The following is a 121,896-nucleotide window of genomic DNA, read 5'->3' on the forward strand; positions in this document are numbered from 1 at the left end:
ACAGAATTTTGAGTAAAAATTGAGATAGGTTTCATGTCTTTTTAAATATGGTATTTTGAATCAGGTTACATAAAAAATAGAATGCTAAACTAATTCGAAGAATCAAATATTAATTTGACATCACCAATCAATTTTAGGTAACTTGTATGCAGGCCAATATAGGAAACGTGGTAATAAACTTCATGTTCAAATGAAATGCTCACCAATATTCATGTTGGTCAATAATAACTTGTAAATTGCATTTGGCAGTTTTAATTGTTCTTTTATATAGATACAAAAGGGGTATAGCTAATAGCTATACTTTCTTATAGCTAATTTCTTATCTACTTTATAGAAGCATATGACTCTAAATGGGATAATGCTTTAAATATTGTTATGTTGAACTAGTAAACTAATAATTGTATTGGTTGTATATGGTGTATTGTATAAGTATTGAGCTAAAAAGCCTCTTCTTGAAAAATTAAAAATAAAAATTATTAAAAAATAATATTATGAAAAAATTGTGCATAAAAATATTTTTTATAATTTCCTTGCCTTATTAGTTATATTTAATGATATATTTTCGACATTCTGAAATTTGAAAGAAAAAAATACAATTTTTTAGTTTCAACGAATTACGAAGCTTCGTTTTTCATTATTTTAGGCCAATAAATGCTATTTGGAAACTTTGTTTATTGATAAGTGGACATTGAGTTTAAAGTCGAAAAAATTATACAATTAAAGTGAACATTATGTGTATGTATTTCAAGAATACATGTACATAATGGCAAGAATTTAACAGAATATAAATTCTTGCCATTGCATTTATATGGTATATCTTAAAAACTTAAATAATTATTAGTTTCTTCACAGTTTTTCTTTGTTTCAACTTATATAGAATAAACTCCAAATAATACTCTTTACAAATTACAACGATACATTTCATCCAAAAACTGACTCGAATGGCTATATTTTTTGCCGTTTTGTAATTTTCAGTTACTTTCAATGTTATTATTAGAAACTTTTTTTTTCTATTTTGCATAGTGAAGCAATACATTTAAAAATCAAAATTGGGTTCAATAATAAACAATAAAGACCAGCTAGTTGTTCACTCACTATATTAATAATATTAATTTAGTCACATCAACAAAATTTTGATAAACTACGTTTTATCACAAAAAAAAGAATACTTAATAAATATAGAGCATTCTCATTGGTTAACTCTAAAGAGTGGTAAAATTATTTCTATATTAATTACAGAGAAAACTAATTTTTATTTTGTCAAACTTTTATTTTGCGACGTCTTGAATTTGGAAGGTTAGTGACCACTGAGGATGTATTAGGAAACATAAGCTTTTATATGAATTGCAAATTGGGGAAATCAGTATAATGGTTGTGTCTATTGTCAAAGTTTTTCCTATCATAGTATGTAAAGAAGTTGAGTATTTAAAATATCTATCGAAAAATATCTAGAAGTTGTAGAAGACAAGCAATCATTGATAACATATCTTAGAGTTATAAGCTTTCATATAAAATGAGAATTGGAGAAAAGCGAGGCCAATTATGAATTTAAGTTTTTTTTTTTAAATTTTTATTTTAAGAAATTCTCACTTTTAGGTTGAAGCAAAATAATATGTTACCAAGAGAAGGTTTCATTTAAACTAATATAAATTTTAAAATACCAAAAAGGAAAAATTAAAAAAAAAAAAAAAAAAAAAAAAACTCCATTCTACTATCGCTTTTAAGGAGCAACAAACCAATCAATTACAACTTTCGAAGTCGAGCCCGCAGTTGCGCTGATCTGCTGTCAATTATCTCTGGTCCTATATCCTGCCATTCCATTAAGCATACATTCGTTTAATTTAAATCCCGAGCACTTCGTCCAACCAAAGATGAAAAAAGTGCGAACGATGCGCGCGCTCCCTAGTGCATGGAAGAAAGTTCCCCTGCGTCGCTAACCCACCAGTTGAGCTTCCAATGCCCAGAAATCCAGGTTCTCCCGAAAAAAGCTCTCCCGATTTCTTTCCCGGAATGGGAACCCGCTGAAAGGAAGTGCTAACGAGCGAGAGAGGTGAGTTGAAGAGTCATGTGTCTGCCTGCTGTCCTGCATGTATTGGTAGACGAAGCGCGCTGATGCTTTTGTTTAATTGCTTTCGATAATTATAGTGACACTAGGACACATGGTTTGCGCTGATGATGTAACTATTTGATATGCACTAGAAAGACTTTGAAGCTACAATTAGCAGCACAAAAAAGCAGAAGCGAAAGGAAAAAAATACACATTTTTTTTTAAAATTTTGTTGTATCTTTTACAACTTTTTTGAAATGTAAGCAAGCCAGAGCATAATCATCAATTATTTTGAACTTAAAAATATAATCTATTTGTCTAAAACAAACCCAACTTTCAAATAATTTTCTATTGATGCTCTTGAATTAATTTTATATAGAATTATTTCTTCAGTACAATTTCTTTTATAAAGACAATTATTTGCTAATTCGTTATAAAAAAATAACAAAAGTACCTTTTGTCGTAATTACAATCTTCTGTACTTTATAAACAATATAAAAATTGCATTATGATTCTTGTAAAACTAATAAGAAATAGCCAACATGAACGAATACTTATGCTAACTGTTACTTACGCGTAACTGTTTAAGATACTTTAAAATAAAATTAAGAAAAGTTGATCATTTTCACTTCAGATATATTTGCATGTATTACATAAATTGCTGAAAATTCTCTTTTTCGCAAAGTGTTCATTAGGACTTTTTTAAATAATGGCAATTCTGGTGTAAAAACTTTTTTATTATGTTTGTATCTATGGCTCAGTTGCTATTATTTATTACAGATTGCTCTAAAACAACATTTTTTGCAATACAGTTTAAAATTAAAATATAATATCAATTCCGAAAGAAAAAATGTTGATTTCAATGAATGATATAGATATATATGCACTTAAATTATACTTTAATCAAGATAATTTTATATTTAGCATTAATAGATTAACTTCTTTCCTCTTGTTGAAGACTTCCGAGAATGAATTTGAAATGTAAATTACACAGCTAAATGATTGTAATTTTCAATTTGGTAATTGTTGAGAGATTGATTGAATTTGCATCTTTTAAAATGTTTAACGTAATTTTTTAGTTTTCCTAAGTGATTTCTGTTTTCTTTACTGACAATTTTTAATGAATAATTATTTTTATAGATATAAATACTTTAGAAATACCTTAAAATATATTTTTCAAACCAACATGATGCTACTGCTAAAAGAAATATTTTTATTGCTTTATAGGAATACGAATTTATTTTTAGAAGTCAATAAATTCTTTAATTCAATATGATAACGCTGTTTCAAAAAATAATAACATTGCAAAGATTACGAATTTATTTTTGGAAGTTTCTTTTTTAGGAAAATTTAAAAGAGATTCGAATCTTCATAACGAAATATTGTACGTGATAATTTTTATGCATGATTGATTCATTTATATTTATTTTATTTTTAAATTACCATTTTTTATACAGCAACAACAATATGCACAAAAATGAGCTTAATAGTATTGCAACTCATATACTCAAAAACAAAAGCATTGAAAAATATTGATCTGAAATATGCGACCCTTTTTTTTGAAATTTATGAAATCGAAGGAAAACGTTGCATCACTAGAAATTGCTTTTGGATTGTTTTTTAAGTTTTAATTTTAAATTATAAAAATGTTGTTTGAATAATAATAAGCTTCGAAGTTATTAATCAAAAACATTTTTTTTGTGTGTGTTTTCAATAAAACTCTGATTATAATTTCAAAAAATCATTTTCATTGAGTATCTATTGTCTAAAAAGTAGCTGTGCCAAATTTGATAATTGTAGATAGCTATTGTGTGTCTTGAATGTTTATTTTTTGCCATGTGTAATAGATTTCGCATGTAAGATGACGTAATTTACAAATAATATGACAACCTACAAATATAGGCAATATTTTTCTTATTAGATTAGTTTTCTCACATACATCATATTGATTTTGTTATCTTATTTTATAGTTGCATTTGTGCTCGCATTTATATTTTATGCGTTATTAAGGTTTTATGGATAAAATTGTAAAAACACTTTTCATGCGATGACATAAGAAAAAAAATTGTTGATGAATAGGAAACTATTATTACTTACTGCATTCGTTGTAGTCGTTGTAGTATTTTCGAAAATCTGCCTGTAACTTAATTAAGTATTATTTAAATTTGCAAATTAATATGTTTTGAGATTCTATGAATTTTTTTTAATTCAAACTCTCATTTATATAGAAAAAAAGGTAAAAAAAATATTACACGCCTGCATAAAAGCTATTGATTACATTTTTATACTAGCTATCAAAATTATCAATCTCAAGAATACACTAAAATGTTTTATTAACTGTCAGAATGTAAATAGTAAACAATGCAAAATGTCAGTTTCTCAGATTTCTCAGATGTTTTCCCAACAAGAATATTTCTTTAAAAAAGTCTTTTTTTCTTTTGTAAAAAAGTTTTGTCAAATATATAATATTGCAATTCATGCATGTTTAAGAACTATTGAATTTGCGAGTAAAAAGTTTCGAAAATTCTCAAGTATTTATTGCGTTATGTCAATACAAGAAAAGCAACTTTGTTAAGCATCGAAACAAATCCCTCACAATTTTTTCTACAAAATTTTCTCACTGCAAAAAAAAAAAAAAAAAAAAGACAAGTGTTGTAATTATTTCAAAAATTTCTCATGCTGAGAACTTTTTTCTCAGTCTGAGCAAAAATTGATTAACATGAAATAAATTATTTTGTTCGAATTTAGAAATATTTTCTCGAAAACACATTCTTCTGCAAAAATTACTTGTTGTGTTTCCTTATTTCTTTTAACACCTTTTATTGTTCGATCTCAATGGAACATTTCTTGAATATTCTAAGTTCTAAACCTTGCACATCCTAGAATTTTCACTTGTTCAGGAGCAATGAAATTACTACATACGTTTTACGTGATTTCGCCTTAATATGTGATCAACACTAAATATTTAGCATAAAGCAAAACCAAAAGTAATTTTATAAGCTTTTTATGCTTTGTTATTTTTTGGAAAGAACACTGCCTTAAAAGATTTTCGACTTTAAATATGGTGTATGTAACCTTTAATTTGGTAATTTTCGATTTTAAATTTGGTAAAAAACGAATATTAAGTAATGAATTGTTAATAATATGCAATAACACAATCTTCTTACAGATTTAACTTACTTATTCTAAACTGTAAATGCAAAAAACAAAAATTGGATATAACTTAATTCTTTTTCTTATTTTTCATGAAAATAATATGAAAAATAAATTAATTATAGCTCATTAAAGAAGATTCATTACGATAAAAAAATGTGAATCAAATTTTTTATTTAAACATTATTAACATTCGAAGTAGGATTATTAAAATGAAACCACTGAATTTGTTCGAGTTAGAATGAAAAACGAATCTTTAGAATCTTACAAGGACGAAAAGTCTTTTTTATAATTATAGAATGTAAGGCAATGCTGATATGATGAATAATAATCGAGTAAAGTTATGAGCTGCATGATAAATAATATAAATTAATGTTATTTTGCTAAAAATTTGACATAAATAAAAAAATATCACTATGAATTCGCACATGTGTTAAAGACAATAAATATTTGCATTTTCACAAAAAAATTATTTTAGAAATTACATTGTAATTTTCCCATTTTCACTAGCCAGACGTGTCATTTTCTATTTGGATTACTGCGATGAAATTTAATTTATTTAAATTTAGTATAACAATTTCATTTATTTAAATTTAAATTAGCAAAATAAAACATTAAGTTCAATGATGCATAACTTTTTATAAGAAGGTGCATGAATAGAAATTTCTGAAGCTTAATTTGTCAAAATTTAGCTGTTCAAAGAACAAAGAAAAAAAAAAGAAACAAAATGGTTATTTCTAATATAACGGGAAAAAAAGGAAAAAAATAAATAAAAACATGGAAATGATATATAAATATTTTGTGTTTTGAGTAAATTTTTAAAACGAATTATTTAAGGTCTTGCCGATCTATGATGCTGATTCAAATGTTCGATTTTTAGAATTAAGCGTCTAATAAATCATTAACTTATATTATACAATGAAAAATAAAATAGATAATTAACTCTCCTCGTGGTTTTCATCAGCATCAATAAATTTACAATCAAAATTTTAAATAATATGATTAAAATACCTTTGATAAAAATACAAATTAAGTGAAAAAATAAGGATATAAAGCTCAATAAACGATATCTTTATCCAAGCTATTATAAAATTAACTGATATTTAATAGAATTTTTAAAGTATAATCCAGTTATTATTCAAAGTTCTTTGAATTTGGAAGTTTATGAATATTAAATGTTTCATCTAAATTTGATCTGTACATGTTTCATCTAAATTTGATCTGTACATGTTTCATCTAAATTTGATCTGTACGCAATTCATTTGATTTTGCGTTATGCGACACCGAGCGTTATGAAGTTAATAAGCCATTTGGAAATTTTTTTTTTAAGTTTCTTTATGATTTAAAAAGAGTATATGAATAAAATAAGTAGAAAGTCTGTGCCAACAATTTAATAGGTAGCAGGCAGGAAATTAAAAAAAAATCACGAACGTAACTGTTAAGGAATCCTGATAATTTATTAAAGGGATGGATGACTTTTAATTGATTTGAAGAAGATTGATTAGTCTTCAATAAATGCACATATCTTATACGAACACAGAATTTCTTCTTAAAAATTGCTTCTCTGTTTCCGCCATTTTCTTTCTTGAAAGGTTTTCCTGAGGAACATTGGCCATACGATGATTAGGTGATTTAGAACCTTCGCTAGTTAATATATGTGGAGAAGTAATTAAATTTAGTTTTTTTTTACTATAAATATATTTCTTTCAGAATATACATTTAAATGCCATTTGCTGAAATATAAGATTAGCAATAAATATTTTTCTGTAATTTGTATCTGCGCTAGAAAAAAGGTATCAGAAAGTTGTCAAGAAAAAAAGGATAAATTTATGGCCCAATATTTATTACAGCGTTTTCATGGTAATATGCTGCGATTGTTATGCACCCCTAACCAATCTTTTTCCGATTCTCAAACCATGCTTTAAAGTCCTGTTAACATAAGGATTCGCAGTAAAATTTTTTTTTAATTTCATTTATAGACAATGACCATTCAGAGGCGGTTTTTACCTTGCATATAAAAAAAGTTACATGGTGCCATATTCAGCGAAACGGAATTTATGCAGCCTTATTTTTAAACTTTTTTTTGTCATAAATTCATAAATTATTATGGTTGTATGAAAAGGCATATTAAATGCTGCAAAAATCAAGAATGATTTCGTCTCTTAGTTGAGGAACTGACAATTTTTCGTCAATGGAGTGACAATTCTTCTGTCATTTTTGATATAGGAACTTGTTAAAAGATGTCTCCAATAAATTTTAAACTACAATATCAGTTAGCGCCAGTTCTCTGATCGGATATCGATGTTTTGATGATAAAGCAAAATGGAGTGTCCACTGGAATGGAATTGCTCTATGGTGTATTGTCTGTCCGCTTTCAACATTTTACTACTGTCAAATATTACTTTTAATTAAAGGATGTTTTACATTTTATGTAAAGTACAATTTATATCCTTAAAATATTTTGCAGTAAAAATTGCATTGCTGAAACAATTATTAACATGTATTTTTTGCTCAACGGCATTCTTTGTAACGGAAATCGATAAAGCTACATTGATTTCATTATAGACAAATATATTTTCAGACTATTATATAAATTAATGCCAGATATTTACATAAGTGATGAAAATATTTCATAAAATTTTGTAAATTATTTCCAGTATGTATGAATTTTAAATGAAGCATTCCCGATTTTTTTCATCAGGATATTACTTATAAATATTAACACTTTTAAAAATATAATTGTATAAAATGATTGTTTGATATTATCATTTTTATTTACACTTAATAATTATGATTTTTATAAATTATGTTTTGCACAGATGCTACTCCTCAACGTTTAGCATAAGCTGCATTTTAAAAGAGAAAAACGCATAAAAAATATCATTGTCAATGTCATAAAGTCTACCAATATCCTGAGTGACTTCTATTTAAATTTTTATTTATATTAATCTTTGGCTATTATAAATCACTCTTCTAATTATTACTAGAATTCTTAGCTTTTTGAAAATGGATAAATCATTTATATTCAACAACGTCTTCAATTTTAATTTTTAGCTGTACATTTAGCTCCTAAAAAAGCGAATATCACAAAGTCGATTTACTATTTAGTTATTTATAAAGAAGGAAATTCTATTTTATTATTTAGAGATATTAGGAATATACTGAAAAAATTCATTGAGAAATGGACTCACTTTTAAAATTGGATTTCTTATTTTCTGATAATCTATAAACAGATGAAGATTTTTTTATTATATACTTTGAAGATAAATGCATATCGCATATCAAATTTCAATTTTGAACAAAATTAATCATTTTGACTAGATGAACAAGTTTTTCAGAAAATGAATAAAAACTGAATTCTTCGTAAAACTTAAAATTTTTCAATCATAATGAAAGAACTGGTAAAGATTCATCGCACATTTTCTCTTTTTTAAAACTACTTCTTTAAACTGTCTTTGCTCGTTTTTACGTCCTTACTAGAGTACTGAAGATGAATAATGATGTAATCAACTGTGTTTGACGGTGGAAAAAAAAGATTCGTATCGTTCATTGAGACGGTTGCTTGGCATCTATTTTAAACTTTTTTATTCCAGGCTGAACAATTTTGGCAAGAGGCATTGAATTGTTCAGTGGAGCGTGTATTTTTGACAATCGGAAACCAGAAGCATTTTTATTTGCCACGAGTTTCTTACATAAAACTGATTCAAAAATTTTTTAAAGAAAATATTGCATTTTTAAACATGTTATTCATATAAGAGAAGTGATAGACAAATCACTTTATATTGAATTAAAGTAGTGAAAGTATAATTATCAAATTCAATCAAAATAATAATGAAAAATAAGTGAAATTCTAAAATGCACTTTTTTTCATTATTAACATGCATATTTTATATAATTTTATTTTATCTAAATTATTACAATACCATGTTACCTGACTCAATGTAAGATTTAAATTACATAACAGAAAATATGGAAAAGAAGGTGACTTCTAAACAATGATCCATGCAGTTAGAATATAAAAAAATAAAATTTTTATTCAATTTATATGGTTGATAATGAAAGAATATAATTGGTAATAAAAGAATTTTAAAAGAAAATCTTGGTTAATTAAGTTGACAGCAACACTATTAATTATTTTTTTCTCTGTAGGAATGTTTGCGGTTTCGTGCTTTTTTAATCCTAACTTTTTTAGGCGCATTAATTAATCATAGTTTAACTGCATTTAAAACAAACCTAAACGCACATCATCGAATTAAATTATAAATGAATTTTAAAGTTTACTTTTACCTTTCATTCTTTTATCGATTAATATTTTTCGGTTACGTTTTAAGATTTGTGGAATGAATAGTGACATATAATCTCTCATACTTATTTCTCTCTACAATCCATTTTTTTTTTTGTCAAAATCAGATAAATAGAAAATGAAGAATATTATTTTCTACTGTTTAGTATACTTTGGTATTAAGAAGTAACTTACAACCTGTGACTTCAACTTATTTTATTGATGCATTACGCAGCCAAATGTTCTCTATTGAAATGGATAAAGTTTCTCTAAAAGCCATGCGATATCTCTTTCACTGACTGCTGTTTTCAATCCGAGTTGTTTTTCGATTGTCCAATTTTGATATTTCCCTGCTATAATTTTTCAGAGAAATAAACAGTGTACTTTCTTAAAATTTGAATAATTATATATTCGCAGACGCCATTTTGACTGCAGGGCTAACTTTATTTAATTTCCTCAGTATATTGTTAAACAGTTAACTTGATCATAAATAAATATTAATTCAATGTATTTCATATTTTCCTAATGGAAAGTCACTTGCAAGTAATTGTTATAACATTGATTGCAATAAATTTTTTGAATCTGTGAGACTACTTTCTGACAAATAAATACAACAATTAAAAATATCAGTTGCGCCTCAATATGACCTACAGATAGGTATCTATAATTGAAAAAAATTGGAATGATAAAGGTTAAAAGAATTAAGGAATTCCAAGAATTAAATTTCACTGTTTATTTTTTAAAAATTCTTATAATTATTTTCCTTCATATATGCCATGTTTATGAAAGTGAATATTTTTTTAGGGTCCTTTAGAAAATCTTTCAATGCATGCATGCTACTGTAAAGAAAGATTTTGCAGAAGAGTAAAATATTTAAAAAAAATGTTTTAATTCCAAAAAGGATTTCTAAAATATATAACTAAGCATACAGAATTTATCCAGATAAAATTAATACATATATTTCAAATTTCATGACGAAAGAATTTTGTGTTAAATTTCTAAAACAATTGCATTTCTATTTTTGGAAAAAATATTGAAAAAATTCTTTCTTGGAATTTAAAAACAATACTAACTTTAACCATGGACTTCGAAATGTTATTTAAGAAATGCGAATCAGAAATTGGATTTCTGTAGGGATTATTATTAAGATAAGCGGAATTAAAGCAAATGAAATTACTGAGAATAGCTTCAAAGAATGGATGATGTTATTTTTAAAGCTACTTTAATCTCCTTTTGTTCTGTTTAGTATATTTCTAAAAAAAGAGATTAACTCGCAAACTTATCTTATTTCTTATTTCGTAGCGAAATAAACATAGTTGATATTTAATTGTTAATATTACAATAAAACAAATTTATACTCAATTATATTATTCACCTTTTTTCTTTTTACCTCGGTATCCGCGTAACAATTGTCCAGCAAAATACAATTCTTTTGTACCGAAGGATTTACTTAATAAAGAATCTCTCTATAAGATTCTGGAAAATGAATGTTTTATACGGAATATTTTCGCTAACTGAATGAAAATAAATTTAATAAACAGTATCGGGAAAGCAATAAACTTCTAATAATTTTCATACAATAATATTAATGTAATGTTTGTTAATGCTTTGGGTAAAAAGCATCACGCTTCTAATAATTTTTATTTGTTAAACTTCTGATGTAGTTACATTAAATTCAGAAAAACAGAACTTTCAGGTAAAGGGGAACTAGAAATTAAAATATAAATTGCATATAAACTAAAAAAAATGTCTAGGTTGTTTATGTCCATTCAAAATATGATAGAAATCAACAAATTGTTAAGTCCACATACCGAAATTCATTCATTTAGCTCAAAGTATTTTTGTGCTGTTATCTTCACAGCTAGCTAAACATAACTCCAAAAATATGTTTTTCAGACTAGAGAAAGTCTGAAACATGGAGATTAGTCTAAATTTCATGCTCGAAGTTTTTGAAGATTATAATACTTTATCTTTGCATACTTCGTATACGGTGAAGTAAAAATTAAAAGAAGTTCCTCCAGTCTAAAACCTCATAGCATGGAATTGTTTTCGCTTTAATTCATCTTTATTTTATTTTTATTATTTATCCTTAATTATATAGCAGCAATAATATGTGAAGCAGAATTTGATATTGTGTCACATAAAAGCTTATATAATATTGTGACAACGCGTATGAATATATTTTCAGTAATCAAAAAAAATATTTTTCAAAATTTAAGAAAATTAAATAAAGAAATTGTCCGGAAATAAAATTGCCACTACCCAAAAAATTCTTTTTTTAAACTTCAGAGTGTGGAAATGACGCTTGTACAATAATTTGATTTGAAGTTAGTGGGGAAAAAATTTCAAATTTCGATTACTTTGTGATGAAACATCTAATCAAAATTTTGAAATATTCCTTTTTAAGTAAGCACCTACTTATAGTCAGTAACTAGTATCAAATGCAGCAGCTATAGGTTTAACAGATTATCCTAAAGATAACACTAGATTTTTTTTTGTCATGAATGTCGTAATTTAGTCTGCTAGCCTATAAATGTTATTATGCAATGAGCACTCCTTACATCAAAACATAAGGTTGTGTGATAATTCTTGTTGTATTTGATACGAAACCAAGGATTAATTTTCACTTTGTATAAAAGGAAGTAGTGAAATATCTGTTTTTATTGATCAGAACAGAGAAGCAATAATTTTTTTTCAGCTTTGTTATTTCAGTAGTTGAAGTTAAGAAAAAGTTTTGACTGTAAAATTACTTAATTTTTTTGTACGATAAAACATTAGAATAGCTTGGTTTTGATGAATTGGCGAGTGTGATAAAAGAACTGAGTGGTATCAAACAAATCTATTTTGATAAGTTAGGAGACGGATATGATTCAAAAGTTGCAAGATTTGGCTATGTTTCATATTTTCATAACATTCAATCGAAAATATATCAATAATGAGAAATACGGGAAAGAATGTGGCGAATCCAATACAATTGTGTTTATTACATCCCTATAATTTTCCTTGAATTTTTTTTATACTTATCTCTTTTACACCAAACATATTCGGCTGTCTAAGATCGAAGGTCAGCCTCCAGTTCATCAGAATCCCGCAATACATTAGTTTTGTGAGTGATAAAACATTTATAAATAAAACAGAAAGAAAGATGTATAGTGCATGGAAATTTTGGTTAATTTGTCTAAATTTTGTGATATCAATAATATTATTGAAGTGAACAAGTTTGCTTTTAATTTATTACGATCTCAAATTAAAAACAGAAATAACCTGGATACTTTTGATAAGTGATTAAAAAGGTTTAAGGAAAGTTAAATTTTAGAGAATCAAATCCAATGTTATTTTTCTAAACACAACATGAAGTAAGATTGCATAAATCTAAAAAGAAACATAAATGTCTTTATGAGAAAATGTATAAGAAAATGTTATTAAATGAATGTAAGAGTTTTAAGATAAAAAGATTTGCATCATCTACTCAAGATATTTAATTTGAATCAGTAAATGATTAAGCATTTTTTCTAGAAAGTGATTTAATAAAATTTGTCATATTGCCCTTTCTATTTATAATACATTGAAATTATGTATATTATTAAAATTTGCAAATGTTTACTCAAAGACATGGAAATGGGAGCACGTGAGGAATAAAGCAGCTTTACATCTTCAAGAAACATAATTTTAAACTGGTTTAGAAAAATAACTTCATAAGATTATCAATTTCGAAATGTGAACATAAATTTTGTATTTTTTTCTTCTCTATTTAAAGCTAAATGTATTATGATAACGATAAGTCTTTTTAACTGAAAAAAAATCACAAAATCCTTTAGAACTTGTCTAAAGATAATTTTTATATTTAACTTCCGCAACAATGTTAAAAAGCACGAAACGATTAAACGAAATGATTAAAACGAACAAACGAAATGATTAAACGCACGAAATGATTAAAAATCAACAAACCATAGTGAATATCACAGTAAATTTTCTTAGAATGTATTAAATATCCATGATTTCATTTTAGTTAATTTTTATTTTATTTAGCGTTGCTTTTTTATTATTTGCACTAGCAGGCTTCTGTCTTATATTTAATTTTGATAGCAAGATACCTTGTTTCATTTTATTTTCACAAAAATCCTTAATTTTATATCATCTAGTCATTTTTATTAATGAATAATATTTATGTCACTACATACAATCTCAACTTCGACAACTAAACTTAAAAAAAAAAAAAAACCCTGAAAAGAGTGAAAAATTTCCAAAACAATTCATTATTGCCTCTTATAATTAAAAGTTTACTCACACCAATTTTGTAGACATCGCTGATATTTTAAAACTGTTATTACTGTTTACACATTAGAAAAAACTTTTCGTTATGCAACCATCTTTTTTTAGTCGTTGAGACCGAAATAGTAATGGGAATCTCCCAAATGAAACAAAATTCTGTCACATAAGGTATCTGTAGCCAAACTAAACAAATTTGATTAACTGAAAAGAATGTTTTCATAATTTCTCATAGTGTGAGACGTTGATTTCCGTTTTAAATACTTCCAGAAATGGCGCAAAGAATCAATGTTTGAGCTCTAAAACTTTTGAAAATCCAAGTTTAACAATTAATAAATTTAAATAATTTCACTTTGAACTTACTAAGTATTTATATCACTAAACATATCACTGTTTCTCCATAAATTCTCAAGTAGTTGATTTTTTTAAAAGGTTTTTTTTTTTTGCTTTGTTTTAGAAATATTTCAAATCACAGTTTTTAAGATTTCAGTTTTAGAGACTTAGAATGATTCATGTTAGTTATTTGTTGTTTCCAAATACATTAATGATTATTTAAAAAAAATCATATTTATAAAGTCGTTCAGATCATATTTATAAAACTAGATCATATTTATAAAATGGATTCTTTTTTTGGTTTAAAGGTGAAGACTAATATATGTTTTGCTCCCACCCAGTTTTTCTTAAAGGAATAACTCCAATTTACAAGCGATCTATTATTTAAAGTTTCCATAGAACTTTTTATTTATTTCAAAATATGTTCTTCCCTAAGTTACAAAAAGTGCATAAAATAAGAAATAAAGCTGTTTGAATAATTGTCATTTCTCAGTACTTTTAAATTTTCTATCTTAATAATTTTTATGCTGGAGGGCCTACAGCGCTAGCAACTTATTCATAAAAATAACAAAATTCAGAGTATCAGACTTATGATTATTGGAACATATAAGACTTAATAATGTTTTAAAATGAGTGCGAAACAATTTGACAGTCGACAATTCTATTGTAATTTTTTTCCTCTTTTCAGTCGTACACGTTCATATAAATTCTTATTCACCGAAACTAATAATTTGAGAGTTTGTTGTTTATGTTAAAGATGTTTTATGCGCTGTCGTTTAAATCTTTTCAAATAAAAATATCTTCAAAAGGTGTTATTTAAAAAGGAAAGCATTTAATTCGCACTTTTGAATTAATTGCCCACAATCTTTACAAACGTCTGAAAACGAATTTCTAAAATTTTGTTTTCTAAAAAGCACCTATACTTTAAAGTCATTTCTTATTTCTGTGATGACTGTAAACCATGAATAAACTAATGTTATAAAAACATACTTGTAATTTTCCATAAGAACATACTATATTCATCTGTAAATGCTTTCAGAATTAGAGTGTTGTATTAACTCAGGTTACATAGCACTTACTCTCTGATTGTACGGATCTTCTTCGATTGCATTACCTTTTTCTGAATCAAAATTTCTGAATCATAGTAGTTTCTTTTCTTCAAATAAGTGTTAAAATAATGCACCTATCTACTGCTATTACGGTTATATTTTTCGAAAAAAGAACTTATATTTTCTTCTTTGTGTTTCATATTTTATCACTCATGAATGAATTTATTTAACTCATGAATGAATTTGTGAGCTTTCTTTTAGAACCTAAGTTTAGTTTTCTGAATAATAGAATTTTATAAGATCTCGACAAAATAAATCTTTCCTGGATATATTTCATTTATAAACAAAGTGTCATTTACATGCTAGAAAAAGCCTTTCTCCCTTTTAAATAATTCCTTAGTTCGGTTTCCTTTTGCCACCCATTTGAATTTTTTGATGCAAGCTTAATTAAGAAATATTTAATAATTTCCAATATTGCCAAAAATTGATGTTATATTTCCTCAGCTTATGGTAAAATAATATCGGTAAACGCTTCATTTTCGAGACGAAATCATTCGATAACTATCTTCTTATAAATAATTTATTTTATGGATTGATTAGGTTGATTCTAATTATTCAGAAGTAACCAGTTAAATCTTAATTGCAGTTTATTTCAAAATAGGTTTGATTTTGTTTTGAAGATTTATATTTATTGCTTTATTTGTACTTTACTTTTTATGTAATTTTACTGTTCATTTACTTTAAATTGACGCTTCACTAAAAACAGAAGTCTTGAGCATTTCTAAATTTTTTATTCATCGTATAAGAAAGAAATTTATGTAAGCTAATAATCACTGTTAACAGAATAATTAAGCTGTTATCTCATTTTAGTTACAAACTACCAGTAAAGAGTTAAAAAATGTATTTTTTAAAGTTCCGACAAACGACTTGAATACCAAACATATCTAACATTAAATAGACGAATTCATTTTGTGGAAAAACCATGCTCTTAATTTTATTAAATCTCTACGTTATATTTTTACTCATACTACTTACGTAAAAAACATCTTCCTTTCAAAATACGTGATCTGTCATTTAATCAAGAAGATTTCCTGCCCATTCGATAAAATAACTAGGAAACCTTTCTAACGCAATTTATTTCGAGCAAACAATGCGAAGTGAATGTTCCTTCACCGTTCGGGGTAATTAAAGCAAAATATTCTTTCGAATAGCGCCCTTTATCGGGGAAGCGTTAAAAATTACGACGCAAAAAGCTCTAAAACTGTCGAAAAGGCGAGACCATGAAATCGATTCCCCATAAAATCTCGGGCCATAACCCTTTTACACAGCACAAAGAATGAATAAAACGAACACCTATACAATGCACATGTTCCACCATATGTGGGTAAAGAGAAGATATTTCCTCCTGCTCTTTTAACCTTATCTCTGCTGTGTTTCTTTACAGGAGATAAAGCTATAAATTTTCAGGTTAAATTTATCCTTCGATAACAAATTGGAGTAATATTTCTCTCTAACCTTCGTGCCTGGGATTTTATAACAAAATGTTTTCTTTTTCTCCTGAAAGTTCGGAAGTTAAAATTTTTACGGTTCTAGTAAAATAATTTATCATTATGAAAACCTATGTTATTCGAAGTTTTGAGAAGTTGTGACAAGAATAAAGGAAAAATCCATTGGGCAATTCAGCACACGAGTGCTGTAGAAAAAAAAGAAGAAACGCGATTTGATTCAAAAATAATTGTTCGAACTAGCACATTTTTTTTTTTTTTTTTTTTACAGAGAACAAATTAGATTTGGGAATAATACAACGGTGTTAATTTTTTTCATTATGTTCTTTTCTATTAGTAACATTTCATTAAAAAATTAGGATGACAGTAGCAGAGTTCTTGTGTATAAAGCAAAAAAGAGCATCTCAAATTACATTATCCAAGGAATTTGAAAATCATCATAAAAGATAAATTTTTGTCTTTGAAGGTTTAGATTCCAAAATTTATTCTAAGATTTCCACAATTATAAAGCATGCAATGTTCCTTTTCTTTTGTAATTGTCAAATAAAGACAAATAGATAGTATCAATTTAGAATTTTAAAAATTTTAATTAAATCAATTTAAATATCTTTCCAGAGTTTTATGTGCAATTCCGAAGCGCATGAATTTAAAAAAAAAAATTAAAGTGGCAATTTTAAATTGAAGAATGATAATAAAGGAAGAATCAAAGTTTCTTTTTTACATTATATTAAGCCTATTTTAAATTCCAATAAGGAATTCTTAGAATATAATAATGTTGAATACATATTCAATCATAATGACTAATGACTATGACTATTAAACGTTCTTTAATTCCTAAACATTCAGTTATTCAAAATTGCACGCATTGAATTTATGGTTTATTTTGGAAAAAAAATGGATTTCATCATTTTACATAAAAATGTGTATTCCCATATGAAATTTTATATCAGTTTTTATAAAAACCTCAATTAATTTATTTAGACTTTAAAAAATAAAAGCTTTAATGGAAATAAATTTTTCTCTTTTATAATTTCCCATCTACTAATTCGACTTTCTTTGAGAAAATTCGCACAAAATCAACATTAAAAAGCTTAGCTGGTCATTAAATTCCACTCTTAGTTTAATATACTATTAAAGAATTTTCCTTGCTTAAAAATTGAGCTTGAAGTTTAATTTAAGATGAAATATTTCAAATAATAGTATTATACAAAAGTAATTGGATACAGATTTTAAAGTATTGTATAGCATGAATTTAAAAAAAAAAATTAAGAAATAAGTATTTAGTCATGGTTTCAGTTGAATATAATTTCTGGGAGATACTGGACTACTAATAATGAAAAATATTCGTAAAAATAATAAAAAATTGAAATTAATTTCAAGATATTTTTAAAATAATATTCAATAATAATATTCTGAAAAATTAAATTAGACATATTTATATTTATAAAAAAGGAATTTTTTAATGTATATTATATCCATAATGCTTGAATGAAATTATTAACTATTTTATTATATATTTATACTATTATTTTATTATATTAACAATTTTATTACTATAATCACTATTTTATTTAAAGTTCCATTTATTTTTTCATTTGAAAAATTTGTATTTTACTTCATATAGGCTTCGGCTTCCATTTCAGTTGAACAAGCAAAATGTTATACTGCCTGCTTAAATAAATTTGCTTATTGATCTTTAATTAATGCCCCATATACTTAAAAAATTATCTTTTTTATCGAAAATTTAGTCGACTCTCATTAAAATTGAATTTACAATAATTTTATACTGCACATCACATAGGAAAAAAATGTGACGCATTTGGAATTTTCATTATTATCCTTTTTTCCCTTTTTACGCATTTAGTCGCATTCTGACTTTACATTTAATATGAAAAATCATGTGACCTGAAAGCCACTTGACCATGGCACATTTTTGATTGCTTACGTAACAGTTTCTCGTATTGGATCATCTCGTCGATTCATTGTTCTCGAAATCTAACAGCAATTTATTAATTTTATTTTTATCAAATTTTATTATGTGGATGAACGAGATATTTTCTCTGCCAGTGTCAAACCAAAATAAATGGTCTTGATGGCCATTAGCTTGTGTTTGCAAGTATTTGGAAGGTTGTTCTTTCAATTTTCAAGGTTTTAAACTTTGAATCTCATTTCACTCACCATTTCACGTAAATACTTGTATCAATTCTTCCGATTAGTTCATTTTATAATTTTTCATATTATAGCTAATTAATTCTAACTTTTTTTAGCAAAACTTTTGTTGTATTACGATATTAAGGTAATTTAATATCGTGAATGCTATTTTTCGAGTAAAGGATTATTATTTGAAAATGATTCATTTTGCCTAGATAATCATTATTTATTTGAAAAATCTTTTTTATTTTTAAATTTTATTTTATAAAATTTTCAAGTTTTTAGAACATTAAAAGTTTTATTTTTACAGGGAGGCCAAATGATGTGAAGACACAGTTCCCTGATAAATAGCTTTATGTATGTCATAAAATATATTTTCACACTACTATATTTTGTTCAACGACATGATATTACTAATTTGAAATATAGAATAAATTCGAAGTTTAAATGGTATGGCATACTTGAAAAAGATTTAATTTAATTTCATAGTTTATACACAGCAGTTTTGGAGTTTCAAATAACTGGCGCAGTAATAGTTCGATAATACTTCTAAAGTGGCTTGGAAGCATAGTTGGAACATACTTTTAATTTTAGACAAAAAAAAGCACTTTTTGAAGATTTAAAAAAAAGTATTTATGTTTGGATATTAATTAATTTTACACTTTGAAAAAATTTAAAGCTATGCATAAAAAGTACTTTCTTCACAGTCTGAAAGATTATTTTGAGTTTACATTATTACATGTTATAAAATGTTTCGAATGAAAATAGAGATACAACTTCAAATACAGATGATTAATGAAAGAAGAATAAAGAAAATGATATCGCTATTCATTCTCTATAAAAACATCTGGAAGGGTTTAATCTTGAACATAATCTTTCGTATACGTCTTTAGTATATAATTAATACTTTCTTTTGTTTTAATTTTCAATGCTTTTTATTTTTTCAGTTTAGCAATTTTCAATGGATATAATTTTTAAGTGCTTGTAACATTTTCGAAAAGTGAAATAATACCGAAAATAACATCTCGTTTGCATTGCTGGAAGTTTTGTCCAAATCTCAAAATAGAATTTTTGGTAATTACAGTATTTTCTCCTTGTATACCACCTATATGAGATATTAAAAATGTAAGATTTATCTCTACTTCGAAAATGAAATTTGACTTTTGTGATTAAACTCGAATTTTGCTTTTCCGTTCTTCAAACATAACTCCGCGGTTTGAAAGAAAAGGTCGTTTTCATCTTTTTACTCAAGGCTAAAAAATGATAGGAAAAATTAGAATTCCAAAGTTGTTAATAAACAAGCTCTTCTTAAATAACTATGTTATTAATATCTTTGAAATATTCAAATATCGATACAATATGTAGTAATTAAGTTAAAAAAGAATATCTTTGTAAGCAAGGTCAATATCAATTTTTCTTATAGAACAAACTTTCATATAATGAAAAGAAACTTTATGTTTCTCTTTAGAATACTTAATGCATTTCATCATAGTGAAAAAACTCGCCTAAAATAATTGAACTCATTAGCGAAAATTTTAATTTAAGTGTTTTTTTTAGTATGTACTTTTATCGTTGTGCTGAAAACATTTTTTTTTCATTATCGTTAAATATATATTTCAAACATGCTACATTACTTGTAAAGAGCGTAACCCATAAAAGAATCTCATGAATAATTTCTGGAATCAATCAGAATTTTTGCTTAAAATTCTATAAAATATTTGGTTAATTTTGTTATAATTATTATTTTTATTTTTTTATTCATATTATTTTTAATCAGTAATGAATATATCCTATTCATGCATATTTTGTTTGAAAGTTGAAGAAACTTGGAATTTCTTTTAAAAATTGAATAATACGAACGAACGTATAAGCAATTTTCAAAACATTTCTGAAAAAAAAATTTTTGGGGGGCATTTTATTTTTTATTGAAAAAAACAGACCATTCATCATTCACAAGATGAATGAGATTAAGGTATAAAATACAATGACGTAATTAATTGTTTCATAAGTGAATCTGTATTTTTTTGGAAGTATTTTCATGCAAATATTCCAAAATTACTTTACTTTTTTGACTAAGAAAACATTAAAAAAAAAAACAAGAAAAAACTACAAATATTAATATTTTAGCAGTTATAATAATATTATAACTGCTAAACTGTTCATTTTATTAATAATTTCTTTAAATATTCTTATTATATTATCGTATGCATTTTATAAACTTTAATTGATTGCTTCGAAACATTTTTGTGCTTTAAATATTTTTCAGAAAAATTAAAATTAATCAATGATTCTAAACTTTAATATTATTCAAGAAGAATTAAAAGTAACATTAAAAATCTAAAGATCAGATAACAGTATGTCTTTGATTAATACGAGTAATTCAATTCCATTTCATAATTTATCGAAAAATGTTATTAATAATCTACAATTTGTAACTGATATTTCTTGTTACTTATCCTTCAGTATTTTATACTACTTTTGACATTGCAATTAAACATTTTCATACAGTGCTTTATTTATAGAATCAGTTATAAATAAAGCTTATTGTGTCAAACAAATAAAGCCAAAATATTTGGTAAAGAAAATAGAAAAAATAGTTTTTCTTCTTCTTTTTCTCTACTCTTTTTAAACCGCTTTTTTTGTCATCATCTTTATACGATTACGTAATAATTATTTTTGGCATTTTATATTCTTATTAATTGCTCTCATTAAAATTATTTAATACAATTTGTTCTTCGAATTTTTTATACAAATCATTTTGCTTATTAACTCTTTTCATTTGCACATGCAAAAAGAAACCACAAAAATCATCAAAAAAAATCATTTAATATATCATATTCATTTCAATATTCAATAAATCATATATCACTTAATATTTAAAATCATGTAACTGTATCTCTTTGTATAAATATCGAACATCGAAGCTGCAAAAATATATTTAATAAAAATTAGTATATGGTTCATATACTAAAAATCTTTCAATTTAGTGGCTGAATCTGATAACGAGAAGAGGTATTTTTCCTAAATGCCTATTTGATTTTTTTTCTTCTTTGTTATGTGAAAACATTAAAAAAGTAACATTTTAATGTTTGTAAAGATTATTTTTTTGATTATTATTATACTATTGCTTTAACTTTGGATGGAAATTTTACATACCTTTTACAATTTTTAAAATAAAGTAAAAAAAAAAAAATAGTTCTTATTGTGTCTCTGATATGTGAGCTCCTTTTAAATGGTGAATAGAAGACAAGACAACAAGAAATTTGCAAATGATATTCTGGATCCATTTCTTTTGAGAAACTTTCCCAACTTAGAAAATTAATTAATTCTCAAGATATTTATATAAACAAATAAAATTTAAGCCGAGTTTTAGGTCTTTTTAAAAATTATTATTTCCATGATTTATGCAATATTTTGTTATTTTATACTAAATTCTAATTGTTATAAAGAAATTCAAACCATCAGTTTCAATGTTTTAGCCAATCTTTCAATCAGCGCTATTTTTTATCAATGCTGTGACAAAAATCTTGCTTTATTTGTATATTAACCGACAGTCAAAATTGTCCGCAATTCTACGACATTACATTGCCCATTTCTTAGCAAGTAAATCTTTTAATCTGCACTCACATCATTCAAAATGACTTACTAACTCTCTGTACGATGTTTGTTTTGGTCTTGTGAATGTTTTAAATGTTTCCAATATGAATACATTTATTTAATCAGATAGTTTTACTTCTACTGAAGAGAGATGACTTAAAGAGGAAAACAAAATGAAAGCCTCTTTGGCATTTTAAAATTAGGCACACACGCTTAGTTTTTAAAATAGGGCATTTAAAATTTGGTACTACTACTTCATTTAATAACTGGGAACAATTCTTTCTTGCTGTGCATCTCACTTGATGACTCGTATCTGTTTTGATATTATAGCTGCTTTGAATGTCACAACAAAGTAATTTTTTATTACTTTCTTTTATATTATTATTAGGCTTCATTAGATCAAAAGAAACATGGATCACTTGGGTCATATTGAGGATAAGTCATTGTTGCAGAAAAGTAAGGGATGAATTTTATCGCCTCCTATAACTAAGTTTCCTGATAAGAATTAGTTACAATAAAAGGTGGAGAAATGGCAAACTTTTTTTTTCTTCATACAAAATCCACGTATCTTCAATTATATACTTATTCTTCTTTTTAATTACATTATCATTCTTTCTATAATATTCGTCCTTATCTTCTTCAAAATTATAAAATATGAGGTAATATGATCAGAAATCGATATTCTATCATAATAAAAATTATTATTAATTATTAAAATGATAATTATTAAATTCTAATGAGAGTTAGCCAGGAATACATTACATGCATACTCACATACCACATGTGTAGTAATACGTACATGTAGCCGCAGTAGTATTCAGCTTACAGAACTGATTATTTTTTGCATTAAAATATGATTTTTTAAAAGAATTTTTTTCAATGATTTTCTTTTATTTTTAAAGTGAACATATCTATTTTCAGTGCTTACATCTGACTCAAACCATATTTTTATTATTCTTTGAGATGAAATGTCCAGTTGACAAAAAAAATATCAGCATGATGATGAAAAAAATATACCATTATTGTTTCTTCTATACGAGAAATGTAGTTTCTACGTCACTTATTCGAAAGCCAAAAAGTAATGTGATTAATTCATCAAATAGCATTTGTTTCAATTTTAAAATGAAATATTAATGCCAATTTTTAGATGCAGAATAAATATCAAGAATTAATTGTATCTAATTCTTATTTTCTCAAACATGAAATGGTTCAATTTTAACAAACTCAGAAAAAAGTTTAAGGAAATCAAAACGATAAAAAGGATGATTCAAAAAAGATTCTGTTAAGCTGCGTGCCCTCATTACAACTGAATTTCGGTATTTAGCGCTGTGAATGCTAACGTAAATAAAATAAGATAATGTCACATGATAATTAACTCCATGGCATCACAAAGTTATAAAATTTGTTGTTTTTTTTCTGAATTTTATCTTACTTGTTTGGCTTGTTATATTTCCTTTTGTTGATTGTATTGTCTGAATTTTGATGTCACAAAATCAACCGGTTCCTTAATTTGCGACTGTTTGTGCATAAACTGACTGCCAAATAAAATAACATTAAATTTCAGATGTATTTTTTTCATACAAGAAAGAGTAAACAATATTCTTTTAAAATCTTTAGATAAATTAAATGACATCCAAAATGCAATTTTTGTAGAAAGAATCCAAAGGATAATTGAAATAATAAGAAAATTAATCCGTTTTATATTTTAAATAGCGTTTTTAATTTCATAATAAAAGGAAAATTGCTTAAAACTGGAAAAAAAAAATTGTAAGAGTACTTTATATAAATTACACTAAAAAAATCTCTAATTATAACTTCTTAATGAAACCACTTCTAAAGACTTGGCAAGGCCTATAAAATGTTTATATTTCTTCTACTTCAAACAAATCAACCATTGAAAGCTTTTTTTTTCATTTCACTTTATATTTACAAAAGAACACTGTGATTAAAATTATATACTGTGTATAAAAGATTATTGAGAGTCAAATATACTTCACTCCTGAAGAAGAGACCAGTTTAGTGGCATATTCGTTAGAGTTACATTCTCTATACCTGTTTCAAATTTGAATAATCTTAATAATCCATGTTTTGATGAGCTATATTAACTCCCTCTTAAGAGTCTGTAAAATCACAAAACATCGCAATGAAAGCGCCTTCCTTTTTTTCAGGATATATAAATCTGTAATCAGAAAACTTTGCCTTGGTTTAAAATATATTTAAGATTCATGAAAAAAAAATCAACAAAGAGTATAGTAAAAGAATTTCATAGAAATTATAGATGGTTTGAAATATTTACAGAACGTAATTCAATCAAACGAAATAAAGTTTTCTCCAAGTTGAAACAACTAATTCACATGCTTCTTGAAAAAGCAGGAGATAAAGGATTTTTTTAGAGTGCTAGAGGTTTTATTCCATAAAAATGAGAATTACAAATAATAGTGATTCACAGTATTGTATTTCTTTTTTTTAAATACTTAAAAAAAAGAAAGAAGAAAGGACTGCATTAAGCTTTATTCGAAGAAAAAGAAACATCCTATGACAAAATCATCTTTCATTGAAGCTGGATTTAGAATAAATGGAAATCTGCCTATTAATTAACCACACAGGCTATCTCAATAATATAGATTTGATAATAGAGCGTTTCTTTGGAATTATGCGGTTAAGTTTCGAGAAACTGAAATTGTCAAGTTTCGAGAAACTGAAATTGTCAAGTTTCGAGAATCGAGAAATTGAAAACTTTTATAACGTTACATCCTCTAAAGATACGAAAATAATGTGAATTCAACAAATCAAGTTGTCAATAAAAAGAAATGGGGAATAACGTGAAATAACTTTGTATCAAAATTTAATTTATCAAGTTTCTGATGCGTGTATAAAAAAGATAAGCGCTTAGTAATCGAAAGCGATTTATGAAGCCGTTTAGTAATTTTATATTAAATGTAATTCTGTTCTTCTTTCTTCTTCTTTTTTTGATTACTGTACACTTTATAAGCAAAATAAAAATTTATTCTTAAGCACAAAATTAATATTTTCTAATCAGAGTCAGTAGCGCCAAAACTTTGATCGAAATTTTCCTTTCCACTGATTTGAAAAAAAAAAAATTAATAAAATAGAAAAGCGCAAAAGCAAAAATTAATGAAAAAATCTCTCTATGCGACTTAAAGCATGCCGATGTCTCTGGTATATTTAATTTATTTCAGTGATGAAAGAACCTAGGAAGAAGGGGAATCTGAATTCTCTTCCTTACCTGTTTTATTCTGAAGATGACATCTCATAATTTGAATATGAAATTTAATGAAAGTGGGGTTCCTTTCACAAGCGGAGCTATTGACAAAATAAAAACCCAAGCGTTATGGCTTGCAAAATTCAGGAACCTCTCATTTCTCCTTGAATGCATGGTAAAATTTTAATAGATGCTCGGGAAATTTACGAAAAAAGAGGGAGTAAAATGAATTTTTATCTGCGAGATACAAGAAGCCCGAAAAAAAAGCTCAGGTTTCATTATCTTTTCGTCTCTTTATTTGCTACCCAGCAAGTTTTTTTTAATATTAAAAAACTTGAGATTTCTAGCAAATTTTAATGAAATATTTTATATTAAATTCGTAATTACTCATTCGTAAACGAGCATCCATATTTTACGCAATGAATAAAAATATCTAAAAAGAATGAATATTTTATCAGCTGATAAAGTGATTTCATTGCATTAGTATTTAAATGTATATTGATCTCTCGGATATTTGGAATCTTTAAACTGCGCTGACAACAAACACACTATATTTGCGCATATTACTCCAGTTAGATTTGTAACTCATTTTAAATCTAAAAGAGATTGAGTTGAGATTGATCATGATTTTAATAATTGGTTAGAAGATGAGAATGGCACTTGAGCTGACACACTCTTTCCAAACTTCTGCATCACTCATCAGTGGAAGGTGTTTGATCTCCTTCTGATTTGACAAGCAGTAGTCTCGAGCAGTACTGATGGAATTAGGTTAAACTAGCAATTTTTTAAATCTCAGCTAGAGCTTACCCCAAACACTTTCATCTCCACAAAATCAGATATTTATTGAACAAATATTTCATTTTTGGAGAAATGAAGGGGCTATGTAAATTTGAAAATGTGTTGTATTGTTATTTATATACTGCAATCACCTCTCATTTCTAGTTATCAGTGTAAACATTGGAAAGGTAGCATATTTATTTCACTGAAACTTATTATATCATATATTGGAGCCTTTAAATTAAGGAGGAAATACTAAATGCTTATTTTCTTTCACAAATGTAAATTGTAAGTGACGTAAAGGAAATGACATTTAAAGAATAAGTGTTCCTGATTATTTGATGAATATGAAAATAATTTGAACCATTCGATAAGTATATAAATAACACAGAGGGTAAAGGGAGAATAGGATAACATGAAACCACCAGGAATTATCTCTCCGAAATCTTCTCACATATTGTCTAATAAAGGAAGTATTCCACTCCTCCCACATAAAATTGGGCACTTTGGGTAAGATCCCGAACCCCTTGCATGGTATTGAAGAAAAGTAGTTATGAAATATAGATCTTTGGCATGAATCAACATTTTTATTAAGTCTAGCCTGCGATCTTTCGAGATTAATCTCTAGTACGTGGTTATTACTTAACTATCCAACAATCGAATATGTATTTTGGATACCTTTTTTTCCGATGGATTAAAATCAAAATTTTACATAAAATTAAAATTGTAATCACACGCTCCCATATCAAATTTCATTTATTTAAATCACCGCGCTTACATGCTTATGAAAGTATAGACTGACAACGGATCACTCTTTGACAGATTTAGTTCAAAAGTTAATAAAAATCTATCTCAAGAGGATAATATTGTGATCAAAGTTTCATTTACTTTTGTTTTTGTGAATATTCGTGTTTAAATGCATGCAAAAGTACAGGCTGAGAGGCAGTTAACCCCTTGCCGGATTTTGTTCAAAATTTGACACTTATCTATAGTTTAGATGCTAAACCTTTATACCAAATTTTATTTATGTAATTTATTTTGTAATCATGTTCACTTGTAGTTTGACAGCCGGACTTCCTCTGAATGGATCAAAAATTTGATAGAAACATCTTTATTGAGTTAGTGTTTTCATAGACATTTTTAATTTCAAAAAATGGGATTTTCGCGCTTAGGATCTATGAAGTGAAGAGATCGTCATAATCTAAAGATTGAATATTTGACGATTGCAATGCTTTCTCTGTATATATTTTGTATACCATTGTTACAATATATATACATATAGATTATATAATATCATAACAGATGGTGACTAGAAAATTAAAACGGTTAATTGGTTTTCTCATAAACCAGTTTGTGGTATTTCATTAAATATTTCTAAAGAAAAGATGTAAGTGGCATTCATGAATGCGACAAGTAGAATGATCGGCAGTGGGGAAATATACTATATACGAATAAAAGCAAATTTTGTTTATCCACCTATTCGTTGTGCAAAGACGTATGACGCGAATCTGGAAATTACTAATTTTCCACTAGTAAGCTATTTGCTTACCCAATCATACATTAAAGTCTCACTAATAATTTTAACAAACAGACAAAAAAAAATGTTTTTTTAACAGAGTGGAAAAAAATTTTCTGTTTTTTTTCCCCTTTTGGTGCATAAAAATTTGTTTCACTTTAAAATGAACCATTAAAATAATCTGCAAACATATTTTCTTGCACTAGCCTTTCCTGATATACAGTGTAATAATTTACAAAAATATCAACGCAGATTGATAAAAAAAGAAGATTCTGAAGTTCTTTTTTTGGAATTTTTTCTAGGTTGCCATGACAACCAAAACAGCGGCGGATGCTGTCGCTGTTGCTATGTCCAGGGAGACGAGCACTTCCAGGTAAGAAAACGAAGCTTGGAAATAAATTTCTTCAGAAAATCCAATTTAGGCAAGGCGCTAAATCTCACACTTGAAGGCGTTGAAGGGAAGGGTTGGTGGCGAGGGGAGGGGCGTGAAAATGAGCAAGTACGGTCACAGAACGACTAATGCTGAGTGGCTCGGCGAGTAGTGTTAATGGAAAATGGAAAATGTGCTCAGAATAATGTGTGCACATTTATATCCCTCGTTTTAGGCCTAACTCTTAAGGTAGCTGGAAGCAATCTTTAATAAAACGGTTAGGAAAGCACTCAAGCATTAGAAAATTCGCAAGGGGTTGTTCTCTAGATTCGATATTAATACAGGAATCAGAACTACACCAAGATTTACTTGTATATCTTTTGCTAAAATTGCTACAAATTATTTCTAAAAAATGAATTAGATAAAATAGGTGCGGACAAACGTTTATCAGAAAACATGTGAGCTAAAAAAAATGACAATTTTTAAATGATTTTAAAAATTTAAAATTCGTTTTAATTTAACAGTTGTACCAAAAATGTTTAATAGTTTTGGATAGAAAAAAAATTAGAAGTTAGAAATTCTAAGATTTTAGTAATGTTTTGCATATTGGCTTCTAATTGATTGTAATAGCTAGTTAGGATTTGTACTTAAAATGACATCAATGCGGTTTTCAGTTGATTATGTTCAAGCTTAAAAATATAAACAACATAAAAAATAATTTGGCAAATGAGAAGTATCAATACCATTTATTTTCTTGAGAAGAAACTGGTTGATATATTACAGTGAAGTAGAGTTCTGTATTCTAGAAAGTAATCAATTCATTGAAAATATTTTATTTCATTAGAAATTATAAAAAGAAATATTTTAAATAGAGGTCTGGACAAATTTTCGTAATTATGGTTTTTCGGATATCTACTTAGCAAATATTTCATTTCCTATAAAATTTTACATGAATAATATAATTTGTTGCTTAACTGGTTCAGAGATAAGACAAATCTGAATAATTTAAGCAGCATTATTTAATAAATTAAGCTGAATGATTTAAGCAGAACTCTTATCTTGAAGAATTAAATCTGGTCATAAAACATTAATTACCTGATTAAAATTATTAATTACCTGAAATTATAATTGTATCGTTTGTAGATAACATAGGTTCATTAGCTTACCCAGCAAAATATCTCTAAATTTCAAATATTAAAAGTAATGTAACTCGTATAAATTTAGAAGACTTATCTAGTTATTCTCATATACTTCTCTGATTTCCTTATTTTACCTTAAATTTGATGTTTAATTTTGAAAAGAAACGATTATACTTAAATTAATCCAATTACATGTTTGGTAAATCAAAACAAGTTTTTAAAAATATAATAACAGAGAAAAAATAAGAATGATTCAGCATTGAAGTTTTTTAGATAAACAAAAAGAAAAAAATTTGAAAGAAAGTAAAACACTAGTCTAAAAGCATGATAATATAAAATCATTGAAAAATGCGTGAAAAAAATTCCCCATTAGCTTGCTTTTGAAGTTAAACATTATCTATAATTATTGCAGTATACAAAAATTTTATTAAAAGCATGTTTTAAAGAGAAATCTATTCAGAATAAAAAAATAAATCAAATCTTCATAGCTTGATCGTTAATAATGGAAAAAATCCAGAATGAAATAAGAAATAGTAATGACAACGCTTCTAATTTCATTTGCAACAATGAAAATTATGTCGTGAAATATGCTTAAAAAAATCTTTAAAAATTAATTAAGTCCACACTAAAAATATTTACGACATTTAAATTCAAATCATAAAATTTAATTTTTAGTTTAAGATAATTTTTTAATTTTAAAATGGTTTAAAATTTTACACGAATTTTAAATAAATATTAAAAAAGCTATTCCTTTCAAATTTTGAAACGGAATAACATTTATTTTTGTGCAATAATAATTTCGGAAGTTATGGTGAAAAAAATGGCAAAAATTCATTTAATTTTGTAATTAATTAAAATTATAATTAATAATTTTTAAAAACATGGGGCACAGTAATAAAGATAAAAGCAGCATTCTTAATATTTAGGCATTTTCTTCGTCTAAGGAATAAAAGTGTTTTGAACATCATAATTATGACTTTTGCTGAATTAATTGAAACTTTGAACTGATTGACTCAATTTGACTATAATAACAGAAGAAATCAAATTGCAGATCACAGTTTATATTCTGAAAATAATATTAGAACTATTTTTCATATGCCTTGTAATTATATGTCGTCTGGAATATTTTTTTGATTGAGGAGATACTAGAAATCATATTCTATAAAGTAAACATTCTTTGTCGTAAAGTACAGGATGGCGAAGAAATGTTTTTCTGTGACAGAAAAAGTCTCTCTGTCATAGATATTTTGTTTCAGAAACACGTAGAAATTTCATTCCATGTGTCTGAAGTTGATTGGGTTGCATTAGATTTCCTCAAGTTAAAAATTGATTGAAAATTCGAGGTCATAGATGAGTATAGCTCCCCAACCCAATTGCTAAGGGGACGAAGGAATCTCTTAGCCATTTTTGTGAATTATTCACTGAGTTATGGAACATTTTACGCATGTGTATTAAAATATAAATACGTCAAATTTCTTTTTAAAAACTTTTTAAAAATAAATATTATTTTTAGACAATTAAAAGATATACAATTTTTTAAAATTTCTAAATATTGTAGGCTATTCAATTTTTAATTTTTCCATTAATTTTGCCTTATAAATTTATTTGGAATAAAACCTTGTATGATCTTGTAATTCCATTTAAATACTAGTTTTTAGAAATATTTTTACACACACTTTCTGAATTTTCATAAGAATTCTATGTCTTTCGGAACTAAAATTGACTGTTAACTATCTTAAAAAAATTCGAAATGCATATTCTATTTTCTCTTAAAATTTAAGAGAAATATTTATTATCTATTTTATCTAATTTCGTCAAAAATTAAGATGCCTGGAATTTTTCAAAGATATTTAAATCTAATTGCAATATCATTTTGAGAAAAGTAATTGAAATGCGGTTTTATTCCTTAGGTCTTTGAAATATTCATTTTATCGAACAGTATATCTTATAACATTGTTTTAGTTATATATAAAAATAAATTTTGGTGCGGAAACAATAAAAATAAAATTTTATGTTTTTGTCCATTTTTGCTTATTTTAAAGTTCACTGTGCCCTTAAGTAAAAGCTATTCATATTTAGAAATATTTTCATCTCTGTAAAATAAAGTAATTGAATCGTTAATAAATTCAATTACTTTAGCATATATCAATGCGACACTCTCCTGTTAAAAAAGTACTAAGACTGTATGCTAATTCTTGTTAAGGGTTATCAAACCTTTGTTCTGTAACATTAACTACTGCATCTACCTTTCTAAATTTCTATATCAGGAACTTGTGAGACACACATTTATAATAACATTTGACCCCCCTCTCCGAAAGAAAGATGATGAAGAAGGAGGAAAAAAAAAAGACATATTTGGTGTCTGATGCCACAAAATGCTTAGTGCACTTACTTTGCAGATTTCATTTCATTTATTTAAAAGCATAATTTTTTGATTACATTGACTAGTTGTACCATTTTTCTGCTATTAATAACTCTAAAATTATTGAAGAACTGTATTCAACGCCAATTCAGTCCTAATATTTTATAATTAAGGAAGGATTACACGTTCACTCACTCTCACCAAAGATAATATCTTCAATAACAGTCCTCCGAATTTACGAAATCTTTTGAGCGGCCAGATTGGAATAACAAAAGTCTCATCTTAAATACTGTGGGATTAGGAATTCAATGTCGAATTTCACTAAAAACCTTTCGCATTAGAGTATCTAGTTTGATAGAGGTTTAAACAATCTCACGTTATTGACATTCGAGAGTAGAAGCATCATTTGATCACTGTTCAGCTCTCAAAACTCAGAAACTTTCTAGTATTTTCAATTTTCAATTGATTTGAAATAAAAGAGATGAAAATATTAACTTAAATTATCAGCCTTTTACAACACATTCTAGAAAGTGTTTCGAAAAGCAAATACATTCCTCCATAATTAAATTTAATATTTCTTAGAATTTTAGAAAAGATTTTTTTTATATAATTTTGTATTAAATTATAATTTTTTTACACAGTACGTTTATTTTTCAAAAATTTTTAGTTTAATTACTTGCCGACAGTAAAACCCCTTATCGTAAAAAGTAAATTTTCTAGATAGACAGAAAATGAAATTTATGCTCTACTGTAAATTTTTTAAAAATGCAAAATAAATCAGCGGAAGAATTCTTCCTTCGACTTTATCGTGTACAATAAAACTTCTTTTTGCTTTTCTTACGAAAGCCTACACTTCTTAAAGTAGGAGTAAGTAAAGTAAAGCAGGCATGGGGGGCAACAGATGGTTAAAATCAGTTTGCAAGAGGGAATCCCCTCTCTCTCTATTCCACTTTCGCATATTGTGACTCATATAGTGTTTTGCATTTTGCGTCATAGTTTCGTAATAAAAGAATTTAGACCGCGGATGCTTAAACCTATTCTCAGAACTCTTCGGTTTCTAAAAAATCCACCAGTAATTTAAAGGCTGAAATAAAATATGAGCGAATAAATAAAATCATTCACAGCGATTTCAAGCTTCTGATAATTGTTTCAGCAACATTACATTAAATTCATTTGATTAATATCTTTCATAGCATAAAATAAGAAAAAATTATGTGATTTAAAAGCATTTTTAAAATTATTATTTAACTATACTATTTTCTGTTTTTTTAAAAAATAATATCAAACATTCTAAATAAAAATGCAATTGATAAAACATTTTTGCATCTTGCAATAAGTGACTATTCCCCTTTTCATTCTTCCTAATAGAGCAAAATCTGCAAATAATGAAGGTTTCTGTTTACAGGGATGTATTTGACAAATTTCCCAGTTGTCGATAAGGCCCTTCTCTGCTGATTCTTTTAATAGATTGCGAGCATAATTTATTTAGCAAGGTTTATTTCTCTTTTGCGTAAAATATTTAGATTGTAAAAACAAGCAAAAACAATTAATTCTATGAATTTCATCTTTTCAGAAAAATAAAGTAATTAGAAAACGTCTTTGAATCTTAATGAAGGCTTATTTAAGAAATTTTTGAGTTGCTACACAGAACATTATAATTGATACTTATATTGTAGTACAGAATAATACAGATGGTATGATCATAACACACCGTACAGTTAGCTGTACGGTGTGTTATGATGAAAATTTGGGAAATTATAAAAATTCCTTTAATAGGTAAAAGCTATTTAACTAATAAGAGCTAATTTAACAATTTAAGGTTTGAAATTTCGTTTGATAGATATTATAATATGCAATTACCCTATTCAGCATAAACTGAAGTTTGTATCAATGTAAGTACAATTTTCTGTTGGGGTCTCTTTTATGCCGTCAACTACTCGGAGTTACCTTTCTTTAAGAAAAATTTTCATTGGTACAAAATTGGAAGAACAGGCAATGGGGCCACACCATCTAATCTATAGTTGTAAGAAGATACCGTGAAGAGGGTTTCTTAATTTTAGAGAATGAGAAAAGTGCACCTTAGGGCATGTGCTGGCCATTGAAGTTTAATCTAGTTCTCAACTGAAACAATGCTTCACGTAGTAATTTTAGTAATAGTTTCATCAAAGTGAATTCGTCCTGCACAGCTTCCAAGTAGATTGTTCTTCCAACGATAATCATGGCTGGCATGATTATTCATAGATAAATAAATAGAGATTCTTGTAAATATTGATAAACTTGAGTTATATTTGACTTAAAAGTCTGAAATTGGTTGGAGGAGAGGAAACAACGGAACCTCTAGCAACAGACTTGTCTCTGATGCGATAAATGGTCAGCTGCAAAAACGAGTAAAAATTAAGCACTGACTCTAATGTCTTGAGTACTTTCTGATTTTCTTAAAATGACAATTTTATTTGACCGTTATAAGATTCCTTTGCTTTTCATTTTACCACTTGCCTTTATAAAAAATATATCTGATTGAAAAAAAATATCCAAATAAGGTGTATTCTCGAATTATCCAGCATTATTTTTAAGTCAATCTGTGTGCACATCTGTTACAAGTTTAAGAGGAAACTACAGAAAAATTATCCAGTCGTAGTGACTATGGTCGCAGCATTTTTATATAAAATTATATATTCGGTATTTTAACATAGCGTTTTTAATAAATACATATGCAGTTTAAATCTATATTCTGAGCATCTTATTGGAATAGTAGAAGCTTTTATCATGTTTAGAAATATGTCTATCAATGTACATTTAGCTGTGTTTCAGTAGTAGCTGCATTTGCGCTCTTTAAATACAATGGTGCTTTTTCTGTTCTTTTTTTAGTTTTAGTTTGAATCAGAAATAATTTTTAGTTGCGACTCCGAAATAATTTAGTTTCCAAAATATGTTTATTTTTAGATTGTTTCAATTTTGTGCGAAATGCGTTCAAAGGAAATCTGACTGCCTGACCCTCCAGCTATTAAAATATAAGTGAATTATTCGACAATTTTAAAATAGAGCTAGATAATAAAATTTGGTACCCAGGTTTAGCATCTAAAATATAAATTCTTATAAAATTTTAAACTAAACATGTCAAAGGGTTGATCGTCTGTTGGTTTACTTTTGTGTTATGTCTAAGCGCCATAACTCACGAAAACGATGACTTAAATCAATGAAATTCATGTGATCTTATGAATGCAGCTGTGGTTCTGTGTCAAATCTTGCTTACAATCGGTTGGAAGGAAAGATGCCCAAAATACTTATTCTAAGTAAAAATATTAGATTTAAGACAAAAAAAAATCTATATTTCCTATCTAGTGTTCATCAATGCTATATAAAGCATTCGCAGCGTTACCCAAATTCCACAATTTTATGCAGAGACAGAGAGATAAGACCTTTATTGCAGGGTATGCGAGAAAATTTTGGAGAGATCAATCCCTCTGGTTTTTTTATTATTACTATTGATTCGAAAGAGGAGAGAAATCACTTACTTGTGATTCATTCCCTTTATTCATTTTAAAAAATTCATTACTCAGTCTTTAACTTATAATTCGTTATTGTGTATTTAACTGAATCTTCTTATCAATATTTTTTTATTTGAAATTCGTTACCAGGTAGCTTCACTTGCCGAGAATCAAAATGTAATTAAAACTAATTAAATGATAAATGAGTTCTTAAAACTTTAGAATAGTGTATTGTTGTCAAGAGCAAACAACTGTACTAAATTTAAAATTTTTAGAAAATCAGGAATTGAACGAAAAACTGATTACAAAATCCATCCTTACAAGCATGAAGCAAGTGAAGTTAAATATAAGTGATAAGGAAATTAATATTAACAGGACATTTCATCTGCAAATCATTCATAACGACAGACTTTCATATATTTCCAGTGAAAGAATTTTCCACTATCATAAATATTTATTTTTTGAATAAAATTAATATATTTTATAATATAAATGAGGGTAAAAGTAAAATATAAATAAAATTTACTTTTCCCAAAACTTTTATGAAATATTGATAGTAAACACCATAATCACCTATTAAATAAGGTTGCTTGATATTAATTCTAGCAGAATGATAATGGAAGTTCGAAATTAATGGCCGAGTATAAGCTATAAGTTCGAGATAAGATGCTTCACAATGGCTGTCAGAGCTGGAATGTTATTTATCATGAATGCTGTAGTTATTCATTATTAATGATGCGGTAAAATTGCTTTGGGCAGAAAGAGAATAGAATGTCGCGGCGATCCCGAATAAGTGATATAAAATGTAAGTAGCATTCGTTTGCAAATATTACGCTCTGGATTATTTATGTAGATGATTTACATATTATTTAATTGTTATGATTTTCTGCTATTAGCTGGGCATCTATTTTTTCGAAAATATTTTATCATATTTTTTACTTTTGCTATAATTATATGAGAAATGTCAGCATTTTCATATACCACAACAAAAGTAGTTTGCCGTCAATAAAACTATCACAATAATGGCAATTGGATGCTCCAATGTTAGCAAATATAATTATTATCTTTAAAAAAACTTACTTTCTAATTCAAATTTAATTTTAGGAGCTCTCTGAATTATTTTTATTATCAACTATTGGCCTTTGGAGGCCAGCTGGTTCTCCGGAAATATTGGCTATATTTAATTTCTGTTTAATCGTTTAGGTAATTTAATTTCAGTTAAATCAAAATTTCGCAAAATTGTTAAATATTAAAGTTAAGTTATTTTAATTTTTTACAAATACTCTGGTTGTTGTGTACTTGAACTTTTCTAGTAAAGACTAGTCTCATGATATCATAACTCAAATAACAGGCGCAACTATCTTCTAATTTTCGCGGTATTGCAACTTCACTTTTTTATTTGTTTTGTCAACTACACAAATATTAAATAAATTCCTTTTTCCTTCAACAATGGAAAAAATCACGCGATAAAATTTTATCGAAGCAACGATTTAAATTTCAGGGTAACAACATAATCCTTTGTTGAAAATTAGACAAAAAATAGTTTAAAAAATTTCCAAAATCTACATGAAAACTAAATAATAGCATTAAAAAATCAATTTTTCAAATTTTGAAAACTGTGTAAAATTCAATTTTGTGCAATAATATTTACGGATATTATGGTAGAAAAATGACAAAATTTTGTTTAATTTTTAAATAATTAAAATTTTAAAGAAAATTATTGCAGATTTTCAATATTTAAGATGTTTTTCTCCCCTAAATTTAGGTCTAAATCGCCTTAACACAACACACATACATATTTATTCCTATCATTAGTAGAGACAGATATAACTTCCAAAATATCCCTACAGAAACATTAGTGCAGCATTTTAAAATAATTAAAATTTTGTTTATAGTAATATAATTTTATTTTTATAATATTTTTTTCTTAAATTTCGCTGCTTTGAGAGACAATTAACTATTTATAATATATCTTTCTATAGTTGTAATAAATTTCAAATTATTACCATTGTATGATACCGTTTTACGGATCGTTAATATGATTTATATGATATATTTATATGATGTATAATATATGTATAATATGTTATATATATATGTATATATGTATATATCATATAATGTATATTTATATGATTAATATGATTTATATGATCTTTTAAATGATGTATAAAAAAATTTATAATCATTGAAAAATATTTTTTATATGGAAAATAAACAAACGTTTTTCTAAATTTGTTTATCAGTTTGTGAATGCGATAACTCAAAGACAAAGCAAGTTAGAAGAATGGAATTTGCTATGCAAATTTGAAATAACAATTATAGAGACAAATAAAAGTTTTGAACAAATAATACATTTGTAATAGTTAGAGTGGTTTTTGTAGCTGTAGAAAATATAAAGCTGAATCTAAATAAAATATTCATTTATTTACTAGAGTATAAAATTGCTGTCGACGTAGACATTGGAATTTGTTACCTTTACATGGAGAGTTTTTTTTTTATTTCCGGCATAAGAAAAAGAAAAACCCAAATGTTTTTTTTTTTTTTTTCTGCAAATGGATAAAATTTTAATAGAATGGGGTACAATTTTCTGCAATGGGTACAATTGATTTTAGAAATTACATATTCTGAAAAAAAAAAAACTTTCTTTTAGATGTATTGTTGCAACTAGGGATTGCAATACCGGACCAAAATTTCAATACCGGTATTCGGTATTTTTTAGATCTTAATACCGGGATACCGGTTTTAATGCCGGTATTAGAAAAAGAAAGAAAACGCAGGTGTTTCTTTGTTTTATTTGACAGTTTTATTAGAAAGGGTAAATATCACAAAAAATAATTTGTAACTTATAAATTATAACAGTATATAAAGAATTACAAAAAAGTAAAGGAACAACTTATTTATTTAAATTACAAAAAAAGTGTAAATATCACTATTCAGCCTGTGGTACTATTGCAAATTTTTGAAATGTGATCTTAAAAAACATAATGCATCCATTGTTGTCTCATTAAGCCTGAAAAGTAATTTTGTGTAAAAATTACCAGCTGTCGAAAACGCTCTTTCGGCATCTACGCTAGTTGGTGGTACTGTTAGCAATGTGCGATATACTTTTTCCAAATATTTACCTCTAAATCCCTCATCTTCAAATAAATCGATTTCTCGTCGGATGGTTTTGGATATAGCTGATTTCTGTATTGTATTTTGGTTCGTTGAAATTTTCTTATTTATCGCTAATTCTAATTTTTGTTCAAGAGACAATTCCTTTTCACTATCGATATTAGGGTTATCATAATCTTCGATAACTGAACAGAATTCTTTAGAATGTGGATAGGTTTGTGGGTAAAAAATTTTCAGAAAATTTACTATAAACTTAATCAGATTTGAATTGGTTATTTTCTTTTATTCTTTTTCATTTTCATTTTTAAAATCACTATAATTATGTAAATACCATAAGACATTTTCTATTTCGATATGCCTTTCTTCTGTGCGATTTTTCAATATAATATATAATCTTCAGATAGTGATGTGTGCTTTCTAGTGTGATGTGTGCTGTTAGGAGTAAACGGTTCCAACGTGTTTTAAAATCTAATATTAACATATATTCTGTTTTATTTTCAGTTAGTATGTATTTTAGTAATATGTCATCTTTTATAGGGAAACATTTAAATATCTTAACAATTTTTCGATCTTTATAAATTATAGGAAGCAATTCTTGATGGGTTAATATTTCATCCTCATTAGCAATATTTTCTTCAACAATTACATTGTCAATATCACTCTCACTCTTACTCTCTTCAAAATTGTAATCCGAAGTTCCTATATCCACAGTATTTGGATTCTTCTGTTCTTTATTTTTTTGTTATAATACATCTATTACTCCTACTTGAATTCCATGTGCATAGCACAACTGCTGATTTGCACCAATCAACTTTCCAACTTTTTTCATAACTGTTGCTCCATCAGTCATTATGGATACAATTTCTTCTTTCAGGGATAATCCATGTTTCGCTAATTTAGTTTTAAGGAATTAATTAAGCCATTCATTAGTTAATTAATTTCGCCCGTTAGGGAGACATAAAAACAAAAACGTATACTCCTTTGCTATGTTGGCGATCCCTGAACATATAGTGGAGGCAATTTTAAAAATTTCTAGTAAATGCCGAAAAACCGGTATTTAAACTTGTGAATACCGGTATTACGAAATTGTACAAATGGCTCAAAATACCGGTATTCGGTATCCCGGTATTGCAATCCCTAGTTGCAACCAAGTAATGAAGTTTATTACAATATGTTGTGGGAAAACAATCTACTGTATTTGGTTATCTAATGTTTTTTTTTTTTCTTTAAGCAGAAGGATGAAATTTGGTCATCCGTATTTCCAAACATTTGCGTTATATAATATCCAACTGCCATCAAAGACTTTATATGCATTTTTAATTCCAGAAAGTTATCAGTAATCGTTTATTTTGCATATTCAGATGTTCCGAAAGCTGGTGAAATATAACTCAGGAATTTCAATTATCTATGAAATACACTTTTATTTGTTTTTTTTTCTATGCATTTTACGGCTCTTTTCTGATATAAATGAAGTTTAATCTTTCCGTTCGTCTTATATCAGAAAAGGGCTGATATGAAGTTTAATCTTACGTTTTCCGCAAAACTTATTTTTTCGGTAATTATTTAATTACTGAAACAATAGTTGCCCAGTCCTGTTTGATGTTTCGTATCTGTCGAAAGTTTTTGAAAATGAAAGTAATCTACTGCACTGTTTGCAGAAGAGGCATAACTAGAATTTTTTGAAGCAAATGAAGAATATAATTTAAAAATACTGACACATCTGTCAAAAAAATTAATACAATGTATGTTTTTTTTATCCTTCTGAAAGTCATTTTAATATCTATCTTTAAAGAAATATTCTTTTAGGCTAGTGAAGCGATCATAAAGCCTGCTAAGAAAGTTGGCATTTGAGTTATATAGTTTTGTCAAAAGTATAACATCTTGAAAATAAATACAAGGTTTAAACATCTGTATATTTTGCAAATATGTACTTCTTTTAGCATTATATCTATAAAAAATGAGAGATATCCATTATGATAAGCATACTAATCTTGACAACAAAAATACTCAGGAAGATTAGAATTATATAATATTTAAGGATGTTAATTGATACTAATTAAGTTATTTGCAAAATTAGTCTTTGCTCTGTAACTTCAGAGCATGTCACCTGTTAAGAATTAAACTCGTTAGAGCTTTCTTATTGTACATTCAAAAATATGGTATATGGAATATATAAAGCATACGGACGCAGTAAAACTCTAGAAAAAAGGTCTTGATTCAGAGAATGGTGGTTGCCTTCAAAATAAATGACAGTGTTCTTAAAAAAATTTCCGAACTTTTTGGTCATTTAGAAATTTACTATCGCACATCAAAACTACAGACACTGCCCATCTTAGAAGGATGATGCCTAGAAGAATATGTAATTTTAGTTTATGTAAAGAGTAGTTTTATAATGAAGTTAATACAAACTCAATTTTTCTTCAAAAACAATAGCCATTTTTTAAAACAAATTAAAATTTCCGAAATAAAACTAGATGAAATAAATATACATAAAAATCATAATTTTAAAGAAATGGTTACTGAATTTTGAGAAGAAATACAAGATTTGTAATGTTAAGTTTCCATTTTTTCGTTACCTTTAGAGATGTAATTAATAGAATATAATAGTTTTTACTTTTAAACTGTAGAATAACCGAATAAGAACTTTTTATGAACTTTCAATTAACATGATTTGATTCATATTTGTAAAAATGGAGTTTTGCTTACGATTTTAAGCTCGCTTCTTGATGTGCTAGAATTTTTAAATTCTACACACTTGCGCATTCTTGATAGCTAACACTTTTTAAATATTTTCAGAATTTAACTATCGATTAATCGGTTAGTTTAATAAAAATTTGATGCTGCATTTGAGGATAATCGATTTCAAATTTTCATCATATTTATAATAATGAATTATAAGATTAAATCTAAAAAACATAAATAATAAAATTGATCGATTTTTTTTAATTGATTGATTTTTTTAGCTCAGATTACTTTTTAAATAAATGTAAATATTCTAATTATTTTTTATTAAGTTTATTCAAGTTTAAAGTAGTATGTCATAATTTTAAACATTTATTCAATTCAAATCTTGAAACTTAATTAATTTTAAGAAACAGAATTTGTTGAGGATACCAAATTGAGAACTTGTTGAGAAATTGAAGAACCAGTGAGTATAATTTCGGATATTTCTCTTCAATTCTAAGATATATAGTGTAATTTAGAAACGATAAGAATACTACCATTTCCAAAAGTTTTTCTTGAAGAGGAGGAAACTGTCGGAATTTAAAGATTGAATTACTTGGCAAGAATATGGACAACAAGGCACCTTCCCACACAAAGAATAAGGATGGACACAAAAGCTTTACATGGCAATGTATTTGACGATGTTTTTCATCAATATCAGAATCCACATTTTATTTTTTTTTGAATAACAATGACTTTATTTTTTAAATCTCCTTTATTAATATTTAAACATTAAAACTGCTTTGAAATTTATTTTTTGCAAATTAAATTGTTATAGTCGGCAGCTCTAGTTTATTTCTTAATGATGACTTTTTGTTTAACGAATTTATTCCTATAATCTCGTAATTCTTTCTGTCACCAGTTCCATAGAATACTTTGAAACATTTTTTCTGCAGTACATCAGCCTTCTTCCGGAAGGAAGCAATTTTCCAGTGAGGAAGTAATTTTCTCATCACCTGAAACTTTTGTTACATCACCTCCTAAAATACTTTTATATCCGCAACACTTTTTTGCAAACTTTTTTTTCACACGCCAGTTTCTATGGCTCTTCCTTGCTACCTAGATGTAATTTCATTCAACAATTGCATTGTTTCGCCTTCAACATTTCCGTATTCCGAGATTTCCGTTAATTAGATAAATGTTAGAAAAAAATGAACGATCACTGGATTACGTGTACGAAAAGATAAACTAAGTTGTGTAGTAAATAAATACTTATCTTGTCTTGCTATTTAATATGTAGAAATTTATATTGTTTTTCAGAATAAATAATTAGCATTAGCTCATTCCTTCAACAAATATCTATAATGTATAATTTCAAAAGAGGTTTACATCCTGAAGCAATTTTTAAAAAGCGTATAATTGTCAGATGATGAAAAAATTTCAAAATTTAAAATAATATCTCTCCTGAAGCATTATACAATTCATGGCTAATTTTATTTAGAAAACCTTGCTGCGTAGAGTATTTTAAAGGGAATTATTTTTACTTTTTAAATCTCATTATGTCAGAGCATTTTTTTTTTCTTCTAATTCTCTCTTTATCTTTCAGATCCTTCAATTGCAGGCCTCGTACTGTACCAGAGAGAATACTCTTATTCTTGCTATTAGCCGTCTGCACTTTGTGTGCCATTCTAGTGATACTCCTCTATAACCAAAAGAGCCCACCGCTACTGCGAGGTAGGCGGAACGGTACGGTATCCATGGACACATACTTTACCATTTATTTGCCTCTGCTGATTGCACCTCCTCACCAAGAACAAGTTTAACGATGAAAAGAAGGCATTCGTCAAATTTAAAAAAAGGAGTTATGCACTAATTAGATTCCATTCCGATTTCGATTTTCACATTGCATAATAAATTCATAATTAATATGCAGAGCATTTCCAACAAAAAAAAAAGCCAATGCGTTGTTTAATACTTATTTTTCAATATCTATAAATGAAAATTATATTAGGGAATAGTTAAAAACAGACAGGTCCTCGTTATTATTCGATTGAAACAATTTTTTAAACGTAATTTTTTTAAACAAGATCAACGAACAAATATCACATAGATTTTGGAATTTTTAAAAGGCTTTAGCTCCTTACAATTCAACAAAGTCATTAATTATTTAAAATTCGTTTTAATACATATAAATGACATAAAATAAAAGTTGTTATTACATAAAACCTGTCTTTTCGGGTTGTTTTTTCTATTCTAGATATTTGATTTTCGGAAAAAAATTTGCCTGGAGGCATTACCTTAAGATTTTCCAAATGAGTGATTAACCAGTTTAAGCGAAACCAGGTGAATATTATAAATCAACTGAGTTCTATTTAAGGTTTTAAAGATTCTTTTTCAACTAATGTTAAGTCTAGGAAACCGAGAAGAAAAGGAATTGTAAAACAATAAAATCTCCTGAAAAAAATGCCCAAATCCTTATGTTGTACTTATATATTTACGCCTTTGGGGGCGAATCGGCTAAACTTCAGTGAAAGTCCTTTATATAAAAGTAATTAGTTTTTAATTTTTTTCTAAGAATAATTATGTCACTAATTTTTAGAGAACACTCGCCAATTTACTTTTGAAGAGGAAAACGATTTGGTTTCCGGTAAATTAATTTTAAATATTCAGATTTTATTGATATCAATTCGTCGATAAGTATGTGAATTAACGTACTGCATAGCAGTTAATGCCTAACAATTTAGATTGTTGGACACAAAGAACATCTTCGAAAATATTTATTTGAAACGTTCTAAGGAAGTTTTTATTTATGCGTACAAGCATTTCAATATTTTTAATAGAGTTGAAAGCAAAAAGCGTAGTTGACTTTTCTAAACTAAATTTTTGATCCTCACATTTGATTTATTATTATTACTGCGGATTTAATTTTTAGTATCAATGTCTATTAAAAATTTAAACACTGATAATTTATTTCAGTAAAACACAGAGTAACAATCTAGTACTTGCAACATTTATTTACAAATATCTTATGTTTCCTATCAGTTTTATATGTTTAACTGTAATAAAGTGTGAGATATAGATTTAGAAATGAAGATAAATAAATGCTGAAGCAATAATTAAATTTCAATCGGGACAAATTTACATGCAATATGTCGTATATTTTAGGGTAACTAATTTCAATTTATATAAAATTTGAAGAAAAAAAATGCTTGTGGATTTGCAGTATACTTAATTAAGGATTTGATATAAATAAAATGCTGAATATCACGTATTAATAATGCTAAAACTATTCACCAAAACTGCAATCGCTGATGAATATTGCACTCATTAAAAATGCACGCAATACTATTTTTTGCATACTTTTTCGACCTATTAGCTTTCAATATGTATTGCACACTTATATTGCTAATATCTGTCTCAAAAAATATTTTTCAGCAAACTTCTGGGCTGACATTACTGATTTTGCAAAAATCATAACTAGAAGGAAAATTTGCTGTAGCTATACAATGTCTTCCGGATCTTATCTGTCGTACTCGATGAATGGCATTATGCAGCACTATCACATGTCAAATAGTAATGTTAGTGTGTTGAAAAAGAGTATTGAAACTGGATGAGAAAACGCTGCAATGCTATAATAATAATGTAATTCAACTTTGAGAGCAATTAGCAGAACAATAAGTCCAAAAAGCTGAGTAAAGTATAACGAAGTTTTGTTCTATACAAAATCACAGCATCACAGCATAAAATCACATACAAAATTACAGCCTAAACAACAGCACACACGCAGCTAACAACTATTAAACAATCGCAACAGCACAAAGTCCTTAAAGAACTCGAAGGAGTCAACACTCCCTAGCAAGACCGCTCAATTTCTCGTTTGAGCTCAATTCAACTCTCTCAAGTCTCCCGATTTGTCTACTGGCTGACTGGTTCTTGTCTGTGCACCTTCGTCTTTTATAGTTCCCATTACAGATTTTGAATGCTCTAGAACGTGTCCTAATGGAGTTATCACCAAATTTCTCAAATTTCTAGGTACTTTATTTTTATCGCCAAAGTCACCTAATGGTTGTCGTTTGTCGTCAAGGTCGCAGATATTCCTCAGTAGGAGACTTATTGTACAGAAAGCAATATTACTAATTCATAGCATCATATATAATATGTTAAAATATTTATATCTTATCATTAAAGCTTGTCCATTATTTTATGAAATACTCAACTATTTCATCAAATAATAAATTATCTCAATTAAAGTCTAAATTTCTAATTATTCTATTGTTTAACTTGCTATTTTATAGCATAATCATCTACACCTTTTTAAAGTGTAAAATAACCGATATGAATCATCCCACTTTTTATTATTAATTACTATATTGCGATATTAAAGATTATTTTAATTTAAGGTCCGAATTCAAACGGTTATAAAATATTCATGTATTGTGTCAATAAAAATTTATTTGATTCAAAGATAATTAAATATAGTTTCAAATTCTATTTTTGTAATCCTTGCAATAATAAATGACTTTACTATGTCTTTGTATAAATGACATTTATTATTCAGTATAATTCACTTAATTCATTTTATTCTTTAACTGTCTATCATTAACTGATTAAAGGAATAACTAATTGGATGCGAAATTATTAATTTATTATAGGATTTAACTTAATGGGATAAAATTTTCTCATAAAAACTTCTCATAAAACATGGTACTCTATAAAGTAACTGAATTTTACATTTTAACCGTAACACGTATATTTGTTGATGGACTTTGCATTAATCTGAACCAAAGCTGAAAGGATATACATTACACACCCATAACAATGTATTTTCAAAAATATCTGTATTCTTAAAATGAACAATAGTTTAGGGAAGAATTATTTCCTCATCGTGTTTTATCTGATTTCAAAATTAAGTTCAGTAATTTCATTTAAGTATGTGCATTTTAAAATACTCCTTTCCTTTTCTAGTTTTCGATTGCATAAAAGACACCGAAAGCTGTCAAAATACCTCATGTTCTCATGTGTGTCTCACGGAAACTTGCGTGCAAGCAGGTAAGATTCCCGTTGCTTTTCTCTCGAACGTAATTTAGAAAAAGTAATTCGAGATTTTTAATCATACTCCTCAAACGCATGCATGGCATTAGATAAAAGATAAATAACTTTTTTTTTCTCTTTTAAAAATGTTTCGAAAAAAAAGCAAAAAATAAAATAAAAATCCGGGATAAATATTCAGATAACGTAGATCTGGATCAATAGGCTTTATTTTTTGGTAACCCGTGGTTTGAACAGCGTTTACTATCGAATAACTGATTAATTAAATAGTCAATACTGTTCCGAAACATCTAGAAAATTGCTGTGTGTTCCTTTTTTCCGATATCTATCTATTATCGACGATGAGCAGGTGGTTCTTGAGAGTTTTCAAGGCATTTTCTCATACGTTTAAAGTTTCAAGCACTCTTTTTAAAAATCTGCATAGAAAATTATCTAGGTTTTGATATGCATTATTTTAAGCAAGAGAAGAAATTTTTTGGTTTTTCTTATTTTAAAGATAATTTTGCTTCATGGAACTCAATTAATATTTTTTTTCTGTTTCGTTCTGTTCAAATAATAGACTTGCAAAAATCCTATGCATCAAAAATTTCGTAATTTTTAAATGCAGAAATTTCTAAATTTTCCTTAAAAATTATTTAAAAAAATTAATTTTATACGTTTAGACTTTGTTAATTTTCGTTGAGAATTTTGGAAATCATTAAATAGGATTATAATAATTTTTTTACAAATTTATATACATTTTTGTATACCAACAATATATATATATATATGTATATATTTATAATTAGCATAGACGATACTTAAAATTATTATTTAATACATTTGCATATATCTAAGTAATATGATCGCTTTTCTTAATGGCAATCACATGAATATAAAGAACGCATTTCGACTTCATAGCTTATTTATAAATCTATAATATAAATGAAATTTTGAATTTGATCGAAACATTACATATAGCAGAAAGTTTTATATCTATATTTATTTTTTTCTTTGTGGTGTTTTTTTTATGTAACTATGATGCTCTGTAACCTAACCTACTTCTTAAAAAAATTCAGTCAATTTTTAAAAACAAATTTTTATTAGTATATGAAAAATTAGGAATACTTTTTAAAATTATTTCCTACTTTTAATCTTTAATTTCTAGCTCATTATTACAACTATAAAGAGAATTAGCAGCCATTTTTTTCTTATACTCGTTACCCAGCGGTACCATATAGATTGAATCAAAATTTAATTAAATTAATCGAATAAATAATAATTAAATTCTGAAAGTATTCAAGTACTACATTTTCATTCAGAACATACGAGTGTAAGAAATATGATAACCCCAACAGATCGAGTAGTAAAAGGAAAATCGATCCAATATTCGATCTTTTCCAAGATAAAATATAAACATTCTGAAATGATTATTCTCCAAGCAGTTCTGAGCTAATTATCGTTTCTATCCGACCTTTAATTTATATCTGCATAAAAAATATGCAACCTCTCTAACCAACGGGACAAAGAATATAATCCATCATATTCTAGCACATCTTTTCTCACACAGAATATTAATTCCATCTTCTGATCCCAACTAAAGCTTGTACTAGCCAAATCCATTCACGTGCTGCCTTAGAGATTTACGGCTGATCTTACTTCCATCTCACGTGCCTTGTAATCCTTAACAGCCGCCACTCTACTCAAGAACATGGATCCTCTAGTGTCCCCCTGCGAAGATTTCTACCAGTTTGCTTGTGGGAAGTGGCCCCAGCACCACGAATTGCCCAGCGACAGGTCATACTACGACACATTCTCTCTCATGAAAGACGAACTGAAAGCGAAGCTCAGAGGTAAGGATATTAATGAGAATGGCAATCCGTGACTTTGGTGGAGAAGATGGAAATCAGTCTGATGTGATATATTAATGCAAGGAATGTTGCTTGGGGTAGTTTGATACTATGGTAAATCAGTGACTAAAAAAAAGATTATAATTTCTGTTGTTGTTTTTCCAATAAATTATGCTTACTATTAACTATGGTGGAACTTGGTTAAATCATATCTGGCAAGCTGACAGTAAAAATTATTCGTATCCAAAAATTCTGATTCAAAATAATTGAATCTAAAGATGATTAAGGAATAAAAAGAAAAGACAATTTTTGGAGAAAGTGCATCTTTAAAGAATATAATTTCCAACATTAAAAAATATTTAATAAATAATAAAAATTAATAAATAACAGTAAATGACAAAATGGTCATTTTATAATTTTTTGAAATATTTTTATAATTTTAACACATATGTAAAGATAATATTAAAACGGCACTTCAAATACAAAAATGGAACAATTCCTATTTCACTTCCCTCTTTACTTTTAAAACATTTCCAAAATCAATATATATATATTGAATACTTTGTTCTGCAGTAAAATTTTTGAATTCTTAAATGAACTATTTTTTTTTATTCTTCTGTATAAGAAAAAATAATTCGATTTAAAATATCAACTAAACGTATTTAAGGGAAGAAAACAATTTTTATTACTTTTAGAGCTGCAAATAAATTTTAGTTATAGATGATATTTTCATGTGATGTAAATAGGAAATTAGTAGGATCAGAATAAAATCCGAATTAATATTAAAAATTCTGGCTGGATATTAAAAAGACCTATAGAATCAGTTGTTAGACATTATAATAACTTCAGTAGGTTAGGTGTAAACTTTTAAATTATTTTTGAAATAGAGAAAAAAATGGATATAGTTGCCTAGAAAAAATATAACTGGCAAAATTTCAGATCAATATCGGCATTATTCTTTAAACTATTCAGCCTTTTAAAAAAGAAGATTCATCACGAGAAGCCTATAAGAATATTATAGATATTATTAAGTATTTTTCTTGCTTTTCTGTTCGAATTCACAAACCAAAAAAACTTTATATATTATAATACAATTCTACAATTTAAATAATATCATAACGGGGGAAAATGGTTAAAAAAAGCTGTGGAAATTTGTTCTCAAATATTAAATTCATGAACTTTTAATTCGAGTATAAATTGTCACAAAGCAACACTTTTTTCCCCGTTACAAATTTGATTTTCATCTCTTTTTTTTCCAAAAATCAATCAAAATGACACTGTTTGAAATCGTAGAATGAAGCTTTTCGAATACGGCATTTTTTTAACTACCCCCGAATTCGATAAATAAAAAAGTATTTAAAAGCATCTTGCAACTAATGTATGTTTTTTTTTGACAAAAATGTATTTTTCATAAAGTAATGTAGATACTGATCTGAATTTTTTATCATTTTCTTCTGTATAAAATGCAGCTACGTGAAATTCAAAAACATTTTGCTGATTTTTTTTTTAAATGAAAAATATTTTACCAAATTACCCAGTAACATATCTAGGTGCAAATTTAGAAACCTGTTTTAGGTAGCCAGCTTAACAACCTAAACCGATAAAATTACTGTTAAGTATTTTTTCCATGTCAAAGTACGATATCACTGGCTTTCAATCCTCCTAGGTGCCTTTGTGTTGAATTTAACATTTCGAGGTCCAACGGCGCTCTAGATCCAAATATTCTGTGCTACATAATACATGTGCATACTTTTTTATTAGTAGTAGAGATACAGAAAGATATTTATAATTCATAGCATTTTCTGCAGGCCGATGCTCCTTAGCAATGCAAGCGTATTTTTTAAGTGATTTCTTTAAATGATATTTACTAAAATGTTGTAAGTTGAAATGTTTTAAAAGTTTTAAATTAATTTCTTCAACAAAGAATTAAAATTTTTAAAAACGCGAAAATGTGCAACTACATTCATTCTGAAGATAATCATTCCTTTGTAAAATTAAACAGTTTTAAAATTATTTATAAGCTAGAGGAGAATTGGATTAAAATAAATTCATCAATTAGAAGATATATGTATAAACCTTTTACTTTTATAAAATAAAGGGTTGAGAATTCTAATATATTTATATTTATATATTTCTCAATCAGTTTTTAATATATCAATCCATTTCTTCTAAAATCTTATCAAATAAATTCTAGCATTAATATTCAATCACTAAGCCTAAGCATTCATTCCTTAAAAATAATCTTTTGACCACAGATAAAATTAGTTGTTTATTAAAATAAAACTATATTTCAAAAGATTCATAAGTATATTGTGAAAGCATTTATATTGAAAGAATAATATATTTTTTAGAATTATTAGAAGAACCCATAATAGAAGAAGACAGCAATGCAACTATTAGTGCAAAGAATCTTTATGCGTCTTGTATGAATGAAAGTAAGTAGATTATCAATATTATTTCTTTGTAAAAAAAAAAAAAATGATGATGGGTTATTAGGGAGTTAGTCACGTTTGAATCCGAAATACTATGACGAAAATTGTATTAATACAGAATATTAGGGGAAAAAACGATCTTTTTTTAATAACATGGCAAATTTAACATTTTTTTTCGTATAGTGATATAATATCCGTAGGGTAGGGGGTTGAATTGTACTTATCCGTAAAATGCAATGTGTGGAATATCGATAAATTTACATGATTCCAAGAAAACTCCATGACGTCATACAGTAAAAAATTCCCTTGTATTTATATAAAATTTCTAAAATACTTTTCGAATTTTTGAGAGCATCTTAATATTTTTTAAATACACATTTTCATTGGCCGGAATTCACCACAAAGTATTGCTTTTAATAAGAAACATTTTCAAATTTAATGATAAACGCAGCAAAGATTTGAATGAAGTAGAATTTTTATAAATTCTTACAAGTTATTTTTCTATTATGTCTTTTTCACGTTAATTAAAAGAAGACAAAATAAAATATAAGAAAACTTGGTTTAAATAGTCAAGTATCCTGACATCCGCATAAGCAACTGCTACCTTTCTAAATTAAAAAAAGACAAATTAAGACGCCATGTTGGATAACCTTGAATAAGCACAAAAAAGTTTGAAGTATTAATGTTATATTTTTTTATATAAAAAAATATTATGATTGTCAAAAAATTTCGATTTCGAGCTTTTAACGAATTTCTATGTTTCATACATACCTGAGTCCGAACAACCCAACTTTTAGAATTATATCTTTGTCTGTAAATATAGTAATTCAAATATACAATGAACTAGATAAATGAAGTTTAACATACTTAATTATTATCAGAATTGCAAGTCTTTATTAAATTTTAGGCTAATTTTTTTCAAAAGGCAGATTATTTAGACGTCTGTAAATTATTATATGCAATATCTCGAAAATATAGCAGCTTAAATAAATAAAATTTAGAATTATTTCTGATAGTTAAAATTGTAGATATATGTCAATGTTAAGAAGCAGAAAACATGCTATAGTGCATCACGACATACAAAAGGCGGGGAATGAGAGCTTATGAATCGCGGAAATATTAAGGATTTGTTGCCTCTTTCCTTACACTACCCCAATGTTGCAATATGCTTAAATGATTCAGAAGAGGATATAAGAGATAGTCAGGTATAAATAAAGTAAAGAGTAATAAAAAAGAAGCCATAAAATAATAGGAACAATCTTCGTTAGATTTATATGACAAAAAAAAAATGCCAAAGAAATGTTTAACGTTATAAATAAAAAGTTTCCTTCCTAGTCATATTTACTGAAACAGCTGCATATCATTATTTCCTTAATCAAAAAAATGATTGATGTCTATGTTTTGTAGGAGCCATCGAAGAGCTTAAGGAACAGCCCCTTCTCATTCTCCTGGAGGAGCTCGGCGGCTGGCCCGTCACCAGCTCCAACTGGTCAGAGGATTCATTTGACTGGGTACACCAGATAGCGAAGCTGAGGCAGTTCAACAATGACATACTTCTTGGGCAGTGGGTGGCACCCGATGGAAAGAATTCCTCCATCAACATCATACAGGTGTCTTGTTTCTCAATTTCGCTTTTTTTTTATTAATTTCCATAAATGAAGCTTTTTTTGTCTAGCTTCTTTAAGACATGGCTATGTCAGATTTCCTTCGATCTCTTTGACATAGAAAGTATGGATTTGATTATCAAGATATAAAAAAAAAATATGCGGAATAAAAACAAATAAACAAAAACTGATACCAATTGGAAAGTGTTGCAATATATGAGGATTTGAAAGAAATTATTTCGTGTAAAGGATGGGGGAATGGGGGATACAGCATAACATGATTACATTATGTCTTATCTTCTAACAATTCTTACTTTATAATTCCGCAAACATAGAAATATTACCAACAAATCCTTATTGTTATCAACACGAAAAAAGCAGTCAATCATATTTTATAAATAACTACCCCTTAAACAAATCTCATGTTATGTCGAATATAAAACAGTTTTCAATTATTTCATAATAATGAGAAATAAATATGTGGTCAAAAAGTAAATCTTAATGTAAAAGAATACATTTTTATTCAATTAAATATTGTTAGCATAAATTATTTGCAGTGGTTAAAATAAGATTATTTTCTTACTTATTGCCGCTTATAATATTAAAGAATCTGGAATAAGATATTTTTATGAAAATTTTAACAATATCAGTAATTTTTGACACAAGTCGCGATCCGCTGTTGTTCGAAAGTTAGATTAATTCAAATATCAACGATAATTCAATATCATGCTTTAAGGTTTCATATTAAAAAAATATATTTAAGTAAGATGGAACTATGGCTCAAAATAAAGATAATGCGTTCCTTTACCTTCGAAACGATTTTAGTGGGTAATTTTATTATATTGTATGCTTTTTGTTCAGAAGCACGTCAAAATGCGATAATTATTATCACAATCCCGATATGGGTTCAATAAATTCAATCACTATGGCTTACTTAAATACCATTTTAACTAAATATTATACATATCAAGTTGATAGTTTTAGTCTCTATATCATGAAAATGATATCATTACTAATACAAATTTTAATAAATTGAAATTATAGAGAAAGTTTGAACTGAATTTTTTGAAAATTCGCTTCATTAAATAAACACGCCTTCTATAATCTTTAAACAGTACATTTATAGTACAGTACATACAGCTGAATTGTGAATGAAACTATGAAAATACGTCATCTCAAATCGATTTTCAAGATAATTTTTGTGAATTAGCGATTAAAATGTATTAATTATAAATGCGCAATATTTAGATAAAAATGATATTCAGTTAGATTTAATTTTTCAATTAAATACAATTAAAATATACTAAATCATATAATGGATTTATAAATTGATTTTTCAGAATTCTAACTCTCTCACCGGAATTACGCCTCTTTGTATTATTTTAGGGTTGAAAAAAGTGTTCTAGAACAAAGAAATTGAATTATTTTTTCCGCAATTTTTAACCATTTTTATTACTCTTTAATAATAATTCACAGAACTCGCAGTATTTTGCAATCCTTTCAAATATATATGTAGAACGACTGATGTATTTTTAATATCCATTACAACTTTGTTACAAATTGATATCGGAATTCTGTTTTACTCACTTTAGATCGATCAGGCTGATCTCGGGTTGCCCAGTCGAGAGTACTACATTCAAGGCACTCAGCAATTGGAGGCCTACGGCCGCTTCATGGTGGACATAGCTCAGTTACTCGGAGCATCACCGGAACAGGCAGAGAAGGACATGAGAGAAGTTCTGGAGTTCGAGACACTCCTGGCGAATGTAAGAAAATATGAATTAAGTATTCAGTACCAATAACGAGTGATTATTTCATCATATTAAATAAATGTTTTTAATATAATTCAATTCATTTTAAATAATTTATGCATCTTGCATTTCATGTCTTTTTCTATTTCCTTACAAAAAGAAGACAAAGAATTTTGTAACATTTTGTTTCAAATCAATTTATTTCATTAAATCTAGTGGATATATTTAGGGTCATTCGGATTGCTGTGGTATAAATAGCGATTATTTGTAATAATTTTATAACAATATTTTTTAAATTGCGATGAAAATTATGCAATTTTATAAAAATACATTTTAAGAATTTAAAGAAGAATTTGATTATTCCATTATTTTATAATAATCCTCTTTTATGTATATCTAGTCGTATACAAATGCTTTAGATAAAAACCTTTTCTTTGTATTTTGGCGAAGTGCACACTCTTAATAGATAATTTTGTTACATCCCCCTCATTCAAATCTTAAAACGGATGCTAATGCTATTACTATTTACTAACATTAAAGTTCCTTAAGTATAGAATTTAACGCCGACCTTTAAGGTCTTACACCCTTTCGGGTAGGCGAGTCGTCGTGGGGTAGACCAACATTAAAGTTCACAAATTCTTCTGCGTTTATTTTTTATTGTTATAGTGTTTCCGTCGATTTTGCTTTTTAAAATATAATCTATACCCAAAAAATTGCCTTTGCAATGCCCCTAGAGGCTGAAAAATGGAGAATCTACATATCTTGGCCTACCATATGCTATACCACAATGACAAAATTTAGACATATCTAGTTCATTTCTTCACTTAATATATTAAGAGACGGGAAATCTAACATTCATTCCCAATGAAAAATCAAACACTTGTATCAAATTATAGATTGTTTGATTCTCATTAAAACTTTAACAGCAACCAGTTTGAAAGGTAAGCATAGCATGAACACTTAACAAAAATTTAATCGAAGGAAAATTAGAATTTCAAAACAATACATGTCATGCATAATTAGGAAATAAAGAAAAACTTTAAGAAATTAAAGATATTTAGTAATGAGGTAAACATGTTCATACTGATTAATAAACGCCCAAGTTGACGGGACGAAGCAACCATTGCAGTAAGGGGAGGATATATCCCATACTAAGGAATATCTGCTTGTTGTTCTTCCTCTCGAACAGAAAATCATGCGTAACGATACTATGAATTCAATAAAACCTTTTTTTGTTTGATTCCATACTATATGCATTGTATTCATTTTGGGGCAACTATACTTCCTTCATCGTTGAATTACAAAATACTGTCTCTCATTTCTGAATTTCATATATCTCAGATGATTCCTCATGGAGTTATGATAAAAAAACGCACCTGTTGCTTAAGTTTTGCACACCAGTGTATATTTATATATATTTTATATAAAATATTTAATTGACGAAAATTTGGAACTATTCCAGTTTGAGAAACATGTATCTTATTTCCTATCATATCATACAAACTGCACAAAATTTTCCTATGCATTGTCATCAATGAAACTGTTTTGAAAAAGAAAGTCAAATTTAAAAAAAATATGCACTTTATTATTTCATACAGAAATTCTTTCAAGTGAAAAGATGGAAAAAGTAATAAAAAAATTGTCATAGAATACATGATTTAGAAAAATATTTCATATCGTCATTGAATGTGCAGTTTTTTACTGCGTTGTATTAATTATTTATAAGCATTTTTTTGTTATTTATATGCATTCTTAGTATTTGGACAGAGTTTAAAGTGGTGTTTCTTTGTTTTTAAGTTTACAATTCCAAGCGAAGAACGCAGAAATTACACAGCGATATATTTGAAGATGACATTAGCAGAACTACAGCAGAAAATTCCTTTGGTAAGGAACTTCCGTTTCAATTTTTTTTATATGATATTTGAAAAATGTATGAAAAGATGTTCCGAAACTGTAGTTTTCTGTTTTAGGAAGCCACGGGAATCTCTTTAGCATTAAGATAAATTAAATATTCAGAAAGAGCGAATTTTCGATTTATTTGAATTATCAAATCATTTCTTTATATAAGATATTTCCGTTTTACTAATTATAGTGTCATTTGATATTTCAAAGAAAATCCCACTTATTCTATTTTCGCATTACTTAAACCGAAACAATTTGCAAAAATTTAGTAAACAATAATAAACTTCATTCCGATTTTTCCCACAATATATTTTTGTCAATCATTTTACAGTTTATTCCTCTTTGTCAAAAAATATACTTAACTGAAAATTATTTCAAAAATCATTAATGTGAGAAACTGTATATTTATTCTTTGAAATATTTTAAACTCCATGCTACTTCTATTTTCTGAATTGGTTCATTTGCATTTAGGTAAACTGGACTCTGTATTTCAGCGTAGCCATGCCACTGGAACTGACTGAAGACGAAGAAGTCGTTGTATATGCTGTCCCTTATCTACTTTCGATGAGTGATCTCGTGGCAAATACGTCCAAAAGGTATATAAGTTCATAAGCCAGATAAAGTTATCTATTACCTTTGCCAAAGGATTCTGTTCTGTTTACTTACTATACGTAGACTTATTTCATGTATGTCGTAATTATATCAATGTCCTTTCAGAATTGTCATAGTAAATCATTATTGATTTTGCACTTTATGTAAAATTTACAACAAAGATCTTTATGTCATCTAAAAACAAGATATATGCTGTAAATTACTTTTGATTATTTTATATGTTTTTATTTATTTTATAAGTGTTGCAAATCCATAAAATATAGACAATAAACTTAACTTAAAGATTATCATTAATAAGCAAACATTAAAATATAAGAATGTAAAATAGAATCGTTCAGCATTAAAATTTTATATGCACCACAGAATATTCTTCATAATTAGTGTAATAACTCAGCGAGACTCTCTCTTGAACATTTCACTAATTAATATATAATAGAAAATTAAGAAAGCAATTTTCTAGTGATTGGAAGGATAATATATATATTTTAATAAATTCTTTTATATTATACTAAAAAGAACGGTGCTTAAAAGTGGATACACTTTAAAAGAAGACATCGTTGCTTATTTGTGAAATTAAATCATAAATGCAAGTACAACAAATTTCAAAATGCGTATTAAAAGCATACTTTAAATAAAAATCTACTCATTATGGAAAAAATGAGTGTTTTCACTATCATGCCTTCACTATCAACATTATGGGAAAAGGAAATATATATTTAGGATAACACAATGAGTTATACAAAAGGCAAAATGAAATATTAGTAGCAACAATGAAAATGATTTCAGGTTCTGAATTTCACTTCAAGAACGAAATAAATTGTATTATAATATGTCTAAAGAATCTTTTAAAAATTAATTAAAAATCGGAAGAATATTATTCCTGCACTGAATTGGTATCAGTTATTTGAATTTTAAGATAATGCAAAATTAAAATTTGAGCTATGACATTTTCGAAAGTTATCGTGAGAAAACGCCATAATTCTTCTAAATTTTGAATTAATATATTTGTAATTTAATTTTTTAAATACCCCGAGGTGCAATGTTTTATTCTCCAAGGTTGCATGAGTCAAATTTAGTAATTCTAAGGTTAAACGGTCTGGCATGTAAAGCGCTAATACAAACACATGGATAAAAAGAAATATTCATTTTTATTATCAGTAGAAATTCTAATAAAAGGAAACTGGGAACCCATAGGTTTTAAATGCAAAAAATGATAAGAAGGACAAAAAGATAATTCTTTGCAATAAAGCACATTTGAAAGAACATAAAATTTCTTGCTCCACAAGTGAAAAGAGCAGATGAGACGCCCTGTCTTTTCCAAATGTCCTTGTTGAATCTAGATGCTTTGCGAAATGGTTACAAAGTTCATGAAATCCTTTGGTACATTTAAACATCTGGTTATTTTCATAATAATGTTAACTTTACATTTTTTCTTTTTTCCAGAACTGTCGCTAATTACATCCTTTGGCGGTTCGTGTACAATAGAGTGAGCAACCTGGACAAGCGTTTCCTCGCCAAACAACAAGAGTATTACAGTGCTCTTTATGGAACCCAAGCGATATCACCTAGATGGAAGACATGCACCGTTTACGTTAACAAAAATATGGGGATGGCTGTTGGATCACTGTTCGTTAAGAGACATTTCAATGAAAAGAGCAAAGAAACGGTAAAAGAAAAAAATTAATCGCATATCTTATGATGTACATTTAAAAATATATTGTTATCGTGCCGGTTTCTTTTCATAACTCTGAGAATGATTTCATAAAATGCAGTTGAATTTGTAGAGTAATCAAAGCAATTATTACATTTCCGTCATAGTAATCTTCGTTGATAGCAATACACGTTGGCCAGATTTCAGTTTAAACGAGAATGTTATTTTAATCCAACTGTTTCAAAACGTGTACTTTATTTGCTTCTAATTCATCAATAATTTTTTTAATTGCTGTCTAGAAATGGCAATTTTATTTGCTCACACAAAATAATATAATGTCTTATTTAGTTAATAAGGAGGGTAACTATGCTTTTTTCTTGTTGAATAGACTCTTTCAAACGATAAGTAAATTGTAAAGTAGTGCATTGCTATGATTAAACATTTAAGAATTAGACTGCCTTATACACACTATTCAATGTGTTTTGTATGGTCATTTGTTGCTATAAAAACATATTGCGTCTATTTGTTACTCAGAAAAATCTCAGAAAATTCAAATAATGTACTACTTTTTTAATACTTCCGGCAATTGATAGAAATTCAATACTACTTTTTTGACATTTTTAAACATTCAATCCTTTCTCCGAGTACATTTAGTTTCGTCGGCTGAAATGCTGAAAAAAATTGCTTTAAAAAATTTTGTACAGCATTTGAATTATGTTTGACCTTGAGAATTTAATTGCAAAAACACTATAATAAAGCTTTTATTCCACAACATAAGTCTTTATAAAAAATTCTTTATAAAGAAAGTGTTCCATTTTTTTCAATTTTGAAAAGGGGAGATTGAAAATAGAAACGAATTCCTCTCAGATGGCTAGAAAAGTCTGGAACATATTTACAAATGAATTTATGTGTTCGAGTATTTTAAATGAACTATTTCAGTCAAAATAGAGTCATTTTCTTTGAAATCAAATGAATTCCCTCTCTCTCTTTCTTTTATTTAATACTAACAAGTTCGCAAGGAGTATTGGTTACATTTAATTTTATTTGAATCGTATAGATATAATTTAATATTCATGATTACGACAAATTATCAGACATTAAAGTAGTGTTATTTTAATTGTTATATGCTACTTTCGCTATGTACATGGACCTTTCTAATGGAAATCAATCCCGTGACATCAAAGAACCATTAAAAACGTAAATATCCGGTTCATCTATCTTCTAAATTTATACGCTATTGTACCTTCAGTTTTTGCTATCCACCTCGTAAGCTACACAGATATTAAACAAAAATCTCTCTTCTTTAGCCTTCAACAATAAAACAAAATCATGCGATCAAATACTTGATGAAACAATGAAAGCAGTGTGAATTTCAGAGTAACAAAGCAATCTATTGTTAAAAATTAAGCCAAATTTTTTTTAATTGCCAAAAATTTGAAAAAAATTCGCACTATTATTAAATTGGTATCATTAAAAAGACAAATATTTAAATTTTGAAATAATGTAAGATTCATTTTCATGCGATAATATTTTCTGAAGTTATGGTGGAAATACACCAAAATTCAGCTTAAATTTTAATTAAAAATTAAAACTAATTCTTTTCCAGGGGGCACATTTTCACCCTCCAGGGAATATATGGTAGCTTTAATCCGAACAATTTGGTCTGAAGAGCGACACGCACACAAACATACAATCATCTTTATTATTAGTTTAGAGTACACAAACATTCAAATTACTGCAAAGAAACAATCAAACTGTTGTTTTTTAATGTTTCTTGTTTTGCAGATTCCAGTTTTATATATAATTTTGTACATAAATTGATATCTACTTTTATAAGGATACGTTAACTTTCTTCCAGGCTGAAGAAATGATAAAGGATATCAAAACTGCTTTTCTTGAGTTACTTGATGAAGTGGACTGGATGGATGCAGAAACAAGGGAAGCTGCAAGACAGAAGGTATAATAAAATTCAGATTAATATGTACTGTTCATTTTTTATGTGCTGCAAGTTTCTTTCACACAGCTGACGATAATTTCTTAATAAATAAGAAAATCTTTTTTAGGCTGTACTTATGAGTGAAAAAATTGGATTTCCAGAATATTTAATGGATTCTCAAGCTTTGGACGAAGAATTTGATGGAGTGAGTAAATTTATTGGAGCTTCTTTTTTTAGTTTTTTTTTAATTAATAATTTAAAAAAGAAAGCAGAATGCATGAAACTTTAGAATAATCATAAAAAACACGAAATTTTTTTACTTGTTTTGTGAATTTTAAAGATTCATAAACATTTTTTAACAAAATTCATTTTATTTATCGTATTTATAGAAATGTAGCTTTTACATTAATATAAATATTTAAATAATCATGGAAATGTTTTCTAGACAGAGATTTTAAACTGTATTAGAGAGATATATAAGGATTATAATATTCTTTATTCCATGAATTTTTCCTATATACAAAATTTTACATGCATATATTTATTATGTGTATTATAGATTTATTATATATATTTATTTATATTTATTATCCCCAGATTTAATCAGTAAAGATCTATAAGTTAAGTAAATCCGTAGCAATCCATTTTAAAGCATTTACAATAACTTTGTGTTTAAATCTCACATAAAAATGCATAAAAAAGCATTTAATAAAATTTCATTTTCAAGTGCAATTAAATATTAATTTGACATAATTTATCTCTTAAATTATGACTTTCAAATGGTCTACAGAGGCTTTGAGCTCTCCATACGTATAGCTCTAGGTCGAAACAAAAATTCATAATATTTAGGGAAGATAATCGAATTCCTTTGGATAATTCATCATATAAATATGTGAAAACCATTTTATTTTTTTAAGCGGAAAATATACTAAATGAATTTTCAACCATCTCATCGGCATTTTGATTTTGTAGCCTATCAAACAAAGAGTTGCAAATGTATTCATTGAATTTGGCCAATAATAGTCCATTCATTGTCTAGAAAGACAATACGAAATATCGTTGCAATATGAGCACTTTCCTTTAGCAAGTAAATATTAGATTTTAATTTTTTTATAGAAACTATTTATTCTAAGTAACAAGTGTAATGTGTATGTCAAAGTAACAATTGAAGTGTATTTCAAAAACAACAATTGGCAAAAAACATATGGAGTATCTTAACGATTAAAAGACTTTTGAATAGTGTATAAAAATTTAAAACTGAGGGAAATTTTTAAAAATTCATTTTCTCACATCTCTTTTCAAATATATAAGTTTTAAGAAGAAAACATTAAGTTTCACTCAACGGAATTCCACTTTTAGATGATTTTTTTTTTATTCTAACAACTTTATAACGTGTAATGAACCAAAACACAGAATAAAGCATCTTTTCTTGTAGATAGAATTTAAACCTGATACATACTTTGAGAATGTCCTCCTGAACTTGAAGCATTATTCAAGAAAAGAACAATTGAAACTCAGAGCTCCAGTAGACAGAATGCAGTAAGTATGAGATGAATTTTATTCACAAATATTTCGTAAAATTGTCGTCTATACCAAAACAAAGAGAGAGAAAAGTACTATTTCTTAATTCAAAATAATTTATAATTTTCTGATTCTATTGAAATAATTTGAAACCTTCTTTTTTTAAAATAAATCGAAGCCGGCATTGATAAGCAGTTAAATTATCACATTATAAACTTACGGAAGTTCTTTTCAAATTTTTAATATTCTGATAGATATGATTTATTAAATATATTTGTTAATCTTATTGAATTTAGAAAACCACCATTAAATAAAATCTTTAATTCTGAATAAATGGAATTTTTTTACATGAAAAAAAGAATTGGTTGATATTTTATAGACTAATTCGATAAGAAAATCGTTTTACAATATACCCTTTCTTTAACATACCTTTTTTTACATAATTTCTACAAACGGAATATTTTTTTCAGATGGGTTACTTCTCCAGCTGTGGTGAATGCCTTCTACACAAGATCAAAGAATTTTATAAGTAAGAATTGTAAAATCTTTAACTTAAATTTTCTTTTATTGGAAATATTTATGATTTTTTTAAATTTTTTTCAGCGTTTCCGGCTGGGATTCTACAACCTCCCCTTTATCACCAAAACTACATAAGGTAAGATCATATCATTAAACTATGATTGATCACACAATTTAATGGAGTAATAACGACTTAATAATTTTAAAAAGGAAGTTATGAAATAATATGTGACTTGGAAAAAACAAAAGCACTTTCCTTTATGAAAACAAAAAAAAGGGAACTGGAATCATTGCTTAAAAACTATAAATATGGCTTAAATTTCTGCTTGTATTTTAATCATGGTCAGTAACTGATTTTATGCTTGTAGAGATGCGGTAAGATATCCGAGCCATTATTGTACTTCTAAATAAGCTACTCTTATTCGTTATTAAATTAGGATGAATTTTATATAATGAAGATTTCAATGTAAATTCTTCATTTATGAAATCCTTAAGTAGCATAAATTTTACAAAATGGACTAGAGTTTAAATAAAAATAAATTACTTAAATAAAATTTTAAATGAACTAGTGTTTCTAGGATTTTTTTCTTTCAAATGAAATCAGTGCTTTGAATAAAAGAAAAAATAATAAACATTTGCTCTTCGTTCCTCCTAAATATGCAAAATCCAAAATTTATATGCGAACGTAGTGATCTGGTAATCAGATCTTAGCTTCGGTAATAGTGGTATCTCCAATTTTAGTATTTTAAAGCCAATTCCAACAGACAATCGTCATGTTTATGAGCTTCGTACGTGTTCATTCTGATATTAAAGATCAAAAATTGGTATGGCTTCAAAGTTTGGAAAGGAATATCGTCTTTGTCATTTGACCACGACTATAAGGGATAGTTTAAGTCCCAAAATTAATCTTCTATAATTAGTTTTATTCTTAAATAATTTTGAAAACGTCTTAAACCGAAAGTAGACCATTTTTTTTTCTTTTTTCTTTTTTAGATCTCTCAACTATGGAGGAATAGGTGTGGTCATTGGTCATGAAATTACCCATGGGTTTGATGATAAAGGTAAGTCAAGTATTCAGATTTAGATCAAAACAGACTTGCCAATTGCCAATTGAATACGAACTGCATTTCTTGGCAATTTATTGCAGGGAACGAAAAAATAAATAATTACTGTTGATTTCTACATATTCTCTTGCTCAATCTCCTATGGGTAACTTAGATATGGGTATGATAAACTCTCAGCATGGTGATTGGTTCTCGTCGCCCTCGTGGGTAAAAAACAGATATGGGATTGGCTACTTCTTATAAATAATTTGATGTACTTTCTACTGAAGGGATTGTATCGTATCGCCATCACAATCTGACGCCGGTGTTGAATTTTAAATTCCATCCATAGTTCCCGCCAATGTTGCCACGATATTCCAGTCACTCGATATTTTTTTCGTGTGCCTAAGGGTGGGTCGGAATAGTTGATTTGATATTCCTTTGCTACTCCATAAAAGGCAATACGAGTACATAGATGGGAAGTCGACAGTTCAGTGGCATGGTTCTTTATTTCGGTGAGCCTAATAATGCTGTAAGATCTAGTTACTTCCATTCCAATGGTGACATTCCTATGACTGGTGACAGCTCATATCATTCAATTTCAGTTTCCACCCTCCCGTGGTCGTGACAATTCAATAGTGGTTTAATTGAAATGCTTAGATTCATTTGCCACTATAAAATTAAAATTTACTTTAGAAACAAATGAAATCACCATTAAATTCAGATTATTTTCAAATGACTTAATTTCAATTTCAGGGTTTTTTTGTTTTTTTTTTTATCTTCTCTCATTCAAAGCGTAGAAAGATTTAGCAGCTTTCTGTGCACTATCATGGATTTTGGCTGTATAATTTGTTTGGAACTTAGTAAGAGCTGTTAAGGATATTTATGGATTAACAATTTTAACGAAGAAGATTTTTTTTCTATAAGAAATAATCAAACTTATTATTAAAAAATAAAATCGAAATACATGAAATAACAAACGTGATAAATTATTATCTTCATCGGCTGTATCATTCTGACTTTTTGTAATTAAGAACAGACTTTGTGTTCAACCTGTATAATTTGTTTCAAGTGAAAGATTATTTAAATTTTTATTTACTTCTCATTTACAAAAGTTTAAAGAAAATTTCATAGTTCTGATGTAAAGTGTTTTTAAATAAGCATTAATTTGTCATTAATATTTGGAGAATACAATTTCTATTAAATGGGAAATTGTAATTATCTTTTTACTTTTTCGAACTAGATATGGATTTAAGTAAAGAAATTAATAAATTTATTTTACAGAAAATATTTTTTTATATTAACTGAAATTTTTTAATTCTTTTTTCGTACTTCATGTCCAATAACCATCTAATTATCCAAATAATTTCATACTATTTTTTTAATAAAAAAGAACGATGAAAAACTTTTATTGTGCACTTTAAGAAATTTGTGAGTTCCAAAATAAAAACAAACATTTTCTTTTCTACAGAAAACCAAACAAACAACAATAACAACAGCAAAAAAAACAAAAAAAAAAAAAACAATAAATTCTCAAGATGTTTGAGAAGAAACACCGTAAGAACTATATTGCTTTTTGTTGCTTCTTAATTGAATTCAAATTGGTAACTTTCTTAATACTTCCAATTGCTTTAAATTTACAACGAACTCTTCCTTTTTTAACAAAAAATAGCCAAGACGTTTATCAAATAAATAACTTCTTTGCATTTGATTTTGTACCCAAAAATTCTATTATTTTATTAACATAAATAAATGATTAAAGTTATCCTAAAATATTTTTATTTAACTGTTATTGATATTTCGGATATTATTTCGAATAATAATTCTTGAATTAATTTGCCGTTGATAAATAATTTTCCTTCAGAAAATTAATAGATTTTTTTATCTGAATGAAATTTTTAGAATGATTCCTTTCAATACAGAAAAATGAATAATTCGTATAAATTTTTTATAATTTTTAAAACAATATGGGTAACTCTAAAAAAATATTTAAAAACTCTCCCAAATTCAAATGTTTTTTTTTTAATTTTTTGCATACATAAATGTTTTATGTTTTTACATTAAAACAAAATTCAAAAACCATGAGACAGTGTTTCTCCTAAGTCATCGCAAATAACGACTAGCATTTTGCTATAAAAACTTTAATAAAATATACTTATTACTTCAAATATCTTCAATTCTTTATTTTTTGTTTGGAAACTTCTTCCTATGCATCTACAAAGCGTTTAACTCTTATTACAAAGCAAGTAATAATAACAAAGATTTCAGAATGAACTTTCGTATTTCGTTTTCTAATAATGGGTTTTATAAAACAGAAACCCTCCCTTATAGTAAATATCTTCGAAAAGGTCAACTATTACTTTCGTATTTCGTTTTTGATTTCTATTCAAAACTGCATCTGAGAACGGATGTTCCTATCATTAAGTGAAACTCATCTAGGGATCTTTAATTGTGTAATTAATGCTAAAATTTTAATAATTTATTCATTATAGAAATTATAGAAATAATAATATAATATAGAAATAATATATAATATAGAATATATAATTATAGAAATGCATGATAGTTTACATTGAAATATGATTGATAAACTATTAAAAAAGCTATAGTAAAACCGTAAATGTTTTAACATTTATGTGTGAGTATTTTCACAGCTAACAAAAAGTAACAACAATCTGTATGCAATTACTATGTCTATAAACGAACAAGCTCATTCTAATTATAACAACTAATTTTAAAAACTTCCTTTATGTAGGAAATATTTATTAAAACCTTTGTGGAAATCTAATTGCAGAAATTGGAACATCACTGACACTGAAATAAAGCTTAATAATAAAATTTTCTACAATGATCCGCACAAAATAAATAAATGTGGAATACCGATTTGAAGCCAGATCTGTATAGAAATGGAAGTGAACAAAAACAAATATTTATCATACCTTATCTATCTCACGTTCATCTTTTTTTAGTATGCATACTTATCTATTATTTAATATAAGGGAGAAATAAAACTGTTTTTATTTCCACTTCGGGAATATAACATTGAACAGAAGCTTCTGAATGGCAACAGATAGATTTTATGTGACATTTTTATCAGAAGAATTGATATGCCATTATTGGAAAAATAATTAGCCCTCAAAAAATCGACTTTTTTCCCACCGTCTTTTTATTTGTCATTCATAAATCAAAACCATTCATAATCAATGTGAGGTAAGAAATGTGAAATATCCTGTTCCTTCCAGAGTTTGAATAACGGCTGACTAAAATGGGATTGGCCTTTTTTAAAATACTTGTTCTAAAACTTATTTCAAAAATTGATTAAAACCCATAAATAGTAATTATATATTTTAATACGTTGAATAAAAGTTTTTATTGTTACACTTCATCATTAAAAAAAAGTACGAATACTCTATTTTTTAAGAAATGCACTTGAATTTCGTTATTTTATGAATAAAGGCTTAAGTAATGCTGCTTTACAATTTAAATTTTATTTAAATTCGTTAAATGAACTAAGTGAGTGAAAATTATTCACCATTATTTTGTATTTCAGTGCAATTTTATTAAATTAATTTTTTTGAAAATTAAGCTTATATTTAATTAATTTTACCTCTTGAATCCTTTGCCATTGTCTTAAAAAAGCATTGAAAAAATCTTATACAATAACCTGGCTTGAGAAATTTTGAAAATAATGACACTTTATCAATCCATTTTAATTTAAACTATTTATTTAAATACCATAAATAATAAACCACATAAAAAAACTTTTCATTACCTTTTTAAATAGGAAAGAAAATAAATAATTCATTATTAAAGTAAACAGTACTAAATTTTAAATTAAGACTTATAATATAACTAAATACGAGATACACAGCGAAGATTCTGAAAGCAAATATTTATCTTTCATTTAGTTTTCTTCACTAATTATACAAGGTGGGAAGTTAAATGAAATTCACGCAGTTTATTGTAACCTTAAAATTATAATAATTTTGAATCAAAGACTTTTTGTAAAGTAATCCTTACAAATGTGTTATTAATCATTTTATATAATACATAAAATCATAAAATACATATTTCACAATCAAATTCAAAATTCTAGCTGATTGCAAAAAGTAATATTATTTTAGAACGTTTTACCCGTGCTTAAATATCTTCACTAGCTTTCCAGTTAGCCCAATTATTTGAAGTCTTATTCTGTCTGTCCATTCATTTTTAAGATATTTACGATCATCTGCTCAAATATACACGTTTTATTTAGGAGTACTGCAAGATCTAAATGTTAACTTCTTTAATTTCATTTTTTTTTTACATAAAACTACATCATAAGCAAATGCAAATGATTAAATTCTTTTTTTTTACCTTTATCGACGCACATTTCGTTTTTGCTATATCTATTATGCGTCATGAAATTGTTTCTGAAGTTAAATAACTTTCTGTCTATTTCTAGGCCGACAATTCGATCATTTTGGAAATCTAAAGCAGTGGTGGCATTCAGATGCCTTGCAAAGATTTCAATCCAAGGCAGATTGTATGATTAATCAGTATGGCGACTACATTATGACTGACATCGACATGAAGGTAAACTATGGATAAAAACTAATAAGGAAATAACCTTGAGTTTTAAAACTGTTAAAATGAGTTTAAACAGTTTTAAAACTTTACCTAAGCATTATATGGATAGTTTTATTTGGTAATAAAACATTTCTTTCTGTTTGTTTGCTTCTTATGGCACTTGCCACTAACAAGCCCGCTGTTACGAAGACAGCGATTTAAGCCTGAGGGGGAACGTCTCTTTATTTTTTATAACAGCGCCAACTAGGGCCAAGAGTACGACTTTGCCACTCACGCATCATTCATTCGCTTGCACAACCCCTTTTTACAGGAGGGCACATTCACACATCTCACAGATAGAACAACAGAAGAACAACCATGCCCAAACCGGGACTCGAACCCGGGACGCCCAGATCACGGGGAAGACGCGCTACCCCTATGCCAGGACGCCGGCATGAAACATTTAAAAGCTCCCAAAAGTTTTTAAATATATTTTCTTCTGAATCAAATTTCGGACACATTTAACTAGAGTTAAATGGTTACAGTTAGAACTGTCAGAAATATAGATTCTGTGCTTAAAATTCATTAAAACTATTTCCAGAATTAATAATAATACATGCTACTGTTGAAAGTTTGAGAAGTAGATATGAGTACGGCGTATAAACGTCCTTTTCAAAAAAAAAAATGCTGTTTGCTTTTTGACGAATCTTATCAAAAAGCAAAATTCAGATATAAATCATAGTTACTAAGAATAGAAAACAACTGAATTATTGTTGTGAAATGATGAACAATAAGATTATTTTAATGAATTTTTTTACTTATAAGGAGAATGCAAAGATGAAGTTTAAATCTGAAGGTATATACTAAAGCCTTTTTTGTGGATAGTTCCACATATTTAATGAAACATCTACAACATCACAATGTGTTATCGATTTGAATACTTTGCAATCGAAACTGATTCGTGTCCAATAATTAATTTCTAAGCCATTTGGTATAAACAAACATTTCCATTCAGAAAAACTGCTGTAAATGACATAAGGGATTGCATTTCATAATTTTGAATCAATTATTATTTGTTGATTAATTACAAAGTTGAAATTTTTATGCATTCCCCAGTCCTATTTTTTATTTAATAAAATGTTATATATTATTTTAAATTTAAAAGCTGCACCCTTCGGTAGCCATAAATGGCCGATCTATAATAAGTAATATAAATAAAATAAATTAATAAGAGTAAATTAATTAATGCATTGGATAGTATGTATTCTTATTCTTAAATTCTTAATGCCTTAAAAAGTTGAAAATTGACCACGATAATATTTTATTGTGCTAAGTTTAAAAAAATTTATGCCAGAATGTCATAATTTTCTAATAACCTGATTTTACCCTGAGTTGTCAAGGATGAATATGAGTCCTAGCTGACTCCAAAGCCAATTTAGACTTCTATAGGGCATCGATAATTCAGAACGGCAGAGTCAGTTCTCTTCAGCAATGAAATTCGGCGAGTGAACATTTCAACTATCGATTCAATTGCTCTGTCGAAGCTCTTGGTCACGTTTGTGCTACAGACTTAAGTTAATTCATGAAACTTAAAATACTTCTACTTGGATTTTATCGGAGGTAATCTTTAGGTTGTTTTAAATCGGAGAGGCATAGAAACGACTGTTTTCTAAATTCAGTGGTTCTAATTTCTTTGTTAAAAAAAAAAAAAAACCTTATTATGGCAAATGGATTTATTTTGAAAGCATCCTCCTTCAGCTGTTCATATATTCAATAAAATCATTATATCACATTTCTTTATTCATACCAAATATAACTTCGCGCATGTATTAATATCAGAAATTTAATACATTTGTGTTACTTGCACTAACTTATATTCGGTGATTCAATAGCGACAAGGGTGGTAAGGGGTAAATTGAACTGTTGCTATTTCGTTGTTTTTCATGTAAGTTGAATTGATACCATCTATTCTATTCCTTCTCTGAATCATAATGCACTTTTACCTTCGAAAAAATATTATTGGATTCAAAATTATATACTTTAGAGCATTTAGGAATTAAATTACAAGATTTAGCATACACAGATGGAATATTTCATGTGGACGATAATGAGATGGTTACAGATGAGACTGTACTTGCACTTTCAAGTATATTTAACTCATTGACTCTCCACGCTGAATTTCTTACATTGTAATTTATATGGGCCTGCCAGTCAGCGGTGAACCAAACGGCGGTCAAGGTGTTAACATCCAGAATTATCACGAGGTCATATACATATTAACAAATACTTACAATATTAATAACCGAAATGACATTATTTTATGCTTTATATATATTAAAACCGCAAATTCTATCAATGAGAAATTTCTCTATTCTCAGACGTTGAAGCGTGCTCCATGTTTAAACTGCTGTAAATACGTACTCGATCTCTATTTCAATAATGTTTTCTTCTACCACAATGTACTCTTTTCGCAAGTACACTCTAATGAAAGACCTAGTTATACTCTTTAGTGTGAATAGAAAGTGGATAGATAGCTTAAAATGTAGCTCAAACCATTTTAGGTGTTCAACCTATGAAATAATTTTCACTTCTACGAGTACTATTTTCATTTGCTGAAAATTTCATAGAGCTTTAATGTTTATCAGAATGTTTGTGTCACATGAAATTCCTATTTTTGAATAATTATTGTTGAAAATATTGAATTCTAAATATTTTTCTATTTATATTATAAAATTTCAAATTCCAAAACAGGATGTTCTTAATTTGGAATTCATTTCCGGATCATTTTCCGGAATTTTTTGAGTATTAAAGGGACTTTACACAGAGAGAAAAAAAAATTCATCAAGTGAATTGGTTCATAACTATTTCATGTAAATTTTATCCTTAGCCTTAAATTTCATAAAACATAACACTCAAAATAATACCATTGCTACACATATGCTTTTTCTTAAAAATATCATATTCTGTACGCAGAAATAATAGAATTCAGAGGTTAACATCACTGAGGTATTTATTAGGAAAATTTATTTAAATGGATTGAAATTTTGGATAATCTTAAATCTGGACGTATCTTAAAAGCTCTGATACAGATATTTGAAATTAAGTCACCTATAGGCTATTTTTTTAATTCATTATGTTAATAACTTGAAATGCATTAAAAGGCATTTTGTGCAAATTATGTTACCTATTTTTATATCAGTTTGAAAATTTTTAAATGATGCACTATTTTTATTTTTACACACTTTAGTTTAACTTGACTTTTTTATTTTTGTAAAGAATGAATTTTGTAATCCATTCATCATTCCTAATGTGCTGAAATTTTCAAATTTTATGCATTTGAATATTCTTAATCACAAATCATTTTTTGATATTTTCAGAAATTTATTATCAGCTAATTCACTGAATATATTAAATATTACGAATTTGAAAAAAATTATAAATATTATAGAATGCAAGAATTTATAACATTCATAATAATGAATTACAATTAATAATAGAAATGTAGAAAATAATTAAGATAGAAATACATTTTGTACTCTACTAAAAATATATTTTTAACTTTTTACTAAAAAATTAAATTTAAATTAAAAAATTAGACTAAGATTTTTTTTGTGGTTTTCAATTTATTACATGGTTGCTTTTTAGTCGCTGATCGAGATTAACTGCACATCGTAATTATTTATTTATTTTAAAACTCATGTATATTAGCTAATTAAAAATGCTTCAACATTTATTACATACTTTTTCATTTCTATGTATTTATTCTTTCAGGTAAATGGTATTAACACCCAAGGAGAAAATATCGCTGATAATGGAGGTGTTAAACAAGCTTTTAAGGTATCCATTTTTATTCATTAATCATATTAAACATCATAAAACAGTCGTTTTTAATACTTTTAAAATTCGCTGGAAAATTCAGGAATTTTTATTTAATTTTTTGAATTTTAAAAATTAATAATATAAAGTATTTTGTGTTACTACAGTTTGTATCTATTTTAAGCGGCAGTATTTTATTTTTTGTTTATAGAATATATCCTGTCTAATTTCATTTTCAATAATCAGTATTTCCTAACTTTTGGTCTTTTTATTTGTCGATGCTTTTTTCTTGTATTATTTTATGGAAGTACCTCAGAATTTTAGAGTTAATTCATTAAATAACTAATATTATTATTATTAATAATAATATTCATTTAATTCTGCAAGAAATGAAAATTGTAATTTTCCTTATCGGTGTATCATTCCTTTATACGATATGCCCTTTTCCATTCTAGCTTTCAGATTTTAATTAAAATCTATCAAATATTGGAAAGGTAGAAATAGGATAGTTTAGAGGAATCATTTAAGAACAAAGCCTTAAATTTCAGTACAAACTATGATTATATTCAAAAAATAAAGATTCCAGGTGAAAAGCATTTTTCAGGAAACTATATTTAAATGTTCAAAAAAATAAATAGTAAAGATATTAGGAAAATATAAAGAAATAATTGTGAATTTTTAGTTTGATTGGACGTAATGGTTATGATAGAAATTTAGTTTGTTTTAAGTGATGTCCCCACTCTGAAGCTACAGGAAATCTATTTTGCAACAGACTTTATAATTCTGAACCGAAGTCAATTATGAGTTCAATACTCTCTCTTTTGAATTCTATGATAGATTCTCGTTTTAGACTTCTAAAGGGATATTTGATTCATAGTAGATTAAATGTGCAGCAGGTTCATCTACAAGGTGATTTTTTTGGGTCTAGAATCCGTCCCTTTCTGTTTACAAAATCATGACATCATAATATAATGCAATACCACCTCTTCCCAATAACGAAAGAAAGAAAAAGAAGTCTGCGTTAAAATTTCTCTGTTCAAAGTTTTGAGCAAAGGTTTTAAATAGACAATAGCGTTTATTCCGCAAAATGTCCTGTTGTATGCTTAACTGCTTGAAATTGTGTTTCCCAACTAAGACTAAACTGCTCCTTTTATCGTTGCTCTCAAAAATTTACTTACAATATCCGTATTCTTTAAAAATTCACAACATGTGTTGACACTCACAAATTCAGTACAAATAATGCATACTGTTATTCAAAGAGTGAAGCAAATGATGATATGCTCGGTTTCTTCAAGATTGTGATTATAAAGTTAAAATGAATAAATAATCACAAATTCTATAGATCATTTCATCAGAATACTATTTTTGCTGGATTCTTTAAATGCAATTGAAAAAATATTGTCTAATTAAGGACTGTCAAATTCCTTATATGTGCCAACAGTCGTTGATTATTGCTAATATTTGATTACTCTTGACCATGCAGCGTATAAGAGCCTTTTTAACTGAGAAGTCGCTGTAAAAATTGTCTTTAGAAATTCAACTGACTTTCATTTAATCAAACTGTGTAAAGAACAATGGACTTTGAACTCCGGATTGCCAATGCATTTATCCCAAATATAGGAATAAACGGCTTCTGGTATGGTGTTGGTTCCCGTCATTCTTGTAAGCATAATAACTGGGCAGAGCTGAGTTAATCCCGCCGATGACGGGACGGGACGGGCCTCTAACGAGTGAACAGGAATGGCCTTTAGGCCATAGTTCTCCCCCCCCCCCCATTGATGTTACGTTATCCAATACATTCACCAAATTCCGGATATCTGCGAGTGGGGATGTTTAACACTTTTGTGGTTATTAATATCCTGGAACCGAACTATTATTTATCAGCTCGTTCCAGTATTCCCTTTTTACTGGAAAACAATTATTTACTTATGCCTGATTACGATAAGTCTGGTCCAAAATAGCACTTTATAACATCTTAAATATCGAGGGTCAGATTTCGACTCAGGTGTCATCCTCATTCATATACAATACGTATTAATAAAACCTGCTAAGATCTTAAAATGATACTTTTAAAACTTTTTTTACAATTTAAAGAGATTAAATTATCATATGTATCTAGTGCTTTTACAGTTATAATTTTAAAAAAAAAATCCTTAACTTATTTAAAAAGAATCATATAATTGATTTTCTACAATACAGTGACTATAATATAAATATAATAATTATGCATATTTTCCAGTATTTTACCAAAAATTATTTCGAATAAGTGTTGCTTTCTCTTTCAACTTCAATTTTTCTTTTTAATAAACTTTCTACTAAGTCATTATTTTCCCAAAAATAGTTGAATAAATTATTTGTGTTAGATTCTATTAAAAAGTCACCTATAATGAGGGGTTAACTATATTGTGTGATCATAGCTCCTAACTTTTTTAAATCAGGCATACAAAGGCTGGGTGTCTCGAAATGGCGAAGAGCCTCTGCTTCCTGGACTCAATTTGACTCATGAACAACTGTTTTTCCTCAACTACGCGCAAATCTGGTGCGGTGTGATGAGGCCTGAAGCGGCTGTCAATATAATACGCACAGGAGCGCACAGTCCGGGTAGATTCAGGTAACTATTAAACCATGGCACATTTCCCTGAAGAATCATAGAGATCTCATAACTAATTTGAATCTCAAATTATTTTCAGAAACAATCTTTTAAAATCAGTGATCTAAAAATTATAAGCAAATAACAATGCTGTAAAGACTGATATATTTCGGGCCTAATTATTATTTATGGAAAACCGATAGAAAATTTTCAACTCAATTAAGAGTGGAGCACAGATAAATATTTTATTTAACTCTCTCAATATTTTATTTAACTCTTTCAGTATTCAACTATAGAAATGAAATTTGTAAATATGGTACAGAAACATCCGATATAATTATATAAGCTCATTTTCTTTTAATAAAATATTTCTAAAAAGAAACGCATATTGGAAACTCATACTCATATGTAATATATAAATTAATTTTTAAGTAATTAATAAAATTAATACTATTTTTTTCTTCGACCTTTCCAATATCAAATGTTAAGCATTATTCATTCTTCCAAGTGTCTAAGTCTTGTTTATATTTCAGAGTGATCGGCGCACTGTCCAACTCGAAGGATTTCATCGAAGCGTACAACTGTCCCCTGGGCAGTCCGATGAATCCGGAGCACAAGTGCGAAGTGTGGTAAAGTCATCCTCACACACTGAGTTTGTTCAGGGAATCAATAGGACGGATATGTACTGGGAGAAATTTCTCCCTCGTTTATTCGTGCAATATATGTCGTCGTTCGATGTGTAAATAATTCTTCTCTCTGATCTAACCTGCTTCTCGCGTGGTTCTGTTTTCACGAGATTTCATTTCATTGTGTATTTATTTAATGTGTAGTCAGGTAGAGATTTTATTCGAAAGTGGTTGAGACAAGCCTTTTCAGGTAAAGAAACGAGGATAACAATTAAATTGGGAATTATTAAAAAAACATTTTTCACTTTTTATCGTTATAAGCTAATTTAAACTGAAGTTATGAAAGAAAAATCACAATTTCGTTAAGAAAGATTTAATCAATGCAGATACGAAATAATAAATTTTCGATTAACATTAAAAAATGGTAACTGAACTTCAGACAATGTATTTTTAATATATTTGAGCTAGAATGGAAATTTTCATTTCATTTAAACATTGGAGAAAAAATACATTCTAAACACTAATTTAATGCATGATACGAATTACCAAAAAAGGTTTTTTGAAAAAAAGTAATAACTATGCATGGATACATCGTTACAGTTGAAATGAATAATGAAAAAATATTTAGACGCTTTCTGGTCATAAAAAAATGTAAAGTAACAGAAGAATTTTTCTTTAATTTGTATAGATTTATTTAGTACATACCGTAAATTCTGTCAAAGCAAGCTGCTTGCATTTAATGCTTTATGGAAAACATTTCTTGTTCTTCAAACAAGACTTTCTAAATTTTCACTTTTAATTTAAATTTTTTATTTGTTAAATTTCACAATTATTAAATTTTTAAAGCTTCAACTGTTTTTGTTCTTTGAATAAATGTTCATGGGAAATGTAAATAATTTGATTATAAATTTTTCTTTGTTCTAAAATTATTCTATCTAGTTCTTAAATTAAATCAATTATTAAACAATCGTTTCAATTCAACAAAAACACCTGAATAATTAAAATAGTTTCCTGTAATTTTTTTTTTACTGTGTTCAGGCTATATTTCCTCCTACGATTAATGTTTTTAAAAAATTTTTATTCCTTCTTACAATTAGCATGTATACTTTTTTCAAAACATAGCCGAAATAAAAGAAAAAAATAATACAAAAATAAAAAGTATGAACTGCTGAGATATTACTTGAAAGGCTTGTTGCATATAACTGGTTTGAGCACATTAAAGATTATTTGATCATTTGCTTTTGAATCTGTTATCTAGTCATCATAGGTTTTAGAACTGGACAAATCTGTTTTATATTCACTGTCACTGACTTCATTGCAAAAATCTGTACAAAAAGACTAATTCGGACTAGATATATTTTGCTTCACATATACGAGCCATTATGCGGGTATTAAGTGTTTTTACGACAGATAATTAAGTTAATATTAATCGAATATTAAAATTTAAATTTCCATTTATATTAAAGAAATTATGTACTCTATTTATCTTGCAATTATCATGCGTTATGTTACTTTTAATGTACATATATTTTCTCATCATTCTTTTCTGCTTCTTTATTTGTTCTATGATGTTGTAATATTTTGTATACATTTTTGTATACATTTGCATCAGTGTATCGCTTTGAAATAAAAAATTATCTTCAACTTAATTTGTGATATTTTTGTCAATTATTACTTTCATCCCTTACTAATCAAAATTTTAAAAAAAATCGAAAAAATTAGACTTGTATCGTTTATGTAAAATGCTTACATAAATTAAGAAATAGTTTGCAAGCATTTTATTTATTTATTTATTTTAGAATTTCAAAATGTAAACCGACATAAAACCTATTTTCAAAACGTTTTCTTTATTTGAAAGAGACTTTAATACTCTACTAGATCGTGTATTTTCATTATTTAATTTGATTATTTTTGATTATTTTCAAGTTATTAAAAAGGCATGTAAAATAACAATGTTTCCGACATCATTTGCTTTTTCTATTTAAACGGGAAGTGAGGTGGACGTTAAAAGTACAATATATCAAATTTCATGATTTTAATTCTAAGCGTTTTTGAGTTATCGTGTTCACAGACAAAGCAACAGATAGACACAATTTCAAAAATGTGTTTTTTCTACTCAGTGAAGTCTAAAATCTGAAGATATGTCAAAATCTCGTGTGCAAATTTTTAATGATTACATTAATTCCTATTTGTGTATTTCATATACGAGAAAGTAAAAAAGGAGCGGTTAGTTTTTTGAAGTCCAAGTCCTTTTTCAATTCCTATAATTAGCTCTCTCTCTCTCTCTCTATGTATATATCTTGTTCAAATTTTCAATCGTTAATAAAATACTTTTTATTCATCCACTCAAGTTCAAATGCATTTTTTTAAACTTGTAGTGGATGACACTTGATGTTAATACAGTTTTTTTTCAAATATTAATTAATTAATTAATTGTGTCCAGTAGTTTCTATTTGGTCGCCAAATCCATCGCCATGTCGCCAAATGGTGGCCAAGCTCTGAGATTACTGACGCGACACCCGATCATAAAAATTATATGATATACGTATATAAATAATATAAGAAAATAAGCAGGAATTCAATTAAAAAAAATTTTGCCCCTTAATATTGTAATTCTGTCATATGAATATACACACTTATATTAATTGTAATTATTAAATAAAAAGTAACTAAAATAAATTTTTGTTGTTGACCTAAGTAGGAATTGACTTTATATATATCTATAACATGTTGTTTGTTAGTTTCGTATATGAGAAAGTAAAAAAAAAGAGAAATTGATTGACTTATTGTTTGAATTGTTGCCTTAAAAGCCAAATTTGACTATACTGCATCAAACAAATTGTTGACTTATAAGCATATGGTGCCATATAAAACTGTTAGGATTTTTTTAAAATTTCAAATTGGTATTATAAATATACGGTCTTATGATCAAATCATAGATTATTTAAAATGAGTAACTACATTAAAAAAATAAAATGGAATGCAATTCAAAAATCTAGCAGCATTTGTAAGACCTATCTAGATACAAAATGCGAGAAACTGAAAACAAGAAATTAAAAATGTAAACAAAATCAAATCTAGTATCAAGTGATAAAAAAAATATCAATGCTTTTTTTAAAAATTTTATGCCACTTTAAACATTTATCACGGATCGGTATACTTAGAGTTGTCGGATAAAGTGTTTTAAAATCAATCTACTGAAGCGGTCTACTTTTTAAATTTTTGTCTCATGGTAACGTCATAGGAAGCATTGCTTGGGGAAAATTGTTGTTCATAAATGACAAGATGACTTTTTTTAAGCTTTTAGATAGTAATCTATTGTATCTTCAGTTGTAGATGTTCAATTTCATTGTTAATTTGTTATTGGAGGGGTGTCCTTTTTAACATAGATAGCGTCGGAATGTATATATGGCGATTTAATTTCATTATTATCTGTGGAATCTTTTGTTATATTTGTAGAAAGAAAAGTATTTTCAACCTCTATAATAGTAGTAATCAAATGCTGTGAAAGTGATTTCCTCAAAAATTTAGAAGATTTGTCTGAGGTTAATTGATTTTGATTTGCAGTTATGGGCTTGGATAAATTTTAGGCTTCCTTATATTTATCATTATTTATACCTTGCTAAATCTTCTGAAACACTGGTTGGAACAATACATTGCTTTTGAGTAGTCAATTTTAAAACTAGGTAGGACAGAATTTAAAATTGTATTTGTGAATGTTTTTTAAGCTAATTTTCGCTTAGTATGCTTTTAGGAGTTGTAAGTCTAGCTTTGGCCTGGAATATGGAAACTTAGTTAGGGCTTAGGATAAACGTTTTTGATGCAACTACTAGTTCCTGATCTCCAGAAAAGTTGCTTTGGACATGAAATCTGTTATTTTAATTTTTGTTACTAAATTTCCTTTTCCGATTTCTAAGCCAACAGTGTTTGAAAAGGAGAAAAATGGTCACTTTTAGTTATGTTTCGAGATCAATCTTTTTGCACTACCTTTACACTTGACACATCTCTTTTTTGAATTACATGCAATGCTTTCGTGGCCTTCCACACTGCCGATGCATGTCTGTATGCTGCAACAGAAAATTAGAAAAAAATAAGAGCTTTGAAACATCGCAAGAGTTGTGGATACAAGGTGAACAGAGAAGTACCAGAATTACATGACATCCTTTTATATGTTCTGGTAAATAATGAAAACTTAAGGAAAGTATTCTTAATGTTTAGGGCTTAAAGTTATAAGCCAGACATGGTTTATAACTTTACCTTAACATGGCTTTTAACCTTCCTGATTCGGAAGCTTTTCAGCGACTTCTTTTAGTGGTATATAAAATAATTCTCCAAATTGAAACTGAAACCGTAAGCATTGATTTATTTTTGAAAAGTTGTTGTGATTATTTAAGAGATAACTCACCATGGAACTCAATAAGGGTTGGCAGCCATTACTGTAGGTATTCGCAGCCTCAGCATTTACTATTTAGCTTGCCTGAATCTATACGCTCAGGATCATCCCGGGGACAAAGAACACTCTTAGCTCCAAACCCAAGAAAATGACCCCTCCTTTGAGTCCTACCAGGTGGCCAATTACCGACTGTAATAACAAATTGAATACGGCAGTGCATCATCCGTCTAATGGATCTTTATATTTTGCCAATATTTGGAGTTTTAGGCTGTCCACGCCTGGTAGGATGCAAACAGAATTACAAAAGCTTCTCATGCAGAACTCCTTCAATTACTATGAAAGGATGAAATTGAGAAGCAGACAACAGAAGCCGAAGAGGAGGGTAAACTTGAAGAGAATAAAGATCTCTAAGAACATCAGGATTGGAACAACAAATATCCGCCGAAAGTGGACCTCTGAAGGTGTAAAAAGAGAAAGAAAGAAATATAGGACGATTGAATCAATTTGTTTTGTCCAACGATCAGAGAATTAAAAAAAAGAACATTTAAAGGGAATTTGACTAATATAATGCAAAATGCATCACAAAGGCTTTTGCACAATATCTCGGGGGGGGGGGTATTTAAATGAAATATTTGTTTTTAGATTAATTCCTTGCAGTCCAATCATATCTTGCTACTGACAGGCGTATTATCACTTACATTTATTTAAAAAATATTTTAATTTACATTCAAAAAATATGTAAAAGGAACTTTAAATTGATTCTGTTTCTAAACTTAATATTAACTTAAAATTGAAGCTTAGAAAATAAAAAATTATGATACGATTAATTGATATTTTTTCCGACTAGTTGTTGTTACTTTTATCGACCATTTTTGTTTTTATTTTTCTTCTAAGATAGAAAGACAGAAAAAAACTTTTTCAGTTCTTCTTGCATATACACATGGCGATGATTTAATATGCCTATAGTTTTGAAATAATTTTAAAACTAAATTTCATGGTATTTTAAACTATTTACGGTACTGTATCAGGCGTCCTCAGTAATAAAATAAAGTGCCCTTAAATTTAGAAAATTTTATTCAGAAATGTCTTAGCATGGTAATTAGCCTGATTTAATTGCTTGCACTTTTTTTATTTCGTACATAACATTGCGAGATTCACAGAAAGACAGAAAGAATGGGAGCTTACAATCCTTTTTATATCGGTAAAGACAAAAGTGAAAATATTGCTTCGGAATTATATTTTTTTATCATAACATAAACACTAGTAAACCTCATGCGTGAATGATTTGATTAAAAATAAATTTGATTTAAATTTCTTTACAACTATAAATGCCATTATTGCAAAAATTAATTTTGAATACTAATTCAAAACTAATTATAAAAATTATATGTAAAATGCTTTTATGTTAAGATAAAAAAAACTTTCCGAGATAGGATTTGTGTAACAAAGATGTTTTTTTTTTTTTTTTTTTTTTTTTTTTTTTGAAATTTAAAATAGTTTTAACGTTGCTTTAGGGATAGTAATATTCACCAAACTATTCAAGAAATTACTTTTAACATTTTACTTACCTAAAAATCAAACTGAAAGTTCTGAAAAAAACCTGTTTTTGAGACATCTACTTTCTAAAAATTACATGCCAAATTTGACAGTATTAGATTCAAAACAACGAAGTATTTTGTGTTTGTATCTGTTGTTTATAGACAGTCTAATTGCATTACCCTTTTTTAAAAAATAGAAACTGGTAGGGTTAACATGACCGTTTATAAAATTTACCCAAAAATCAACTTACTCCGTCATTTTGGAGCTTTATATCTGTAATCTTCACAACTAAGCATTTTGTTTACTTGTGAACTTTCCATTTTTAAACCTTTAAATACTTTTTAATCATAAAATAGGTCTCAATAATTCTCATGCCCAAATTTTTTAGAAAGACATTTTTTTAACTAAAAATTTCGTCTTTAATTTATATTTTACTTTTGTTTTCTTAAATTGCTATATCTTTATAATCATATTTTTCTTTAACATAAAAGAAAATAATTAGTTAGTTTCTTTATTGAACATTTATAGGTTTCACCAGTTAAGGAAATCGGAAAACTTATTAAAATAATGATTTAAAATTTCAGTATTTATTCAGTTACTTGAATTTTATAGCTAGTAAAACATTGTAGATTTTTTATTGATAGAAACTATTTAATTAAAGTAAAATGAGCAGAACCTAATCTTGATCATAATTAATTCAGACATTCACTTTGCATTGGTTTTAAAATAGTACGAGCTTATATTTAATGAAAAATATTAATATTCGATTTTAATCTAGCATTTTACATTAAAGGAGACTGAGCATATTTTGTATATTGTAAAAATTTAGAAAAAAAAATTCTCTCAAATTCAGTTTTTTCCATTAAATTTTCAATGTAAACCTTTTACTTACAAATAAAAAAATGCGTCAATACTGACCATTTTTATTTAACCTTTATTTTATATAAAATGACGAATTTTGAATAATTAATAAAATAGCCTGGATTATTTGTATTAATCACAATTTTTGAGATTAGCCCAATTAATCTGAATTATTTTATTGATTTATTTGGAATTCACATTTGAGATATATACATATTCGTATGCAAAGATTATTTTAAAAAGGATTAATTGATTTATTATTTTTTTCTCCTATCTATTTATAAATGTTCCACAAATGCTTCAAAATATTTTTTTTCTTAAATAACAAAAAATATTTATTATGCTTAATATTACCCAGAAAAAAGCTTCATTTCTTCTCTCTTGACAAATAATGATAACCATTTTTAACGAGAAGCGAAATGGTATAGGAGAATTCTTCATTTCTCATTCGGCACCAAACAATTATCAACAACTTTTGATCATTTTATTTAAACACATCGTCAAACTCAGTAAAACAAATTTGTTATTGTGACAGCAACTAAAAATCTCGCATTTTATTTCCTAAATAGCACTTTTTAAACCATTATAAAATATAGCATTATTTTAAGCTAACAATGACCTCTATGGGAACAAGTGAAAGACCTAAACAGGGTGGGGGTCCATTTTAACCGGTTAAAAAAAAGTTTCCCTCTTATCTGCAGGAAAAAAGAACCTGTTTGTTTCTTTTGTTACTTGTTACTGAATATATTATACCACGTGTTTCCAGTCACTGACCCACACGCCTTTAAAATCCTTATTCGAGCCTCTACTTGAAAACAAAACTATAATTTCATGCAGTGAGGTTCCCAGGGCTTGGTTTGTTGTTTTAATAACAGGACGGTACAAGCTACTCAAGCAATATCATAAAGAAACTGATAACTTGAAGTTGATAAACTAGATGTTTCATTTTCGCTGGGCTTGTGTCAGGCATTTTGATTAGAAAGATAACTTTATTATTATTTTAGCACGTGCTATGCTTTGTAAATGCTGTGTTCAGGACAATGAAATAGTGATGCTATGTTAAAGCTTTCGTTTCGTGGTTGTTGCTATGCTGGCAGTTTTGATCTCAAATAGCTCAGTCAAATCTCTCCCTTTATTTACTTTCTCATATAAAAAGGAGAAAGTATTAAAATAGTCAAAAGAATTCGAACTCTAAATTTTGATGAATCAGATCTTCCTGATCTTAAAAATCACATTTGTAGAATTATGTTTGGCTGTCGGTCTATCTGTGAACAGGAATTACAAAATATACTTTATACAGAAATCTCTTTGTTCAACTGTCCGAATAGAAGTTAACACGATAACACCAAAATGAAAATAAAAGCTAGATAGATAGAATTTAGTGCACAAAATACAGCATCTAAATTGTAAATCTTTATCGAATTTTGAACCAAATCTGTGGTAGGTTTCACCATCTGTCTGTCTCGCGTGCAAGTGTAATCTACACACTTGAGTCAAATTCATAAGTAGAGTGTTCAAGTAGAGAGACAAGTTCAATTCTTGAGTAATTCAAAAACACAATGAGTTAAATAAATAAAATTTGGACGTGATCTTATGATCACAATTGCAATTTTGCCTCACATTTTGGTTACAAATGGTTGAAAATAAAATCAAAATGCGTATTCAGTACTTGTTCTATATTTGGGAATTAATCACATCCCTTCTATTAATCACAAGTATTTTCAAGCTCATAGGTTCTTGTGTAGCTGCTGTTCGCCAATGGATTGTAGTTAATAATGCACTAATAATTCTTTTCTTTACTATACTACAAGGCACAGAACTCTCATGCGCGGAACTCTAAAAATAAATAGCTGCACAATTTTATGCCGAGGCTCCAGCGGCTAAATCAAAAATCAGGCTCGTACCATGACAAAACGTATGAACATCCATAAATATGAAGTCAAGATCTGCAGCACTCAAAACAAAAGAACATAAGGTATCTTTGCAGATTTTAGCAGTTTTACTATTTCAAAGATAATTAATTGCTGGTCAGTTTTCTATTTTTCATGTAATAAGCTTTTTTTTTTTTTTTTTTTTACTTTACAATAAAATGCCTGCCTGATGCTTTTCATGGATAATTTCAATTTGCATACAGCATCTTAGGAAAATCTCTGGAGTCCATAGAATTCATTTAAGAAAATCGTTAAAATATACATATTCAAAGTTTCATTATTCCATCAATTTTAATTATAAAAAAGAAAAGAAAAAATTTTTAATTCAAAATGTTAGGATGTCAAGAATATTTTGCTAAATACAATTAAAAGACCAAGGAAATACATACAAACTTAGACATCGTAATCTTTTCAGAACTATATTTACTGACCAAAACCACATAAAATGGCATATGAATAATTTTTTGAATTCATTTAAACTCTTTTTACAGGCGTAAGTTTAGGCCTATCTCTAACGGTTCAGAAATCAACTCTGTTGGAAGTTTAGAGAGGATATCTTGCCTAATTAAGCCTATTGTGATAACTTTCAGGAAATTCAAAACAATTCCATAAAACTTTCTCATGACGATGATAATTGTAAGTATTCATATAGTTTTGAATCAAACTAAAATGTTTTTATAATTTAGAATGGATATTTTCACTGAATATGAAGTTAAATAAATAACTGAAATTATTGTTCATCAAAAATCTATCTAACTTCTAGAATAAAATTGCAAGAGCTTCATTTGATATTTTTCTCAAATTTCCGCCCTTAATTGTTAACTTATTTAGTTAAATTTAATATGTGTTTACATAGAATGTGTTAAATATTATTTTTAATGTACAATGCCTCAAGAAGTATTTTAGTAATTAAACGAAAATATTAAAGAAATTTTGGACTATCGGCTTTTAATAATAAAAATTTCAAAGACGTGTTGACGTTACTGTCCATAATCAAAGTTGAAGCATATCATCAATTTGTGCAGCCTGTATTTTTCCTACTTCACAGTATCACTATCCACTCTTATTTGGGATCTGGTATATAGTTTACAAATCATTCCAGATCCTGTCTTAATTATATTTTATTACAATATTGTCAATTTTATGAGAACTTGCTATTTATCGCCAATAAGATTGTCGCAAATAGAGCAATACAAAACAGATAATCAATATTTCACTAATAGAAAGAGAGCATTTTAAAATTTGATATAGTCAAAGATTTCATAAAAATAAGATAAGAATTCAAAATTGTAAAATAAACATTCAAAAAATTTTATAGTAGCTTATTATTATACACTATTAAAATAATTTATAAATAATATTTTCCTGACATACAACTTTAATAAAATTTTAAACATTTAATGTAAGCTTAATTGGACGGTTTTTCTAAAATGCTATTAGTTTGCTCGTAATAAGCTTTCTGAAAATTCCAGAAATTGCCGAGTTTTGAATTTGAACTCCTCTAAATCTTAGATCTATAGTTTTCAATCGAAATGCGTGGCAAAAAATACTAAAAATAAAACATTTTGCTTTCAAGTAAAACATTTTAGAAACCAATTTGATTAGCAGAAATTATTGAATTTTTTCAAACATGATAGTGTTAATTTTTGCCTATAGAGGTAATATATAGATCTTCCTAAGAAGTTTATTTTTATCCTGCAGTAAATTTAAAATAATTGTATCATAGTTTAACTCCGAGTTATTTAACACAATATTGAATTCTGGAACATGACATTTCCAGAATTGTTAATATTAAAAATGCAAATCCAAAACCAAAGATCATAATTTATAAATCTACTTCGGCAATAATTGTTAATAATTTCTTTTCTTTGTAAGGACGGGGGGGGGCAATAAATAAGGCAATAAGATGAGGTATGAGGTATAAGTAAACAGGGGAGGGGAGGCGACGGCGGTGAGAATGGAACCTTTGCATGAAGGGTTATAGCATATTCTACCCGTGTTGAGAGCTATCATGGATCATTCTCAGAATCCGAATTTACAATTTATGACTGTTAGGTAACTCAGTTCACCCCGAGTGTATTACTGTAAAACAAGGATATAATCATTGTAGCTGTTTGTAACTCTTCAAAGATTTCATCAACTCTTGCCATTTTACGAAATAAATAAATTAATTTAAAAAAAACTAATAGTTTCGTTTTTCCCTTCAACAAGAAGAAACAATAATCTCTCATCGTAAAAAAGAGCATCGGAAGCTCAAACTTTTGTTCCGTGAGAGACAGTTATGCCTATATCCTCTGAAGCTTTAGTATTTACAAATTTACATGATGTAAAAATCAAGAAGTTGTGATTTCTGCTTCCTCAAATTCACTGTACAATTCTGAAACATTTAAGGGCAAATTCCTTGCTAATAGAACGCGCACAGAGCGTCTTGTGATGTGAAAAAAATGCCAGCGAAATCGAAACTAAAATAACAGAGCAAAGCAAAAGGTGATAATAGTATTAAGACTCTGTGATATTGCTTCCCCGCATACTTAATTTCATGATAAAGCAGAACATTTTATAGATATTGCAATGGATGCCAGTTCAACGATTCCATGACCTTGTTTACAAACTTAGGGCCCATTTGGCAATAAAGCAATGAATTTAATGACGTTGCTGATAAAACCGGTGGTTTCGGAAGCTAATATAATTTTGGTAATACATCAATTAGGGTGAATACAATATTTTCTAGAAGCTTCTTTGACCTGTCCCTGGGGCATTTAATTTTCAAGGGATAGGGTTGTTGATTTCCGACGTGTTCTTTCTAATCGTTTTTGCTGTTACGGTTGTGTGCTATTGCTTACTGCGAATACTTTCAGGTTCGTTTTGACACTTTGTTTTCGTGTGGAATAAAGCATCTTTAACCGTCATTGTGCTTGTAGAATTTTTCGTTGTACATTCACTGGACTGAGGCTTGCGTAACAATATTGATTTTGAACGTTTATTTTGCTTTTTTTATTAACATGTGGTAAACTACAGATGATATAAATTGACGAAAAAAAAGTAAACTGAAAATAAAATACTTCTTTAAAAAAAGAGAGTGAAAGAAATTAAAAAAAAAAATTGCTGCAAGGAATGCTTTTAGAATTTAAATTATATAAAAATAATTTTCATTATTCTTGATTTAAACTACTTTTTCTTAAATTTAAAATGGCAATAGCTATCAAATTCAATTAGCATAAGATATTATTTTCAAACAGGTAAATAAAATGTATTTAAATCCCTTTTCAAAAAAAAAAAAATTCTAGATTAATTAAAATCAAAAAAATTTTATGAATGTCAAAACTAAGATATAACCGATGTCTCACGTTACGTGGTATAAAAACACAATAAAAGCTATTTCTTCATTTAATCATCATTAATCATAAATCAGGGTTATTAATCATTAATCAGGTTAGTAATCATTAATCAATTAATTCATTAATCATCAATCAGATCTTTGCATATTAATTGTACTCAATTTTACATTTACATGAAATTTTCAACTTAATATGCATTCCAATAGAAGCATGAAAATAACAACCACAACAAAAAAGCACTTTCTATCAGACAACTTTCCCGGTTTTCTTTCTGCCAAAAAAACTTTCTTTTTCCCAACTCTCGGAAAACCGTCACGTATGCGACCACAAAAGAGGAATATAAAAAAGCCACCCTTTTATAACCGAATAAGAAGTTGGATTTTCGAATTATCATTCGAAACGTGTAAAATATTCATCGAACCATAAAAAAGAAACAAACTCGCTGAAAAAAAGGCAATAAAAAGTCAAAACAATGAAAAAGAAAAAAAAATATGCATCCATCTCTGCCTCAGTTTGAAAGTAAAAAAGAAAAGAAAAGAAAAAAATAATAAAAGAAAAATGAGAAACGCCCGGGAATGTTTACCTCAAATAATTCAACAAATCTTTCTCAACTGATCGTTATTTAAAAGCGAAGGTGGAAGGAAGAGTTTAAAAAGAAGAATTGCTTATGAAACAAACAAAAGCCGAAAGGCTATGCCAACTCCGGATATCAGAGAGAAAAATCGATCTGCCAGCATAAGAAGGCCCCTCCCCTCTACCATCCAGTCCCCTTCCCAAGAAGAAGAAACAAAACGTCTTTTTGGTCAATATTCTGGTCCAGACACCTCTTCCCCTGTTTAGCTCGGGGATTGGTTAGTTTTGAAAACCAGGTCAACAGCCAACCCTCCCGGATAGTATAAATGAATAGAGGACGCTTGTGTTTTCCACAAAAATGGAAAGTCTCGATACTGTTTCTTCGGAAATTCAGAGGTTCCCTTAGTATCGCTACTAGAAGCAAATATCATTTGAGAGTCCTAAATTACATCAGAATATGTGTCTGTGAGATTCCCCTACTATTGACTCTTGATTTAAAAATAAATTAAAGAAATAATGAAATTTTAGAATCCAATTCAAAGGTTATTGTTTATATTTTAATCAAAAGATATGATTTTGTGAAATTTAAACTTAGAAAAAGTTATCACAATACATTATTATTCAATAGGAAAACTTTAAATTATTTGAAAATAAGGTTAGTAACTCAAAACAAATTACTGAATTCCTAAATCCCTGCAAAATAATCTGTGTACAGAAATGTAATCGCAGTTGCTTGCCAGGAAAATCACTAATTAGATAAATTAAGTGCACAAATTTTCAAGTAGAAAAGTAATTCATTAGTTGAAGAGAAAATAAGCTTATAACTATGAAATATCTTTTGCACTCTGTAACGACTGAGATAAACAATTTTTTTTTTCTCTCTTAAAGGCAAATGAAATTTTTGTGGCTCATTCAAAAACATTCGTTGATGGGAAAAAAACATTTTAAAATATTATATATCAAATGTTTATTTGGAATGTAAATTTAAAAATAAACCTTATTCCATTACATAAACTTCCTCTTATCACACAGATTTGAAAAATTCCAACATGTAAAAGCACAAAAAAACCCCTAATTTTTAGGAAAATTCTAAAAATATTTAAACAACACTCTGAATCATAGAGCATTTGCATTTGTTCCTGATTTTTTTTAATGCATAAAGTAGAGCGGAAAATAGGCATCAAACATTTTCTAAAATAATTAACTTTACGATGAAATAAATGCAATATCATCCCTTTTCTCCCATTGTTTGTCGATTAAGTACAGTGTTTCACAAAATTATAGTACACTTGACTTCCACCTCTTTTAAATACTTTGGCTATTATTCACAATAATTAATTTTAAATCCTTCAAATCTGTGATAATCAATTAATTTGAAAAGTAATGGAATAAGATTGAAATTAAGATTTTTTATCAATGCTTTAATTATATCACTTTCAAATCTAAATAAAGGATTGTAAATTCATAAATAATTGTTGATTATGGATTTTTTTAAAAGTATTATTTTTAAGTATATTGTAATATATAAACTTTCATTTATAAAATACTTCCAAAATAGAACAATGTTTTTTTTAACTGTGTGATTTTAAAAACGAGTTTTATTCATTTTTTGGAAAAATAACTTATCTATTCTGTTTCAGTACATGAATATTCCCAAATTAAATTTAGTAAATAGAAATACAAAGTCTCTAGAATTTTGCATTTGTCGTTTAAAACGAGATATTACTTTTATTCCATAACCTGACAAAAAAAAAAAAAAATCAGCGCAAATAATCTCTCCGAGACTTACTCGCATACTATCCACTTGAGGTGTTATCTCCTATCCTTTTCATAAAATTATTGACTTTTAGTTAAGACTGCAAATGCTTTTCGTGACATTAACGAACATTAATTTACGAAACGTAGAACTTTGGCTTGAATCTGCTGTATTCACTGAATTTACCTCCGAATATGCATTTTGCATAAGCGAATAAAATCAAAATTTGACATGGAAGTACAGGTGTAGATAACATACCGAAGACTTGATAGATAACATACCGATTACATGCTATACCTAGATAACATACCGATTACGTGCTATACCTAGATAACATACCGAACATACCAATAGTAACTAGATTACATAACTAGATAACATACCGAATTTCATTGATTTACGTTATCCCGTTTATGAGCTACTGTGTTCACATGTATAGAGCGACAGATTGTCAACCATTTTACGGAATTGATTCAAAATTTGATAAATCTATATTTTAGATGTGTAAAACTGTGTACCAAATTTTATCTGCCTCCCTCTTTGCGTTTTGAATTATCGAGTCTATTGTAATTGAACAGCAAACCAATCAGACTTCTCGCGAATGGATTTCATTCAAAATTTGATAGAAATCATGAAGCTTGGTCGTGAGTCCACACATCAAATTTCATCCGTTTAGGCCAAAGCGTTTTTGAGTTGTCATGTTCACAGACAGATACATTAATTCAGAGACAGAGAGACATAATGCCAAAAATGCGTTTTTCGAATTCAGAGAAGTCTGAAACAAGGAGATTAGTCAAAATCTCAAGTTTTATGATCCACATGGGCTCTTCTATTACTCTCTTTCATTTGGAAAATTATACCATACTCACCCTATACACGTTCTAATGCAGAACTTCATTTCATTTCTTTCCTTTCATTTTTAAAGAACAATGTGAGGGCTGCAGTCATTATTTTAGAAATAATGGAACTATTTTTCTTTATGATGAATATACTGTTTCTCGGTGAAAGATAATCAAAAATTTTTTACCAGAGTTACCATAATTTCTATTACACAATTAATAACGAATCCTTATCATAATGCTTAACATTCTTCCACTTGAATACTCTAACAGCGAATCAAATAATTTTCTTTAGATTAGTTTAGTTATATTAAGATTCCGTTTGGAAGGTATGCTAGAATTGCTATGGGATGGGCCTCTTAATTTTGAACTCCTGTCAAATGAGAGAACGACAGCTGGATATCCACACTCTAAACTTCAGTACCACACCAGTGTGCTGAAAATTATATAAAATGAACCAAACTAAAGTGATTTCAAACTATTTGAAAAAAATCCTGAAAATTGCTTCACGTAGAAGCAAAAATGCATCATAATTTTATATACAATAGATCTCAAACTGTTTGACCCCCCCCCAAGTATCCGTCCAATTATCCGAATCACTTTGATGGGGGGGGGGATGAATGTGCAAGCAAGATCTCCAGGAATGAAAACGAGTAAAACATAGCAGCAATTGATTTTGACTGATATGTTAGAGACAGTGTTTATTGTAATACATTATTTATTGTATTTTGTCAAAATGCTATCTTTATTTAATAAATTATTCCATAATATGTAAATTTTGTTTTTTCGTTTCTACTCAATAAAAGCCTTTATTCGTTCTTTTATTTATTATTATTCAATTATTTGGATTTTGTTTTTCCACATCGGATTTAGTGCCAATTAATTCGAATAATCGAATTTCTGCTGCACATTATTATGTGTTTTCTTATAATATTCAAGAGACCTGTGGAAAATGATGTAAACCAAGGAGAAACATGGATCATATTAAACCATTTATATAGACAAAAAAAATCACAAGAAGTTTGAGAAGACTATCAACATAATTATAAATAACGAAAAAACTAGAAAGACAGGCAAGTATCAAGGATAGTATTGCAATTCAGAATAATGATGCACAAGTTAATATGATATATACGCAAGTAATTTAATGAGCGAAACAAAAAGTGTTCATGTTCTAGTACATGGCTTCGTGAATTTATTTCTCTTTTAGTTCCTCAGTTCAGCCTTTTCTCGAAATAAAGTTAGAAAAGTTCAACAGCTAGCTTGAACTAAAACGATTTGATAATTTTGATTATTTTATATTTATGCCGTCTTTGTATGCTTAGTCAATCTTTAGGACGAGATCCAATAGGGCCGATTACCCCTAGTTGGACTTCGTTCTTAAAAGGCCCCTTGCGAGAGTGCAGTCTACTCTTGGATCAGATTAGTGGAGTAACCTGTGAGGGGTAGGTAGGACACGTGACCTGGGCATCAATACAGATGGACTTAGGTATTTTGCTATCGTATACAGTGCATATTAAGAGGCCCCTCTTTTAAAAAGACGGTATTTAGCTACATATTTTAGAATATTTTTTAAATGTTAATGATTTATTTCAGGTTAATATTTATTTTTATCTTATTCGATTTATGAATATGTACTGAAGAATTGAATATTAAATATACATTGCATATAAAATTCCATAGAAGACAGAACTGAATATTTCATTTGTTTTTATTTATCTATTATAACTCCAGAGTTCTTGACATCCAAGTTTGCACAATATTAATGAAGCAGATGTTCGGTTTTATATGTTTTCTAGTAATTAAACCGACATAATGGAACATATAAGAACTTGACCAATAACATTTGATAAAGTTTTGATATTATTCTAATATTTATTTTTTTCATTCACAGAATTAACATTTTTTACAAATTTATTTGCTTGGAAACTAGGAAAATATTTTTTTTAATCAACTTGCTTGCGATTTCTCTTAGAGACCTTACGTTGCCGTTTAGTCTGTTTAAAAGGATAGGTGACCGATTTCCAGATATTCATCGAATTAATTAGAAATCCACCCTTGAACATCATTACAAGAGGCACTAAACAAATAAGAATTAAATAAAGCTATTTTTCTCAGCTTAAAGTTTTCAGATTCTTTAAAAACATCGCAACCAACCAAGTCGTGGAAAAAATTAACATATATACTTTACAGTTTGATCCTGATTCCAGGTTAGATTAAGCTGCGAAGTCAATTTTTTCTATTCATATTCATTTTTGCATCTTCATTGTAAAAAGCAATAATTATATACAAACAAATTACATTAAAAATTAAAACAATAGAAAATCTGGTTTCATGTTAAAAAAAATTTAAGTCTGTTTTTTATTTCTTTCCAAATAAGAAGTTGTTCGAAAAAAAAAAAAAAAAAAAAGGTATGGAGAAACTCTACGATACGAGTTTACTGTAAAACAGGAAGACTAAGTAATATTCTTTCCAAATAGGTTCGGCACATCCAAAACCGATCCTGTTTGCATGATATATTTGTTCTAAAACAAAATTTAAGAAAAGTCATTTCATAAATTTGGATATTCCAATTTTGAGAAAGTAAAAAAATAAATAAATAAATACACGAAATTCGTGATATATACGATTTGTAATTGCTCTTGGATTAATTTTTGATCTTTCATCCATAAAATATTTATTATTTGTAGGTCATCAGGTTACAAAGGATTATCTATTTATTATCTCTATATATCAGTAGCAAATAAATTACTTTAAACAAAGTATATCTAACACCTGTCAGGAAACTTTTAGCTTGATATACTAATCGAGCTGATAAGTGAACTTGACATATGGGTGAAAAATTTAAAGATACTGTTGAAGTGGTACAAGTAAAATACACAGTGAGAAATTCACATCTCAAATGCAAAATATCATTTGACAGATCAGCATTATGCTTGATAAACCCGTTTGGGAACTTAGGATGATAACAAGACTTTCAATTTTTAACATTTCAACACGTATGTTTGGATTAGTTTTATCAATAGAGCTTGGATTTTAAACTATTTCCAAAAACGGGTTTTAAATTATTTTTGTCATTAGTACAAATTTAACAGCATTCTGATGTACAATAAACATCTTACATATAGTGCATATCTTCAGTGTTTATATCGCTTTTATTTTTATTATATTTCCTACAAAAATAACTTAGTTATAGAAACGTAAATATCGGTAGTAAATTATCTAATTGCATTTTTTTTAACTGCATAACATAGTAGATCTCAGCAATTCGTCATAACACCGATCCGAACTCTAATAAAAAAAGAAAACAAGTCGCTGCTGGATTCCAAATCTGTAGATTATTGCCAAATTTCGAGCTAAAACGAAGAGAACTAGATAGATAAAATTCAGCACACAGATTTAATGCCTACAGTACCAAACCTACCAAAATTTCAGCCAAATCCAACAGGGTGTTAAACGTCTGTCGGTGTTTATTTTCAGAAGCATGTAAAACCGATAAATCAAAAACACAATGACTTATATATATCAAATTCGGTATAAAATTTTGTGACTATAATTGCAGCCTCGTGTCAAATTTTGTTTTAATCGGTTGGGAAAAACAAATCTATAGCATAAATTTTATTTTCAGATACTTTTAACCGCATGCAGGGAGTAATCGCTAAAAATACGGGATAGATTTAATAAAAAGGCTGAATTCACACCAAAGATTTAATATTTCGTAACTACTATACAATGCCATATAAGTCGTTTTCTGGTATTAGAGAGTATGCGGGAAAGTTTTGGGGAGATGGTTTTGTAATATTGTATGCAATAAGCATTAATCTGGCAGCTCTCAACTTTCATTAATCTGGCAGCTCTCAGATTTGATATCTGTCAGATTACTGAAAGTCTATTGTTTTAGTACATTCGGGGAAAACAATTCACTTTCTAAATGATGTAGCATTTAATGCAAAAACTGTCTATTAATATTTCAGAAAATTTTATAATTTCCTTCTCAATAAATAAAATTAAGTATATATAGATTTATTCAGAAACTACTCGGAAGAACACAGCGAGATCTTATAACTCAAATTATCACGAATTCACAAATTTAGAATATCCGAAGTTTTACTCTTTCAGGAGTTTTAGGGTCTAGATGATTGGTTTCTATTCGAAAAAATTATAATTGTTGAACTTTATACTTTATTCCATGACAACATACATTTAGTCCTTTTGCAAATTTTCCCAATCAGTTTTTCTCCCATCTAGAACAAAATATAAAACTTAAATTGCATAAGCAAATTTTTTAAATACTTTTACTCCAAACACATTCTAATAAATTTAGAACAATTTTTTTGCAGTAAATAATTAACTGTAGTTTTCACAAAAAGATATATGCTACAGTATTCACCCCCCCCCCCCCCGAAGTTCCTCTGATCAAAGTTCATATGAAAAGCTGCAAATGGATACAAAGGACGAACAAGAAACATCTACCCTTCGAAATGACCTCATCAATCAAAAACCTTACCAAGCAAACAAAATGTAAAAACAATGTCTGAAAAGTCCACTTATCTACTAAAACAGTTTTATTGCTTTTCACTATATGCAAACCAATTCTGGAATTATGTTTTCTAGCATTACTATAAATTGCTGCGTATAATATTCACATTCCAACACACTATATTCCATCACACTAGTGCTTACAAAAAAGAAAGCACAAATATTTTTTTCTTTTTTTTATGTCGCTTCAAACCACAATAAAAATAAAAAACATCGAGTGTGCTCTAAAAACATAGATTAACAAGTTTGGTACAAAATTATATAGAGATCTACAGTTCCAATATGTGGATGACATATTACATTTTTTGTTGCATTTTCCAGCTATTATCTTTACATACATATGAAAAGACTCAATGATAAAATTAAACATCTATAAATTCAAAAAGGTTTAGATTCATCAGAAATTCCTGATCAAATATATATAATTAAACTTCTTTTTATATATTCATTTCATTTCACCAATGAAAAACAAGGAAGATTTCGATATCTTTCTCTTTTTTTCATCAGTGAAATCATTCCTTTTCTTCCTGTAATTCAATTCCTCATCTAACTCCATAAGTAAGATTTTTACCAAAGAACAAGGCAACATATTCAGTTATATTGGGTCAATAAATGAAGAAATTTTGAGCAACATTTAAAGGTTCAGAGATCTTACCGTATACATTGAGTTTGGAATAGTAAAAATCTGTTTTCCTTTTCTGATAAAATTTCATTTTATAATGCTGGAATGGAAAATAACGTTTTACTTTATATATATTTGAAACAAAAGACGGTCTGTTCGTAGGATACGAGAATTGTTATTTTTGTGTCTAACTGTTATATTAATTGTCTCAACTTGATTTTCTTTTAATTCTATCACTAATTCAATTGAGTCTTAGAGTCTTTATGATTTTTTTTCTCTATTAAATCAGAGTTCGTTTCTACTGTGTTTTTTACTAGATTCATAAATTACATTCATATTCTGTCCTTAACAATGACTTTTCACTGACTCAACGTGTCCAAAAGATGATATTATTTAATTTTTAATGGAAAAGGGAGCTTTATTTTGATTGTGCTGTCATATAAATTATAGGGCTATTTTCTATCTCATACGATCGTATCAAATCACATTAAATGGCAGAATCTGGATAATCCGTTTTCAATTCCCCTAACCGATTCTACTTCTTTTTTTCTTTAAAAAACAAAGCATGAGTGTATTGGATAAAATCCAAATATTTGGTCTACCTATCTTTTGTGTCAGTGAATACAAATATCTGGGAGTGTTGTGAGATTCTAAATTAACCTTGGAATCCCGCGTCAAAATGGTCTTCAATAGAGCCCAAGTGGCCAGTAGTCATCTGAGACAGCTCATCGCTCGAATGAATAATCTAGCAATCAAGTGCAAGCAATTGCTTTACAAATCTACCTATCATTCGATTAGTCTTACTCTACGGTTCCTCCATTTGGGGGATCAGTAACCACCATGAGAGTAAAGAAATTGAAAATGTTTCAAAACCACTATTTAATGCGAAGCATATAAACCTCATAGTATGTCAAACTTCTTTTATGAGGATTTTAAAGGCTATCTTGAACCATATCAAAGAAATTTCGGCTACATTTTTCTAAAACTTACCTCAGCTTTCGTAACAAACTTCTTCAGGCTCATTCTGTGTATGGCCCTATTATCTGAAGAGCCTAAAAGGGTCTGGAACTTTATTGGAATTTTTTATCAATCATATTCCATCGGCTAGGAGTAGACATATCATTTCTTAAGTTAGTTGCAAACCTGAGTGACTTTAAATTTTTTTTTCTAAATTTATTCCGACATACCCAAAACACTCTGAAATGACAGCATGTCACGATCATATACAAAAGCTCCTAATTATTTTCAATTATTGCTTTCAATAAAAAATAATAAAAAAATGTTTTCTATTTGACATTCTTTGTGTGGGATTTTTTTTTTTTTTTTTTTCGTTTTGATGATTTAAAATCTTTTTTCTATAAAAAATAAAATTTTTATTCGAAGCATTCTCTTTTTCTATCAAATGTGTTTTAACTAGAAACTTAAACAAAATTAAACTTACTTAATTACTGTTAATGATTACTTGATTACTAATTAAAACTTATTTACTTAAAATTGTTCTTAAACAAAAAATAAACATTTTCTTTCTTATTTTAAGTAAAATTATAAGTTTTATTTAAATTCTTCTAAATTTTATGAGGTGATCTAAGATTTTCAGTTAATTCAGTATTACAATATAATTTTGACTTCATTGCTCGTTGCTTTCAAATTTGAAATCTCTCAATGCAGAATTTTTTTAACCCATCTTTTTTCGATAGGCAACAATGAAGAAAAAAAAGAGTATGTATGATATATAATTAGCAAATTGGCGGAAATAGTTCAATAGTTTCAAAAAATTCTTTTGAAAAGAACCAGTGGTAAAAAAAATTTTTATGACAAAAACAGTTTTAATTCACAAAACGTTATCGTTTTAGTTAAAGTTAGAACACTGGTTTATTAATTAAAAAAAAGAATAAGTAGTTACACTGTATAAGTAATTTTACCTATTTAAGTAATGTAATAGTAATGCTTACCTATAAGTAATTTTCGACGAAGTAATTGTGCAGAATCTATTTAATTGTCATTAAAACAGTGCTAGAAATCAAATTGAAATACAATTTACTTACATTGAATGATTAGATGCAATGCATTTTTGAGAAAGAAAATAGAATTCGTGATATTATGATCGTTTAATTTTTTTAAAACAAAAAATGTCTCTTTCAAAAAATTATAATTTTTTTTATGAATTTTTAAAAAGGAAATTCGTAGATAAATACACACTCAATATCGATTAAAAGTATATTAGAAATATAAAAATAGATTTTACAAATTAATTTCTTATATTAAATGCTCAAACGATTTTAAATTATTTATTTCAAAAATACTATTCGTATATCGCTTGCTTAAAATTAATTAAATTGAAATTTCTTGCAAATACTTATGGTGATGGCAACAGTTAAAAAGCTTACAAGTACAAATATTTTGCGAATAATTGCTTTTTTACTGTGGAAAAGTTTTTTTATTAAGTTTTGCAATGTTTTAAAACTTTAAAAAAAATTCTCTAAAGCCACAATATTTAGCATTAGTTTTATATTTAGCGTTTAGCATTAGCAATATTTAGCGATATTAGAAATTAAAAAATAATTTCTCAGATAAAAGTGGCAAACTATTTTGATGTATGTAATATGGTAAATATTATTTAAGTGTCTTTTACTTATTTCGCATAATATTTAATTAAGTTCCGGTAAATTTATATGTTAATGACAATATTTGCACATATTATAAATACAAACATTTATAATGATTTCTTTTTAACTGAATAAGAAATATACTTTGATCTTTCAAAAAATATTGTCTTATTTCTTTTCTAAAGTCAGAATATACTTGACATTAGCCCATATCAAATATTTTGTATCGATATAAACCTCAAATTTTATATAACAAATTGTCAAAACGTGAAAGATGAAATTATTTAAAAATGTGAAGACAACTCATCTTTACGAAACGTGCACAAATAAACAAATAAATGATTTTCTTTTAATTTCAACTAGTATTCTTTCGTACCTCAAATCAAAATTCCTATAATGTCAGTCTTTCTGTAAATCAGATTAATCTTTTTATGAAAATTCACTGGCCCCCATGAAATATGGAGACACATCACAGAAGAATCTCATCTCATATGCAGGATGCAGAGATACAAGGTCTTTTCCCTCCCGAACCTGAGTCCAATGATCCTGATTGGTTCAGCTTTGAGTATATAAACTCGCTTTACAGAAAACTTGTTCCACAGAGTGTTCCCTTTCCGTTGCTGATAGCACTCGCCGATATCATGATTGTCTTTGCGATAATAACTTTGCTGGCTGTCACGCTGTGGAAGTCCTCTACCGGCTACATTACCTACATTGAAGTGCGCTTGCCTCTGCCGGTATGCATACTTTCTTGCTTTTTTGTTTTATGCTACAATAGTTTCTTTTTAGCAAAACTGGCATATTAGACACTTACTTGAAACAGGGAATAGAGAAAATTAATTTGTCTTTCAGGTAAATTCTATCAAACCTGGAAATCTAAAATTAAGTAGTAGTCAAACAGGTATTAAAGTACAAATAGGCCAGAATTATTTTAAATTTCCCATCGACACTAAATGCATTACTTCATTTTACCAGATAGTTTATTAATTTCTTCTTATTGTTATTATTTACTAAAATTTTCACATTATATTAAATAAATCTTAATTGTTTGGGTTAAAACTGAAGAAAAACAAAATTACTATTTAATTCATTAGCTAAAAAGAAATTAAAAATATCCAATAAGACCAATTCCTGTTAAAAATAACAAATGCATAGTTCCATCAAACATCATGAATATAATTTTTAAATATTTTATGAAAATTTTCTGAAAATATATATACTTACTTGTTTATGATCTTTCTTGGAAACGGTATTCAAAAACAGCATTATTTAAATATATATGATAATTCTAAAACAAACCAAGTTTATAATCCTCATCCAAGTTCGTTCAGTCTTTCTATACGATTTATTCTTCCAAAGCTTGCTTTTCATTTTTCTTGGAAGTATTAAAATATTTTATTTTTTTTGTATAATTCGTGGCAATATTATGCAGAACATCTAACAAATCATTCATATCTTAATAAACTTGCATAAACCAAATAAATATATAAATCGTCTGATTAAAACATATTGCTATTACTTGGCATATTATCAAATAAATAAATTATAAAATCGTTTTCATAAAAGGAATAAATTGCTTTCTTTTATAATAATTCCATATTTAGTTTCTGTGTCAATGAAATAAGAATTTACTTGTCTACATTATTGTTTTTAAAAACTAATAATAAATATTCCTAAAAGATAAACTATCTACTTTTATCATTGTTTTTTTTTAAAATTAAAAGCAACAATTAATTTTAGCATTGCATGGCATTAGCAAAAATGTGTGAATAAAGCCTTTCATTTAACTTAATATGCGATCATTTGCGTTTCTTTTTTTTTGGGGGGGGGATTTCTGGCATGCGGTTAATACAAAAGTATCCGAATATCGAATATGTATTTTGGATGCCTTTCTTTCCCACTAAAATTTGACTTAGAACTATAATTATAATTAAATGATAATGTTCCAATTTTCATTTATTTAAGTTACTGCATTTTTCAGTTATTGTGTTTACAATCATGGGAAAGTACAGAATGGCAGATGGTTAATCCTTTGACAGATTTTATTCAAAATTTGAAATTCTTATTTAGATGTCAAACCGTGTACCAAATTTTATCTATGTAGCTCTTGAAATTTTGTAATCGAATTTACTTGTACTCTGGCTGTCAGACAGACAAACTTCCTTTGAATGATTTCATTCAAGTTATGATAGGAATTTAAAATTTGGTATATAACGCATATGCCGGATTTCATCCAACTAGTTCAAAGCGCTTTTAAACTATCATGTTCAGACTAACAAACATGCTTGCAAAATTGTGGTTTTTTTTTAGTGACATCTGAAAAGATGAGATTCAGGTTCAGGTTCGAATTTTTTTGACAGTTATAATATTTTCTTTTTGTATATTTCGTATATAAAAATGCAAATGAATAAAAATATATTATTGGCGAATTGAGATTGAATTTTTAATAATATTTTAATGATTCTCTAGAGTTACGAGTTTTTTTAATGACCAATAAGCTTTCTTTAATGCATTCTCTGCATCTAGCTTAATAAAGTTAAATAATCGAAAGCAGGTTCGAATAAGAACTTGCAAAATAAAATTTTCAATCTTTTCTAAGTTCTTGAAAAATGATACTCCTTTCTTCAGAAACAGTTCCAGTATTCTCCTGTTAGTGCATTGGGTTTCGCTACAAAGGCTAGGAAAAGGGACATTTTCTCCGTGTTTTCACTTAATCATATCGTACACACAACTCTTAATATATATTTTTCCGATAAATGGCAGGTAACAGCTGTAGGGAGGGATTGATCGGCAGGCATTTAAAGATTTCTGGCTCTCTACTGATGTGCAGATAGTTCCACCACTTCATCCGTGGCGTTTCGTATCGATATTCGCTAATACAGAATAGAAATTAAAACTAGAAGAAGTTTTCTTTGATACCCACAGTTCGAAAGTCGTAGATCCTAAGGATTTGTTTTACGGTTATCTGTTTTGTTGTAATGGCAATTAGTTGTTTAGAAATTATCTAGAATATTCATATTACAAGACAATATTCTTGCGAATAAGCAGAATTTGGAATTTCAAAAACAAATGAAAAAATATTTTTTTTTATTGTTTTTAACGCATTGATGAGGAAATAACACTATCTGATATATGAAAAATTAACACAATTAATTAACTTTTTATTAAACTCGAAATTAGCGTTTAATTAATTACAATTTATATTTATACATTTGAAATTTTAATTTATAATGGTAGGAACAACTTGTAATCTATTTTCTCCCCAGTGTCTGAAAAATGCATTTGCGAAAAAAGTGTTTTGCTTACATCTACTAAATGCGATTTGCGATTTTCACTGACTTACAAGAGTTACGAAATGTTATGGTATGAATTTAGAACTTTTACCGAATCTATTGTGCCATTCTTGGCGAGATTTTTTTTTTTCAATTAATTCTTGGCATGCAGTTAATAGTATCCAAAAATCGCATTTGTACTTTATACACGTTTTTTTTTTTCAATTGATTGAAACAAAGATTTGACCCAAAACTACACTTTCAGTCATAAAATCCCATACCAAATTTGATATATTTAAATCACTGCGTTTTTGAGTTATCATGTTTACATGTTTCTGAAAATACAGATTGACACACACTCAATCCCTCGTTGGATTTGGCTCAAAATTTGAAAGGTGCCTAGACTACAAATGTCAATTCTGTGCATAGAATTTTATCTATCTAGCTTTTTTTTTAAGTTATCGTATTAACCTATATTCGAACAACCGGGCTTCTTCTGAACAGATTTTATTCAAAATTTGATTGATATCTGCAAATTTGACGTAAAGACGATATACCAAATTTCAACCGTCTAGGTCAAAGCGTTTCTGAATTATCTTTGTCACAGACAGACTGACGGACATTTTCCAAAAATGTGTTTTTCGAACTTTGGAAAGTCAAAAATGTAAATATTTATCAAAATCTCGAGTTCGAATTTTTTGATGATTTCTATACTTACTCTATACTACGTATAGAGTACGTAGAAAAAATTAAAACCCATTTTCAACAAAACTTCGAGAAAACTTTACACAAACCCCGTGAGAACAGTATCTCAAATAGAATAATTAATGAAATCAGTTTTTTCAGAAACAATGAAGCAAAAATAATATGCATATATTTTGAATAATGGAACAATAGAATCCCACGAAGTTAAAAAGACGACAGATGTAGGTGCCGGAAGAAGTTGAATGTTGACCTGATTTTCGGAAAATGTTTTTATTTCTTTCCTATTATAATTTTTCGGAATGAAAAAGCGACAAGACATGGAAATGCCGGTTATTGTCGATGGTGAACGTTACAGGAAGAAAGAAAAGTGTTCGAATTCTATTCAGCGTTGAACTGACCTGCATTGGTTGAGTAATCAAGCATTACAAAGGTCAATGTGACGAAATATAATAAATTCCGTTGATAAAAAATAATCATAAAACAAATAACAAATACAATTCTTTTTCAAGTAACTTTGAATATAAATTGGAAAGCAAATAGAAAGTTCTTTGACATATGAAATGGAAGAAACGCTCAGAGCAAATTTAATTCAAATTTACGTTTTTAGTCAAATTTCTCAATACACCCTCAGGTGCAAGTTTCGGAAGTAAAGACAGATGTTGCAAAACGAGTAGGAGCACGTTGACTTTGTGTCTAATATTCTAGAAAATAAAACAGATAAAAATTCTATTAAAGCGTCCGGTCGCCCTTGGATAATGGGAATAAATAGAATTCTCATGTGATTCGATTGATTTCTAATAAAGAAAGGTTGTTTGCCTTCACCGAAAGGGAAGCATTTTTTTCTAGTGTGCAGACATTTTATGAATAAAAAAGAATAACAAGTTACATAAAATATGAAAATAAAAATTCACTCTCTCAAAATTGGAAAAACTTAAAAAGATGCTTTGTAAAATGTAGCTAAAACGCAATCTATATTATATTTCAATCAAACTTTCAAAATTTATTGACTTTTATTCTTATGACGTAAAACTAAAATATTTATTCGATTTAATTATGTATTCAGTTTTTCTGTGATTTTGAATTAAAAAAAAATTGTCATCAATTGATCAACTTTTTTCCAGTAAATCCCTCAGGTTAATTAATTTCTCTAAATTTAATTGATTTTCAGTAATTTAGTATTTGGCTCCTACATTTATCCTCTAAAATTTCGTTTCAGAAATTTTTAAACCTTCCATTTTTATCTTATCTTCTTTTTTTCTTTTTTCTTTTTTTAGATATGTAATCAAGCGTACATAAGTTTTCAAATGATTTTTTTTTGTCCGTGTAATTAAAACAATGTGCTGAAAATATTCTCTACTATAAAGTTAAGCCGAACATATTCAAAATATTTTATGATGTCACTTATATAAACCATAACAATATATTAAGAATGTCATTCAGATTTGTAGCACTTTTTTCGTTGAAATTTTTAGTTTCAGACAAAAAAAAATCGGCAATAATATATCTGTAGTGTAAGCAGGTTACTGAGAGAATATATATATATGATACTGATACAAAATATGAAGTATCATATTCCAAGTTCATAAAAGTATTTGATCAATCAATAATATGATTAAAGCGTCATGTGTTTTATTATTATTTTTTTTTAATATTTCTTCAAAAATTGTGTATACTTATTGTCAACAACCGCTTTGATTGTTTTCCTTAGCAATCAAATGCTGAATCTCAATCAGCATGTACTTCATCCCAAACTGGTACGAAATCATGCATGCTTTTTAGTAAGGCGGCCTGTTGTAATATATAAATCAGCTCTTGCAGTCATTGCTGAACCGCTCTGGATTGCGGACATTCTACAGTTGCACTTTTTAACTTGAACAATAATTAAGACAATTCTGTGCTGTTATGAGGTTTAAAATTCGGATGTTTCGAAACAGTTTATTTCTGTAATAGATTTAATAACGATATAAATGAAAATAAACATTGGCGAAGAGATTAAAAATTATTTACATCTTTCAAAGCCACTAACAACGCTCATCATCATGAACATCATCAATTACAAAGAAACTTGAAAAGTTGCCATCTTTAATGTACTTGAAATTTGTAGTTAACCATAAAGAATTATTCTGGCATAACCTATTTTCGTATTCCTTTAACCCATACATGCAGTATGTGAGACAGAAATTTAATTTTGGAATTCATCAAGAAAGTTGCAGAAGAAATAATGCTCCAATACATGTAAAACAACGCTTATTTAAATATATTATGGTGGGGTTGATTACGTTTGTCTCATAGCTGCGATGGTCCTATTTAGGCTTTGTTCTAAATTACAGTCTATTTAGCCTTTGTTCAAAATTGCAATATATATATATATATATATATATATATATATATATATATATATATATATATATATATATATATATATATTACTTTTTAAAAAAAAACAAATATTTAAAAAGACAAACTTTTTAAGTCCTTAGCCAATGAACAGTAAATAATAGTTTAACTATAGTTTTAAAAATTAAATATGATCATAATGAAATCAAAAGGGGAGAAGGGAATCAATATCCACACATTTATATCTTGCTTTTTTAAAAACCGTTTGCTCAAATTTTTGTCACTTATATTTCGGTTACGGATAATTTACATCATTCCAAACATGTAATTTACCATTAAAATCTAACAACGAAATATACTAAACTAAATTCGTTTATCATTAAGAAATGTTTTATTTTCTCATTTTTCAATTCTCATCAATTTTCATTTTCTCATTTTTCAATTCATCATTCAATTTTCATTTTCTCATTTCAATGTTTTATTTCATCATTTTTTGATTTTTTTTTCATCACATAAAACATTTTTTAATGAAAGAAATGTTTTATTTTCTCATTTTTTGTAAGTATATTTGGAGTTTATGGAATAATTTTACTGGAAAATTAGGATTACGAGTGTTAAAAACTCAATAAAAAAATCCTTATCTTTATACATAATTGTTCTTAATTTGTAATTTAGTTACTAAACAAATCACTATTCGAACAGCTTTCATGTCTGACTTTTTATTTAGCTGAAATTCAATTTCTCTTCCTTTTTATTCCATTTCCACATATTAAATAATCAACTGATTCATCTTGTTTCTTATAGGGAGAGCGATCACCACCAGGATCGCCATGGCCTTTGCCCAAATCATGGGAAAGATCCCCGAATCTGCTGACCATCGATCCAGAATTATTCTATATGTCATCCAATGCTAACGGCTGTGATGTCATCTTGGAAGGCTTGCAGCGCTACAAAAAGATGATCGTAAACGACTTGAAAGGGAAACCACATCCCGACCTAACTCAGCTGGAAGGTCTTCAGGTTCGAGTCCTGGACAAAAGATTGGAAAATTTCAATGATGGTGCACCAATAGGAGGTTGTGGATATCCGCAACACGGAGAAGACGAATCTTGTAAGCGAGTTATTTTGATTTGTTCAACAAACACATAAAACTGGTGCCATATCTTTTCAAAATAAATTATGCTAATTTATATTCGTATGATGCGCAACAACTAAATTTTTGAAGCCATTCACATTTTGCCTATGAGAAAAAGATTTGGTGACACATCTTGAAAAAGCGTGCTGTTAGATTTAGAGGATGTTAAGTTTATTACATGACTTAGACATCTCGCGAATTGCTTTCGCAGAGTAGAAATAGTAGTATTATCTTTAATTAACATCTTCTTAAATCAATCAATCCGTATTTTACAAATTGAAGTGATTGGAATAAAAGTGCTATTATACGAGAATAATATTTTTAACAATAAAAAAAGTGTGATTTCTGAATTATTCTTTAATTCTTTCAAAATTTTTATTTATATTTTAAAGAGACAGTTATTATAATTCTATTCTTCTCAGAAATACAAATAATTTAATAACTGTTTTGGGAACGATGTGAAAAAAAAGCAATATTCGTAATAAAAAAAAAATATTTGAGAAATTTCTGAATATTTTAATAATGTCACTCAAATGTATAAATAAAGTTTAATGTCTATCTTTTCTTTGTATATGGGAGGGTTATATATTTTTCGTTTATGAAAGTATTACATATTGCACTACTCTGATTTTACTAGAAACATTATTTATGCAAATAAGATTGATGCAAAAATAATGTATTTCGTAAGCTAATGCGTTATGTATTCCAACTTGCAATCCTACTGAGCAGTACCTTGGTTGTGAGAATGAGAAGTTCTATATAAATAAGCACGTTCTCACTTCTCCGATGAGCAAAGAAATGGTGCAAGTCTGAGTTGTTTTCATACCGATGTCGTGAATATATGGTCTATATTGTAAGGAGATCACTTTGTGTTCACTTTAATGCCTGCCTCAGCTTGCCTAGGCTGTTCGATCTTCATATTATCTCGGAAGTAAATTTGCATGTCGGTAGTGGCTTGATTCTGGTATTCCAACTTGCAAGGCGTTTTTAAGAATAAGCCGGATGTTTTATTTTGTTTACGATATAATATATTCGAACAGAAAATTAAATGGACACTTAAAGTATCATTCTTCGTCGAAATAAAAAATTGGTTCTTTTTTAATTTAGGTCAAGAAATATTTTAATATCTGTGATTTCCCTCACTTAATAAATATAGATTCAAGACCAGATTTTTTTTTCTTGTAGATGAACTGGAGGTGCCAACTTCAGGAACTGCCACTCTTATAGCCCAATCCATTTGGGGTGCTCTCAAAGGTATAGTCAAATTACTTTGTTTACTTGAAAATGAATAATATCTTATTTAGTAAGTTATTTTGTAATTAAAACAAACTTTTAAATTTAACAGGCTTGGAAACATTCAGTCAACTTGTGCATCAAGATTCTCAAGGATCAGTAAGTCATACCCTTTCATTTGCATACATAATTTTTATTTTAAAAGGGAAAAATTCTCTTATGAATTAAAACATCAATTATTAATTTTCATAATTATTACAATTATAAATGTGCCCAATTAATTAACTTTTCCCACTCTTGTGTTCAAAATGAAAAGATAAAATAAAGATGACTTTTTCCAGCTTCTGATCAATTCCACAAAAATAGTCGATGCTCCCAGATATAAGTACCGTGGAATGCTATTGGACACAGCAAGACATTATCAACCCATCAAGACAATAAAACAGAATTTGGTAAGTTGGTTAATTTTTTTTCAAAAACTAACTGTAGGATCTGAGGTCAAAAGCGACTTCACGTTCTAGTGAGAATTAATTAAACAATCATAAAATGGTTTTTGTGCTGGAAACGTACGATCATATACTACGATGTATATAATCATTGAACCTTATGAAGTTAGTACTACTAGGTAATTGTCTTAAATGTAAATTAGTTTCCACAAGCGTATTACTGAAATCACTATTAAGAGCCGAAATTTAAATAAACAATATTCATTCTTAAATACTATTTTTAAATTTTTAAATTTATTTTTTTTTAAATTTTTTTACAGTTATTCAAGGGCCAAATACTTAATGTATAGGATTTTAAATAGGTTAATTTGAAATCTCATGTATTTGTTGACTCGAATATATGAGAGGAGTTAATATTGTTTTTTTGAAAGTGAAATTCAAAGAAGAATTATGACATAAAAGTTTCACTATAATATGTTTGGTCTTGCATTTAATTTATTTGTTTTTAACATTTTGATCCTTAAAAAAGTTACTCTATAAAATATAGAAGTATTTTAAAAATTTGGTTATTAAGTAATTGGTAATTGGTTTGGTTATTTGGTAATTATTTTATTAATTTGGAATTTTTATGCAAATTGTGGTGTTTTTTATGTTTTTTTCAAAAAGAATTGTTCCTAAACATCAGATTACTTCCCAACTTGAATACTTTTCTTTTGCATCACCCCTCATTTCATTTAATTTCATAACTATTGTTAAATTATTCATCCTAGGAAATACTGTTAATGTTAAACTATTGTTGATTGATTTTATATTATTTCAAGAGGAATTGCTCCTAAACTTCAGATCTTTTCTCAATTCTGTTCTTTTTTTTTCTTTTTCCTTTTTTTTTGGCATCACTCGTCATTTCGTTTAAATATATTAACTACTGTTAAATTATTCAGCCTAGAGAATACTGCTAATGTTCAACTATTGCTCTCAAAATTTACTATTTTATCAGTTATTTTGTAATCATATTTCAAAAAGTATTTCTAAATCTTAACCAAATCTAAAAACGGACATTTTTATCCCAACAGTATCTTACTTTCTCAACAATTTGAGATTCTGTACTATTGATTTTCAATAAAACTTTCAGATATAGGATATTTCATCAAACATTCATCAATCAAAAGCTCGTCTGATTAAAAATAAAACAGATGTCACATTTTGTCGCTTTTTCCATTAAAAGCTGGGTTACAAAATAAAATGTACTGAATTGCTTTATCTATAAAATGAAGGGTGGGGTGAGGTAAACATTCAGAATTAATCTCCTGGCATTTCTTAGAAATAAGAGTAAAGCAGGTTACGAATTTTTTTATCGTTCAGAATATTAACTTTATCGTATAACAATTTTATCAATACAACTCTATTTATTTCAACAAGATGTTTACAAGATATCAGGAATTTTTAAAAAATGCTCGTTGCAACTTTTCAGGATGCAATGGCTTATAACAAATTCAACGCTTTCCACTGGCACATTATCGATGACCAATCTTTTCCCTTCGAAAGTAAAATCTTCCCGAATTTGACTCAACTGGTAAGTTTAACTCATAAATACATATCATTCGCAGAATCTGTGCAAATCTGAAACTGACAGAATAATCTATGATACTTTAAACTGACTATCGTACATGATTTTTTCCACAGGGTGCCTACAGTCCCAAACACATCTACACGCAAAAGAACATCCGGGATATCATTCAGTATGCCAGACTTAGGGGAATTCGAGTTATTCCAGAATTCGATACTCCCGGACACACTCAAGCATTCGGAAAAGCTTTCCCATGTAAGCAGCTTTTTCATAAATATAAAAACTATGGTGCTTATGTTAAAGCTATTTTATTCCAATATTCTCAATTCAATTAATTGCGAATTATCTGCGAAAATTTCTCTTCAATCACTTTTTACTTTCTCGCTTGTGTAGTACAGAGAAAGTATAGTAATCTTCAAAAAGTTCGATCTCAAGATTTTGATGAATTCTCAAGTTTTAGAAGTCCATGAGTTCGGAAAACACACTTTTGGAAAATGTCCGTCTGTCTGTGGCGAAGATAACTCAAAAACGCTTTGACTAGATAGTTGAAATTTGGTACCCAGTCTTTTCACCATATCAAATCTGTAGATTTATATCAAATTTTGAGTAAAATTTGCTCAGTGGAAGTTTGTCTTTAAGGCTGTTCGCGAATGTAAATTAACAGGATAAATGCAGATGAAAGAAAGCAAGGCAAGATAGATAAAATTCGATATACAGATTTAATATCTATAGTGTTGACATGGTAAAATTGTGAACTAAATCCAGCTACAGATTTATTGTCTGTCGGTTTGTACTTTCAGAAACATATAAACGCGGTAATTCAAAAACGTAATGACTTAAATATATCAAATTTGGTTTAGGATTTCATGACTATAAGTGCAGGTTGATAACAAATTTTTGTTTCAATAGATTGGGAAAAACATGTATATAACTTAAATTCGATTTTTGAATGTTATTAAGGCATTCCAGGGATTAATTGCCAAATAACTTGCCAAGGATGATAAGTAGATTCAGTAAAAATGCTAAATTCAAGCAAAAAATACTTCGTAACTATTGAACGTCAATGCCATGTAAGACGTTCTGTGGCATAACAAGTTTATTAGAGAGTATGCAGGAAGTTTTTGGGTGTCAACTCCCGCTGGTTTTAATTTTGAGATGAAAGTTTCTTGCTGATCAGAAGCCTACTTTCAGGGCTTAAAAAATAGAAAATGAAAACTAACTATTAAAAATCTTGTTAACTTTTTAATATTTGGCAATTTTTCACAAATCGAAGCGTCAAAAATGGAAGAATTGTCTAGAAATCATTCATGCTTATAATTTCTTGTCTGTAATAAAAATTCAGAAACTTTCTCGTTCGTTCTTTTTTAAAGACATCTGATAATATACTCGTATTGCATCATTCCTTCATTCCTATGACCGTTTCGTCTATTTTGAGCATTACTTATGTCTATCGGCTTGCTCAGAGTTAATTTTTTATTTAACTGAAATTTTCGTCATGGAGAGTCAAATATTAAAAAAAAAAAAAAAAAAAAAAAAAAAAAAAACTTTTTTTTTAATGCTTTAAAAGTTGCAATCAATGATGCAAAGGAAAAAAACGTTTTTCGCTATCAGAATCTTCATTTTTAAAAAATGTCACCAGATTTGTACTCAATTTTTTTACAATATTTAAAAAATTCCGTTTTACCGTTTTTCTTTTAACAAAGGCTATTACTTCACTAAATCAACTGACATGTTTATTTCATTGTATATTTCGATTACATAAATATAATCCGATTGCCAGAATCGAAACTTTTCCCTTTATGTCCTTAACTTTTCCTCCAATTTTTGCAGGGCTTCTGACACCTTGCTATGGAAAGGGTCCTGAACATCCTTACACACCAAACCATCCAGAACATGCAGCTGCAGAGATGCTCAATCCGATGTTGGACGACACATACACTGTCTTCAAGACATTAGTCGAAGAAGTCAAAACCGTCTTCTACGATGAATACATTCACTTAGGAATGGACGAAGTTTATTATGCTTGCTGGTGAGAAAATTTTGCAATAGAATACCATTATCATGTATAGATAGATGTGTGAATATTGCAAAAATAATTGAACCCATTTTAATCACATATCTTCCAGTACGATTAGTTCTGTTGATTGAAGCAAAAAATAATATAAATTCTCCTTTATTTTAATTATTCCTTGATGGAAACTGCTGCTTACCTCCATGATAAAAATGTATAAGACCACATCAAAAATATCAAGTTGAATCAATTGAAAACAAGAAAAAAAGAAAGTTCCAAAACTTAATTCTTTCAATATATAGTAGCGATGATTAGTGTTCCTTTAAAAAAAATTATATATAATGAAAAAACGTAACCGCAATTCAATTTTTAAAAAAATAACTTTCTTTAATTGAATACATTTTATGAGTATCAAGAAACTCTTTTTTAGTTAGAAACAGCAAAAGCTCTAAACTAGTTTATATTGTATATAAGCTTCAAATTAGAGTGTTGAAAACTGAAAATTTCAATGTAATAGTAAGACTTTAAATGGCAATATCTTAAACTTTCAAATTTCTAATTGTCTTTTTTAAGTGGAAGATAACTATGCTTTTTAATTTAAATAATAATTCTTTCAAGCACATCAGCGAGCGGTAATACTTACTTTAGGAAAATGTTTGTTAAATATTAAAATAATTCTCAAACAGAAAATAGCAAATAGCATTGTTGAAATTTTAGGAGCGTTAGAAACTAATTAATAATTTTTTTTGGCTAAAATTCTTTCATAGGAAATCAAGTCCAGAAATTAAAGAATTTATGCAGAGAAATAACTACACTGAATACAATCAAGTGGAACAGCACTATGTGAAAAAAACTTTGAAAAATGTTAAAGATGCGGGTTATAAATACATGATATGGCAAGATCCAATTGACAATGATGTTGAAGTAAGTCCACAAATTTTATTTTGTAATTTTGAAGCTATATGCCTTATTTTCTTTTGTGCGACGCATACAAAACATTATAATTGTCAAAAAATTCCAACTCGAAATTTTGATCAATGCATTTTTTGGTATTATATTTGTATGTTTGTGAATACAATAACTCAAACACTCTTTGAGCTAAAAGGTTAAAGTATATTATGTGGTTTTTATAGCATATTTGTAGATTATTATCAAATTTTGAACAAAATCTATTCTGAAAAAATATTTGCCTGAGTAGAATAGACCCTAGATAAATAAGATTTGGTTGGCAACTTCACCCACTAAAATGTAGATACATGTCAAATTTTAAACCAAAACCAAAAACGGGTTTACTGCTCAATCGTTCTGTACATTGGTAAGCTTCTAAACTGGATAAATAAAAAAAGAAACGATTTATGCAAATTAAATTTGATATGTGATCTTGTTGTTAGTAGTTCTGTTAGAAGCGCGTTAGAAGGGGGGCATTTTCCCCCTGTCCGCAACATTTTCACAACAGCTTAATTCTGAAGTTGAACCTTAACTGTGAGTACAACAAATTTCAAAATTTTGATTAGAAATATGCTTTATACTAAAGTCTGCACAATATGGAAAAATGAATCAATCTTCGTATTTTGATCAAAAATAATTGGGAGGGGTGGGGGAATCAAAGATTAAATATTAATAGGAACAATGTAAACAATTATTCATATTGAAAAGGAAGTTTTTTTTTATCAAATATGCTTACAATGTTTTTTAAAAATTAAAAATATGCGGCAAAAAAACTTAGTATCATTGAAAAAAAAATAATTTTTTGAACTTTAAAACGGCATAAACGTTATTTTTGTGAGTAAATTTTCGAAAGTTATGATGAGAAAAACATCAAAATTTTCTCATATATACTTTGGAGGATAGAAAAATTAATTGTGGAGTTATTTTTTTTTTGAAAATTAATCAATTAAAAATTAGACGAAATTTTGACATTTTTCAACATAATTTTCGAAAATTTACTGTACAAAAATAACTTCTATGCCATCTTAAAATTCGAAAAAAAAAAATTTCTTTTTCAATGATACTAAATTTTTTCGTCTCATATTTTTAATTTTTAATTATTTTTAATTTCCATGACTCACGCTTCCATTTTATAAAACATGTATGTGGAAAATTCGGTAACTCTAGGTCAAACGGCCTGGCCTAAAGAGCACCAACACACACCCTCATAGAGATATAGTATACACTCATCTTTGTCTTTAATAGAAACGATCTGAAATCATTTAAAAACAACTTTGCACACTTTCTAGAACTGTAATTTCTTTTCTCTTCGCTACAGAATATCCCCGAACTTGGATCTCTAGGATTCCTTGTCTGTTGATTGGATATAATTGGAAAGATTTATTAAGAAGAAAAAAATGTTTAATTTTACATACAGTACATAAAATAACAACACAATAACTATTTATACACGCTGCAATAATGAAAGAGAGAGTGTTTTGTGGGGAGTATCAGTTCAAGAATTTTCATGAAGTTAATATTTCTTGGAGAAGGGCTTGATTTAGGAAGGATAAGACAAAATTTATTCAGGGCTTGATCTAGAACTGTTCTGACTTTCTTACTTCGTGAATTTTTGTTTCATTGAATTCATTCAACAATGCTTCGCGAAATATTTCCTCTCTCTAATTAATTATTATTCTTTTAATTTACTCAATTTCTAAATTAACATAATTTCAAAGAAAAACATAATTTCTGAAATTATTTTTCTCGAATCTCCAAAGAGTCTGAAACTCTTGGAGATTTCTCGTCAGAATCTCGAAAATCTCAAATCTCAATTTTTTACGATTGTAATGCTTTCTTTTTGTATACTTCGAGTACGAGAAAGTAAAATAAAAATAAAACTAATATTTCCGAATATAAAAACAAAAATTGTATTGTCAAAAGTATTTTTAATAGAAACCTTTAGACTTCATGTCCAGTTCACAGCTGGATTTCATACAGTAAGTGTCTTCAGTACAATCCTTTTTTTTTCTTGAAGCGAATGAGCCTTTAAACTATCTATCGCCCGAACAGAGCTGGCGATCATACGGCAAGAAGTAAGAAATCGAAACTTTAAGCTTCTTAAAGACGACTTCGTATCAAAGAGCCCGAAAATAAATACGCTCGGAGAAAAGAATCGATTCTTTTGAAACTGATATGAAAGGAGAACTTTATTTTCGTGGCTTTTTGCGAAAACTTTGATTTCTTTTATAAGTTCAGACACGATTAAGTTCTCTTTCGTGATTTTTTTTTCCTCCCTCTTCATCCACTATTGTAGAGAAATCTTCCTTAAAGAATGGTTCATGACCGTTTTGTTGAGTAGAATCAAAAAGTTTAATGATGTTTTATGATCGTGTTTTAACATTTATATTACAGTTACTTTCTCAAAATAGGTTCTATGTGGTTTGTCATTTATATTATTTAATATGCTTAGTTGAAAACGTTATTAATAACCTCATATTGTTAACATTTATTTTACTCTAAGATAAGAGATGATTTTTTAGATAACCACATGTACTTATCATAAATGAGTTTTAATACTTCAGCCCCTAAATTAATTTTTATTTGTAATCTTTATTGTCTATATGTTTAAAATAATCAGGAAAACCAAAGAGTCAGTTCCTCAGCCCCAAATATTGGTCCAATTTCAAAAGTTTTTATTTCATGTGAATATAAACACCCCTAGATACGTCATCAATAGTTGCCTGATTTGTACCACCTTTCATTTCCGGTAGGCTTTGGAAACGTGAATTCAAATGGAAATCAGCGGGAGTCGTCTTCTCGAAACTTTCTCGCATATTTTGTATTATGTATTATTAACCAAATGCTGTTTGCAAACAATCGTTACGAAAGAGCCTATTAGAATGTGATACTTGGCAGTTAATATCTAGAGTATTGCTAAAATGCAAGTATTAGTAAACTGAATGTGTATTTTGGACGCCTTTTTTTATATCGATTAAAATCTAAATTCGACACAGAATTGCAATTGTAATCATAAAATCTCTGACCAAAATTCATTTATTTAAATCGTTGTGCTTTTGAGTTATCGCGTTTACATGCTTATGAAAGTATCGACCGAGAGACGGTAAACATTGGCGAATTTCATGTCAAATTTAATATATATTTATGCTTTCGATAGGAAATATGTGTACCAAATTTTATCAGTCATTGTTTTGTAGCTATAGACTTATTTTATATTCAGTCAGCAGGAAAAATATACATCTTCTGAATGGATTTGAGGTGCAGTTCAGCCCTCAAACTGTGGGTATCCCGGGCCATGAATAATAGGAGTGAGCGTCACCTGCGACATTTGATTGGAATGGATCGACGCGCTACCGTTAATATATTGATGGTCCCAAACCAATCAACAATGCACCATAGGATATCCATGATAATTGTTTAACTCACTTTATTGTGTATTGATCTTCGCAGCATATGTTGGCAAGAATGCATTGAAAGAAATGTCGTGCTTTTGCAGTGCAAACATTAGACCCTGAAACATCGAAAAAATTTTGCATTTTTAGTTGAGTCTCATTTTCTGTTGCATCAAATCGAGGGTGCTGGCGTATTCACCAAGAAAAATCGGAAAATAAATTTCCAAAAACCATTTGTTGGGTGTCAACAAGATGAAGGAGGTAGTTTGATTGATGATTTGGAGCATGTTTCCTTGGAATACCTTAGTCCATTAATTCCTGTGGAAGATACCCTAAATAGTTTTACCTACTTGTCCATTATTTCCGATCAGATAATACGTGTTGACATGGCAAATGTGTAAGCTGTGAGTGATGACATGTTTCAATAAAATAATGCTACGTGCCACGTGTGCAAAATTGTCCATGTATGTTCAAGGAACACGAGAAAGAATTTTACTTATTACCCTAGTCTCCTAAATTCCCAAATTTTAATCCTTATGAAAATTTGGGGTAACATCTCGATCTAAACATCAAACAGAAAATTATGAGTACGTTATCACTAATTACGTGTTGCTCTGCCGTCCACATATCCACAGATGTTTGTTTTCACCTTCCAAGCACACATTGAGTCCACAGCTCGTCACTTAACTGCTATTTTGACGGCAAAAGAAGACTCCCGGATATTAGATAAGTAATCAATAATATAATGTAACTCGCCTGTGCATTATTATGAAAGATACATAAAAATATTTTTTAAATGTTAAAAATTTAGAAAAAAAATGCTATTATAGAAAACGAATAAATGGGGATAAAAATCATTTTTGTTCTATAATATTTTTAGAAGTTATCTAGTAAAAACTTCAAACTTTTACTTAGTTTCAAATTTATCAAAAGAATATGGACGTCAAAATAATTGTTAAAAGCATAAGACTGAAAGAAATATTTTAAAGTTTGAGCATTTATAACACCTTAATAAAACTATATATTTCTGCAATGTCTTACATTATTTTCCGATTCGACCTATATTATGTCTTCTGACTCCTCAGGCAACAGAACTAAATTCATCTCTTTTTTTCGTTTCCGCACTTAGAATCACATGTCATGAGTCTAGCAAAACTTGGCATTCAATTTTTCCCTTCGCATTATTGCTATGGCAATAACAGAAGTCCCATTATATCATAGTTTTTATTGTCATGTCTTTACCATTCTTTTCGTTTTAGTATTTTTGTACTGCATTGGAAAGACATTGCACTGTTCTTTCTTTTTCTTCCTACGAAAAGAGCAATTTTGAGTAACCTGATGAATTTCATACTAATTAAGATTATTTTAAAATTTACGAAAATGAAACGAAGCATTGCATAATAATTAAGCTAAAGTCATTGAATTGTTGTAAATAAATATTGAAAGAGTGCAAGCTATGAAATAAAAGAGGAAAAATTTTTTATGTATTAGGATTAATGTTCCAGAAAGAAATACTTTTATCATAAATTTAATAGTGCCAAAAACATGTGAATAAAGGATTCAGGAAGAAAGAAAATACTTTCATTTGGAACAATACTTTCTATTGTCTTAAGATAATGCCGGATAGACAGACTTCTTCATAATGAATTTCGCTCAGATTTTGACAGAAATCTACAAATTTGTTTAATGCCCATGTACCAAATTTCATATGTAAAGTTGAAAAAGTTTTTAAGCTATCATTTTCACATCAGATTTAATTCCAACAGAAAAAAAAAATTCGAACTAAAACGTTTGGGTTCATCAAAATCTAGAATTCGAATTTTTTGATCATTACAGTAATTTCTCTACACTTAGAAATGGTTATGACTATGAATTAAAAATGATTCCTAGACGAGTAATTGGTCATGTCGCTTCTGTCCACCTTTTACTTTTGTTTTATTTCTTGTTACGGACAGCTTGCTGAAAAATAACGGAAAGCATATGGTAAATTCAGAGATGAAAATATGAAATGTGCTAGATTAAGTTAATTTGTTAAAGTGGTGTAGCATTTAACACAGTTCAAGCAAATTATCTAAGTGATATAAGCATGTTTGGCCATTTCATGTCGCCATTAACAGAATAATTCTGAGAATTAATCAATGAACCCAATGCTTTTCCTACAGGCTGAACCAGATACCCTCGTAGGAGTGTGGAAAGATACTTCCTTGGACATGAAGATGCGCAAATGGGAGGACTACATTGTGCCAATCGCCAAGAAAGGCTATCAGATCATTTTGTCCGCTTGTTGGTATCTGAATTACATCTCCTACGGTATGGATTGGAAGAAATATTACGAATGTGATCCAAGAAACTTTCCAGGTATATTAATACTATACAAACATTAGAAGTTGTTAGAGAAATTTCAAGAAGAATAAGATATTCACTAACTAATTATCACCAATAGAATATTTTTCTCTTTGAAATCAATTTTAATCCGATTTTCATTTCAGCAGTAATTATTGCTCTAATTATAATTGTTTTCTTATCCAGCATAATATTTAAATAGAGTCTATAAGCTGAAGGCAACAGAGCTTTTTCAGTTACAAAGAAATGGTTACAGCAGAATTGGAATTGCTGAAGATAAAAACGTAATTAGCAATTTTTTTAAAAATATGATTAATATCTTCAAAAGGGAATTTATTTACCAAAATAGAAAATGATGCATGAATGCACAAAATATTTAAAAACTTTAAAAACAACAGGATAAATTTGAATTTCTGCTTACCATTAGTTGAGAAAATTTTAAGATATGTAATCGAAAGTTAATAACGAATTTCTTCTTAGTTTTGCATTTTCTAAGAATATCGAAAAACAAAATAATGAGATTGCTACTTCTTGTTTTATATTTCTTAACTAATATATCTCTTTAACCTTCTCAAATAGTTCTCAATATAATCACAAAATTATGACTGCTAATTTTCAATTAATGATTTTTATCATTTAAAAAAAATTACAAATTGTTATGTAGAAACATGTTTCTATAATGTTTCAATATCGTCTTTAAAGTCCCATTTATATTTTTATGCAAAGGCTTGTGTCAGGTTTCTAAGAAACAATCTCACATTTATATAGGATCCTTCAAAATAATATACACAGCAGCGTAATGAATGCTTTATAAAATATGATAGTTTAATAAAGAAATGAACAACAAATGCATTTTATACTTCAAAGCGATATACTTTACGATTCTATATTTATTTCTACTCTTTATCAATTCATTAAAAGCGCAACTTTCGAAAATAAGAATTAGTCTTACTTTCCTCAATGAGAGAAATTTCAAAGTGAAAATAATTTCGGGTTAATGTATTAAAATTAATGTGACAATATTGCATATAAATTAATGATCTTTATTTTATTATTGCAGGAACTGAAGCCGAAAAAGACCTTGTTGTGGGCGGTGAGGTATGCATGTGGGGCGAGTATGTCGATGGTACCAACTTGCTAGCCAGATTATGGCCTAGAGCGTCAGCTGTAGCTGAGAGATTGTGGAGTCCGGCTGAACTTACCAACGACACTGACAGTGCATCCTTCCGATTAGATGAACACCGGTGTAGGATGCTTAGGTAAAACTACGGCTATGAAACTATTCTGGTAATAATCACACGAACCTTCATAAGTCCGTAAAGCACATTGAACGAAACTGGTAAAGTTACCATAGTTAGTTATGGGCAATCTTCATGACCTCGTTTATTATTTAATACCCTTTCAAATGCCACTAATTAACATTTTACAAATTGCATAAATGTTTGAATTAAGGGTAAAAATTATAATTCAAGAATGAAAAAAGTTCGCCTATATTTTAAAGAAATGCATAATACTTATATATAAAAGTTTATGTCTATTGTATACTTTGCTTAAGGGAAAATTGATGACAACACCATGCAAATTGATGAGGTTCTTCTGGAAATAACATGTTAAGTTCAATAATAACCATTCATTGTAATTATTATTATTATTATAAGAGGGCTAAATTATTTCGTGTTCACAGGAGTCACTCACTGATAATTCAATAATATTAATTCTGACTTTCTTCTTCCGTTGTACTGGGAATTTCATTGAACTAAAATTTTTAGTTATGAACTGGTAGAATGATTTCAAGCTAAGCGGAGTTAATAGGAAGAAAAGCAAGTTTGAGTACATTACGTTTTTATTGTGATATAAAACTTCGATGCTATATATCATTAACTACAATTTAATTACAATTAGAACAAGTCGCAAGTCACAAGAGGAGGTTGTTAACCTTTTTAAGATCCTATTTCTTCGTTACTACTTATAATGGTGTATTGCATAAATTTTTAATCAATCGACAAGCAAACCCGAAGTAAAAAAAAATTAATAAATAAAAATCGCAGATAAATAATGATATAACTAAATAAGCCTCATAAAATTATAGTATTACGCGTTCATGAATTTCTAATTTATACCAATTCAAGATTTGAAGGCAAACTTTTGCATTACATCAAAGATTTTGCTCACAAGTAATTGGTATCTTATTATTTACAGGAGAGGAATACCAGCACAACCCATTCTTAATGGATTCTGTGGAGATTACGAATGGGACATGGAATGAGTCTTTAGGTCAGTACTTCATTTGGTATTTTTCATTGTTTTTATATATATATATATATATATATATATATTCTTTATAAACTTTCTTCAACGGGATATTTTCATGGATATTGACAAGTATCAAATATCATTTTAGTTGCTATTATATGTCATATATTTGGTTGGAGCTCCTAGATGAAGTTACAAAAGAACCCGTGTGTTTCAAATACACATTTCTGTTTTTACGTATTCCAAATAATCAGCCCTTTAGCCTCCTAATTACTTATTACATTATACACATTTTACGAATCCTGGACTACACGGATTCAATAAATAAAAATATCGATAGCAAATAAATTTACCATTTTAAAGATTACTCTGGCCCTCGTCGCCATGACCTCAGAACGAATCTTCAATCTTTCAGCAAAAACTTTAGCGATAATATGCATATTGATAACTCCTCGAGTTGCATTACGATAAAGTCTCATCACTATGGCATCGTGATCGCCAACATCATGTTTATGAGAATCCAATAGAATTTATACTTCTAACTTCCGCATAACACCAAATTTAGAATATTTGCTCCTTACAATTTCAATATAGTCATGTTCGTGTGCATTCTAGTTACGTTACTACAGAACTGTAATCATTGGACTTCAAAGCCAGAACTCTCCCGCTAGGTAACCAAGGCTCAGATTTTGTCGTAAATAAAATAAACCACGCAGTTTATTTATTTATTTTATTAATAGTGCGCGCACTATTAGTAAGGAACTAATAAAAAAATATTTCATTTATATATTCAAGAATACTTTCTACTCTCTCTGAACAAATTAAAGATTTTCTTCGCCTTCACAGTTTTCCGACAAATCTAAATCATTTAATTTGTTATCCATCCATTTCCTATATTTTTATGAAACCAAACGATTTATATCATAAGGGCACTGAAGAGAGTTTTTAAATACACTAACCCAAATTTTTATCAATGTAATTGATATTTATTGCGCAATGAACGCAAGTTCTAAAGCGCAAAGCAATTTAAATTTAGTTCTCCCTACCTATGAGACCTATTCTACCTACATACCTTTATTCTATTCTACATATTCTGTTCTACCTCTCATCTCATCACAGACAGACTTCAGTGGCTACTTCTAATTATGAATCCAAATATTCTTGTATACCATAGCAAAAATCTTCATGAAATTAATCCTAAAATATCAAAGTTGAGTACTGCTTTTAAACAAAGATGGCCAGACTTTAAGATCAATTTTCTTAATTAAGTATTAATAATTAATATTTGTATTGTAATGATAATATTCTAATGTCAAATAACCAAGAAGAAAAAAATTCCCACACTTTAAAAAATTATAACATAAGAACGTTTCTACTGTGCTTTCAATTTGGATTTAATATATACAACATTCATATAAATTTATAGAATTGAAAACTTCTCTGCACTTTTCATTAACCACAAGATAAATCTCCCAGCTATTGTAAAGCCTCACCAAAAAAGAAAAAAATCAATAGACGTCAGATATATAGTAAATCCAGAACAGGGAATTCGACATGTTATTCGAATTAACTTGGCATTGAGAGGAGAAACTGTTTGGTCACTGAAAAACCATAAAGAGACATGTATGTAAAATTTTATTTACAAGGGCAACAAATCAATTTTTACTTGTGGAATGCAGTGAATTCGCATGTCACAATCGTATAAAAATATTTCATCCGCTTAAAAACTCACTGAATATTGTCTTATTTATGAAGTATACTGTGCCGTCTGCTTCATCCTTTCTCTTCCTCAAAAAACTGCACGTTGAATGCCAATACCAAATGCATCACATTTGATGTACATCACGTAAAAGTGAATTACCTCCGTTGCGAAGCATAAAAAATTCTATGTAGTCTGATTTTATTTGCAAAATTATTTTTTTCCTATTTTGGAGCCATATGAAGGCTTTAAATCTGGTCCGAAAGTATGACAAAGACAACAGACACTTGAGCGGGCATATCACTTTTCAAATTCAACCAGCCTGTTTAAAGTTTGAAATTTGCAATAAAATAAAATAGAATTGTTCTCTGTAAATTCAACCATTATATCAGTTTATATTAAGCTTAAGAATAAGTTAGAAACGTTATATAATTACCTTTGAACACAAATTGAGACTGGATAATGTTGAATAAAAGTGTTGGCGGAAACTTATGAAATTACTACATTTTAATTTATTTGTTAATATATCAGTTATTTATAAAATATTTTTTTTATTTTTTACAGATCTTGCTAGCAGAATTTCTAATAAAATATCATTCGATAACATTAATTGTATACATCAATACATCAAATGGAGCTGTTGCTGAAACTGACGAGGAGATTAATAGTTTCACCTGTAACAAGCCAATCAATAAATTGTTTTTATTTTTATGTATTTTAGCATACCTTATTAGTCTTTGGTCTTCTGTACAATTTTTTTTTTTTTTTTTTTTTTTTTTGCTTTCCCAAACAGAGCACTATGTTTGAATCAGATTACCTAGCTTTACACTTTTAACTGGCTGTTGAAAAAACACAGTTAATGAATTTCTAATTAATTGATTGTCTTAGCTTTTTGAAACTTCTTATCTGCCATTCAAAAGGATATTCGCATTTTGTGAAACTTCTTATCTGCTTCCTTCTCCACGAACTATATTTGTGTATGCCACATATAGTTATGATGTCAGAAATCAACAACTATCCACTATAATCTATGAATAGACACAAACCCAAATTAGATTTTACGTGTCTATTAGAAGAAATAACATGT

At 27.9% G+C, this 121,896-nt stretch overlaps 2 protein-coding genes across 3 annotated transcripts; both read left to right on the forward strand.

Annotated features, from left to right (window-relative positions):
• Positions 1-1,935: 1,935 nt before the first annotated feature.
• LOC129967039 (neprilysin-4-like) lies at positions 1,936-76,011 on the forward strand. 2 transcript variants are annotated; one of them, XM_056081677.1, is made up of 21 exons: positions 1,936-2,050; positions 28,205-28,275; positions 42,649-42,788; positions 46,008-46,091; positions 47,762-47,923; positions 50,272-50,355; positions 51,760-51,962; positions 53,549-53,722; positions 55,505-55,591; positions 56,081-56,205; positions 57,665-57,887; positions 59,731-59,829; positions 59,936-60,013; positions 61,244-61,347; positions 61,800-61,858; positions 61,933-61,984; positions 62,842-62,909; positions 67,336-67,466; positions 71,211-71,276; positions 73,694-73,866; positions 74,379-76,011. In XM_056081677.1, exons 2-21 carry the CDS (start codon positions 28,211-28,213, stop codon positions 74,476-74,478), a joined length of 2,277 nt encoding a protein of 758 aa, XP_055937652.1. In that variant the 5' UTR covers positions 1,936-2,050; positions 28,205-28,210; the 3' UTR covers positions 74,479-76,011. The 2 variants fall into 2 exon arrangements, with proteins under 2 accessions (XP_055937652.1, XP_055937653.1); XM_056081678.1 differs by having other exon boundaries at positions 42,649-42,776.
• Positions 76,012-98,046: 22,035 nt separating this feature from the next.
• Positions 98,047-121,524, forward strand: LOC129966958 (beta-hexosaminidase subunit beta-like). Its single transcript, XM_056081579.1, has 13 exons — positions 98,047-98,205; positions 104,587-104,893; positions 106,103-106,171; positions 106,263-106,309; positions 106,492-106,602; positions 108,068-108,169; positions 108,280-108,418; positions 109,994-110,192; positions 110,942-111,098; positions 116,677-116,872; positions 117,918-118,116; positions 119,057-119,131; positions 121,374-121,524. The coding sequence occupies exons 1-12, from the start codon at positions 98,110-98,112 to the stop codon at positions 119,121-119,123; spliced, it is 1,689 nt and encodes a 562-aa protein (XP_055937554.1). The 5' UTR covers positions 98,047-98,109; the 3' UTR covers positions 119,124-119,131; positions 121,374-121,524.
• The last annotated feature ends 372 nt before the right edge of the window (positions 121,525-121,896 follow it).

This window comes from Argiope bruennichi, chromosome 4 (genome assembly GCF_947563725.1).
Source record: "Argiope bruennichi chromosome 4, qqArgBrue1.1, whole genome shotgun sequence".
Lineage (NCBI taxonomy): Eukaryota > Metazoa > Arthropoda > Arachnida > Araneae > Araneidae > Argiope > Argiope bruennichi.

Bases quoted from the DNA above. Each gene is read 5' to 3' on its own strand.
- LOC129966958 (XM_056081579.1), top strand. From the start codon at position 98,110: ATGATTGTCTTTGCGATAATAACTTTGCTGGCTGTCACGCTGTGGAAG. The intron at 108,170-108,279 runs GTAAGTTTAACT...TTTTTTCCACAG, and splicing joins TCCCGAATTTGACTCAACTG to GGTGCCTACAGTCCCAAACA. The intron at 110,193-110,941 runs GTGAGAAAATTT...ATTCTTTCATAG, and splicing joins GAAGTTTATTATGCTTGCTG to GAAATCAAGTCCAGAAATTA.
- LOC129967039 (XM_056081677.1), top strand. From the start codon at position 28,211: ATGACAACCAAAACAGCGGCGGATGCTGTCGCTGTTGCTATGTCCAGG. The intron at 56,206-57,664 runs GTATATAAGTTC...TCTTTTTTCCAG, and splicing joins GTGGCAAATACGTCCAAAAG to AACTGTCGCTAATTACATCC. The intron at 61,348-61,799 runs GTAAGTATGAGA...TATTTTTTTCAG, and splicing joins GCTCCAGTAGACAGAATGCA to ATGGGTTACTTCTCCAGCTG.